General features: G+C 42.1%; 4 protein-coding genes, 1 long non-coding RNA gene and 1 other non-coding gene across 14 annotated transcripts; 1 reads left to right on the forward strand and 5 right to left on the reverse strand.

Moving 5' to 3' along the window:
- Positions 1 to 1,578: 1,578 nt before the first annotated feature.
- Positions 1,579 to 18,757, reverse strand: LOC125094960 (basic salivary proline-rich protein 2-like). The gene is made up of 3 exons (XM_047720639.1): positions 18,740 to 18,757; positions 17,689 to 18,454; positions 1,579 to 2,150 (listed from the first exon to the last, which is right to left on the reverse strand). Exons 1-3 carry the CDS (start codon positions 18,755 to 18,757, stop codon positions 2,044 to 2,046), a joined length of 891 nt encoding a protein of 296 aa, XP_047576595.1. The 3' UTR covers positions 1,579 to 2,043.
- Positions 17,393 to 62,076, forward strand: NAB1 (NGFI-A binding protein 1). 5 transcript variants are annotated; one of them, XM_047720613.1, is made up of 9 exons: positions 17,393 to 17,680; positions 20,628 to 20,690; positions 27,773 to 28,610; positions 40,689 to 40,822; positions 43,375 to 43,426; positions 53,634 to 53,723; positions 55,557 to 55,719; positions 57,668 to 57,781; positions 59,559 to 62,076. In XM_047720613.1, the coding sequence occupies exons 2-9, from the start codon at positions 20,686 to 20,688 to the stop codon at positions 59,645 to 59,647; spliced, it is 1,485 nt and encodes a 494-aa protein (XP_047576569.1). In that variant the 5' UTR covers positions 17,393 to 17,680; positions 20,628 to 20,685; the 3' UTR covers positions 59,648 to 62,076. The 5 variants fall into 5 exon arrangements, with proteins under 5 accessions (XP_047576569.1, XP_047576570.1, XP_047576572.1 ...); XM_047720614.1 differs by lacking the exon at positions 20,628 to 20,690; XM_047720616.1 differs by lacking the exons at positions 17,393 to 17,680; positions 20,628 to 20,690 and adding an exon at positions 24,504 to 27,044.
- A 38,772-nt stretch (positions 62,077 to 100,848) lies between these two features.
- On the reverse strand, positions 100,849 to 103,347 carry LOC125095984 (unconventional prefoldin RPB5 interactor-like). Of its 2 annotated transcripts, XM_047722576.1 has the most exons (2): positions 102,945 to 103,170; positions 100,849 to 102,909 (listed from the first exon to the last, which is right to left on the reverse strand). In XM_047722576.1, exon 2 carries the CDS (start codon positions 102,831 to 102,833, stop codon positions 101,475 to 101,477), a length of 1,359 nt encoding a protein of 452 aa, XP_047578532.1. In that variant the 5' UTR covers positions 102,834 to 102,909; positions 102,945 to 103,170; the 3' UTR covers positions 100,849 to 101,474. The 2 variants fall into 2 exon arrangements, with proteins under 2 accessions (XP_047578532.1, XP_047578530.1); XM_047722574.1 differs by having other exon boundaries at positions 100,849 to 103,347.
- A 14,132-nt stretch (positions 103,348 to 117,479) lies between these two features.
- LOC125095440 (serine protease 58-like) lies at positions 117,480 to 120,795 on the reverse strand. 4 transcript variants are annotated; one of them, XM_047721828.1, is made up of 6 exons: positions 120,670 to 120,795; positions 120,253 to 120,347; positions 119,636 to 119,816; positions 118,964 to 119,217; positions 118,196 to 118,344; positions 117,480 to 117,808 (listed from the first exon to the last, which is right to left on the reverse strand). In XM_047721828.1, the coding sequence occupies exons 2-6, from the start codon at positions 120,308 to 120,310 to the stop codon at positions 117,659 to 117,661; spliced, it is 792 nt and encodes a 263-aa protein (XP_047577784.1). In that variant the 5' UTR covers positions 120,311 to 120,347; positions 120,670 to 120,795; the 3' UTR covers positions 117,480 to 117,658. The 4 variants fall into 4 exon arrangements, with proteins under 4 accessions (XP_047577784.1, XP_047577785.1, XP_047577783.1 ...); XM_047721829.1 differs by having other exon boundaries at positions 120,253 to 120,367; XM_047721827.1 differs by having other exon boundaries at positions 120,253 to 120,374.
- Positions 120,796 to 128,026: 7,231 nt separating this feature from the next.
- On the reverse strand, positions 128,027 to 142,241 carry LOC125095442 (uncharacterized). Its single transcript, XR_007125885.1, has 3 exons — positions 142,183 to 142,241; positions 128,933 to 128,991; positions 128,027 to 128,307 (listed from the first exon to the last, which is right to left on the reverse strand). It is a non-coding gene; the product is annotated as an uncharacterized LOC125095442 (long non-coding RNA).
- On the reverse strand, positions 129,140 to 129,246 carry LOC125096579 (U6 spliceosomal RNA). The gene has a single exon (XR_007126260.1). It is a non-coding gene; the product is annotated as a U6 spliceosomal RNA (small nuclear RNA).
- Positions 142,242 to 143,056: the final 815 nt, after the last annotated feature.

Genomic DNA, 143,056 nt, shown 5'->3' on the forward strand with positions numbered 1-143,056 from the left:
GTTCCTCTGATACTCCGAGTGCGCGGCTGCATCCTAAACAGTCACCATCACACGATGGGGCTGTCTCTGATGCTAATGAGAGTCACATGGCTAACACTTTCAAAAAGAAACAAAAAACTTGATTATATTGAAAATTGCACCTCAGGGGTTTTGTTCGTTTGTTTCCGTTTCATTTTCAGAAAAGCACAGGAATATTCAAAGTTGATAGGATTTTGGCGTGGATTAATCTCTACGTTTGTTATGTCATACAGTCTGGGAAGTGTCGAAACAAAATCTCTAGAAACAAAATCTTGTTGTGGAGGGCGGAAATCGAGAAGCCGAGCACGGGCAGTTTTACTCACCATTTTGGGCCTCGGTTTCCTCATGTAGGAAACAGAACTTCGGACTAACTGATCTCTTGGGTTCTACGCAGCCGTTTGATTTGGCGATTATATTTTTCTTGGTCATCTCAAAGCCTGGGCAGGGACAGGCATGTAGGGACAGGATCCCTCTTATTTACCAGTATATCCCCCTGCTTAGCACAGTGCTTGGTACATAGTATGTGCTCAGAAACATTCCTGAATAAGCATATTCTGTTTTGTAAGATTTTCTTCGACAGTGAGACACTACAGTTGAATGAACACCTCTCCCAGGAATATATGTTGTATTGACGATGTGTTTTTATTTTTCCAGATTTCTTTCATTCCATTCCTAATTTACTGTCTGACTATCCTTCATAAAAGGATATTGCTAAGCTTTGAAGATTTCCAAACAACTCTGGCAAGGGCATTTCTGTAAGTGTTCACATGTTTCTCATTAATTTGAAAAGTTTATTTATACTTGCAGTATTTTTGGTACTTAAGAAATAATAACATATTTATATTACATCAACACTTACTTCACTGTTTTGCCTTTAAAAGTTAAAAAAAAAAAACCCTTTTTTCGACAGTCTTTCCTGGTTTTATTTCCTTCATTGCCATTAGTTACCGTGGTGACTCTCTTCTTTTTTTTTTTTTTTTAAGATTTTATTTATTTATTTGACAGAGAGAGAGATCACAAATGGATAGAGAGGCAGGCAGAAGGAGAGGGGGAAGCAGGCTCCCTGCTGAGCAGAGCCTGATGTGGGACTCGATTCCAGGTCCCCGAGATCATGACCTGAGCCAAAGGCAGAGGCTTAACCCACTGAGCCACCCAGGTGCCCCATCTCTTCTTTTGATTGCTAGTATTTGTCTGGAAAACTTAGAGGAGATGTCCTATTTGTCTTTGATTTTTGCTTCCAAAGATACAGCACTGAAGAACAGGAACTTATTATGGAGCATAAGCTCTAGGGGCATCTGTCTCTAACTTGACAAAAATAAGATAATAAAGTTATGTGTCTCCTTCACACATTTAGAAGCCAGAAATAGATTCAGACGTGCGTTTTTCGATCTGCGTGCCAACCCAGTAAGGAGGGAAACAGACTGCAGGGAGGAGGGACCCCCCCCCTACCCCGGTGCTTTCCCTCCTCTGGGGGGTCAGGCTGCCCACAGCCCCACCAGCTGCCCCGGGCCAGCCGCGCCCTCCCCCACTGGGGCGGTCATGCTGTGTGGCGGGGTTGGGTGTCATGGAAATCTCAGCCTCCCAGCGTGTCAGAGCTCAGTGACTTTGGACGGGCTCCTTTTATGCCCCTGAACGGCTGCTGATGACTGCCTCCATTTTAGGTTCTTCCCATTTCATCACCCGAAAGGGCTTGCAGAAGGCACTGGAGGCAGTGGATCATGCTGCAGTATCTTGCGACCGGTCTCCTTAACGCAGAGGTTAGGAGAAGGTTCTGGGCGCCCAGAGAGATGTGCTTGATGGGGAAGGCCTGTCTGCTACTGCTCTCCCCCTTCAAGGAAGGAAATCTCAGAGGGTAGAGCCCAACGGTATAACGTGGTTTTGGCTAACAATATATGCAGCATACATTTTTCCTTAGAAAGAGTAAAATCAGTTTTGTAATGCCTTTCCCCCCAGCCCTGCTATCACACAAAATACTGGGTAAAGAGTGTCCCTCCTTGGCCTGAGCCGGGCAGATCAGAGTCCTTGTCACGGGAGTTTGGAATTGGGACAGAAATGCTCACTCCCAGTCTGTGCACTGGGGAGCTGTGGATTAGCAATGTTCGGGGCCATGTGCTCTGAGGCAGTGAAAACATCTGCAGAAAGAAGGAAAGAAAAATAAAATTACAGAGAGAAAAGCAGAGAAGAAAACAAGAGAGAGAGCTTGCTTCCTGGCTTCCTGCAGGATTCCTGGCTCTGGGGTCCAGTCCCTCAGGAGAGCAGCCCGCCTCCGGCGTTTGGCCTGAAGTTCGCCTCTCCTACAGGCAAAAGAAAGTCTTTCCTAAAACCCTGACATCACGAGTGCTTTAACAAAGCACAATCATAATCCTTTTATCAAGGTCAATTATCCAAAGTCTCAAGCGAAGGTCCCAGAGTAATCATACCACATAGCCAAGGAGTCCAAGCTGTGTTTTTGGTCCAGAGGGGTGTGGAGGATCACTCCTAGCCGTGCCTGACACTCCTCCTCAAAAACCAGTAATTTAGGGGCGCCTGGGTGGCTCAGTGGGTTAAGCCGCTGCCTTCGGCTCAGGTCATGATCTCAGGGTCCTGGGATCGAGCCCCGCATCGGGCTCTCTGCTCAGCAGGGAGCCTGCTTCCTCCTCTCTCTCTGCCTGCCTCTCTGCCTGCTTGTGATCTCTCTCTGTCAAATAAATAAATAAAATCTTAAAAAAAAAAAAAAACAAAAAAAAAACAAAACCAGTAATTTACCAAGTATCTATTGGGCAGCGGCTGCATATTGTATATCAGGCCAAATGCTGAAGGCTTGAAAGCCATTGAGATGGAGCCCCTGCCTCCTACGAGCTTCCAATCTACTGGAGAAGTTGGGTAAGTAGAATGTACCACATTCCCCTGACGTATGCTGGTGGAAGAACCCAGTCTCTGTCACATCGCTCTCCGTGAAAACCTCGGTGTTGAATAAGAAATGATAACACTCTGTCGCTGTTATCTGTAAGTATTTCAAGAACCCAAGCACGAGGATTAGCTACAAAAATCTCGAACATTTTGAAGGTCTGACTAAAATGCTTTAGAAGATTTTGGATGAGTGTTGCACGGTTCTAGAGGAAGAAGAAACAATGTCTTTCAGGATGCTCACATATCCAACCCAGTGAAACGGATTACACGCAGTTTAACTTCCTTCTGCTGGTTGTGTGGAATGGGTCGTGAACTATACCCCAAGTCTGGTAGGATCGTGTAGAACTGTGGACCAGGTTCTCCAGCTGACAGCACAGCAACAGGGAAACAAGCCTTACTTAGACACTGTCAGTGATCAGTTATAATTTCAACTGACTTTATAAGATTAAATCTTTATATTAATATTTGACTACTTTTACATTGATGATGAATCACAGAGCACATGCTATTTTTAAGTTAACATGGTATTCAGAATAGGACTTACAGAAATAACTTTCATCTGATTACAAATTAACACATATTTATTGCAGAATATTTAGATAATAGACTAATATGGTGTGACTGAATCCACAAAACCATTTTATTGCCATAGTTATAATTTTTATATTTTTTTAATGTTTTAGATCCTTCCTTTCTCTGTCAGTGGAAAATCTAATATAGACTCACCCCAACTTTCTAAAGGCCCCACGGGCTTGTCCAAAGGTGGATAAGGCTGGTTATGTTTTCAGTGCAGGGTCTAGAAGAAATTGGTCTAGACCCTTTCACCAGGGCACCATCCACGGTACAGGCATGCCCATGATCAGACGCTGGTGGGGTCTGAGATGGGGCTCTGCACTTAGAGCTCTCTTCGAGGCCCTCGCATACGCACACATTGGGCCGTGGTGCGGGGGGCTGTGGCCCAAGAAGCTTCCAGCTTAGCCGGGTGCCAGGCTTCCTCCAATAACGGCGTAGGCCCTTAGTGTAAGTCAGAACAACAACTTCGGTCAGGCCATTTCTAAAGATAATTTTATCAGGGCTTCATTATACATCTCTGATAACGAGCTTCAGCCAGACCACCCTGATAAACCTCAAACCAAGCAGGGATGAGTGTTTGTCTCTGTCTTCCCAGATATCAAAACTCGATCCTCAAACCGTCTAGCTGTTTCATCGGGAATCAATTTTATGGTCACTGTCATGTGTGGCAAAGGTGGTCACCAAAGAGCAAACTGACTATATAGATTACAAGGAAAAAAATCAAAATTCTTGAATGGTAGAGGGAAAAGCAGACTCCCCGCTGAGCAAGGATCCCAATGCTGGACTCAATCCCAGGACCCTGGGATCATGACCTGAGCCGAAGACAGACCCTTAACAACGGAGCCACACAGGGCCCCAATGCTTACCCCTTTCAAGGCACAGACTGAACGTCACCTCTCTCCGGTCGTCCTCGGGTGGAAGCTCCACCAACTCAGACCCACCCCAATCGCTATCTCTAAAGTCACTTATGCTATGGCCTGTATTGTTCTTATTTTTGCTCTGAAGTAAGGATTTTGTTTTACTCAAAAGTTTATCCTCCATGTCAACTGCAGCAGTGTTTTCCTTGCAAATAGTGCAGACTTGACAAATATTGTCAGAAATACATGGCTGCACAAGCTATAGAAAGACAGCCTACCAATTCAGTTAGCCCTAGTTCTTTAGCGCTATCAAAACCGAAATAGTATCAAGTACCTAGTACATGTAAGACACCAGGTATTTACAATTTCAAGCTTTTCTTAAAATCTACTTGGAAAAAGTGCAAATATGAAAAATTATGAAGAATAACATAATAAATAACCATATAGCCCCCACCCATATTAAGAAGGAGCATTGGGAGTTACTCTCCCCATTAACAAGGGGGGTCTTTATGTTTTAACCATACTACACATTACTTATAATGTGTGTTGGCTGAATTATTTAAGAAATTTGATTCTGGTATAGAAAATAAGAGAGCAAATACACAGGAAGAAGAATGAAACGAAGAATCAAAGCCAATGGCTTAAGAGGCGGGCGAAATTTGTGGTATATGTTAAACGAGAAGAAGTAAGTTAGTAACCTATCAGATATGCTAGACTCAGAGAAAGTGGAGCATTTGTGTAACGAACATAATTAGAAAAGGATGGAAAAAATAAGAGACTCCCAGTAGTCATGATACATAAATATATATGAGGCCATGAATCATCAACTATTCATGACCTACTGAAGATACATGAGGAACATGAGGCATTTGCTATTGACAAGGTCTTACTTTAGGCAACCACTGGCTCCTCATGTCCTCTGCACAGGGAATGCAACACAGAATCCACAGCGTCCCAGGCTTGTGTGGGAGCTACAGCTTCAAGTAGAAGCGCTTGATTCCAAGCCTATAGAGCAACCATGTGTTCTGACTACAAACACCTTCGGAGGGGAGGGTCCACTTTGTGCAAATCTCAGTTCTGGTCCTTGCAAACATACCCTTAGCAAGGAAGACAGAAGGGACTGGAGACCAGGTAGTGTCATCCTTCTACCTGCCTACATCACGTTTTAAATGTGTTAACCTAACCTATCTTTTCACCTTGCTTCTTGCTGTGTGTTTTCAATCGATTTAATACATCCTGTGAGTTAAGCATCTCATTTTGGCCTGTAAGCCTTTCTATTTTGAGATCTCCTGGGTAGCTTGCTTGTTATAGTACTTAAAGACTTCCATTGTGCAAAGGCGATTTCCCACACAACAACAGTGTTCACAAGTTTTAACCTGGATATCAATGGCATTATACTGCACATAGTCATCCGCAATGTGCTTTTTCACTATCATATTTGTGAGACTCTTCCAGAGACGTGTGTAGATCTCTTTCACTGATTTGCACACTGTACCCTCTACATGAATATATCACAATTTGTTCATGAATTCTTCTGTTCATCTAATGTATGCGGTTTCCAATTTGTTTTTACTAAAATTGCAATCAAGGCCTGCTGTGAATATTCTTGTACAAATCTCCGCAGGCACATAACTCCTGAGGATGATCTCAGAATACACCCAAGAGTGCACATTTCTGGGTCAAAGAGTATGCACATCTTTAACTTGACTAAACACTGACAATTGCTAGGCAAAGTTATTGCTCCAATTTATATTCTTTTTTTTTAAAGATTTTATTTATTTATTTGACAGAGATCACAAGTAGGCAGAAAGGCAGGCAGAGAGAGAGGGGGAAGCAGGCTCCCTGCCGAGCAGAAAGCCCAATGCGGGGCTCGATCCCAGGATCCTGGGATCATGACCTGAGCCAAAGGCAGAGGCTTCAACCCACTGAGCCCCCCAGGCGCCCCTCCAATTGATATTCTTACCAGAAGTATATGAGTCCCTATGTTTTAATCCAAGCCAACAGGTTGTGTTGTCACCCTTCACAATTTTTGCTAATCCAATGAATGGATGTACTCTAGTTACAAAGAAGTAATAACTGTGACAATTAAAAAACCTTGTGGTATTTCTTCAGTACTTCCATTATGAGGAAAAAATATGTGCAAATTTTGCCTCAGCTTTTTAAATTTTCCCATTCTCTGTTTAAGGCCAAGTAAAATTTCCCCTTTTTCTTTCCAACTCCATGAACACCAAAGAAAAAACAACTTTGCAACAAAATCTGCCATTTTTTTCCTGTAGGGAGAAGGGTTGGGAAGAATACCATGCTGGTTGCTTTATGTCACAAAAATATCCGCCTGATTATAAAGGAGCAGAAGAAAAGGAACTTAGCTGTATCCATGCAACTCAGCCATCACTAAGCACTGCCACAATGATGGTGGGTCAGGAGCTAAACAAACATAATTAGAACATAATTACTCACAGGCTGAGAATGCATCCACTTAAAAAATTCTAGAAAGTTGCTCCTTGCCCTACAGTATTTATCATAAGGGCTTCTTCCATGCCTTAAATTTGACTATTATAATGTGCTTGGAGGGGGGTCAAAATTTTCATACTTAAGAAACCAGATCTCAAAAAATACATTCAGTACTTAGAAACTGCTGGCACCTTATTTGTTACATCTCTTTCAAAACACAGATGGATGGGATACAGGACCTGTGAGTCCTATGGGATATAGGATGGAAACCACCCTCAACATCTTCCTCTCCCTAAACTAGCACCTGCAGACAGGCAAGTCTCCATTTTTTTTTTTAAGATTTTATTTATTTATTTGTCAGAGAGAGAGAGGGAGAGAGAGCAAGCACAGGCAGACAGAATGGCAGGCAGAGGCAGAGGGGGAAGCAGGCTCCCTGATGAGCAAGGAGCCCGATGTGGGACTCGATCCCAGGACGCTGGGATCATGACCTGAGCCGAAGGCAGCTGCTTAACCAACTGAGCCACCCAGGCGTCCCGGCAAGTCTCCATTCTTAATATCTTGCTTAAACCTTTTGGGTCATTCCTCCAACAGCCCTGGCATTCTCAAGCGTGGTCTAAGGGTCCCTTTTGCCTTTGATCCTCTAACATAATTGTTTAAAAAATGCAGATTCATGGGGCGCCTGGTTGGCTCAGTGGTTTAAGCCTCTGCCTTCGGCTCAGGTCACGATCCCAGAGTTCTGGGATCTAGTCCTGCTTCAGACTCTGCTCAGCAGGGAGCCTGCTTCCTCGTCACTCTGCTTGCTTCCCTGCCTACTTGTGATCTCTGTCTGTCAAATAAATAAATAAAATATTTAAAAAAATAAAATAAAAAAATAAAAAACGCAGATTCATTAGTCCCAGCCCAAGCCTACTCAATCAGAATGTCTGAGCCCTGGAACAGCTTGATCTTTTTTTTTTTTTTTTTTTTTTTTTTTTTTTTTTTTTGCAATTGAGAAACATAACACACATTAAGTACTAAAACCAGAAATATGTAGTTCAATAAATTATGACAACGTGAACATCTGTATAAGTGTCTTGCCAGCACTTCAGAGCCCCCCACCCCCCACCCCCCAGGGCACCTGGGTGGCTCAGTCAGTAAAGCATCTGACTCTTGGCTTCAGCTCAGGTCATGATCTCAAGGTTGTGGGACCGAGCCCTGCGTGGGTTCCACGCTTAGTGGGGAGTCTGCTGGAGATTCTCCCCTCCCCCTCCCCTCACTCATGCACATATTCCTGCTCTCTCTCTCTCAAATGAATAAATCTTAAAATAAAAAAAAAAACAACCAAAAAGCCCTTGCTTCCCTTTCAATCACATCCCTCATCTCTCTTCCCAGCTGTACCTACGAACCTGAGGCCTAGCCCTACCAGCGACCCCCGAGCTCGCGGAAGTGAGAACCACAGTGACGGGGGCCAGTCCACACCGCCCAGTGGGCGGAATTCGGTCTTGCAACCTCTCCTTCCGCTTCTGCCCTCTTCACGGGTCGTCCTCAAGCCATTGGGAACCAGCTACGCTTCTTCTTACAATCGTTGCCGAATGCCTGCTCGCCCGCCCTGCTATTTTTCACTCCCTCCACACTTGCTGGGAGAGCTGGTACTCCTGCAGTCTTCCTGTCTAGGAAATTCATCCTGCAAGACCTGTCCAGGTGTCACTTTCTTGCAAGCCTCATGATGTTTGTCCCTCTGCCCCATCCAAGGCAGAACCACGGCGCTTTCCATTGTGTGACTAGGGAGAGCTTCTATGTGGAGCAGCAACTCCTCACGTCTCGTCACCTTCCTAGAGCAGGAACTAGGGCGGAGAGTTTTTATTATTTTTTAAATCCTCTGCAGCACATAGGCTTAGTGTGTGTGCCTCAGCGGGTGCTTAACTGTTGAACAAAGGCATAATCCGCCGGTCTGAACCTCTGTGGGAAAGGAGCACGCTGCAGCGCCAACACCCCAGTGCCCCGAGCCCATGACCTTCTTCCTCCAGGAGATAACCTCAGAGGTCAGGAGAGTGCTGGGTGCCCGGCAGGGAGGGGGAAGCCAGTGGAAGCAGTGGGATGCAAGGCAAAGGGGGAGGTGGGAGGCTAGAGCGAGGCTGCCCGCAGGGCCCTGCAGAGTGAGCCGCAGTCAGACCACCGCAGGCAGCTGGAGGGCAGGGGTGGGAGTGGGGCGGGGGGTGGGGGGGTAGGGTCTCCTTTCTTGCCTGACACCCCCCACCTTTTTCTCAGACAGGACTTCTGGTTGTTAGACGGTTGTGCTGTGTGGGAAGCCCAGACCGTCCAGACTTCTTCATAACACCTTTTCCTGCCTCTTAATTGTCCCCAGACTGTGCACCTGCGTCTGAGGGTCCTTTCTTGCTTGAGAAATGCCACCTCGGGAGTAACCTGCCTCTTCTTGACCTTGGCCTACAAGGAAGGTGGAGCATTCAGTTCTTCAAAACTCCTACCCATCTACAGTATGCGTGAGTAGGAGTGTGGGGCGAAAGCCAGGCACACAGAGGGGCCTTGTGTAACTGCCCTGGTGCGCAGAGGCTCTGGGTCGCCAGCATCTGGGCAGCCAGCCACGGGACCTTCGCCGCCACGTAAACAGCCCTTACACAAGTGACCCTCGGCTGCCGGGCACCCCGAGAGCTCGGAAGAACAGGAATGAGAAGAATGACTCAAATTTTAAATAACCCAGAAAAGATACTGTAAAATAAAATTAAAATCTATCAAAAAGTAGTCGGAAAAAGAGCCACTGCCGTGGCTGGATCCCAGGATGGGGGGGGCGGGGTGACTTTACGTTTGGAGGTGACCAAGGCCAGCACAGAGCTGGCTCTTGAGAGGGGACTGTGTTTGTGAAATGCAGGAGGATGGAGCCCTGCACGCTGCACTCTTGGAGACAGTGGGCTCCTCGGTCCTCCCCTACCGAACCACGGAGGCCTGCAGAAGGGTCTCGAGCAGTACTGGGCCAGCACCGCACCCCGTGGGCCCGGCCTCTGCCGCAAACCAGGGCGGTAGAAGCAGTGACGTCGGAGGCTGCTCAGACACCAGGTCTGTCATTCTCTGGATGTGGAAGCCCAGATGAAAGAAATGAGTACCACTCCTTGAATTACTGCACAAAAGCCCCAGGACTGCATATGGCAACCACAAGTAGACACACGCTCGAATGATTAATCAGAAAAAAAAAAAAAAAAGCAAAGAGATATGACTGTATTTGTAATATGAGAGTAAAGCAGTTCAAGCAAGCTAACCCTGTATCTCTAGATCTGTCTGACACATGGAAGACTCTCAAGACATAATTATACAGGATGGGCTCAGTACCTATTTGCTAAATAAGTTCCTGATTTTTGTCGCCCTCTTCAATTTCATTTTAATTTTTATTTCACTGTAGGCTGCTTTTGAAGCAGAATCTTTGTTAAAAATAACTTTTAAATTTCCCCCTGATTTTCAAAGTAACGCATGCTTGTTACTGAAATTTTTGAGAATTAAAAAAGCATAAAAAATTAAAATTATAATACCATCACCCAGAGATAACTATGCTAACATTGGCAAACCTCTTCCCGTATTTATTTACGTAGAGAGATTATGGATTGTTCTGCTCTGTTCTATTTGACTAGTAATATTTTATCATAAGCATTTCCCAATATTATTCAATATTAATTGAATATTTCCCATCATTTTGATGTGATATAACTTAAGTAATCCATTATTTTGAAGGTTTTGGTTTTCAAATTTATAAATACTGTTGTAATAAATATCCTCCTCTTAAGTGTTTATAAACGTAGGATAATATCCTAGAAGTGAATCTGTTGGATCAAAAGAAATGGATACTTTGAAACTATTGGTTCAATTTGCTAAATCGTCCTTCTAAAAGGTTGTTTCCCTTTCTACCAGAAATGTGTGGAAGAGCCCCAAACCTTAACCAAGATCAGGACGATTTGGAAAATTTCATTTAAAGGAATATATTTTATAACTGGAAACAACTCTCTGTCACTATTATAGATGTTGTTTCAGTAGAAAATGAAAAAATATAGCCATAGATAAAAAATGAGGAAATCAGGGGCCTTACATTTTTTGGGTACCACAAATTACTGCCAACTCCGGGCAAGACGATGGCCCCGATGGATAAATCTGGGTGCGCACAACAACATAATTCAAATTATAAAGCTGTAATTTGGAAATTACATGTGAATAGAACCATGTCTGATTTACTTTTATTTCAATAGTTTTGAATCACTTATTTTGTTCAGCACGGGCATGGCTCCTCTACAGTGTTTGCTCCTAGAAGGCACTTAGTGTTGAGTAATTTATTTTGACAAGTAGCCCAAGTCATTAACACACTTAATTTCTTTATAGTTAAAGTAGTGCATGGTGGGTATTTTTTGAAGTTCTTCTGCTTTTCTTTCCTTTTTCAGATAAATACTTGTACCTGATATATACACCACCTCTCCCAACTCAACTAGAAGATAATACACAGGGGAAGAGAATGCAGGGTAACCACTGCTTCTCTGTCCCTTCTTCCTGAGGATCCCTTCCCAAACGCTCCACCCCATCCATCATTGTCATTGGTGTGAGGTCAAGAGCACACTTTTGTGGAATTCATGTTGGGAGAATCTCTTCTGTCTCTTCTTTGTTCTTCTCCGGAGAGTCCTGTCCTTGGGTAGTTTCCTTTGTTGGTTGTTTCCACTTCCTTCAGAATAGCTACGACACTTCAGCCAGCGTCTCTCAAGTGCACAGCCACCTGTCGCTTCCTCTCCTATCTTCTTCCAACTCTTGCCCATCTACTTCGAGGAAGGCTCTACCTTTACGTGCTATTCTTACTCCCTTCCTCTTTTGTGAGCTAGAGAAAGCCTCACATCTCAGCTGCCAAGGCACACACTTTGGGCAAGGAAAATCCAAATCTTTCACCCACCCTCATGGATAAGGCTTAAAAGAGGCTCTTGCCAGTGGGTCCTCTGCCTGCAGAGTGTAGACCTGCGGAGTGTAGACCTGCAGAAAGAGAGCTCAGAGAAAGCTGGGAGAGTGAGCTGTCATCTCAGCCAGCTGGATGGAAGACAAAGGCCAAGCCTGGGACTGGGAGCAACAAGAAAGCCCAGAATAAGGCATGCAAAGGGAAGAGGATTTGGATAAACTCCAGAGGCTGTGAGCGGAGTATTTTTCCTACTCTCCACTCCCTGCCCTGTGTAGTTGGCTGAGAATTTTTAGCAGCATGTGTCTTAGTTCCTTCAGGCTGCCATAACAAAAACACACAGATGAGTGGCTTAAACATCAAACATTTACTTATTCACTATCTGGAAGTCCAAGATCAAGGTGCTGGCACTGGCCGATGATTTGGGGTCTTGTAAGGAGCCACTTTCTGGTTCACAGATGCCATCTTCTTGCTACGTCCTCAGGTGTTAGTAGAGGCAAGAGAATTCAGGGATCTCTTCAACAATGACTCTCCCCAGGGCTCCTGGGTGGCTCAGTCTGTGGGTTAAGCATCTGACTTTGGCTGGGGTCAGGATCCGGGAGTCCCAGGATCAAGCCCTGCAATAGGCTCCTTGCTCAGCAGGGAGTCTGCTTGACCCTCTGTCCCTCACCCCTCCTGCTGTCTCTCAGTCCCTCCCTCAAATAAAATGTTAAAAAAGAAAAAAAAAAAGACCCTCCCATTAATTAGGGGCTTACCCTCCTGACCCACTTCCTAATTGGGGGGATTATCATTTCAACAAATGAATCTGTGGGTGGGGGTCACAGACATTCAGCTTGTCACAGCCAGGAATAAGTGGACAGTAGTGAGTGTTGTTGAGATCCAAACAGTGTTACAGAACAGCTAACTGTATAAGCAAGCCCTGTGCAGTAGGGGCCCGAGAAGAGAAAAAGCAGGAAGAGAAGAGAGAGTAGCTGAGTTGGAACCACTGTTGCCAGAGAGGACAAAGGAGGAAGAAAAACCAGGCCCCATTCTTTAAAAAGTGTCCAGAAATTGTTTTTGGAAAGTCTTTTCAAATTTTTCCTTACATACTCTTCTATCTTAAACACAAATTTTTAAAAATAAAACCAAAATTACTCTTCAATTAAATGGTTGTATTTACCGTTTAATGTTATATTAACATTTTTCTGCTGTTCATATTAGCAATGCATAGTGTAAATGTCTTTATCGGTGGCAGTCAACCAGCTGTGTTAGATGACTTCCACGATCCTACCTCGTCACTGCAATCTGTAATTCTGTATTTTCACTAGCATTTTATAAGCATTTGTAGCCTGTGCTGGGAATCCATTTCAATCCTTATTTTCACCCCAGTAGGGATGGGAATACAAGTCAAAATTAGCCAACTTATAAATAAGCTATTAGAATTAAACTAGTTGTATGTTGAATTTCTCCAAAGTACTTGAACTACTTTGAATATACACGAAAGGTTGAATTATGTGAACATCATAAGCCTTTTACATCTTAAAATTCTACAGTGTCTTAAAATGCAATGTATGAAGATATGCTTTTTTTTTTGAAGAGTAATTATTTTTAGGGTCATGACTCTTGAAATGATCAGTTATTAAATATATTCTTATTAGCTTACCTTTAAGAAATCTGTTATAATTTCAGTATATTAAAATATTCATATCTCCATACATTTAAACACCTACTTAATCTACAGCACACATCCAAGGCTTTAAATTTCATATTACAAAATAAGGGTAATTTTAATTATATTTTTGGTAATATGAATATTACACATGACTCAGTTAATTGTAGGCCACCACCACACAGAGTGGAAAATTCATTAAGTACAGAATTTCTCTGAGGCGACGATAGGAGAACTGGAAGATAGCATTATATTCTTGTAGGTCATAAGCCATAATGTTATTCTTTCTCTCCTCTAAGAATATTTTAAATCTATTATGAATTCTTTTGTTTGGAATCACTGAGGCATTTTAAAGTAAGAAATCTTTCTGAAAGTAATAAATTAATCCTCTTTCAGTGAAATTTCACTCAAATGTCAGAACCACCACCAAATTTGTACTTTTTTTTACTTAAAAATTTTTTTTGTTTCAGAATGTGGAAAAGAACTCCTTATTCTTGTAAATATACCAATCACTTAAGTATTTTTTAAAACAATGTTATTTATTTGAGATAGAGAATTAGTGAGAGAGAGAGCAGAGAGAGAGCACCAAGGGAAGAGGGGGTGGGGAGGGGCGGAGAGAGAAGGAGAAGGAGGCTCCCCCACTAAGCAGGGAGCCCAACATAGGCCTCAGTCCCAGGACCCTGAGACCATGACTGGAACCGAAGGCAGACATTCAGCCAAGTGAGCCACCTCAGGTGCCGCTGAAGTGTGTGTGTGTGTGTGTGTGTGTATATATATATATATATTTTTTTTTTTTTTTTTTTAAGATTTTATATACTTATTTGACAGCGAGAGAGAAACAGTGAGAGTAGGAACAGGAATAGGAGCAGAGGGCATGGGAGAGGGAAAGCAGGCTTCCTGTTGAGCAGGGAGCCCAATGTGGGGCTCAATCCCAGGACCCTGGGATCGTCAGAAGCCAAAGGCAGACGCTTAACCAACTGAGCCACCCAGGCATCCCGCTGAAGTACTTTCAATAATAGTATTTTAAAAATCCTGTTAAACACATACGTACTGAATTCAAAAGAAATGTAAGACACACTTATGGGACAGAATGGGATATGGAACAATCAGAATCTCTAATTGTTACCTTATGGGATGGAGTGCCTCCCCTTCAACCAGCAAGGCCTGGCAATGGGAGATAACTGTGTGCGTCCAGGGCATGGGGCTGGAATGGGAGGTGGTGTTGAGGGTGGCAGGTGGCAAAAGCGGTGAGGAGCTCTGTAAGAATCATGCTCCTTTACCTGAGCTGCCTCAGATACAGATGAATGCCTCAATTCTGCTCGTGAGCAGCCATACTGATTATACTGTTGTCATATAGACACTGTAGACAGAGAATTGGATGCCTAAAAGCTTAAAAATTTATCTTTTCTTCATTTTCCTTCCTCCCACCACTTCCCCCAGCACCAGAGAGTGTTTAAGGCAATGCAAAGTGGGCCAAAAATACCATTCTTAATGTGGGAAGGATATACTATCTAAACGTGCCCAGAAAACAAACAAGAAGGGATTTCAGTGTTTAACTGTAGAAATACAGTAGCCCCAGATTTCACTTTCCATGCTTTCAGGAACCCATGGTCCAGAAGTAGATGACCCTCCTTCTGACATAACATCGGCAGGCCGATAATGAGCTAGAACCTTGTCACAGGCCTAATCATTCACCTCACTTCATCTCATCACCGCAAGAAGGGTTAGGATAGGGCAATATTTTGAGAAAGAGAGACATTTACCAAACTTTATTACAGTATGTTGTTATAATTGTTCTAGTTTATTATTAGTTACTGTTAATCTCTTCCTGTGCCTAATTTATAAATTTATCATAGATAGTTACAGGAAAAAAAACAATATATATATATAGGATTTGGTACTATTCGTGACTTCAGGCATTCACCAGGGGCCTTAAAATATACCCCCTCACGGATAAGGGGAAACTATTGTAACTAGTCACAAAGCTGAAGAAAAATATCTTCCCTAACATGTTTCCTTTTCAGTGTCTTGTTCAGTACTGGCCAAACATCCGGGTTCAGGAAGGGAACTTAATGTGTTTCTGCCCGCTCTGGAAACAGTTCTACTGGGAGGCTCAACAGACCAGGTTAAGTTGCTCATTGCATGACTTGTGAATTACTAATTGTACAAACTTATGGAAGGAAGTTATTTTTTTCTAGCCTTTTACGACCAACAATGTTTGCAAAACATCAAGATTCCAGGGAGAAACTAGAATTTTGCCGTTTTCATTGCTTGAAATTTTGTTAACCTGTATCTTTCCAAGAAATTGTCTTTATTTTGTAACAACCTGTTAACTGTCTCTGTAGCAGAACAAGTCCACAGGAGCAAAACCATGACAAGTAGGTTAAGACAAACCTCCAGCAGATTTTCTCCAATTGGAGAATTTGAGGGAGCGAGCCTGCTATTCACTGGAAGCACCAACACGACCACTCCGCACAGCACCCCTGGCTCACACGGGGAAAGGGGTTAATTGTATACACTATGGACATATATTACATCCCATCGCGGTGTTACCCCTTCTCTCAACAGGTTTGTGACAAGGAGGAACGAACCGCGGAGCACTTTAATAGGGTCTTTTCCTTTCCGAGTCCTCGCCCCGTCCGCGGCTGCGGCACACAGACGCCGGAGGAGGAACCCCTCTCAGAGCGCGCTTCGCACCCCTGCCGCGAAGTGGGCGCCGTCCGGGAGGTTAGCCAGGGTGCCGGCAAGGCTTCTAGAAACCGGATTTTCATGCTAAAACGGGATTCTACCTGTACTGGCAGCAGTTGTGAATTTACTAAATACGTTCTGTCCTGCAAGAGCACATTGCTGCTAAAATTCGGGGAATTCTCCCATTTTCCCGTCTTTGCAAAGAGAGGGTAGATTCTAAAACAAATTTCCTTTTTTTCTTTTCTCTCTCTCTCTCTTTTTTTGGCAATAGCTGAAGTACATTTATGGAGGTTTTCAGTACTTTGGTTAGAAAAGTTTATGCAAACCGAACTCAGACTCTGCCGCGCGCCCCGGGACTCTGTTTCACGGCCCCGCAGGGCTGCGGCGCGGGCGGACCTCCTCGCCTGGAAGCGAACGCGCTGACCCACAAAGGAACAGGCCGGCTCTCTGGGGGTGGCAGGGGCGGAATCCGACGACCCGCAGGCGACCCGGTCGTCAAAGCCGCACCCCAGGACTGTCAGCTCCCGCTCTGCCCCTCCCCCATTCCCGCCGCCAGGTTCGGGGCGCGGGGGCGACAGGGGCGAGGCGGGGGCTCTGCGGGACGGCCACGGCCCGTCCCCGGCTGCACACCTGCCGCCCCCGCGCCGGGCGGCCGCGCTGACCCCCCCGCGGGACGCCGGCACCGCAGGCCGAGGAGCACCGGCGCGGCGGCCTCCGGCGGGGGCGAGCGGGCGCGCAGGGGCGAGGGCGCTCTCGGCTTCAGGGCGGCCTCGCGAGCAGCCGGTGCGGCGGGCCGCGCTCTTTGAAACGCTGCACCGGGAGCCTCTCGCGTTCGGAACGGATATTTTTCTCAAACTGCAGATCCTCGCGGCTCCGCCGGCGGCCGGAGCGCAGGCCCGAGGCGGCGTCCCCGCCCCACCCCCCACCCCCCGCGACCCGCCCCCTCCCCCGCGGCCCTGCCTCCCGCCTCCGCCCCTCCCCCGCCCAGAGCGGCCCTTCCGGCGCCGCCCCCTCGCGAGCGCCCACCCGGTTCCTCCCAGCTGCCGCGCGAACGGGCCGCTCCCCGGGCTCCGCGGAGGGGGGCGGCGGGAAGGGGCCGAGCCCGGGCCCCGGCAGCCGCCGCCCCCGCCCCCGGCCCCGGCCCCGGCCCCGGCCCGCGCCGGCCCACGCCGGCTTCTGCGTCACTCGGCCGCGCGTGGGCGGGAGCCGGAGCGGCGAATGTGGCAAGCGCGGAATCTCCCCATGTGACCGCGCGCGGGGGGCGGGGGCGGCGGAGGCGGGCGGGGGAGGGGAGGGCGCAGCGCGCCGGGAGGAGCAGGGAAGCGAGGAGGAGGGCGGGCGCGGCGGGGGAGGCGCCGCCGCCACCGCCCGCGCGCCGCAGCCCGGAGCATCCGCCGACGCCGCCGACGCGGCCGAGCCGAGCGCCGTCGGGGCTGGCTGGCGGGCGGGCGGGAGCGGCGTGTCCGAGCCGGGGTAGGGGGAGCCGGAGCGCGCGCCCACCGCCTTCCCTTCCCCCCTCGATGGGCGCGGGGGCGTCCTGGCCGCCGCAGCCGCCTGAGGAGGGAGCGCTGGGGGCCGTGTCTCCGGAGTCGGGGCCGAGCCGTCCTCGCGGGAGAGCGCGCCGAGCCCGCCGCAGCCGCCGGCCGAGTACGTACCTGCCCCGGCCCGCCTCGGCCGGGACGCGCGGCGCTCACAGGCGAACTTGGGCGGCGGAGGCGCGGGCGGCGCGGGCTCCGGGGCCGGCGTCCGGGGCAGCGGGCCCCGCGTCCGGGGCAGCGGGCCCCGCGCGGGCGCCGGCGGAAGCGGAGGGCGGCCTCTGGTCGTGTGGGCGATCCGCGGAGAAAGTCGGGGGCCGCGGCGGCGGGAAGGGGGCGCGCGCCGTTGCTCCCGAGCCGGCGGGTGCGAGCGCTCCTCGAGGGCAGCCGGGGTCGTCGCCGTGTGGGCCGTGCTGGGGGCGCGCGCCCCGGGAAGATGTGGCCCGGACGGCCCTGATCGCGGCCGCCAGTGCCCCCCGTTCCTAGCGCGGTTTCTGTTTCCGCCGCGGAAGGAGTTTTTTGGAAGTGGCTGTGCCAGAAACTTGGCTCCGGGCGCGGAGCAGCGGGAGACGCGTGCTCGCGGTGCCGAGTTTGGGGTTCCCGGCGCGGGGGGCGGCCGCCTGGGGCAGAGCCGTGCGACCTCACGCGTGCACAAGCATGGCAGTCGGGGTGCGGCTTCCAGACTCCAGGTTCGGGCGACCGAGACGGGAGGCGACCCCGGCCAGTGAGCCCAAGTGTTCTCCGCTCTCGGGGAAGGGCCGTGGGGCTGGAAGGCGTGCGTGGGTTCCGCGCACCGGCCTCGCAGCAGGTGGTCGCGAGGACCCCCCGGCCCGCCTGCAGCTGCCCCCACAGTCCCCGAGGGCGGCGGGCTCGGAGACGGGGGCAGCTGTCAGGTTAAAAGGGTCGATGTGGAGTGACCGCTCACGGCCCCTGACTTGTCTGCAGACTCGGAGTGCAGAGATAGGAAGCAGAGACGGAAATGCTCGGATCTTGTTTAAAAATATTTTGGCAGTTTTAATAGATAATATTAGATTGCATAGGAACAGAGGCACGGAATTTAAAATAGATTAGTCACGGAGGAAATGCCAGGCTGTTTTGTTAGAAGAGTGTGCACAGTGAATTACCTTCTTAGATTTTCACTTTTTTGAAAAATTTCCTTTCTAAGACATACCAGATTATGACACGTCATAATTTGTATGTGGGTTTCAAGAAGAAATATTGGGAAAGGGATGCTTAGCATTTACTTTATTTTGGGGTGGAGGCTGATATTTTCCTGAAGACTTAAAGGAGCTGCTTTCAATAAGTGCCAGTGAAAGTGGCTCTTAGATTCAAGGGTATCCCTTTTCTTCCATTTTTTAGTATTGAGACATTTTAATATTGCCCTCTAATTAAATTATCAAATTATGGTATCCTTACAGGTATTAATATGCATAGAAAGGTTTTCTTAAGAACCAACCTATGGCTGCCTGGCAAGGTCAGCCTTCTTTATTCTTGTTTGGGTGTTGGATGCTGGACAATTAGGTCTTGAAAGAAAATAATTTCAAGGAACCATTGGGAAGTTTCTTGTTTTAATTTTATTAGTATCTTGTACGAAAGTTAATGTGCCATCCTGGTATTAGAAACACGTTATATTTCTTGGCTCTGGTGATTCCCAGTTATAGGTGAATGAATCAGTAATAATAATACACACATGGAGGCATTGTAGATTTTTTATTTCATTTTGCTTGCTAATTGTGGATGTTATTAAAATGACAGAAATCCTTAGCAATACTATAGCTGATAAAAGGAAATTTAGTGAGTTCATATGTCTAGTAAACAAATTGATTTATTTAATAATTTATATCTTGTCCTTTTTCAGAATTATTAATACAATTTAACCTCAACTAAATTAATTAAAAATTTTCCCTTTTTGTGACCAGTAAATAACACCCATCGTCTTATAGGGAAGTTAATATATTTTCATCCCCCCTCGTTGTTAGAGAATCAGTTAAAGCATTTGATATTTTAATCACACTTTAAGGACATAATGGTTTATTATTCAAGATTTGGGGGGGTTTGCACTGTGGTTGCTTTGAAAGAAGAAATTAAGTGTATTACAAAGTGGGAGAGATCTTTGAAGAATATATGGGTTGAACTTTAAGTATTCAAAGTAAAAGGTGGTTGGATGGAAACAGAAATATGTCAGGTTTTTTTGTCTCTTGACCTAAACTCTAAGACTTGGGCCTCGTTCCATTAGAGGTCTGTTTGTTTTGTTGGTGCAGTTCATGTGCATTATGAATATGATGTTTTATGTTACCTTTGTGGAAATGAGCATTTTATAATATGTTTTGATCAGTATTAAGATCCTGCTAACGTATAATTGTCTTGCATATGCATATTTTATCGTGGAGTTTATTAAGTATATTAAGGAATAAATAATACTCTTTCAAGCATGATAGAAGAGTCTCAGCCCCTTTGTTTTGGATTCAGTTTTATCTTATATCTTCTTTCATTCTTTTCAGTGGAATGAAGAATAGTAGTTATGATATTAAATGCAAATTTTCTTTTTGATCTGGCATGTTCAAAAACTAGTACAATTGTAGAGTATACTCTTAATAATGAAACAAGTGGGAATTCTGAGAAGTTGGTGCTGGAAAAAAATAGTAATCCTCATCTTGTCAGAATTCGCACAGCTAAAACCTGGCATTAAGCTTTCAAACACTTTGTCATTTCTCAGCACCTTGGATTTAGGGGGCTGCGCAGTTAATTTACACAGTATGTTAATTTTAAGGAGAAATTTCTAGAAAAAGGATGCCTTCTACATGCTCAGAGGACATTCATGTTTGTTGAATGACTTGTCTGTTGGTTGGTTGAAGAATTTCCAGCCATATCCTATGAAGGGGTAAGACACTTTTTCCTCCAGTTTCATTCAGAATTCAGATAAAAATCAATAGGAGGGAACATTTTATGTTCCCCAAATTACTATTAATTCATTAGGAGCTGTGTGTTCAACTCATAGCTCTGACAGTAATAAGATCCTGAATATTTTAAGATCACTGAATGCTTACTGATTTGCCTAGGTTAAATTATTTGGTACTTGGAACACAGAAACACCAGCTCTGCAATCTGAAGTAACCCATGATGTAAGTAAACTTTATATGTAATTATTTCAGCTTGAGTTCTAGCACTAGGACAAAAGTTTAAAAGAATTCATTTCCTAGGCTTAGTGCTTATCCTTGCCTAAGCCAACCTCTGGCTTGTCCCAAACCTTTTCCGTTTCAGCCTGCAGTATATCCACTGCACCTTTCTCACTAGGCCCCTATACCTTCAGACTCCATTCTTCCAAACTCAGTGGTGCACTTCTCAGGCTTTAAATGCAGTCTCTGCCCTTAGGTTTCCTCATTCTTTCCTTAACATTTCCAGTCCGTCTTTTCATTTCCTTTAGCATGCACTGGATTTCCATCTAGATGTTAAGAGGAAAACAATCTGGTGGAACTAATTCACCTTAATCTGTAAATGACTCATGAGCTAACTCTTCCCAAGGTTTTTCACATTTTTTATAAACCTGTAAGAAACTGCTGTTAACTTAGACAGTTTTAAAGTAAAAATTTCAGGCTGTGTTGGGAGGAAGGAATTTATAGTCCCTTGCATGAAAACTAAGTCAGATTTTATTGGGATTCTGCCCTTGCTATCTCCTCATTCCTGAAGGGTCTCTGTTCTTTGGAATGCCACAGACTTCATGGAAGTGTGTATATACTGTGTGTGTGTGTGTGTGTGTGTGTGTGTGTATTTCCTGCATGATGAAGAGGAGGATTCAGGAGTAGTGATTATCAATCCATTTGATATTTGTGGATAACTTTTATATTGCATTTTAATTTATAGGAACAAAGAAGGTAAAGACCTAGAATCTTTGATGACCTCTTAAAATGCTGGTGTTGGGACTGGACTAACCCATGAAGTATATTATAGTCCTAACCACATGTAGTTCCTGTATCTGGAAATACATCCTTAGATCTCTTGGGAAAATAGCCATGTTATGGAAATCCAAATAGCCTTGTAAGAAGGAAGTATTGAGGATGAGAGAATGTAAAAGCTTTTAGGGAAAGTAGTAGCTAAAGTGATAGATTGGTCATTGGGATACCAGTTCACAAAGAGAGCATCCCTTTGGGAGGCTGCTCATCGTAATCGGTCTCAGATGTCGGATTTCATTCAGGAGCAACCTTTATAGAGTTGTTATTCTACATTTAACCCTTGGCTAGAAGTGGGGGATAGGATATGAATGAGACTGAGTTTCTGCCTTCGGGCAGCTTAAAACCTCTGTTCTGCAGAGCCTGGTCAGGTTTCTTCTTCATCCCATAGTTGCTTCTGTATAACACTTAGCATTTGTCACCGTGTTTAAATGTCTTGCTTCTTTGTCTTCCTTCACCCTCGTAACTCGTTCTCCATGAAGGGTCGTTTGAAGGAGTGGGGAAAAAATGAGAAAGTAGTGTAGGGTTCAGAGAAGGGACAGGACACCAGGGGTGTGTGGAAAAGGCCAGGGGAAGGTGGGCAGGAGAGAGTATGCCGGGCACAGGGGCAGGGAAGTGGGAGGCACATTCAAGGAGTGCCTGGTGTATCTGTTTGGCATAAGCACAGGGCCGTGTTTGGGACCAGAGAGAAGGCTGGAAAGGTACAGGTTTGGATCTGGGATGCCTCTCTGAGAATTCTGGACTTCTTTCTCGTTGCAGTGGGGAAATTTGCACAGGTGGGTACAGAGTCACACCTGTACTGTAGGAAGATAAAGGTGGTATTGCAAGGTGGATGTCTTGAAGCTAAGGAAGCTGTTTTCAGAGTGGAAGCAAGAAGCGGTGAAACTAGAATTAGGTGCTCTTGAGGCAGAGAAGAAAGGATGGATGTGTGGCTTAAGGAGATGAAGATTTGAGGAAGGAAGAAGAAGAAAGCACAAAGGTGAAAGTGTAGTGATGCAACTGAAAAAGAGAAACGGGAAGGGTGGATTTGGGATTCTGAAAGGAGAGAAACATGCACACTTGCTTTTGGACTTAAAAATTTGAGATTTTGACAGTTTCCAGGTAGTAGAGTTCAAATGCAGAATTATCACAAATGACTTGTGCTGATGTTCTCAAACTTGTCCATTATGAGGATCATTTTTGTAGATTAAAAACATTACAGATGTTCACTGATAATTTTACTTTTAGTATTTGCTGAGAATTCATACACTGTAAGAACAGCTGCCATGAATTCGGTTTCGCTCTTAAATGAGTTAAGAGGCAGGGAGGAGAGCGTAATATGCACTGACCACGTCAGGGAGCGAGCGTTTCAGGGAGCTGTGGTCCAGCCACAGAGAGGTTCGAGGGAGGGCCGGTGATAACACGGTGGTTTCTCCGAGCTCCAACCGAGTCTGAGCCCGGGAAGGCGGACTGAAGCTCCTCGGAAGGGAGGGAGGCCGTGAAGACCCTCCGTCCCACACCACGTCCTCATATCCCCACATCCCCACATCTCCGCTAGGAGAAGGGCGGAGAAGTCTTGCTTCCCTCAGGCGTGTTGAGTGCTTCCTTGTGGTTCAGTGACAACGTAGGAGTTGACCAGTCGAGTTTTCTGGGCCAAACTCACCCTTTTTTTTCATTGAGCAGGTTTGAATCTGACAGATGACTGATCCTACCTCTAAGGAGGAGGCAGCGTTCTGTTTTGTTTTATTTTTAAGGTTCTGGAACAACCGTTACCATTTAAAATAGATTAATGAATAACAAATGACAACAAATGGCCTTAAACGAATCCATTGTTGTTTAATTCCTCTTCTTCTCCCAGTGGTGCTTGCTCTCTGTGTGTAGGTAGCAGGCCTTTGGTGTGGATTTTGAATGCAGTAAAAATTAGTAACTGGTTTCTCTTCACTGTGGAATTCACGAAAAGGTGAGACTCAGCATGGTTGTTCCAGCATCCTGAAAAGACCAGGTAACGGTCTTCAGCTGAGTAAATTCACTGTGCTTTTAGCTACCTGTGTACAGTGTTGTTGGCAGGATCTTTTCCTGTTTGCTTCAGATTCGAGAGAGCGCTGCAGTTAGAAGCTCGCTCCTGATTTATTTGACCTTCATGTTGAAGCATGAATAGATACAGCATTTGTAAAAACAGAAAATTTCATAAGAATTTTCTTTTAAATCAAATCAAGTTAATGTATGAGGTGGTGGGTGTTTGAATGATCATATCACAACAGGCATTAGTAGGGAACTGAAACATTCTCCCAAGGCAAAAGCTTAAGGAGGAAACTCCTCTCCCAGCAGCAGGTGTGGGCCTTCAGAAGCCTCCTGGGACCCTGACAAGCTCACGGAGTTATCTTTCATCTGGTATCTTGACTTTGGGAATGCACACGTGGTCCTATCAGTCATTACAGAGATAGTGTAATAACTACTACTTTCTTCCTGCTTCTGCTTTTTTATCCCCTAGGGAACTAGGGTGTGTTTTTTTTTTTTTTTTTTTTCTTCCTGGGTAAAGATGAGAAAGGATAAAGATTTGAAATTAAATTTTTCTAAAATTATAGACATTTTAGAAGAATAAAACTTAAGTTTGGGTCTTTAGTTTTCCTTAAGTTTCTCTTTAAGTTTGACATATCTTTTGTCTTGTTGCTAATAAAAAGATTCAAAAACTATTCCTAACTGATTTTCTCACATACTCTTTAGACGAAAGAGTATGTGAGAAAATCAGTTAAGAATAGTTCCATAGGGGCACCTGGGTGGCTCAGTGGGTTAAGCCTCTGCCTTCGGCTCAGGTCATGATCTCAGGGTCCTGGGATCAAGCCCTGCATCGGGCTCTCTGCTCAGCGGTGAGCCTGCTTCCTCCTCTCTCTGCCTGCCTCTCTGCCTACTTGTGATCTCTCTCTGTCAAAAAAAAAAAAAAAAAAAAAAAAAAAAAGAATAGTTCCATAATTTTGGGGAGCACATATGATGAGATAATTGATGACACCATAAACCTTGCATTTGCATAGCTCTCTTCAAAAGAGAAGATTGTGTGGGCACGGGGTGTATATGAGATGGATGACTTCTGCCTCTGAAACCAATAATATATGTTAATTAATTGAATTTAAGTGAAAAAAGATTGTGTGTGTGTGCATGCACACATGTGTGGTTATACGTGTATATGTATTTTTGTGTGTACTGGAGTTGAAAGTCTTTGAAGCTCTTGCATTCGGTGTATGATGGGAAAGGAAGTTTCCTTTCTCCCTTAGACGCTTTCTATGAGTCCTTCTGTTGGTATAATGCAATCCATTACAGATTTAAACTTGTGTCTGTAGTTCCCAAGAGTTGTGTTTCTGTGGGTTAGTGTCCAGCTGGATGATATACTCTCTCCCTGGAGAGTCTCCCTGGAGTGGGAGGACAAGTAGTTACTCCTCTGTGTGATGTAGAAGACGCAAGAGTGTTTTTATCCAGAGGGGTCAAGTGGCCTGAACCTGAAGGTAGATTTAAAGAATCTGGGTGATCACAGAACAAGTAGGAGTTCCTGGTGCCTTGAAGGTACACTAAATAGGGATCTTCTAGTGTAGTTTGCCAAGTTTGCCAAACCATGGGAGTCTCACAACACAATGACCTGGGAAATTGTATTTTTTTTTTTTAAGATTTTATTTATTTATTTGTCAGAGAGAGAGCGCACACTTGTGCATGAGCACAAGCAGGGGAGCCACAGTCAGAGAGAGAAGGAGACTCCTTTTTGAGCAAGGAGTGTGATAAGGGACTTTCCCAGGACCCTGGGATCATGTCTGAGTGGAAGGCAGATTCTTAACCCACTGAGCCACCCAGGCATCTGGGAAATTATCAGCGCTCCAAGTGACGGTCCTGGGTGCTAGCCGAAAGCTGCTGCTCCCCAATTGAATCTTTTTTTTTTTTTTTTTTTTGGTATGTCTTGGGAAGTTATCAAGTCACCTGGAAATACCCTTATAAAATTAAGGACCATAAAATTTGAGGCGGTCACTGGTTGATCAAAGCAGATTGTGGGTGACACAGACATTCCTGAAGATGGGGCTTCCCAGAAGTCAGTCCTTAGGGTGTTAGGGAGATACAGTATCCCTGAGTGGGATGACAGAGACTAGAATTTTGATAGCATTCTGATCATGGTATAAAGAACAAGTCCCAGATGTGGTGGCCTCCTGGCCTTCAGAGATGTCCTAATACCCTTCTGCTTGCCTTATCTCCTAGTTCACTGTTGCTCTGTACTATTTTGAATCGAGGCTGGACCTTCCATTTTCCTCTGATGCACATACATATTCTTACATATTCTTACGCTCTTCTGTAATGTTCTCTGTAGAGGGCCACAAGGTCCTTTTTAATCCTAAAGGTGCAAGTTGATTACAACATGCTTGTTTGTTTCTCTTAAATGGAAGTACTTGGCCAACTTCTCTTTGTATGTGGGAGGTCTCCAGGCAACTGTGAATAACTTTTAAAGGCTGCTAGGAGGTCAGGAAGTGCTTTGCTGGGTCTTGTTCTGTCTCTTTAAAAGCAGGCTTCTCGGTCTTGATTGGGCCCCAAAATTCTGTTTCTTCCTGGACTGTCTTGGGCTGTCTGCAGCTGCATTAGAGGCTGTTCCAGCCTCTGTTCCAGCCTGCGTATCTGACCCTTAAACACACCAAGATCCAGGCTGCTACTTTGCACACAGGGCAGATCTGTTGAAACATCCTACCTTATGCCATCTTCAAGTGCTAGATGTTTACAAGAGAATCCCATCATCCTGATTTTTCTGTACCCCAGTGCCTTCGCAGTTCTTAGACTCTCACAGATGTAATCCCGCGGTCAATCTGTTACTCTTTTCTTCATGGACTCAGCAAAAAAGTGTCAAAGAATGGTAGCCATTTCCTCTCCTTTATCACCAGTACCTAAGTGATCACCAAATCTTGTTATTTATTTTGAAATTTTCCTGCCTTTTTTCCTGGGTTCTTAAATACACCACCTATCTTCTGATCTCCAATTCATACTGAAATCCATTGTGCTCAGCCTACCAGGCCAATCTTACTCGTTTTTCTTTATAAAGTGGGAATTACTGTACCAGTCTGGCAGGGCTGCTACAAGGATTACAGATCTTCTTTAACTTACTATTGTGGTTACATGCCAGTAAACCCGTCGAAAGTTGAAAATTGCCATGAGTTGCATTTAATGCAGCTAACTTACTGAATATCAGAGCTTTAGCTTAGCCACCTTCATTGTGCTCAGAACACTTAAGCTTACAGTTGGGCAAAAATCTCCTAACACAGAGTCTATTTTATAATAAAGTGTTGAATAGCCCATGTAATTTATTGAATACTGTTCTGAAAGTGGAAAAAGAAAGGTTGGTGTGGGTACAGAATAATTGTAAGCATATCAGCTGTTGACCTCATCATTGTGTGGCTGACTGGGAGTTTTGGCTTGCTGTTGTTAACCAGCATCAGGAGTGTCACTAGCCCAGGAAAAGACCAGAACTCAAAGTGGCGTGGTTTCTACTCAGTATATATGGCTTTCCCACCATCAAAAAGCTGAAAAATCGTAAGTCGAACCTGTGAGTTGGGTACCGTTTGTAGATGTCATGTAAAGTGTTAATCATATTGTCTGACGCAAAGTCAGTATTCAGCAAATGGCAGCGTAACAGACTTCTCTCCTCCCGGAATCTGATTATTCTTCACCTCACCTTTCACACCACAGAAGCAAGCAGCAAAACGCATAGACAGAAGTATGGGATATAGAGCCCCCGTGAGCCTTGCTTTGAGTCCTTGACTTCTGCTTGACTGCCTGTAAGATTTCAGGCAAATTGCTTATATTCTTTATTTTTTTTTTCAAATTTTATTTATTTATTTGACAGAGAGGGAGATCACAAGTAGGCAGAGGCAGTCAGAGAGAGAGAAAGGGAAGCTGGCTCCCTGCTGAACAGAGAGCCCGATGTGGGGCTCGATCCCAGGACCCTGAGATCATGACCTGAGCCGAAGGCAGAGGCTTAACCCACTGAGGCACCCAGGCGCCCCCGATTAGTTATGTTCTTTATATTTCTCACTTTAAAATGGAAACAGTTATACTGACCACTAGGATTGGTAGAAGAATAACATGAGGTGACTTTGGTCGAGGGGGAATGCTTCCTTAACTAACGGCAGTTGCTGTGCAAATGCTCCTCGTCTTTGTCCTTCCCGGAGCACTTCTGTCCATTCCCCAGTGTCCGATGAGGACGTGTAGGAATTTTGGAGCCGGTGTCACGAGTGTGTCCTCTCTTCTTCTTCTTGCAGGTCGAGTCCATCCACAGTAATGGCCGCGGCCTTACCCAGGACGCTGGGGGAGTTGCAGCTGTACAGAATATTACAAAAGGCCAATCTGCTCTCTTATTTTGATGCCTTTATCCAACAAGGTGGTGACGATGTCCAGCAGCTCTGTGAAGCGGGGGAGGAGGAGTTCTTGGAAATCATGGCCCTCGTGGGCATGGCCAGCAAGCCCCTTCACGTCCGAAGGCTCCAGAAGGCGCTAAGAGACTGGGTGACAAACCCCGGCCTGTTCAACCAGCCGCTGACGTCGCTGCCGGTCAGCAGCATCCCCATCTACAAGCTGCCGGAGGGCTCGCCCGCCTGGCTCGGCGTGTCCTGCAGCAGCTACGACAGGGGCAGCAGCGCCCGCGAGCCGCACCTGAAGATCCCCAAGTGCGCCGCCGCCACCTGCGTGCAGAGCTTGGCTCAGGGCAAGGCCGACGCGGCGGGGAGCGTGGTGCTGCCGGGCCTCGGGGAGGCCAGACTCTGGCAGGGCCACCACGCCCCTGAGAGCGAACACAGCCTCTCGCCCGCCGACCTGGGCTCACCCGCGTCCCCCAGAGAGAGCAGCGAGGCGCTGGACGCGGCCGCCGCGCTCTCCGTGGCCGAGTGCGTGGAGCGGCTGGCGCCGTCGCTGCCCAGGAGCGACGCGGGTGACGTGCGGGAGCTGCTGAGGAGCAACAAGAAGCTGGCCAAGATGGTCGGCCACATCTTCGACATGAGCGACGACGACCCGCGCAAGGAGGAGGAGATCCGCAAGTACAGCGCCATCTACGGCCGCTTCGACTCCAAGAGGAAGGACGGGAAGCACCTCACGCTGCACGAGGTAAGACTCCGCGTCTGTCCTCCTCGTGCCTCACCGTTCCTCACCGTTCCTCACCCACGAGTGCGCTAGCTCTCGGCGCGAGGGACGTACGGCCCCAGGGAGCGGCGAGGCCGTCGGTGTTGGCAGGAGGGTCCCTCTTCAAGGAAGACGGAGCGTGTTTGTCGTGTCGGGGCGTGTCTGTGTGGGGTCAGGCGCGCCGGGCGCGGACGCCGCGTGGGGCGACTTCCCGGAAACCCCGGGCCGAAGCGGGAGAGCGCAGAGCCGTTGCGCTTAAAGGCGGTCTGTGTTTTAATTAAGACATAAACTAGGATTTTAAATACAACCGTTCACGGAAAAGGCCTGTGGGGTGCCTGGGTGGCTCAGTCAGGGAAGCATCTGACTCTTGATTTCGGCTCAGGTCACCATCTCAGGGTCGTGAGATCGAGTCCCGTGTGGGGCTCCGCGCTGGGCCCGGAGCCTGCCTGAGCTTCTGTCTCTGCCCCTCCTCTCCCTCTTTTAGAGAGGTGGGTAGACAGGTGGCATTTTCGTAGACTTTAGAAAAAAAAGTTATAAAAAAGGGACGCCTGGGTGGCTCAGTTGGTTGAGCAGCTGCCTTCAGCCCAGGTCATGATCCCAGCGTCCTGGGATCGAGTCCCACATCGGGCTCCTTGCTTGGCGGGGAGCCTGCTTCTCCCTCTGCCTGCCATTCTGTCTGCCTGTGCTCGCTCTCTCTCCCTCTCTCGCTCTGACAAATAAATAAATAAAATCTTTAAAAAAAAAAAAGTTATAAAAAAAAAGACCAGAACTTAAAAGTAATTTTTAACTAGCATAGACAATAAAATTTTATTAGATGAATGTTACAAGTATTATGATGGATTTGAAAATTGTTTTGGTTTGATATTCGGCATTAAAATTCTCATCATCTGTTTGTAGCTCTCTGTCCAGAAATACCCTTCTCGAGTCGAAGAACACATCTATCTATCTCTCTCTCTCTCTCTCTCTCTCGCATGCATCGCCGCCTTCTTGTCCGTCTGGTCAGTGCGTCATTTCTAAGATGTAGCTCAAGTTTAAGCTTAAGTCTGTTCTGATAAGTTTTCCCACAAGTAGAATGACCTTCCCTTTCCTTTCCATTTTTATCCCTGCAGACACCACTTCACAGTAACTTAAGCACTTCACTGTACTTACTTGTATGCTGATCTGTCCCTCACAGTGTACTTTGGTTTTCTTCAGGGCAGAGATAATGTCTCGTTCATTTTTATATCCTCAGAGTCTAACACACCCTATACATGTTTGGCAAATAAATGCATTTTCAGAGTTAAAAAGACTATTTTATTGCTAAATTTTTTATAGCATTTATCCGATAGAAGAAATAAATCCTGTAGAAGAAATAAAATGTTCATTTGAATGTGGTATTCCATGTAAGAAACATTAGGTTTTTCCCCTCAGATTTGTACTTTAAAACAGCAAAGAATATATACTTACTGCAAAAATATTCAATTATCACAAAAGGATGTAAAGAATTTGAATCTGTAAACTTTCAGATAGTTTTCTTTATGTGTACAAATAAGGGATCGTATTTGGTACACTATCCTCTAATTCCTTTTTTTTAAAAAAAAACTTGTAACACTATACTCACAGTACAGTATATATTAGGTATCTTTCCAAGTGAATACACCTAGAGTTACCTTTTTTATTTTGGGGTCGTATTGTATTCCAGAATGTGAATGTGCCCTTATTTATTTATCTGAACCATTCATTTGGTGTCATTTAGGATGTTTCTATTTTTTTTATACTACATATGGTAGACATGAACATTATATACATACTCTTTTACAGACAGACTTGGTGTGTTTTCCTGTAGAATAGATTCCAACATGTAGAATAATGGAATCAAAGAATATGTAGATTTAATATTTTAGTAGATACTGCTGAATTGCATTATAAAACTGCAACTTTATAATTCCATTATTACATGCAACTGTCCCATTTCTCCACATTCTTGCTAATACTGCATTTATCATTCTTTTTAATCTTCGACAGTCAAACAGATGAAAAATTTTCATTGCTCAAGTTTACTTTACTTAGTGAGGATGACTATCTTTTCATATGTATAACAGACATAAAATTTTATGTTCTTACCATTTGTTTTGTTTTAATTGTTTAATGTTTTGTTTAATGTTTAATTGTTTGATGTTTTAATTTATTTTTCTAACCCCTAAGAAATTTGATTGGTTAAAACTTTTTATATTTTAAGGATATTAACCTTTTGTCTTACGTTGTAAACATTTTCCCAGATTATCATTTGTCCTTTGACCTTTCAGCCTCATTTGCCATGTGGAAGTTTAATTTTATATAGTAATATTTATTGATCTTACCCTATATGATTTCATTAGTCTAGTCCTCTATTCTTTTACCAGTATAGAATTACTTTAATTACTGTAGCTAAATAATGTATTTTGATATCTGGACAGGAAAGTGTTCCTTAAGTAGTCTTGTTTTGTAGTGTCTATCTTTCTGGGTGGTCATGCATTTCTTCTTCCAAATGTAATTTTTATATTTATTTATTTATTTGTTTGTTTGTTTGTTTGTTTTCAAGATTTTATTTGTCAGAGAGAGAGGAGAGCGAGCGAGCACAGGCAGACAGAATGGCAGGCAGAGGCAGAGGGAGAAGCAGGCTCCCCGCCAAGCAAGGAGCCCGATGTGGGACTCGATCCCAGGACGCTGGGATCATGACCTGAGCCGAAGGCAGCTGCTTAACCAACTGAGCCACCCAGGCGTCCCTATTTATTTATTTATTAAAAGATTTTATTTATTTGAGAGAGAGTAAGAGTGTACGTACATGAGCAAGAGGAGGGGCAGAAGGAGAGGGACGAGGAGACCCTAAGATTATGACCTGAGCTGAAGTCAGACACCCAGCCTACTGAGCCACCCAGAGGCCCCCCAAATGAAATGTTTAATGCATTTATTAAATCGCCCAAAAATTTCTATGGTATTCTTTTTTAAATTCCTTAAAGGTATGGATTAATTTGGGAAAAACTGACATACTTAAAATAATGAAAACTCCATATAGTAATGTAGTGCATATATTCGCGTATTTAGATCTTTTATATTTCTCCGTAATTCTACAGTTTTTTATTCACGTGTCACAGAGGTTTTGCATATTTCTTGTTAGGTCAAATACTGTGAAGTGTATATATATATATACATATATATATTAAATGTCTTCTATATATTCAAGTTTTTATTTAATAGAGGATATGCAAATATATAAGATTTAAAAAGGATATAATTGTAAATGAAATTTTTTCCCGCTTTTTAAAAAAGATTACTGTCACTGGCTGATTTTTGTATATTAATCTTGTTTTTGGCAATTTCACTGTCATCTTTTTAAATAAATGCTTTTAGATGTGAATGCATACTGGAGCTTAAAATAAGGAAATTGGTTAGCAAAATGTTTTAAGTAACAGTGCATCTGATTTGATCTATTTTGGGCATATCCCTTTGTAATTGTATGTATAGTTGCCACACAGTAACTGACTCACAAGAACTTAGGAATCCATCTAGAAAATACACTTAGCATTATAATTCAGACACACTTTGATGCTTTCATTACCCATGAATTAATGGAGGAATCTACCAAAAGGCTATTATGGTTGTCATTAATAGAAAACAAAGGGCAATACATGTTGGTAATTTTAGTTTCATGCTTTAATCTAGTTCTAATGTAATTTTAAAATATAGCAGATGCAACCCAAAGTTGAGTCAGTATTTTTTCAAAGTGAAAGTATGTTAAGAGATGACTTTGATAAACCAAATCAACCTCACTTTTTTTCTTTTTAAAGTCCTAACCTACTTTTAAAAAATAGAAAAATTATTTCACACTTGGCTTTTGCTTAAGGTTTCTTTGCTTCTTTGGATAAATAGGTACAGATGGTATTTAGGTAATGAGATTATCATGAGTTTCCCAAAATAAGAGAACACTCAGAATGAGTGCTAGAAGGCTGAGATGTGGGGGCGGGGGCTTTAGAATATGTGGCTTGTATCTTTGAAACTTAGACCACTTGTTATTTGTAAACTCAAGTATGTGAATCTGGTCCAAAAATACAGTTTACAATAGATGTTTATGAATCAGGATGCTTCCTTCAAACCAGTAGCCATTCAGCAGCTTGGTGGATATTATGAAATCCTGAGAGAATTAAAAGAAAGGTACTACATTAAGTGTACCTCCTAGTATGGTAATTTCACATTTTCTCCCTTGACTATTTAAAATGAGTGAAAGATACGTGAGTTTTTCTAAATTCCTAAGATTAAAGAACAGTACTGGTTTGTCCTCAATTTCCAAATAAGGAAATATATGACTCATTGTTAAGTCACTGTCAGTATTTGAGAGTTTTCTTCATGAACCCCATGTGGACACTGTTCTTTCAATCTTTCAAGACCTACTACTGTAATATGTAGGTCACTAGTGAACGAAAGCCAAAAAGTTATCTGCACCTGAAAACATTTTCTCAGCTCTAAACTACATAAAATTCTCTTTCTTACATGCATTTTTATACTTGTTTCCAAATGTGCTATGTATCAGGCAGTAAAGAATTATGAAATTAATCATTGTTAGAATAAACACTTTTTTGTTTTCTTTAAAGCTAAAAAATCAGCGACGGTCTTGGTACCTGACTGGATATGGCCTGGTGTATAGGAGTCAGACCATGAAGATAGTGTGAGTGGCTGGGTCTTGAACTGCACTCGTTGTTGGGGTGAGGTTCTAAGGGACAAACCCCAAAGTGTTAGAAGTCCAGGCAGACAGGATGTTTCGTCTTTCCCGAGGTGTGTTACATGGTAAGCAGACAAGCAGTGTATGTGTCAGATCTTAAGTCAGTGAATGGATGAGGAGAAAGAAACTGAAAATTGAGAGCAGCAAGGCAATGGAGGAGGCAGGAGCTTGCGGTATCAGAAATGTGAGCGAGTAGTCAGCTTGGCATTCTAGAATATTTGTCAGATAGCAACTTCCGATTGGAGAGTTTCGGCACTTAAAGATGGGAGGAGGAGGATGGGTAAGTGGGTAAGTTTTAGACCTACTGGAAATTCTATAGGAGCTGAAGTGTGTGTGTTACTAAGGTAAGGACTTGGGCCCACAGAATATGCCACATTTAGGTCCGTTTTCCTTGTAGTGTTGAGAAGTTAAGGCTGAAGCTTTCAGAGGAACCCAGCAGTCTTAGTTTTGAGAGGGGAGGACTTTTGAACCTGGGACCCCCATAGATAGACCTGAATACATTGTTGCTAAGTTATGATGCTTTATTCTAAACTCTTAGAAAGCATTGATTTCAGCATCATATGCTTGAAAAGAATTTTTTTTTAATCATTTTTTAAAAATGGGTTATGGACTATCAGAGTAGTCTGCTTTTGAGTCATCTTGGTAAGTCACATTTTTCTAAATATGTCCATTTCATCTAAGTTTTCAAACTCATTATTGTAAAGTTGTTTATCGTTTTTAAGACCTACTATTGTTTGTACATTTCTCTCATCTTTTTTTTACGATTTGTTTATTTGAGAGAGTGTATCCGCATGAGTGGAGGGAAGGGGCGGAGGGAGAGGATCTTCAAGGAGATTCCCGCTGAGCATGGAGCATGATATGGGGCTCCTTCCCACAACCTGCGAGATCATGATCGGAGTGGAAACCGAGTCCAACGCTTAACCAGCTGAGCCACCCAGCCACCCCCGTTTGTCTCTTTTTCCCCCAGATCAGTTTTGCCAGGATTTGTCTGTTTTATTCATCTTTTCAGGGGTGTGTGAACTACAGCCTGTGGGCCAAATGTGGCCCATCTCCTGATTTTGCAGTAAGGTTTTGTTAGAACACAGCCAGGCCGGTTCGTTTATGTCCTCTGCTCGACTGCTTTTGAGCTGCAACTTCACAGTTCAGTAGTTGTAACAAAGACTCTTTGGCCTGTTAAGCCTAAAATACTTACTATCTAATCTTTTACAGCAAAAGCTTTCCAACCCCTGATCTCTAAAGGAGCAACTTTTGGCTTAGTTGATATTCTTCGTTGTGCCCTGTGTGTGTGTGTGTGTGTGTGTGTAGTGTGTGCACGCGTGTGCTCTCTTACAGTTCATTTTATTGTTCTTTTCTAACTTAACTCAGGTGCTTCCTAGTTCATTGACGTTTAGCTGTTGTTCTTTTCTAATGTAAGCAATTAAGGCTGTAAATTCTCACTGTATACTGATTTGGTGTAATTCCCAAAGTTTTGGTATCAAGTTCCACCCCCCCATTCTGATTACTTCTCTTTTTATTTATGATTTCTTACTCATGAATTATTTGAAGTGTGTTTTCATTTCCAAATATGAGGGCTTTTCCTTAATTATTTTTCTAATCATTTTTAACTGAATTACATTGTGGTCAGAGCACATGGTTTGCATATATTGAAGTCCACTGAGATTTTAGTGTGGTTCATTGTGGCCCGTGTTTCGTGTGTGTTTCTGCAGGTGGAGTGTTCTGTGTGTGTCTGTTTTAGCAGGCTTACTCTAAGGTAGTCTGCTTTTGTCTGCTTTCCTGCTTTTTGTCAGGAACAGTTGTGTGAAAACCGGCTACTGTGGTTGTGGAGTTCTCTGTTTCTCTCTGTGTTCTGCACCAACTCTTCTAATCTTTCATAGCCCATTTTGCTTTAAAAGCCTATTTTGTATGATTTTAATACAAGTACATGTGTTTTCTCTTTTTTATCTTTTTACCATCCTTTTATTTTCAGTTTTTCTGAATCCATGTTTTACATCCAACTTTTGTATTGGAATTAAAAAATTAATAGGCACATTTTTCTTTTATCTGGAACAATTGACTTATTTATACTTTTTATAAGGACTACTATTCTGAATTTATTTCCCTTATTTTGTATTTCTGTCCCTCCCTTTCGTTAGATCTGATTTACTGTCTGGAATTAGTTTCCTTTAGTCTGAAGTTTATCTATCATGTAGAAGTTTCTTAACAGAGGCCTACTGATGGCAAATTCTGTCCTATCACAACCCATTGGAAAATATCTTTATTTTCCCCTCGTTGTTTATTCTGGGTATCAATTCCTGTATTGTCCGTTATCTTCCCTTACTAATTGAAGATATTTCCTTGGCTTTTGGTTTTCATTGTTGTGTTTATAATTGGTGTTATCTATTGTTTGCTTTTGAAGTCTTCTGTTTGCCTCTACCCCAATTTTTTTTCTCCTTCTGTTTTCTTATTTTTCTTGATCTTTTTTGCTGTATTATTCTTTAGTCACATTTTCATCTCTTCCTTTTCTAAAGTTTTTGAGGGTCTTATTCTGTCATTTCTGCTGGTTTTTACTTTTGATGCCTATTTCTTTGGATATTTTATGATTTCTGTCTATAATTCATATTTCTTAGAACTGTGGGAATGTTTGAGGCCTAGGAAGAAAATGGATTCTTCTAGAGGTTGTTTGCTTTTTCTTCTACCAGTCACCTGTTTTCTGCACAGTACCACTCTGGAACCCTGTGAAAAATATTCTCAGCCCATATAGTGTAAATTAGGGCTGAAGTCATGTGTGGGCTCATTGCGGGGGGTGGTTTATGAAATCTCGAGGGAATATCTTCTCTTTTCCCCAACTCAGTAGCAGCGTTCAAGACAGGTAATTTCCCTTGTGTTCTCCTGGGAGTACAGGTGTATTTCTATTTCAGGCTTACAGTGGGGGTGTGGTGGTTTGGGATTTCAGCTTGTGGAGGGAGGGGTCTCAGACTCCCTCACCTTTGGTGGTTCCTGGGTTTTTCCTCCTGTTCTCTTCCCACACTAACCAGACCTGTGCGGTTGTGAGCTGAAGCTCAGGGTCATCTGGTCTAGCAGCTGTCCTCAACTTACTTTGTCTTCATTCATTTTATCCTTACTAGTCCTTGCTGTTGTCTTGCTGGCTTAGTGATGGCATTTAAGATATTTTTCCTCCTATTTTTATCCAATATTCTTAGTTGTTTTCTGCGAGGAGGCCAGTCATTCCCTCCCTGTGCTGGAAATGAAAGCCTTGATTGCCTTTTGAGCCACCCTGTCACACAGCTAACAATACAAAACGGAAAGTCACAGTCATTCGATTGTTAAAGATTATAATTTTAACTACCAGAAAAGAAAACTTTAGGTCTAGTTACAAATGATAGAAAGCTAACTTTAAGGAATAGTTAACATAAAAATATGAATGGACTGTTGACATTTTTAGTCACAAAAAAGAGGAATTGGAGGAAGTAAACCAATTAGAGAGAATGTTTGTTTTATATTTTTAACAAAACTAGAAACGTAGGGTCGCCTGGGGTCTCAGTTGATTAAATATCTCTGACTCGATCTCAGCTCAGGTCTTGGTCTCAGGATCCTGAGTTTAGCCCCACCTTGAGCTCCGCACTGGGGGTGATGCCTACTTAAAAAAACCAGAGACTTAGAATTTTTACTTCTTCTTCTTCTTTTTTTTTTTTATAATTTTAAGTGGGCTCCCACATCCTGTGTGGGGCTCAAACTCAGGACCCTGGGATCAAGAGTCACATGCTCCGCCAACTGAGCCAGCTAGGTGCCCCTGGAAACTTGGAATTTTTAAAAAGGCTAGTATGGTACGGCAGTGGCTAACATATTAGAGTATTTATATAATTTTTAAAAATACATCATAATATTTACTGATTTAATTATTAACAGTTAGGAACATGAAATACAGAAAACACCAACAGAAAATGCAATTTTTGAGGGGATCCCTGATGAATCAGCTCCTTACTACAACTTGGGGTGAGCGATAGTTATTTCTACAGTCTCAGTTTTAATACCAGAAGTTTCCCTAAGGTCTTGAAGGGCTCAGTCAACTTTTTTGATCTTTCGAAGCCTGAATTCAGTAACAGAGAATATATTAGGTTTGTGTTTTTGGTTTCTGGTAGGATGATGGAATACTAGAACGCTATTTCAGTTGATGTTGAAAGGTTATTTTCTGTGGTTGTGCAAAAGGTGGTACCTCTGAAATGTCAGTTAAAACACCTTACTAACAATCTGAAGCTCTCCCTACTAATTTAGGGTACGAATGCAAGAAAGAAAGGGCTACCTAAAAAGGGGTTTAAGAAGGTCTTCAAGGTCATTGAAGCTAGTGCTTTTCCAAAATTGAAGTTAATTTATTTAGGAAATCATTCTTTATATTTCACTTTTAGCTCCAGTTACATTGTGCCTTTCGGAAGCACTTAAATGCTAGCGAGAGAAGTCAGTCAGAGAAAGACAATTATCATATGATCTCCCTGATAGGAAGAAGTTGAGAGGCAATGTGGGGGGTTTGAGGGGTAGGAAAGGAATAAAGTAAACAAGATGGGATCCGGAGGGAGACAAACCAAAAGAGACTCTTAATCTCACAAAACAAACTGAAGGTTGGGGCCGGGGAGGGAGAAGGTGGTTGGGTTATGGACATTGGAGAGGGTATGTGCTGGAGTGCTGTGAAGTGTGTAAGCTTGATGATTCACAGACCTGTACCCCTGGGGCTAATAATACATTATATGTTAATAAAAATAAATAAAAATAAACAGATAATTTTTTTTTAAAAAGCACTTAGCAAAGAAATTGATCTGTTGATGATTCTTTAGGAAAAGGGAAGAAGATTGAAAACACATTGTTCCTATTATGCTCTCATTTTCAGTTGAGAGTTTAAAATAGGAGGCCTGGGTGTATTATAACCTTGTCTGTAGCAAAATTATTTGAGAATTAGACAATGTAAATTATAGGTAGAAATCCAGGGAGGGGGATGTTAGATACATGATTTATATCGTACACCATAACACATTCTAAATGGTTTAGTAGTTAAGTGGAAAAGATAAAGTTAAGTGGAAAAAGAAAAGTTAAGTGGAAAAGATAAAACTGTTATGCCAAATTACAGGAAACCATTCATGTTTTAGAGTGAGAAGGGAGTTTCTATGCATGGCACCCAAGACAAAAAACCGTAAGGCTAATAAAGTATGAAAAAGAAAAGCCACTGCATATGAAGAGTTAATGCTCTTAATGCATAAAGAATTCCTGAAGTCCCTAAGAAACCAAATAGTGCAGTAGAAGAAACAGGCAACTGCCATGAGTAAGCAAATTTTAAAATACTTTATAAGAAAAAGGTTGTTTTATAGTCAAAGGAATGTAAATTACAACCAAATGATACTGAAAATACATCGAATTGGTAAAGCTTTTAAAATAAAATAACCAGTATTGGTTGATTCTGGATAATGGATCTTCATGTAATTGTTGGTAGTGTTATGATTTGGAGCAGTTTTCTGGGAGAGTAATTTGGGGAAATCTATAAATCTTGTAAAATTCAGTATAGTCTGTGATTCTTTAGTCTTTATTCTTAGGAGTTTATTCCAAGAAAATAACTGAATATGTGTGCAAAGATACACAGTTAAGAACATTCTTTTCAGCTTACCTTGTAATACATGAAAAAGTTGGGGTAGTTTCATGTTCAGAGTGAGGTTGGTTTAAATAATATATTGCTCTTCCCTACAATGGAATATTGTATGTCTGGGTAGTAAAAATGACACCATAAAGAGTATTTACTCATTTATCAGCCAACAGGTACTTGTTGAGTAACCAGCCCATGCCAGATGCTGGTTTCTTAGCCAAGTTTCTGCCTAACAACATGATAGAAGTAAAAAATACAGCATACATAAGTGAAAAAAGGCAGTTACAAATCTATATTCACATACATGTTTGTACGTACACAGATATTAGAGTAATATACATTAAAATATTAATAGATGGGGGTGCTGGCTGACTCAGTTGGTCAAGCATCTGCCTTCAGTTCAGCTTTAGGTCCTAGGGTCTTGGGATCAAGTCCCATATTGGGCTCCCGACTCTGCAGGGAGCCTGCTTCTCCCTCTGCCTCTATTTCTCTGTGTGTCTCATGAATAAATAAATAAAATCTTAAAAAAAAAATATTAATAGATGGAAGGTTTGCACTCTGCATTGCCACCATTCTGCATTGCATTAATAGATGGAAGGCTGAATTTCTTCTGTTGCTTCTCTGTATTTTTGAAAATTTTAAATATAGAACATTTTTGTGAGCAGAATGGGATGCCCGGGTAGGAAGGAAGTAAATGCCTGTTTTTTTATGAAAGGAAAACAAAACTAATACTAAGAACAACCTTGTGCCAGGTGTGTCTCATTTTCTTTCTTGTTAGTCACTTGAGGTAGTTCCCGTTTTGATTATCCTATTTTTGCCTCTGAGAACGCTGAGGCTCTGAGAAGTTTTTAGACGCCCAGAGTCACACAGATGGTAAGTGATGCAGCAGGACTCACCTCAGGTCTGTCTGCCATTACTCTGTTTGCTGTCAGTCATGCCTGCAACGAGTATGTTTCTTGCTTTTTGAAAAAGTTTGATATACTGCTTGGCAATTCCCTACATCTATTTAAATTGGCAAAATTATGTGAAAAAACCTTTTCTAATTAAACAATGAACAGATTTTCAATTTGGATAACATCGCTATTTTAAGTTTCAATACAGTTGTTTTGTAAGTAGCAATTCTGTATTGATATTATTTAACATTTAGATAAAAGAGTGGAATTAGATTAATTTTAGAGATTTAGTGACTCCAAGACCTTGATTTTCCTTTATGGCCCTAATCTGTGATAACTCTGTTTTTTGACTAAGTAATTTGATAAATAATTTAACTCAAATCATCTAACTCTTATTCCTTCCTAAGAAGTTTCATATCAGTTCACACTGAAAAAAAAAAAAAAAAATACCCGTCAGACCGCATATAACTTTTAGTTAGGGAAATAGTATCAACAAGTCATGTCATATCCTTGGCTTTTCATAAAAATGAGATACAGAATTTTTTTTTTTACTTTATTTTGCTTATTTTCTTTAAATCCATGCCTAAACAAAAATTAAGCATATAAATACATAAAACCAGTGTGACTGTTGTGATTAATTTGAGTTCTGAGAGATGGTAGGTGATGTGATTTTCTTCTGAAATTAGGCCTTAGGACTGATAAAGACCCATCCTGATTTTTATAAACTATGATCTCATTATACAATGTGACATTTTTTATCCTTAAGTGAAATATTTTTTTTAATTGATGAAATACAGATGTTTATAATTTTTAAACTTTGTTTGGATACACAGCTCACTGTTAACGAAGCGGCTGCTCAGCTCTGTGTGAAGGATAATGCTCTGCTGACAAGAAGAGATGAACTGTTTGCCCTGGCCAGGCAGATTTCTCGAGAAGTCACCTACAAATATACCTACAGAACCACTAAGTAAGTGTCTAACTAATTGGCAGGCAATATATTTTTGCATTGCTTGGTAGAGGTAGAACTTACAGCATTACCCATTGATAGAATATAAGCATTTTTTTTTTAAAGTAGAAGTGTAATGTGACTGTGGTTCTATAAAATTAAAGAGTGAAGTGACTTTTCAAAACATTGCTAATGTGGTTTTGTTGTTTTGTTTAATTCTCCTTTTGTTTTTCTTTTGAAAGACAGTTCTGTAGCACTATAGCATTGTTCTGGTAGTGGTTTTAACATTCTTCTCACACAGATGCTTTGGTTTTGAGTGTGATGATGAGATTTAGTTAGTATGTATAGACTTACTTGTATACCCACTAACCGTGTGACCTTGTTGAACTCTTGGTAGAAGCCAAGTGGTTCCTTTGGCAAGGTGTTTGCAATCCAATGAGATTAGTTGAATGGATGAAGAGACTCCATTGGCCAGTACTTAAAGGAACATTGGAAGATGCCAGATTACATGGAATATGGACGTGTGTTGCAAATAAGAAGTGGAATATGGAATATTTGAAGTAAAAAACTTACATGTTGAAAAGCAGTGGTGGTTTTAAAATGTAATATAAACACGTCTTATTGTTCATCTCGTCTTCATTTAAATCCTAAATCTATTGACTTCCTCAATAGATGTCATTTTATTAGTTTCTTTTTCATCTTGTCGCACGTGGATTTCTAGTTCACCATGAGTTGTGTGTGCTGCTGCTTCTCTGAGGAGATGCAGATGACCTCCTGGCATTAGCGTAATTGAACGTGTGTTGAAAAACCACATCCTGAGCACTCTCCCTGGCCCTAATTAATCACAGTTTTGGGGGATGGAGTCTCAGAATCCAAATTTTCACAAGGGTCCGAGATTACTCTCATACCTGTTCACATTTGAAAAGCCACTGTTGAGGGATTTACTGTCATTATGGCCCCAAACTCGTAGCAGTTTCCTTTGCTATGCCTTCAGAGCCCACATAGACACAAAGTGAAGTTATTCAGACTAAGTGAACAGGCTATATATTCTTAGCAATATTGTAGAATTACAAGATTTTTTTAAGTTGGATAATTAAGAGCTGATTTAGTGATTTATTTTTTTCACTGTATTACACAAAATTTTCTGACTGCTTTATTTACATAATTTAATCAAGGTGATACATGTATATAATTTAAGATTTACTGTACATGGGGCTTGTACTGAAACTCACCAGTTTCCCTGCCCCCTTCTGGATACCACACCCAGAGGCAATTGCTTTCCACAATTTTTAGCTGTTTCTTGTCGTATTTCCATTTATGTACTTTTTAAGTTAAATATATAACACACTTGCATAATTTAGAAGCCAAAACTATGTGAATATGTAATATAAAAAGTTACACTCCCATTCTGGTCTCCTTTAACTTCTTCCTCTTCTCAATAGAAGTGGTTTTATTAGTTTCTTTTTCATCTTTCCAGTCTGTGTTAATGCACTTGCAAAGATATATATTTTCTCATTTTTACCAAAAAACAGTAGGTAGTATGTATCTGTATTATTCTGTATTTTGTTTTTAACATGTCTCGGCAATCTCGTTATGGTAGTATGTACACATCTTCTTCATTATTTTTTACAGCGCCATGGTATTGCATTGTGTGTATGTACTATGATTTTTTGAAAAGATTATTTGTTAAAGATTATTTATTTGCAAAAGAGAGAGAGCGCACACGTGCACGAGCAGGGGGTGGGGCAGAAGGAGAAGCAGACTCCCTGCTGTGCAGGGAGCCTGATGCTGGGCTCAGTTGCATGATCCCAGGACCATGACCTGAGCTAAAGGCAGACACTTAACCAACCGAGCCACCGCGGTGCCTCACCATGATTTATTTACCCAGACCCTACTGATGGATACTTGAGTTGTTTCTAGCCTGTTATCATTATAAATAGCATCATAATAAATAATGACATACATATTTTGTTGATTCTGAAATGTACTTTTCACATTTTAACATCTTTTACTTTGAAGGATAACTTATAATTGATGGCTTTTTACAGTTTACTCGGCAGTCTCATGTATCTGGAGGTACCTTTGGGATAGAGTCCCAGCAGAGGGATCTCTAGGTAGAGGGAAAATGCATCTGTAGTTTCACTAGATAGACAATAGATGCATTTTAATCTTACGTAGCCTTAAGCATTCATCTTAAATGGCCACTTTGGGCATTTTATCCTGAAGTGTTCCTGCTGATCCATAAGAAGATATCATGCAGTATAATCCTGCTTGATTTTTTTTTGCCTTTTGCATTATTTGATAATCATTACATATTTATTGAGTACTTTCTTTGTGGGGAAGTTTTTAGGTAGTGGCCTTTTAAAATGTATGATATAATTGTGTCTGCGTATTTCCCTGATGTTAATTTAGAAGTGATGAAAAGTCTTTTTTGTTATGTCTGTAATATGAATGTCTTATTTCTGGTGTAAGGGTTTCAGGGGTAGATGTTTTGGTGGAAGTTTATAGATTGAGATATCTTTAGAATAAAATTTGTTACCTTCTCAAGTTTTTCTCCCTCCCATTTTATTCAGGTCAAAATGCGGAGAAAGAGATGAATTATCCCCGAAGAGAATTAAGGTGGAGGTAAGATTATCCATTAAATTTTCTTATGCTAATAATGTTTACTAGTTCAAATTGAAAAAAAAGGGCGTTCCATAAACAAAAAATGTGAATGAATTGTAGAATCTTTAAGATACTATAGAATTTTGTTGCTTTGAAGTATCTGATTCGAACAAGAATATTGAAGAAATTCTTAGAAGGAAGCAACAATAATGAGATTGATTTCCAGTCAGTTTATCACAGGTTGATTTGTCAATAGGTGTTTCTTAGAGATTTAAAAACTCTACTCATTAAATGATTTTTTTAAATAATCTTATTTATATCATTAGTCATCTTACCAAGTACAAATTTAGAGAGGAGCTAAATGTTGTTTATATTAATGATCTGAGAGAAATAAATGACAATTTAGTATTTCCAAGTAATGGAGACTTTCCTATAATCCAGCCTCTTTTAGAGGATCATGGTTGAGGCTGTCCTTTTTTTTCTTTTTTCTTTTTTTTTAAGATTTATTTACTTGAGAGAGAGAGAGAATGAGAGGCGGAGGGAGGCAGATGGGGAGGGAGGCAAGTAGACTCCCCACTGAGCTAGGAGCCTGACGAAGGGCTCAGTCCCAGGACCCTGAGATCATGACCGGCACCAGAATCAAGAGTCTGGTGCTTTAACTGACCAAGCCACCCAGGAGCCCCGAGGTTGTCCTTCTGATTTTAGGTCTGCAAGAGGTAAGGTGGGAGTTGAGCAAGAAAAAATATATCCTTTTCTTAGGGCTGTCAGAACTATAGAATAGTTTCAAAACTACTGTTCCTTAATTTGAATTGAATATTTTTTTAAAGGCCGGTCTTCAGCAGAATAGAAATTTGAAGTCTAAGAGGTCCTTCCTTTTTTTCCTTGGGCAGGGGATGAGGGCCTGTACTCTGTTCGACATCAGTTAATTTCAAGTTAAAGCCAATCAGCTGTGTGAGATTACCCTAAATTCTTCTCATTATTTTAACTAAGCGTCTGTTTGTCTATAGTCTTTCAGTCACACCAAAGCTACAGTTACCTTTTTTCTTCTCTTAAAGATTTTATTTTTGAGAGAGAGTGTGTGTGCACGTGCACACGGGTTGGGGTGGGTGGGCAGAGGGTGAAGCAGACTCCCTCCTGAGAGGGAGTCCCACGAGGGACTCGATCCCAGGACCCTGGGTTCATGACCTGAGCCAAAGGTAGACGCTTAACCAGCTGAGCCACCCAGGGGCCCCCACAGTTATCTTTTAAACATGTATCCCTTTCTCACTTTCTCTCTTAAATCTTTCCATGGCTTTCTCCTGTGCCTAGAATAAAACCTGCACTCGTGGAGACATGTAAGACCCTACGTGATCTGACTCTATCTGCGTGTCTAACCTCATATGCTGCCACACTTCCCCATTCTTACTATGTCCCCGCGAAACGGACCCACTCTCCGGTGCTAGGACAGGCCGAGCTCATCTGCCTCAGCACTCGCTTGCTCCCCGGCGCAGACCGTTCTGCAGCTCTTCACGGGGCCTCAGCTCCCAGCCCAGCTGCCTCTGACTTCTTGCCTCCCTTTCTGAAAGGGCACCTTTACCTCAGTCGCATTTAGGCTCTTTCTCCTGCTTTGTTTTGTTGGTTTTCACAGCTCGCGCCGGCATCTGAAACTACGATGTATTTGTTTTGTTACCAGTCTGGCCATTGGGTGAGAATACAGCTCTTATCTGTCTGTCCACTGCTTTGTACTCGGATTTGATAATAGTGCCTCGCCCTTAGTAAGCACTTAATAAAATCAGAGAGGTGAGATAATGAGTGGCTATGGCTAAGCATCTTTGACTTCTTAAAAACTTTATCCTAAAGCAGTGGTTCTCAAAGAAGAGAAGAATTTTGTCCAAAAAAGGCCACACTTTTAAAAGTTGTGCTTGTATTTGTAATCACCGTCACTGTTAGCTCTTGAGTAGTGTTTAAGACCAGTTAGCCTCAGATACAATGCCCAAATAATGGCTGGAATTACCAAAAAGGCCATTAGAAGATAGTCTAACTCGTGATGACATGTTTTTATCCTGTTGTATCCCAAGGTAATGGACAAGAGAGGATCCCTGTAGATACAGTGACTCTACCACAGAACGGGAAATCCGGTGACTACAGAGACTGCGAAGAAGCATGTGCTGTCAGAGGAGTTAGAGGAAAGAAGGTTCAAAACCTGCCCAGGGGCCAGGAAGGGTAGTCAGCCGCTGGCTAGAAATGCTGTCTGCCTCTCTTTCTCACCGTTGGCCCTCCGTGTAATCCTGACTCAGGTTCTTCTTGCATTGAAGCCCTGGTTTCCTTTTTTGTCTGTGTTCAGAGATCACCGTTGTACATCTGTGATCATGAATCTCACGGGCTGTTTGAGCTGTCACTGTTTCTCGTTCAGCTGTATTAATGAGTCTTCTGACCTCCTCCTTGGTGGCCCTTATCTGAAATTTAAGTGGTGTTTTTTGTATCCAGCACAGGGTTTTGAGTTTCTTTTTAGTAGCTCAGAGTGTTGGGTTATAGCATTAGACATGACCTTCTGTTCCTTCAAATACATCCCACTAGAGCTACTGAACGATGGTTCTGTTTGGTTAGTTGACCGTTTTACTAACATTCCCAGAGCCACTTGAACAGTTCTGGACTTAGAATTAAGATAATCGGTGTTTCCTTCTTCTGGGAATAACAGTTCCAACCCTTCCTAAATAAGACAAGTGACTCATCAGCCCAGACCACTTTAAATGCTCTTATAGGCACTAAATTCTTGATTTTGTTTCCCAGAAATAAAGAGGGACCTAAGCTTTTTATCTGGGACGATAGTTTGCCTATTTTGCTGGCCTGTTTAAATTTCGTTTTTGCTTTGTTTTTTATTTTATTTTATTTATTTTATTTTATTTTATTTTTTAAGATTTTATATATTTGACAGAGAGAGATCACAAGTGGGCGGAGAGGCAGGCAGAGAGAGAGAGAGGAGGAGGAAGCAGGCTCCCTGCAGAGCAGAGAGCCCGATGTGGGACTCGATCCCAGGACCCCGAGATCATGACCTGAGCTGAAGGCAGAGGCTTAACCACTGAGCCACCCAGGTGCCCCTGCTTTGTTTTTTAAAAGCACTTCTGGATCGCAGGGCAACAGTCTCTCTCCCGAGAGTGTGTGTTTTATGCCTAGGTATACCGACACATGGATCCAGGGTAATCCTTTGCAAAACACACAGGTTTGGCACCAGTCCTTGTCTCTGTTCTCTTACGTACTCTAACTAAGATTCGAGATTCCAGTGCTACTCACTCGATTCCAGAAGCCGACACTGAGGGAGTTAGTGTTCTGTGGGCTGTACTCCCTTATGACATTTCATCGAGTATCAGTGCGCTGTTTATACCTGTTTTGTATGCGGCCACCAGTGACGGGAGACACGGTGTGAGCTGGGTTTTAGAAGAAAGGGTTTTCGAAGGTCAGTGTCGGGTGGAGGGGCATTATAGAGGTAGACTAGTGTGGGCAAAGAGGGAGTAAGAGAATACTATGCATGTTTAGAAGAACAGTGAGACCAGTTTGTAGAATTTATGACTGACACCAAGGACTTCATCAGTAAAACTGGAAAGATTTTAGAATTCTTTGAACATACTGTTTCTTATTTCATTTGAATTACTAATTTTCTATTAAAAGAAAATACTACAAAGATAAGCTTAGCACCTTATAAATTATAGCAGATTACTAGGCCCAAGTTAATGAGAATTTTTTCTTTCATTTTCATTTTTCTAAAATCCTTGACAATAACCAATTAGCATACATGCCAAATTGCTGACTTTTTTAATCTCAAAAAGATAATTTTTACAGTGTACAGAAAGAAATGTAATGTCCAGTAGATAAAATAGAAATGATATAAAAAATAGACACGTAAGGGAAGGAAACATTTTCTTGCATGGCTGTGTGTTAGGACACACTCACAAGACTAGCATTTTGTTCAAACTTGGGAAGGTGTTTTTTTGCCAAATGCTGTGATTTCCTGGTCTGTTCATGAAGTGTTGGGTATAGGTTTTAAAATCCTTGTCTGACTTTTTCCTCTTACTGTGTAGTGGGCTGTCCCGCTTTAAGGATAGCTAGCTGTTCCTTGATCGCTCTTGGTTCTGTGGCGGCTGTGTCCTACCACACAGCATCGCAGTGGGTGCTCAGCATAACCCCTTCCTGTAGGGAATGTCGGACATTAAGTAACAGAGATTTTGTACTCTATAATTTGAGAGTAATGAAGTAGACACAGAGGAAAAAGCCTGCTGGCTTAGGAAGGCTGTAGGGGAACCCACCGCCTGGAATGACGTCTCTAGGGAAGGCGCCCTTCAGCCCTGTGTGTCGGTGGGCGAGGTTTGAGAGTGGCTCTCCAGTCCGGACCGGATGAATGGCTTGTTGACCTAGAATACAGTCCTTTGTGTGGATCCACTTTCAGCTAAATGGAGACAAATTATGTTTGTGGTTTTTTTTTCCATCGGAGACCTCAGATCTAGCTCTGGGACACATGCAGAAAAACTTTTTTATTGACTCTATTAATGCCTGTCCCTGCTAGGCATTTGAAATTCATTATCACAAACCTTCTTGTTTATCTTTATATGGACACTTTAGGATTTCTGTTTATAGCCAAAGAGACACCCAGAGAGTCTCCGTGATTTGCTCAAGCTGCCGCATTTCTCTCTAGTGGCAGAGCCAGGCCTGCAGGCTACCTTCCCGCGTGCTGATGAGCATTTACACCGCACCTTCGGTGTGAGAAACACTATTGGCGTTACACCTTTGCTCCCGCTAGTGGGGTACGAAGGCCGAGTGTTTGTGGAAGTGTAGCCTTTAAAAGTGGGCGGTTACCATTTCTGTTTCAAGGAGGCATGTCCTAGCAATTGTTAAGTTTTGAGTAGGAAATGTAACAATGTAAATTACAAAATATATTTAAATATAAGGCATTGCCATATGACAAACTGATTATTTGGAATGAGGAGAAGCATGGTGTTGGGAATTAAACAGTAAATCAAGAAAAATTAGTTTGATTTTGTTCTATCATAACTATGACAGTATATTTCAGACAGGTTGACAATGAGTTAAAGATGAAACACTACCGCCCGAAGTCCCTGGCACTCGTGTCTTTTAAAAGTAATAATTAAAAGTGGATTCAGTGGACAGCCTTTCTTTTTCATTAAGAACATAACGTGTTACATGAACAAATCCTGTCATCCCCTCCCGTGTTTGTAGTAAGTAAGGTCTTGGAAGACAGAATATGTAAGAGAACCAGCCATGGGAGCTGACTGCAGGGGCTGGTGCCGTTCAGATCTCATCTGTAGCTTTTCTTCGCTCACCGAACTTGCTGGAGACCAGGCAGAGAGATGGGAGGGGACAGCATTCTTGATCCTGTGTGGGCTGGGAGTGCAAAGCAATCAGAGAAAGCTGGATGAAAGAAATGTAGTTTGTTAATAGAGACCAGAAAGTCAGAGAATTGGATCTTGAAAGACTTAGAGGAAACATCTGCGAGCAGTTCCAGCGGGGTAGGGGTGGGAGAGGGAGGCAGGGGGAGGGAAGAGGGTCAGAACATCCACCTACGAGTTTACTGAGGTTGTTGAAGGCAAGCTGGTCTAATTTGATGTAGACTCTTCCCCCTTTGGATCCGAAAACAAGAAGCATTACAATCTGCTATTCATATAGAAAGTGTGAGTAAAAGAGGAAAAAAAAAAAGGAAAATGCATGTGTGAGGCCTAGAACATCTGTGGAAACAAGCCGTTTTGAAGCTAAGCAGCGGCTGTAAAGCAGCCTGTGGTATTCAGGGGCGAGGTTGGGGAGGTGTGGGGGTGGACCCAGCGGCCTGAGAGTCCCGAGGTCACGAACAGCATCCCACCCCGGGTCTTGTTTTCTCCGTGCTCAGCAGTGAGGGAGCCTGTAATTAGTGGTGGTAGCCGTGACAGGAAGGTGACATGAAGACGACCTTGCAGATGAATGGCTCGTAGCGTGGTCCGGCTGCTGCCTGGGGAGAAAAGCTTGAGAGATGTGCCGCAGAAGTCCGGCACCAAACGTCTCGTGAAAGAGACCAGGTTCTGGGGAATGTTCTCTCTCTTCTCTCTAAGCCACGTATTTTGGGTCCCTGCAGACGTAGGTCGGGGAGTGACGGTACTGAGCCTTGTGGTTTGCCCGTAGGGAATAGTCAGAGACGGTGCGAGCGAATCAGAGTGACTCACACCCAGGCTCTCGAGATTGCTGCTTGCTTGGTAAGGTGTACGTTGCTAACTACATGTCTTTGCCTCTCTCCATCAATGAAGGAGCAGTGTCTGTTTCCCAGAAACAGCCACATGCAGTTTGCAGTCCCCCTTCCAGCTTTGTCGCATTCTCCTGGTTAATTATTCTGACAGTGGAGCCACCACGTGTTTGTGTAGCAACGGGCGCTTTTCCGAGAGTTGCCGTTTGCATTACTGCATTTAACCCCCATGACTCTCCATTGGGTGGATATAGCAGGTGGTATAATTTCCACTTAAAAATTGGGAACACTGGAAATCATGAGGTTAACTTCCCTGCCTGGGGTCACACATCGAATTCTTAGCACAAGAAGACTAGATCGCTCGCTCTTCTGTAAGGTCCTTTAGAAACAGCGCGGGAGTCCTGGAGGTTCTGGCCTGGGCATGCCCTGCGCAGGCCTTCCTGAAAAGCTCGAACTATACATTGTCTCCCGCACGTTCAGACAGAGCTTTCAGAAACACAGATCAGTTTGTTTCTTCCCCAAGACCTTCAGTGGCTTCTCTTGAATTTAAGATAAAATCGACAATTCTTAACATGGCTTACGAGGTCTCACAGAACTTGGGCCTGCGTGTCCAGCTTCTCTCACCGTTGCCTCTTTCTCAGTGTATTTCCCCTGGTAGCCGTAGTTCTCCAGCTTCTGAGGGATGCCGTCCCATTCTTCCACCTCTAGGCTTCTATACACGCTGCTCTCTCCCTGGAGAATTCTCTTCTCTCACGTCGCAGCCGAGTGTCATGCCCTCTCAGAAGGCTTCCCGGATGCTGGCCTCCACTCTGCTCTGGATCTCTTCGTCCTTGTCTTCCTCTAGACTACTTGTCAGGAGGCAGGAGTCATCGAATCCCCAGCATTGAGTACAGAATCTAGAACCTGTTGGGCAAACGAGAAATTTTTGATGAGTGAATAAACAATTATTTCCAGATTTCTGTTGTTCTTTCCACTAAAACCATTCCCTACCAATGTGTTCAATATTTTCTTGCTGGTTTTAGTGTTAAATACCCAAGATATCTTATACTATGTAAGTGATCTCTAAGATGTTTATACTGTGTAAATTTCCCCCAAATTTATCTTAGTTCCCTGTACCATAGACATGCAGTAAGTCACTTGTAGCCTGCTGTCTGTTCTACTGTGATTACTCCGGGAGCTTGAAAAGGGAACTTAATAAATACCAGTAGCAGACCTTTAATTGGGTGATATCTATGTGCCAAGCACTGTGCTAAGAGTTCTTGATGAGTTTTTGTTCCTTAAAACGGTTCTGCAGTTAGCTGAGTAGACACACAAAGAAGAAACAGTCTGTCCAGTATCGCAGCCAGTCGGTAGTAGGAGGGGTTTTGAACTCCGTGTAGATCGCGGAGGTAGGCCGGTTCAGCCGGGAGAATGAGCGCTGTGAGAGCTGTGCCTGCGTTTACTGCCGTGCGCCTTAAAAATGCCGAACAGGAATAGAGGCTTCGAAGCCACTGTCTGAGCCGTGACATGAGAGGAGCCTGTGGGCATCTGTGCTGGGGATTAAATTAGGTGGACACACGTGAAATGCACAACGCAGTGGGGAACTGGGGGCACGTGGTCGTCACCTGGAAAATGATAGCTTCTCGTTTCCCAGATCTTCTCCCAGTCTCCCCTGTTGAACTCACTGACCTGACAGATGAGTGCTCTTCACTTGAAGGAGAGACTGCTAAGAGAAAGCTAGATTTAGGTCTGAATAAGTTCTTAGAGAAAAATCGAATGACGAAGCACGTGTACTTTTCGCTTAGATTTAAATTGCATCCATTTGTATAACGTTCATTCTAGCTCAGTTAACGATTATATGCCATACGTCCCTCTGAGTCCTCGGTCTGGGGGGCCTTGAAAGGTAGCTATTTTCAGTGTTTTAAAAATACTGATTGGGGGCACTTAGGAGGCTTGGTTGGTTGGGTGTCTGCCTTTGGTTGGGGTTGTGATTCCAGGGTCCTGGGATCCCCGAGTTGGGCTCTTTGCTCAGCAGGGGGTCTCCTCCTCCGCCCCTCCTCCTGCTTGCTTGAGTTCTCTTTCTTTCTCTCTCTCTCTCTCTCTCTCTCAAATAAATGCTGATTGTATGTTGACCCATCATAAAGCCACATGAGACTATCTGGAGATGTCAGATTTATTTGCCTTTGACTCTATTTCATGTCTTTGAATTTAAAAATGGCAAATTACTTAAGAAATGAATTTTGGTAGATGAAATTTTTGAAAACATGAGAGTCACCGTAGAGAAATAAGACCCTGATGGGGAAAAACTTCTGAATCCGTATCCCTTACTTCAGATACAATATTGTGTTATTATTACATCTCTTCTAGGTTATTATAAGAACTTTGGTTTTTAATAATTTATCCTTTGCTACAAATACATAGTTCATGAAACTAGGGGAGAAATATTTTGGAGGTCATGACCATTTCTGTGAGGAATGCTTCAGTAGTTTATAGTAAATTTACTAAAATCACGCTGTTGTCATGTTTGTGGATATAAATTTCATGTAAAGCAGTAAATGAGCAAAAACCACTAAACAACCTGAAAAAAGTAGTAGATGGATTGGCCTTTCATAATAAAAAGTTCAGTGAAAGTCATTTAAGTTGATGTGCTGTGCAGGAGGAGAGCACCTCGAGTAAGCTGTTTCATGGAGGAGTTTAGTGTGTGTTGACACACTTACGTGGCAGTGATTACGTGCTAAGTGACCACATCCTCACAACTCACAACAACCCTCACAGAGAGGTGCTCTTACCTGTATTTTTCGTGAAAATATTTAGGAATAATTAGGAAACTAACGTTCTGAAAGGTTGAGTTATTTCTCTGGTGTTCCGTAGCTGGTAAGTGGTAGAATTGGAACATGAGTGCAGGCCTTTTTTATTTCTTCTCCTCCTCCTTCTTCTTTGAAGATTGATTTATTTTAGAGAGAGTGTGAGAGCAAGCAGTGGGGTGACAGGGAGAGAGAGAGACCTGAAGCACATTCCCTACTGAGCAGGGAGCCTGACTTGGGGCTCCATCCCAGGACCCCGAGATCACAACCTGAGCCGAAATCAGAGTCGGCTGCTTACCGAACTGTGCCCCTCAGGAGCCTCCAGTGCGGGTTGTTCTAATTCAGATCCCCGTTTCCTGTCATGTGAGATGCTGAAGGAGAAATGACCACTCGGCATGGAAGAATTCTTCAGAAATTCGGATTGGGGTTATTGGGGAGCACTTTGAAGACCATTCACATTGTACATAGAACAGAATAAATTCTTGATGGGTTAGAGAGATTTTAGAAACAAAGCAAACAAGTAAAGCTTCAGAAAAACTAGAGGGTAGATTTGAGTATTTGTCAAATCTCTAAAGCAGAATGCCTTTCTGAAGCTTACAGTTATAGAAGAATTTTCAAAATAAAAGTGTATACAGCTACAGTGTATAACATTTAAAAAATTTTGAATATCAATACAAAAATATGAATTGGCAAAAATTAAGAAAACAACAAGACCCAGTGCTGGTGAGGAAAACTTAGAGTCTGTTAGCCAGTAAAGGCCTTTGGGGGAAGTAGTGAATGAAAAATGTCCATCCCTTTGCAGTAATTGGACTAGGAATCTACTGTACTGGGCAACCTAAGCTATGGAAAGGGCTGTTCCTGTGAAAATACTTTTGCAGTGTTTTTCAAGCTAAAAATAAGAATCTAAATGGTCCGATGTAAAAATAGTGATTATTACTAGTTGAGCCACTAGGTGAAATGCTATGTGAAACGTTACACAGTCACTCCTATTGATGCTCATGAAGTCTGCATTCCAGTGTAGATGTGTAATTCTTACTGTCTTTTTCGTTTGTATTTTTAGTGAAGTTACAATGTAGAAATAAGGTAATTGTACCATAAAAGACTGAAAGGAAGTATTATACATTAAAATCTTAATCATGGTTACTTGGGCAGTAGGATCAAAGTGTTTGGTTGTCGTTGTTCTGTTTTCTGAGTTGTTGGTATTTTATTTACAAATTCTAAAAAGGACTGAATTTTTGACCCATAGGATGGATTTCCAGATTTCCAGGACTCTGTGCAAACGCTTTTCCAGCAGGCCAAAGCGAAGAGCGAAGAGCTTGCTGCCCTTGGTTCACAGGTAATGCAAACCACCAGTAAACGTTTCATAATAATACCTGTAGATTGAAAAACAAACGGGTGCTTCAGCTAGCTTCAGTTTTAAGCCTCTGAGGATTGGATTTATTTCTGGTTGTTTCTGAAAAGTTAACTGATGCACAGCTGTGTCAACAAGAGAGCAGTGACAACATAGTTTGATTGGGTTATGAGCAGAATCTGATACAGTGATATTTACTCTTTGTAGTTTTGTAGGAAGAAACACAGAGTCTCTACCTAGAGGTAGAGGAATTTGATACCAGGAAGAAAGCCATGTTGATTATGGCTGTGTGTTATAGAACTTTGAAATAAAACAGGACTAGTTCTCAAGAAAACATTAATCATCAGCATGGTAGTTATTTTTAAGTCATTTTGATTCATGGATGAGAAAAAATTCTTGCCTTAATATGTATCTTCGGGTGCTTTTGCTTTTGTTCATCATTGTATCCTTAAATTAACATTTTTAAAAATCATCTCTGCAAATACCACCTTTTAGAAAATACTATAAGTTTTATTCCTGTCGATCTTCTGCCTGGCAACTGCTCTTGGTCAAAGTCAGTAGTGCCAAGTTTTGTTTTTTTTAATTAAGAGAATGAAAAATACACTTCCTCTTTAGAAATCTTACTGAAATTTTCCCAGTTAATTAGTAATAAGTTCAAATGAATTAAAGTTAAAGCTCCTTTTGATCTGGTTTATGTGCATTCAGAAAAATAGTATAAGCTTTTATCCTGTTCTGTGAGTTAATATTTTTTATTTATTGATTTTTACTATCGTGAATCAGGATTTTTTTTGAACTAATTCTGTACAGCGGCTTCCTTGTACTACCCTTCTGTATGGCACAGCAGTGAGTCCTATCTGCATTTTGACTATTAACTTCCTTGGCAGAATATCACAAATGTACTGCTTTGAAGATCACATATAAGTAATTTAAAGCAGTACGTAAAGAAGGAACTTAAAAAACACATGGCAGAGATAAATTTCTATTTACTTGTGTATTTTTTTAAAAGATTTTTTTTATTTATTTGACAGGAGATCACAAGTAGGCAGAGAGGCAGGCAGAGAAGGGTGGGGGGAAGCAGGCTCCCTGCTGAGCAGAGAGCCGATGTGGGACTCGATCCCAGGACCCTGAGATCATGTACCTGAGCTGAAGGCAGAGGCTTAACCCGCTAAGCCACCCAGGCACCCTTTACTTGTGTATTTTAAAGTTGTCTTTTTATGATTGGTTGGGAAATACTGCAGTTTCATTCCATGGTGAAGGGGAGAGTCTCATTGGCACTGATGTTTTTCCTGCATAATTTGCATTGTTTAATTTCGGTGGGAGGGGTGTTTGTCTTGTCCTTCTAGACAGCCATTTTACACCTTTTCTCCCCCAACATGCTGTCATCATATCAGAGTATGCGTAGTGCCAGATCCTAAAATAAGAATGGCAAGATCTCATCCTGTGTGTTAGAAGCAGTTTCTAGCAGATGTTGCTGTTGCTCTGAGGTTCCTTTTTTAAAAAATATTTTAAAGGACTCAGTACTTCGGGAAACAAAGCTAAGGTTATTTTGCCTTTGAGCTGAAATATGGAATTCTCTTTAAAGGACAAGCAGGAAGGTTTTTCTTTTTCCCCCTCTTGCACAGAATCCAACATTTTATGTTTTAACATGATGATATAGACATCTAAGCATATTTATGGAACATGTATACCACATGAAGTGTGAACTAATTTAATGAATACTAAATATATTTGCTGGAGTCTGAAATTGGCATCTTTAAAGCATTAAAAAAAAATGTAGACTGTTTTAGTTCCTGATTTTATTTTTGCTTTACTTACTAGCAGCCTGAAAAGGTGATGGCAAAGCAGATGGAGTTCCTTTGCACCCCAGCTGGCTATGAGAGACTGCAGCACGCCGAGCATAGGCTCCCGGCGGGGCTCTACAGGCAGGCCTCTGAGGAGCACAGCCCGAACGGCGCAGCTTCTGACACCTCGGATGGGCAAGGTGGGTCTTAGATGACCTGTGCTCGGCGAGCTGGGGGCTGTGTGCACTGTAGAGAGCAGCAGAAGTCGGCTTGTTTTTAAATCCTGGTATTTTAGACCGATTATGTTCTTTCCCCATGAAGTTTCCCCATAAAACTTCATCTTCAAATTGTCTCTTTTTCACAAAAGGATTCATTCTGCTGATTTAACTAACAAAAGTTTTGGGCTTGTTTTGTTTGTATGTTTGTTTTTTTACCTTATTATCCCTAAACTAGCTGACCCGTGCAGTTGACCCGTATTTTGTACGGGGTGAATGGGAATGGGAATGGGACATGTAAACAGTAAAGATCCTTTTCCCCAAAGAACCCGATGCCATGGGAGACATTTATCAGTTTTTAAAAGCTCACAGCTTCATATTTTCTTGGACTTCAAAAACAAATTTGTCTATGAAATTTATAACATCCGGTTTCTAAGAGGATATGGTAACTGCTTCTCAAGCACTGGGACAGGAGTACGGAGATGTGTAGAGGTAGTAGAAGAATGGAGAGACTTGAAGTTTTGTGTTCTTCAGGCTTTAGATTGGCCACGATCTCTATGAAACTATTTGGTGTGGTGCGTTAGCAATGGTTCTCTTAAACTCCTAAGTTTAGAGAGCTGTGATTTATGAATATTTTTATCAATTTGAAATTTTTTTTTTCATTTTTGTTGCATGGACACACGAAGGAAATCTCATGTCGTTGTCATGCACTCATAGTATCTTCTGGCGTGCCAGACGCGCTTCTGGGCACCATGGGTGCATCGGTGGCGTTAAGTCCCTGCTGGCTCGCAGCTCACTCTCCAGTGGAGGCAGATGTACAGTACATGACACAGAGTTTCAGATAGTGATGTGTGTTTGAAGAAAAACAGTAATTTTGTAGGACCTTCTTGTTTTACATATTGCTGTACTTTTCTAGTGAGTGGCTACCATTGTAAAAAAAAAATTAGATTTCTAAGTGAGAATATTATCTTAACAAGCATTCTCCGCCTGGAGAGTAAAATATGTCAGCAGACCAGAGTGCTGGAGGAGAAGAGTATTCTTCCTTTTAAAAGATGTTACAGAAACCGCTGAGTTGAGGTCTTGTTTAACCTCTCCAATCATCCTTGACAGTTAAGACTTAAGAGTTTAAGAAGCAAAAGCAAAATTAATGAGAGACTGAATGATCGTAATTGGTGGAGCCAGGATAATGACACGTGGGGTGGCACTCTGCTAAGCGTGTGGGCCTAGGTGTATGACAGAAGGTGATGTGGCTTTTACGCATTTTTACCTTGTCTGTGCTACTTTTGTCTTCTTGGGTTTGCCACGGGTTCCGCTGTTCAGTAATGGGCAGTTGTCGGAGCCATCTCTGTTTCTCTAGCACTTGTTACATTATGTGTTAATGACACGTCTTGGTAAACTGTGCGCTGGTAAGAAAATGCCTTACAGAGGGGATGTACTCTATGACAGAGCTGGAGTGCTTACTGGAAATCTCAGTCTTTTGTTTGGTTCATGTTTTACTCTGAAAAATGTCCTGGCAGAATTGTAAACCTTGCAACTAGCATGAGTTGCCATTTCCTTCCTAAACTATTATTTAAAATATTTCTCAGCTATTATTTAAATTCTTCAGTGCCTGTTGGCTTTCCTTATTCCTTTCCTAAGTAGTGTTCAGGGAATTCATGAAAATGTATTTTTGGGGCACCTGGGTGGCTCAGTCATTAAGCATCTGCCTTTGGCCCAGGTCATGATCCCAGGGTCCTGCGATCGAGCCCCGCATCAGGCTCCCTGCTTGGCGGGAAGGCTGCTTCTCCCTCTCCCACTCCCCCTGCTTGTGTTCTCTCTCTTGCTGTGTCTCTTTCTGTCAAATAAATAAAATCTTCCAAAAAAATATGTTTTTAAGACAAACCATAGTATGTTTTTAATATATTCATACTTTTTTTTTCCCCTTTTCCTTTAGGAGAAAGACCTTTGAATCTTCGAATGCCTAATTTACAGAACAGACAACCCCATCATTTTGTGGTGGATGGAGAGCTGAGTAGACTTTACTCCAGTGAGGCAAAGTCCCAATCAGGTAAGAATATGGGATGTGATTAGAGAGAGTGACACTTGAATAAGACATTGTTAAATTCTGTTTTCCTACCTTCCACTATCTCCACTCCTCTCCCCCATTCCCAGCCAATAAAAAGGGTCATTACTGTTACCAGTTTTTCTCCCTTTGGAAATAATAGATTGCCATAATAATGGCCACTTATTTTTAGAACATGGTATTCCAAAGAATTGACAGGGAAAAACTCATGAAGGATGATACTATTTTGATTAACTGTTATACAGAATTTTAAACCTGATAATACCTGGCTGATTTGAGTTATGTAATTGCCTTTTTCCAGCCTTTTATACTGTGAAATCAATGGATTACATGTTTACTTGCAAACTAAGGAAACCTTGTAAACCAAAATCTAAACTTTCCTTGCAGGTGCATTTCGGGGATGGTATTTATTGTTTAGAATTACACTGAACTCCATCACAGGATAAGCTGTTCCATATTATAGTTAGGTGCTTGACTCTTTTCCCCACGAAAAAGTGAGTTAGACAAAGTATTAGAGAGCAGCCTTGTTTGAAAGTACCTGGTACCCTACCATCTTGGAGGTAAAGTAGCGTCAGGAGTCACTTGAATGCTGTTGCTTCATCTGTGAAACAGACATCATTTCTGCTGCGTAGAGTAGGTGAGAGTATTAAACAGGGTAGCATGTACGAATCGCCTCGCTGATAGGAATCCTGTAAATGGTAGCTACTATTTCTAGACTCTTGCTAATTTTAAAATCTACTTTTGCATAGAGCAAATTCATAAATTGAGCTGCCTAATTTCATTTGAGCTGTTAGTTTTGGTTACACGTCTAGAATCCTTTTCAAAGGGTGCGTGTGTGTGTACACGCGTGTGTGGATATGTATCTTCCAGCATTAGTCCTTCGCATAGATACTACATTTTCTTGTCGTTTGTAGTGTCCTCATGAGGTTGAAGTAACTACACATGCATAACTCCAAGGAACGGGTCCTTAAACGGGAGTGGCCTTCATTCTTTGATCTTGTTTCTCCCACCCTCCTGTTTTGTGGCCAGAACTTTTCATAAGGTTCCATGTTTAAATATGGAAGATGTTTTCTGTCTTTTTCACTGATAGTAATTAACTATTTTACTAGTAACTTTTTTTGTAGATGCATGACCAGTTTTTTTTTACATGTTTTTTTAATGTTGAACTAACCATCAAAGAAAAATACGGTCTGTATGCATTTTTGCGCCTTTTATGATTTAACTCTCATGCCACCCTATATAGATAACTGTCCCCATTTTATAGAATAAGAAAGATACTAAGGTCTAGAGAGGTATGTGAGTTGCCTGGAGATGTACACAGCTAGTAACTGGCAGAGATGGAATTTAAATCCAGAATCCAAGCTCTTTTTTTTTGTCGGGGGGAGGGGGATTTTATTTATTTATTTGACAGAGAGAGACATAACAAGATAGGGAACACAAACAGGGGGAGTGGGAAAGGGAGAGGGAGAAGCAGGCTTCCCGTTGACCAGAAAGCCCGATGTGGGGCTCCACCCCAAGACCCTGGGATCATGACCTGAGCCAAAGGCATCAGCTTAACAACTGAGCCACCCAGGCGCCCCCAGAATCCAAGCTTTTAATTGCAACTCTGTAAATATAAAATTTCTGTATGGAATTGCAGAATTATGAAGAGTTGAAACTGTTTGCTGTGGAGATTGGGGGTTGGTTTCATAAATTGGAATTTGTTTTTTGTGATCCATGGATTTAAAGTATCAACACACTTTGTGTTTCCATTTTTATGCAGAGAGTCTTGGGATTTTAAAAGACTACCCTCACTCAGCTTTCACGTTAGAAAAGAAAGTCATCAAAACAGAGCCTGAAGATTCAAGATAGCTGTGATTCTCCCACTGTTCTCTGGAAATGGCAGTTGAAGGATAATGCTCCGTCATAGAACACGCCTTAATAACCAGCGTTGCCTCATTCACTCAAACAGACTTCATAGCCAAAGCCTAAGGACTGATTCGGAGTCTGCGGAAACCAGGAAGGGAACACGGCAGCCACAAAGGAGAAAATTGAGAGAATGTTGCAGTCTGTAACAGAAATACTGATCCATTCACATTCCTGTGTAAGTCGTTTTATGTGGAAAAGCTTACAAATTAATATTGTAAGCATTCATTATTTAAGAATGTACAATGTATTTGTGTAATTTATAGAAGTAAAATCTAGATGTGGAGACATGTTTGGTCCAGTAAATGTGGATACAGTTTATTTTACTTGAAATTTCACTATTTTAAGTGTGTTTAGCATAAATATTATTATAGGTTAGAGTTTAGAATCTTTGCAGTCATAAAGAAAGTTTAAGCGATGTAGTTATTGGCAAGGTTGCAATGGTTTTGGAAAAATGGAAAGCAAATGCTTAATTCAAACCAAGGAAAATATTGTGGATTTAATATTTGATAAAACCAACTTTGTTTAACAGGAAATGTGTCACTTTTGGAAGTAAAATGTCACTTTTGCTGGCTCAGACCCACTTACGCAATTAATAAATACTAAAGTAAAGTTTAAAAGATGAGCAAGAGAGTAGAAAATCTCTCTTACGTGGTTGATTCGAATTGTAGTATATCATTCTCTCATCATAAAAATAGGAAGCTGGTCCTTGGACAGAGAACTTGAAACAAGTGAACTGATGTGTAAAAGCCGTGACTTAAACATTGTTGTTGATGAATGTGTTGAATAGATTAAGTCTTAGTAAGTTAACCCCAAATGTGATAAGGATGGTGACTGTCAGAAAGGCTATAATATAAAATAGAGTCAGCACCAGTGTATGTCTACCAGTTCTTGATGTCCTCGGTGGAGTCAGAGAAAGTAGGCGTCTCGCCCTTGGGGAATGTCTTCCCACCCAGACCGTCCCAAGTGTGGACAATTGTTACATCCACATTTGCAGGCATAATTCTGTGGAGGTTTAGTTGACACCTGGATTCATTATTTATTTTACAGTTTTGTGTACCTTTCATATTTGCATAGGCAGTTTTTCTTTAAATTCATTTTAGCTTGAAAATCTCTTAAATTCCCCTATTTAATAAGTGGGCTGTGTGCATATTTAGGGGGGTGCTTCAATGTTGATAATGTCCTTGCATACTTACGAGAAGTTCACATTGGAACCCATAGTTTAAACAAAATACCATTTCTACCAATTTACATTTTTTCTGTTGGTTTAAGAGAAGACATTTGACAGCTTTACCTACTTCCTCCAGATTCATCTAAACCCAGATATTGATGAGAACAGCATCCTGAGTTGGGATACATACTACATATGTAGTGTTTTTTGTTTGTTTTTAGTTCTGCTCTAAGTCCTAACTGTGTACAAAATACTAAGTCATAATCCGTTATACTGGAGCTCATCGGCCACACATTAGATGAAATGTCTGGACTGTAGTCTCTGATCACTGTCACATGTATAATTGCTTTTTCATTCTGATTTGTAGAATAGCTTTATAGTAGAAACACCAGTAAACAACTTTTATACTGTTGAAAGGCTCTTTTCCCTTAAGTGTTTTAATTGTACCATAGTGTTTTGCCCACTGAAGAAGCTTTTTATGGACCTTGCAACTTTGTTGCTAGCTTGAGATTGATTATTGTGGTTGTTTTGTTCACTGTGTATAGAAATAGTTTGAGTACGATCTAAATAGATTGTTCAGTTTTTAATATTAGCCATAGAACTGGTTAGTATCTCAGTAGTTTCATGAAACGTTTCCTGTATTCTAATCTATTTTGAGAAATTTTGTGGGTTTTTTTTTAATTGTGTCTTACAGTTCAAGTTTGTAGATTTTAATAAGCAACAATTTTTAAAGATGCAGTGACCTTCCAGTTAATACTTACCTGTCTTTCATGGCCCCACAAACTGCATCTTTAAATCCATAAGTAAGTTTCCTTAAGTATCACACTTTCCTGGTCTTTCAAGCTTAATGATAAGGGGGAAGCACAAGAAAAATTTCAGTAGAATACAGTTTTTATTTTGTAAACACTAATGTATTAAATTTGCTATACATTGAAGCAAATAATATATATTTTTATTTGAATTGTATATATGAATTGGATGTTATAACTAGTTGATTTTTTCATTGTGTTCGAGGTATTTTCACTGAACAAGGTCAATTGGTTACCTCAGTATTACAGCCGATATAGTCCAAGGGACCGTTTCTCCCCAAGTCTGCGTTGTACTTGATCACGTGACGTCTGCGTTCCTGTGACTCTTACATCTGTTGGTGAGGTGGGACGAGTGCACTTGCTTCCTGTGGCAATAAAGATTTCTGTGCCTCACACACGTATGTGTATATAACTTCCTGCAAAGCACTTTTCACAGTAGGTGATGTGAGCCTCGCCTGCCTCCCCTCTCCCGAGTATTTGGTCTGGGCTCAGGTGTGAGGGGCCGGGCCAGGACTTATGTCTTACGTCAAGACAAAGTATTATTACCAGCAACCTTTGTTTCTAGAACGTTTTTTGGCATATAGGTGCTCAGTTGACTGGTCTGTCGAGGAACGGGTTTGGTTTATGTTGTTCTCACTTACGAGAGGTTTACAGAGACACCATAAAAGCTATCCATCCTATCTAACCAACTAAATTAACAAAAGGAACACTAGCATTTAACATATTTAATATATTAATATTTGTAAAGTGCTAATGTGATGTGGCCTCGGTATTATAGCTAATTATGATACTGAGCTAACCTATGGTAGAGAATGAGCAGAAGCTTTGCGAGGAAGGTTTTTTGCTTTGTTTTCTGGAGAGTGAGATTGAGAGAGAGCAGGGTGAGTGGTGGTGAGGGAGGCGCAGAGAGAGGGAGAGAGCATTTTAAGCAGGCCTCACGGCCAGGGCAGAACCCGACTCGGGGCTTGATCTCCTGACCCTGAGATCACGACCTGAGCTGAAATCAAAAGTTGGGTGCTTACCCGCCACCCAGGCACGCCTGCCATGAAGTTGTAATTGCTGCATCCAGTAGATTAATGCAGAGCTTCCTGGGGTCCGACACTGTGCCAGCCGGCGGGGCGAGGGTCGAGGCTACAGAGGAAACACGAGGTGTGATCCTCGCCCTTCGTGAATCCAGCGCTTCATTGAACAGGAACGAGTACCACTCAGATAAAATACACATTTCAGTGCGTCACAGGCTTGGGTGAACAAGGAGCGGACATTGAAGTGTGTTGTGTCGTGGTGCTGGTGGGCACTTGGCCGGTGAAAGCAAACACTGGCCTGACAGATGCAGAAGAGACCAGCCAGAGCTAGAGCAGTTAACAGGAGGCGAGGTGTGTGGAAGGATAAAGCGGCAGTGCATGTCCTTCGCTCTGAGGCCACTTAACGGGAAAAAAAAATTCTTAGTTTCAGCCAGTTAGATCTGCTTGCCAGGATAAGAATTCTTTTTGATAGTCCCACTGGACTGTCAGAAGGCAGGGGGTTTTCTTACCCCCGGTTAATAAGACCACTTGGGTAAAAGCTTTAGGATTCAGTGATTATCGGGCTACAAGCACCTAATGTACATTGACAATTATAGTTGATGGTATTTAAGACTTAAAACCTAAATAAGCATGCAGGGAATTTTCTCACCTGTAGTCTGCTCATGTGGTTACTCAGATGCGGAGAATTATTGGTACAAACCTCTTTGCTTCTGTGCTGTGACTTCCCTTAATACTGCACTGAGTCCTCAATAGAAAATCAACCAAGGTATTAACCTAATGAAACTAGGAGGTCTTTCTCTTATAGGAAATGGATTTGGTTAGCAAACAGCTAAGTTAGAATTGAGTAAATGTTTTGTGTTTGTAACAGCTTAAAGCATATAACCAAGTACGGTAGCCGCTTTTTAACGAAACACCACCGTATGGTCCATTGTTTCAGGGAATCCAGGCTTATTTATTCCTTATCTGCGAGTGTCCTCATAAATGAGATTCTCAAGTGGACCTCCAAAATCAATAAAAGAATGATCCAATGTCCAGAAATGTATTTTTACTGTAAATATATTTAATCTTTAAAACCTTACTATTAACTATTAACTAACTATTTCCTTACTGACTCTGTAAAATCATTCTTATTTTACATTGATGTGATCAAAAACTAAATGCTAGGGGTACGATTTTTTTTTTTTTAACTTTTTGAGTACGTAGTGGTTAGAGCTTTAAAACCTCTGATTTCGTTTCTACTGACCTATGAATATTTTTTAAAAAATACCCTGAAGTTCTTTTTTTCTGTATGCAGAAAAATCTAATCAGAAATGTGTTTTTAAGTTTAACTTACAAATCTTTATCAGTTTAGAAAATTTTAATCACTTTTAAGGGAACTATGAATAATGATTAGTTCTATTTACAGAATTGGTTAACTAAGCTCTGTTGTTTCTTTCATATTCTCCTTGTCTTTTAAAGGCCACAAAATTTTTAAGTATTAAAACAGCATCCTGTTGAATTTGGGGTCTCCAAAATTTGGGTATCTGTTTGGTCACAGTTTCCAAGGCTGTTGTTCTGACAACTAAATTATCTACTTCCACCATATTACTCCAATAACGTTAAAGCTTTGGTCTTTAGAAGTTCATCTTCAGTTAAAAGAAATGTTTATAGCAATTGGATAAAACCCTCAAACAAGGAACATCAGAAATGAATCACATAAAATACTCATCTTAGGTTTTTTTCCAACATATACCTGAAATGTTTAGTTATGATCCTTCTTGCATTTTTTTCTTTTTTTCCCCATTTTACTCTTCTTGATTCCAGACACTTCAGCGAGAAATTGCCTCTATTTGATTTTTTTTTACTTTAGTATACAACTGCTGTCTATTTAAGTTTTCCAGCGTAAGTTCTCCAAAACATTGACTGCTTCACAAACTCAGAGAAAGAGTGAATTGAATGCTGCCATCAAACATGTTGCAAAATGCAGATGAAATAAATAAAACACTTGTTCCAGATAAGATGGTAGTGCAGCACAAATGTTGACATCAGCCTGAGATTTTTCCTCATCAGCTTCCGAAGAGCAAATGCTGTGACCGTCCTGGTGATCCAGGCAGGTGGGTTCGCAGCCTGGTTTTGCCGTGGGTGAGCGCCGTGACGGTGCTGCTCGCTGTGCTCCGTGTTTACACATTCCGAAACTTCATGAGTCATCTCTGCATTAAAAGTTCGCACCTCATAAATTCATGTTTAAAGTGCCATGTTTGTCACCCACGCACCATCCTAAGCAAGCACGGCCATTGTAACTGTCACAGACACCCTCTGCTGCCAGGTCACTTGGGCTCAAGTCTGTGGGCAGATATTTAAGTGGTGCGCACGGAGGTGGCGTCTTGCCGGGAACTGGCTCGGCAGAGACGTTTTACGATTTTCGGAGCCTCCCGACCACCCTCCCTGTGAACCGTCAAACCAGACACCCGTGGTCTAGCCCCGTCCCCTGCTATTTGCCGTCCTTCCCAGAAGACAGTGATGTCTTTGGTAGCATATTCTGACACTGTAGGACCCTTCAGAGGCTCATCATTCAAGTTCCAGTTTTGAAACCCTCTTTCCACCTTTGGGTCCCCAGCGACATAATGTGAGGATGTTTCCCATCAACAGTCAAATGGACGAGGTCGTCCTTTTCCTTTCCGAATTCAGCCAGTTTTCTGTCATCAGAGCGTGTCCGTGTAGTAACTGAAACTGTTTGCACGCACTGGCTTCACTCTCAGATCGGACCACGGCTTTGTTTTTTGTTCTGTTTTGTTTGTGATGAGAAGACAAGACCGCTTACAGAATGAGAAGGATACCACAGAGCGAGTCAGGTTCTTCACTCCAAGTCTTAGGGCATTAAAAAAGCAATTCACACGTATCTTTAAAATTAGCACTTCCGGGTGAGGTAAATTTGAGGTTACCTAATTCAGAGAATCAAAAATTTAATATGCCGTAATATTTAAAGGTGAGAAGAAAGATCTCATTTCCTAAGACTTTAAACAGGAGAAATAAATCATTCTCTCCCGTGTTCCCTTATGAAAAAGACAACTTTGAAAAGCAAAAGATCTCAAACTGAGTTTTATACCCCGAGTCTAGTGGTGACTGTGTTATTGCCGTATGTTAAGTTAACGGTTTCCCAGCGCTGGGCTGACTGCTACACAGTTAATCCTCTGCAACTCTAGGAGGTAATTATTAACCCATTTTTTGCAGCTCACGGCTAGGAACGGTAACTTGGGCCCGTCTGTTAGACGGTGGAGTCCACATGCGCCCTGTCCTGCCGCAGGTCCCTTGAGCCAGGCGTCTGGCCTGCACTACTGTGAGCATTTTGCATTCTAGTGCAGTAAACGCTTCAAAACGCACATGAAGCTTAGCAAACCACATAGAAACAACTAGGCTATGAGTACTGGTCAGCTGGTCGGTAGGTGGTGGTGTTAAGATTGCAGCAGAAGCTTCCTGAAGGAAGGAAGTATCAAGCCATTCCGAAGGCAGGTATTTAAGCAGAGAAGTAGAAGGACAGACCCAGGTAGGGGAGCAGGAACGTCACCCTCAAGTTGCACTGGGACATGTAATGGACTAGACCAAAGAATAGAAGCAAAAATCTCATTAGAGGTGAAAACGGGAAAAGAATGTCCATTAAATGAAATCTTTTGAAACTCCCATGACGTTCTCCTTTAATTTGGGAAGTAATGAGAAGCTTTTCCGGAGAGTAGCGAAACAGTCCAAAAATGTTTGGGACACGAGAGCAGAGTGACACAGATTGGATCTTTAAGGGCTGTGAGGGAGCCCCCCGGAGAGCTGGCGTCTGGCGTCGGTGCGGGGGGGTAGTGGCTGCAGCGCCCAACACTGGGATGGCCGAAGGGAGCAGAGAATACGGACCAGGGGAGTAACGGGCTACCCCAGCGCAACTACGCACTCGCTCAGAGAACTCTTGTTACGCCATCTGCTTGAAAATAGCCAGCTGGTAACTGGGAACACGAAGATCTTAAGGCATTGTCCCTTCCCGTGAGGGACGCTCAGTCTCTAACAGAGGAAGATAGCGATCGAGACGGTTGACGATGGGTAACAGACTAAAATAACGGTCTGGCTCATCAGAAAGGACCGTACTGACCACCTGGATGGAGATTATCCACACCTCTGACCCTGGGAAAAGGAGGGAACAGTAGCGTCACTCTCCAAAAAAGAAATGAGGAAAGAGAAGAATTTGGTATTTAATGGCACTTTGTTTCACACACGCCGCGTTTGGGAGTTGCACGTGCGTGTGAGTCGGGCTGCCACGTGGGCACAAGAATAGCAAAACGAGGATGACGTAGACAGTCCAGGCTGGAGCTCGTTCTCTTTGGAGAATCTGAAGTCCTTTTCCTAGCGAGACCACCAAGAGCAAAGTCTGTTATATGGCTACACTGCCAATCCGCAAATTAACCTTAAGGTTCACGTGTGTTTTCAGTGTGTGGTTCAGAGGGCGGAGGGACAGGAGGGATTCAGAGTAAGAAACAAACCTGCTATATTTGGAACCAGGGTTCACTTAACTCCATTTTCATCTCCAAATTTCACCCACAAATTATTCATTACAAAGAGAGAAAGCTAATTCTACAATTGTGACATCTAGTCCATTGTCCTCTCCTGAACTGAGTGCATAAATTCTAGAAATAGAGCTTTCACTTAAAGCTTGCCACTGTGATTAATTAATCCTTTTTTTATCATTACAGTTGTGACCTAAGTAATCCTTTCACACCCTGCAAATTTGGCATTATTTTCCTTGTTTTATGAAAGAAAAAACTGCTCCAAGAGATTTAGGTGCTCACTGATACCTAGAGAAGGAGTCAGTTTACAGGTGATAATTGCTTCTACTTTGGTTTCTGTCCTTAACGAGGAAGGAAAGTTAGACTGTACATTTAAAAAACACAGTTTGCCTCCACCTCCTTATGTGCAGGCTTCTAATGAGACTTCCGGAAGGGCTGAAGAAGCAGCCGCATAGGCACTAACGGCTTAAGATAAATTCCGAATCAAATGTAAAAGTATTGTACTTTATTTCTTAAATTGAAGGTCTTTTTTTAGAGAAATCATGTTTTGATTAAAACATTTTTTAAAAATGTTTTTTTAAAAATTTTTTTTTAAAAACTCAAGGGTTTTCTAAATACAAAAATGATCATCACTGACATATTTTAGGCACAGCTATGGACCTAACACATAAGAACAAGTTAATTCCCGAACTCCCAACATTCCGGCATAAACAGCATTATTCTGAACAGATGCAAAGAGCAAAACCTACAAGCTGTGCCCACCGCCCAGCTCCGTTCGCTGCCTGCACTCGAGGGCATGAAAACCAAAAAGCAGCCGTTACTGCGGGCCATTGTGGGACCGCCTTCTGCAGGGATCTCTGTTTGACTTACTGAGTTTGAAGGCCTCAGCTGGTCTTAGCAAAGCTGTTTAGGATTTACCTGGCAAAAAAGTCTAGACATCGAAAAATCGGGAGCTCGGGTCCAGAACTCAGTGCACCTAGAACCCTTCAACTCCTCATCCCAGGTCCTGTCTAGAGTCCGCCTCTCAAAAGACTGAAGTAGGGTCCTGTAGCATCTCATTGGGAACGCCAGACTTCACAGCCGAACAGAATTGCTTAAAAGAAAACATATGTTTTGTTTCCTTTGTTTTTCTATGTGTTTCAGTAAAATGACCTTTTAACAGTGAACTAACTACTGATTGTTCTCAGCCTATGACACCAGGCCACCATCACAATCATCTGGCTATTTGTAAGAATCTTGTGTTTGTGTTAAAACACTACTTTTATCACTGCTTATGGATAGTTTTTAAGGCTTCAGAAACAGGTAGCAGAAGTCAGGAATGAAGAGAATGTTCAGAAAAAAATAGTAACAATTCACCAATGAATATATCTTTAAAAATTTGAAATATGTTTCAACGTCTGAAATGTGCTTGTTTTCCTCCTGCTAAAGGCAGCTTTGAGGTAGGATTAGAACACTTCGGTGGCTGCGGTGCCGACCTTCCCCGATCTCACAGAGATGGTGAACTCTGCTGACTTTAACTCCATGACCCGGAACTTGAGTCACCTGCTGCTGCTTCTGCTGCCCCACGGAGTGCGCGCGCGAGCAGAGCCACAAGGGACTGCACGCCCAGCCGCGTCCTGGCAGTGTGGGAAGATAGGCCTGCCTCGACCCAAACATGGGAAGCAGGAGTAAAGAGCTATAAAAATGCAAATTTTAGTAGTCTACGTGTCATTAACTTTTATAAAAAACATTTGAGTTTAGGAAACTAGCCTCATTCTTGAAAATCTGCTGTTTTTAACTCAAGAAAAGTAGCTTTTAAAAGTCGTTTGAGGGCGCCTGGGTGGCTCAGTGGGTTAAGCCTCTGCCTTCAGCTCGGGTCATGATCTCAGGGTCCTGGAATCGAACCCCAAATCGGGTTCCTTGCTCAGCAGGAATCCTGCTCCCTCCTCTCTCTCTGCCTGCCTCTCTGCCTGCTTGTGATCTCTCTCTCTCTCTCTCTGTTAAATAAATAAATCTTAAAAAAAAAAAAAAGTAAAATAAAAGTCGCTTGATTCTCTCAAAACCTCTCACAAGATGTCCATTTCATGTTCGTTCGACTGCAGGTGGGGGACCGGAATTCTGTAAGGTAAACGTTATCTTATGGCTGGTGATCCACACAGGCGAGGAGTCAGCGGCACGTTTCCGGCTGAAAGTTCAGAATGTTGAGAGCACATGCCCTGCTCTCAGAATGAGCCTAGGCCTCCCTGTGAAGGGTTAGCAGTCTCACAGCCCCCAAGCGGGGACGGAGCCGGGATCTGCACCACTTTTCGTCTCCACTAGAGACTGGTGTTACTTCCCCGAACAAAAAACTTCTTACTGTTAGTGGTTAGAGACAATTCAGGAACCGTGAGCTTGAGTCCTGGTGCATCTGCTGTTTGTCTGACCACCACCAACACGTCACTTTGTATCTCAGATCTAAAGCTACATTTCCTTATGCAGAGAAGTTCACTTGGGCAGTTCAAAGCCAAGTGCTACGGATCAAAGGACTGGGCGTCAAAAAGCCTCCATTTTATAACTGGTTTTATCTTCAAGTGATGAGACGTTTAAGGGAGTCACGAAAGGGAGTTTTTGGCCTTCGGTTTTCTCATTTGTAAAATGTAAATCATAAGAGATGCTCTCCAAATTCCAGGATTGTGGTGGGATTATGGCATATAAAAAACGTAAGGGTGCTCTAAATTTGTCAGTCTTAGTTACAAGGTGCACTGCCTTAACCTGATTCCATGAGCATCCCCAGGCTATCTTAAACAATGTTGAAGTTGTTGCTAATAGTTACTGAGGAAAAAAATTACTGGACTCTGCAACTTTTCTTTCCAGTACAGAACATGCTTTACTTGTTTGTTACAATCCTGCTTAAAAATATAAGGGGCTTTAAGAAATCAATAAAGGGGCTTTTTTATTTGAGCATTTAGGAGGTGCTGTCATGCAGAGAAAGAGCATTGACTAAGGTTCAGGACATCAGGATTCCAGTCCTGGGCTCTGCCATTGTCTTCTATGTGGCTTACTGGGTCACATCTTTGCGATGCTGTCATTCCTCATCTGTAAAAAGAGGTTGGGCTTTCACAGGTTTCTAGTAGCGTGTGCCCTTTGATAGCTGATGAAGTGCCCCATACCCTCCTGATATAGACAGAGCTTTTGCGTACATTTCAGTGGACTCAGCCTCACCCAGTATTTATAACGGACTCCAGGTAATAAGCCCTAACCTCCTCGATCTCTTCTAGCTTTAATCCTCTGGAAGGCTCCAACCAAGCTATCTGTATCTATTTTGGACAAAGATGGCATTTCATTTCCAGGTAGCTTTTTTATTCATTACAGTTCAATCTGAATCCTACAGATGGTAGGAGAGTTCTGGCACTAGGTCACCCCACGAATAGTTGAAATTTGTGAGGAAAAGGATCTGATGGCCTCAATATTATTTAAAATCTCAAATCTTAGGTCTAGGTATCTTGTGGTTCTCACATCTACACCTACAACGAAAATAAAATGGCACTTGGTAAAACAAGGTCTTAAATCTCTGTTCATACTGAAAAGCAAATTCAAGAAGTTGAAATACCTCTCTCTGCTTGAGAAAATAACGGGAAGGGGAAAAAATAAACTTAGATTATGTTCTTTTTATTTGCTATTACCTGTCTTGAGAATCAGGTGAATGGGTGGCAGGCTACATACTCGTATCTTGTATGATGATTGGCCCCTACCGTGAGCTCTTTACTGAGCTTGTTCCAATCAGTTTAAGCACAGAGGGAAGTTTTTTGGAAAGGATGCAAGGTTATCTCAAGGGACCCAGGCAGGAGGTCAGTGCAGCTTCAGGAAGAACTACAGCCCAAGAAGTTGGGGGATTTAGAAGCAAAAGTTACTATCTCTTGCTGCATCACAGAAGCTAAAAGCTTCCCATTCGGCCCTTCCCTCTGCATGTCTGTTGGACCAGCGGCGTCTGCTTCAGGCTGCACATGGCTGTCTGGCTCAGCCTGACAAAGGCTTTCTGTCCAGACTTCAACCAGGATGGACGAGAGTCTCAAAAGCCCAATTCCAAATTCCCTACCGGAGAAGGTGATTGTTCCAACTTAAGGCAGGAACACCTTGCAGTGAGGGGTGAGAAGTTGCGTCATAACTGATTGCTTAGAAGGAGCCTTGGGATCAAAGTTCCCCAGAAGAGGGCTTGCACAGGTTTCCTAAAAAGCCAGCAGGGAAACAATAGGGAAAGGAAACAACTTGCATCCCTAGGACATGGCAGACCTCAGAGCAAGGCAAGGTAGTCAACAACATCAGGAGAATCCCGTAGTGACGGAGGAAGGAGCGCTGCTGCTGGCTCCCAAGGTCCAGTCTCTTCTCGCTACTCCCTGATGCTCAGAGGAAGCCTTTATCTGGAGAAGACATCCTGGGCCAGCAGCTGCCAGTTAGCATGTGGAAGCAGTGCATTATCTTGTCCAGATCTCCTTCCAGATGGATACTGACGCGTAAGGTCGTGTGTTGCCGCCACACACGGCAAGAAAATGGTGGCTGCAGAGTTCCAATAAATAATACAGATGTTCATAATAAAAGTTTTGGGCCATTCAACCACCGATTAATCTCTATATTTTTTTCAAGACAGGAAAATGTAGATTAGCTTTGAAACTATAAAACTGTATTCATTAGCACCCTTTTGGTCGCTAAATATATAAGCTCACTTGAGCTAGCTGAAGAAAAATTAGAAATTTATTTTAGAAATACAGTGATGTGTAAGGGTATGAGGATAAAAGTATTCTAGTTGGGCAGAAACTGGGAAGTCAGAAAGGGACGGGCACCGTCATCCTCTCCGCACTGTCTTCTCTGCCTGTCCCTGCCAGGCTGCTGCGGTACTGTCCCTGACCACCGGCTGGCCCACTTCTCATTAACATGGTGGGACAGGAGGGCCAACAACAGTGAGCTCACCTGCTTCGTGAGCTGATTTCTCGAAATGCGAATCGGTGAGTGTGTTTGTTTCTGTTTTGTATTTCCTTCTGCTCCCTCTGGGCCGTCCACACTGACTAAAGGAGAATTAGGAAGGTCCCAGGCAGTATGCAAAGATAAAGCAACGGTCAATACTTGCTCTTTTTGCTCTTTTTTCTTATTCAAAAAAAAGGTGCTTTTGTAAGAGCCTGTCAGAAACAATAGTTCTGGGAGCCAAGCTTTTTTCCCCTTTTTTAAAAGAGCAGTTTAAGGTTCACGGTCAAATTAAAGGGAACTTACAGAGATTTCCCATATATTCTCTGCCCCCACACATGCACGGAAGCCAAAGCTTTTGATCTGAATGAGGTTGGTTTCTGTTGAGGGAAGAAAAGGACTGTGAGAATTGGAAGGAAAGGCCCTAAGGAGGTAGGGCATAGAATTAAGGTTCTAGTAATAATACACTGGGAAGAGGCTGGAAGAAAGCCAGGACTCTGATTACCCCCTCCCCAGGGAGAAGGGCAGTGAGGTCCGAGGAGCCGGGGATAAGGGAGCAGGAGCTCGGGGAGCCCTGTGGATGGAGGCAGAGCTGGTCCAGAGAGACTCCGGGGGCTGGAGCCGCACGGGAGAGCCGCGCCGGCCTGCGGGTCATGCGTCCACACTGGAGTGAGCCCGCGCTCGCCAAGGTCCTTTGTGCCCAGGAGCCACGATCAGCTGGGCTTAGTGGCTTTGCTGCCTTTCGAGGCCCTTCCACGGATCACATCCCCTCGGCCCAGCCAGCAGAAGGGACCCTCCTGGACCCGGACCGTACCCCCTGGACAAACGCTGGAGATCTCATGGCCGGTGGCCACAGCCGGCCTTCGCCCTGCAGCCTTCAGAGGGGCGGACGTCAGGAAGCTGGAGCTGAAGTTAGAAGAGGAAGATGCGAGCCCCGGGCCGGTCAAGCCGGGTGCCGGGTCGTTTGGGAAAACCACGTGCTTGGGGACTCACTTGGCCCGAGAGCCAATGTGCTGCGCTGACTTGACACTTTGTTTCCGGATGTTATGGGGTGAATCGTATCCCCCTAGAGGTTCACGTTGTGAAGTTTTAACTCCCCAGTACTTCAGAATATAAGCGGATTTGGAGACAGGGTGTTCAAAGAGCTGATGAAATTAAAACAAGGTCTTTTGAGTGGGCCCTAATCTAATCTGATTGGTGCCATTATAGAAAGAGGAAATCTAGGCACAGACACATACAGAGGGCAGGAGACACAGGGAGAAGATGACCACCTCCAAGACGGTGGGGAGAGAGGCTGGAACAGATCCTTCCCTCACCAGAAGGAACTGGCTCTGTGATACCTTGAACTTGGACTTCTGGCCTCCAGAATTGTAAGGAAACTAATTTCTGTTGTTTAAGCCACTGGGTCTGTGGTACTTGGTCATGGCAGCTCTAGAAAACTAACATTGGTTTCCCAAAAGAAATTTCTTGATTTCTGAATTTTATAAACTTCCTAACAAAACAGACTAAAAGATTTGTTAAATTATAATTTTTTTTTTCTTAAGAACGGGGAAAAGACATTATTATCCGTGTAAACTGAACATGTCACTATGGAACCAAAAAAAGGTGTACTTGCAGCCCAACCAGCGACTGATGACATCGCAAATAGTGAAACGGCCAGTTTCAAATGATTTCATAGCAATATTCTGTGAAAGAAACCAACTGTTTAACCATTGAGTTCTGCAGGATTTCCCACAAGAGGAATTCTTTTAAACTCAGCTGGTTTAGAAGGTAACCACCCTGCTGCCTGTCCTGGGACTCTGTCTGGTCTCCAGCACTCACACAGACCCACTGGGACAAGCTGGGAATAGGGTGATGACTCGTCGTACGGCAGGTGGAGTGTGAGCTGTTCCGCGCCTCTATCTCTGGTGAGTGTCTTGCAACGTGCCTGTTCCATACCACAGTTTGAAGCTCGATACCAAACAGGAGATCAGCTGATGGTTTCCTCTAGTCTCAACTAGATAAAATTATGACACCAGGGCGCCTGGGTGGCACAGCATCCAGCTCTTGGTTTTGGCTCAGATTGTGATCTCAGGGTGGTGGGATTGAGCCCTGAGTCAGGCTCTGCATCCAGCATGGAGTCTGCTTGTGACTCTCTCTCCTCTGCCCCTTGCCTGGGTGCATTCTCTCTCTCTCAAATAAGTAAATCAATCTTTAAAAAATAAAATAAAATTATGACACCAAATATAGCAAGGATGATGCTGTTTCCTGGAAACAAGTGATTTGTTTTATTACTTACATTTTGAACACTTAATAGGTTACCCAAGAAGATTCCTACTTCCAAAAAATGCAAGATAAAACCAGAAAAAGAGATAGAAAAACAGAGGGCCAGAAAGAGAACTACAGATAAGTTGGATCTTTTGGCTAAATTATTTTAGTCTTTACTTTTGGCTATAGGAATAAATCCCTAAATGAATGTGTCTTTCTCTTGTTTCTGTAAAAGATTCCTGCATAGAATACATTTCGTTTTCTGATTGTGATATGAAAGAATTAGACAGTTTTGGTTATCTGCTGGGCCAAATAATTACTTTAAGATTCTATAACTGAAAGCTAATTGGAACCAGAACAGTTTTCTTTTCCAAATGAAGCAAATGCCAATGGGTTCAGCAGAATAAAGTTTGATTGACATTAGTGACAGCAGTGTTGGAAAAACTGAAAAGTGAAAATGTGCTACACTCAGGTCATGTAATAAATTCTTTTGAACATAAAGAAGTGTATAGCTTTCGTAAATAAAATATCAGTTTATCCCGCATCCTATTAAACACATGTGCACAACATTTAAAGAATATTGCCTTGAATTTATGATGTCTTTGTTAGGGTATGCTTTTATTTTCTTCCTATATGGTTAGAAGAACTCTGTAGTTAGGAGAAAAGTCGATTCTTTGCCTTTTTCAGCTCAAACTACCTGATTCAAATATTTATAGCCTATCAACTTCCAGAAGATGAGCCATTTTCACCAAAATACACTCAGGAAAATTTGAAGGGGAGACCAAAGAAAGGGGAATTAGGTTGACTTCTGATTGGTGCCAATGTTTTTCACTTCACTTAAATTTGAAACCCGAGTCATTCTTTTTTTTTTTTTTTTTAAGATTTTTATTTATTTGACAGATCACAAGTAGTCAGAGAGGCAGGCAGAGAGAGAGAGGAGGAAGCAGGCTCCCCGCCAAGCAGAGAGCCCGATGCGGGGCTCAATCCCAGGACCCTGAGACCATGACCCGAGCTGAAGGCAGAGGCTTTAACCCACTGAACTACCCAGGCACCCCAAAACCCGAGTCATTCTTGAATGACTCTAACCTTTATATGCAGTCAGATACCAAGTCCTGTTAATTTTCATTTGTATTTTCTCATACATAAATCCATTACTTTCTAGTCTTATTGTCACCCTTTATTTCAGTCCCTATTCATTGCATGCAATTTCAACCTATTTTTAATATCCTCCCATCCATTCTGTACATTGTTTCCAGAATAATTCCCCTCAACACTACTTTTCTCATTCATTGCCTTGTTAAAGAAAACAACACAACCAACAATTTCAATGACCCTCTGATGCTAATAGAACAAAATCCAAATTCCCTCGACAAGCATTTTTTAGGCTGAGTCAGTACCATTGAGAGTTCTGTCCCTATCTAAATGTCAATGTGCCCGACCCACTAAAAAAAGCGAAGTGCGTGCTTTGGCTTAGATGACCTTCCCATCTGGCACTTGAGACCTGCTGTCCCGTGTCTCATCCCCAGATTCCTCACTGCCAGGCCCCTTCGGATGAAGGTGAGTTTGGATTCCTACATGGCTTTGGATTGAGCTTCTTCCCAGAAGGGGCTTCTGAAATCCGGTGCAGGTACTGAGACCCTCTGATACATCTGACTCCGCTGGGGAGCAATACCCTAGCATTCACCAGCTGGGGAAGGAAGTGCACATAGCCCTTAAAGCTCTCTTCAATTTTTTTCCTTCTTTCCCAATGTAAGTGATTTATTTCAGCAAAGAGTCCACCTATGATACCTTAAATCTCTACTCATCTACCCTGAGCCTCCAGCTATGAAAGTCCACAGGGAAATTTCCAGTGGAAATTCGTACCAGTATCCCTATTATTCGTCACCAGGGGATGATGAGGCCCCTCCTATCTGTTTTTTTAGGCTGTTTCCTACTGACATATGGATATATTTGGGAACCAGTGTGACCGTCTCTATGCCTCATCATGTTCTTTATTTCTAGAGACATTAGGTCTCCTCATCATTGCCACTAACCAGGTATGATCCACTGGAGGGGAGAGTCCCTTTCAGCTCTGTCTCTGCCCAGTCCATTGGCTGGCCGTGGAATGCTTTGTTGTTGTTGTTGTTGTTGTTTTTCTCCACAGGAGTGTCAGATCCCAGGATAGCAGGGCTGTGTGAGAGAAACACTGGTTGTGTTTCTATCCAAGGTATTCCCTCGTCCCATCTTAGGAAAGACCCTTCCAACTTGGGCTTTAAAGGAAAGATGTCATCTGTAGATCCATCCTCCTGTCCTTTCCTCCCTCCACCTTCCCCTACTTGTCATTAAGGGGCTCATCCTCTCTCTGGGGAAATCCCTTCCATAGGAGGAAGAAGAGGCACTGCCCAGAGAAACCATTTTTGTTCTTGAAAACTTGAGGTCCTCAGGCTTTGACAAGGTGTTCTTTGGGGCACTGATGCAGTCAGCTCTGGAGGGGAGGGACAAACTCTAGGCTGCTGAATGAGGGTGAAATTGGATATTATAATCCCAGTTTCCCTCCCCACCATGAGAATTTCAGTCGGTTTCCCCTGCTGGTAACCTAGAAGTAATCACACCTTATCAATGCAGGCATTACTTTTTGTTTAAGACAACACAGTCTAAACTCACATTGAAGAAAGTCTATTTCTCCTATTAGCATGGTGTTTTCTCACTCTTTTCAGAAAAATGGAACCCACTGTTTTTGAGGGCAGGAAACACTTGTTTCTCCACTGGGCCCAGCTTGAAGATTTGAGTCACTACAGCAGCTGTCCAAGAAGGTGGCTCAGGCTCCGATCAGATTCTTCGGATCCCAATTTCCCCTGATAGGACCGTGACCATGAGCGGGATGTTCTAGTTCATCCCATCTCTCTCTACAGTGCTCAGATAGCAATTATGTAACTTCATAGGTTACATAGGGACTTTGTGGGATATGCGTAGATAAAGGAGACAGTCTGGATTCGAGGAGTGTAGAAACTCACTAGTGATAGAGCAACGAGTCATGACGTAAAAAAAATGAAATAACTAAGAAGTGGCCAATGAGGATGGAGGGGTGTTGATTTAACTGGAGGGGGCTGATTTTGATCAGAAAAGATTTCTTGGAAGTGGTGTCATTTACTATCCTTCAGTCTGAGTAGGGTTTTGGTAGGTGAACAATGGCATTAAGGTCAGATGAAATAACATACAAAGGCCTAGAGTACTGGGGAATATCGTACTGCTGGGGGAACAGTATGGGTAAAGCAACAGAAATGTGTTTCCAGTTTTGAAAAAAAAGAATATCCTCATCTAATTTTTGGTTGAGATGAGAAGGCTGGGTTGAAAGGACACATGTCAAATTCGTGTAGGGCTGGTGAGCTCTGCTTAGACACACCGTGCTTCCTTAAGGTCATCTGTAGCTAGCAGAAATCCAGTTCTGTCATTTCTGTGCCTTAGAGGACCTTCTCTGTTGCTTGCGGCCTTATATCTCCCCATCGGGGCTATTAACCAATTTTGAATTCTCCTAGTAAAACCTAGAGAGGGTCAAAGTCCCTCTTTGCATCGTATTACACTAGAAATACCCTTGAAAGTACATCATAGAAACACAGGTAACTTTACAGTTAGAAAAGAAAAATCATTAAAGCAAATGTGCTAATATCACTTTGCTATTTACCTTATTATTCATGATGGTTATTATGTATGTTTGAAGATCCATAAAACTGGTTTTCTACCCACTGGGGAATAAACGGGCTATTTAAGACCAGAGGCTCACAAACAAATCCCCTGAGGCGCCCAAGAGCACGCTTCCCTCCTGATAATCGCCCACAATTAGAACAGATTCTTACAGATACATAAATTAAAGCAATAAAATGAGATACTATAAATAGCCCTGCTTATTCACACTGGAAGAATCGAGCCATGAACTACAAATCCCTGCTCAAAATAACTTTGCTCTGTAGTTGCAAGCACTGATAAGAATAGGCTACGGGATCTCCAGACGGGAAGAAATCCTCGTCTCTTCTTCCAAACTAGACTAGATCAAACCTCCCAAAGGCACAAGAGTCTTGTCAGTGAGCATCCGCGGATGAGGCTGCGAAAGAACTGAGAGTTCTGGCAGGTGGTTCTTATTTATTGTCCCACCTCTCCAGTATTCCTCCCTGAGGAGGTGAGAGCTGGGCAGAGGCCAGCAGATGTCACATGCTGTGCCAGTGCTCAGGGACAGAGGATCTTTTCTCACCCATGGTTGGCTGGTTAAGAACTCGTCCTGCAGAGGCTTCTGAGATATTAAATCTGGAATCAGGACACCAGTCTGGAAGTCTATGAGGAGACCAAGGGCCAAGACATGGGACCAAAATAGGACAAAGATTCAAAAATCAGGGATTCTCAAGGGGTTGGTTTAGGTGGGCTGGGTCCCTTTAAAAGGTTTGGAATTTGGTGGACCACATTTCAATTTCTGGGTATTAAGTACAGATACTATTTTATCAGAGCAAGTTTTCTTAACGTGAGCTGCTTGAAAGACAATTGACTAATTAAAGAACATGTTTTGCATAACACAAATTTCCAACAATTATAATCAAGAACTAGCACCAATATAGTAGAAATGAAAATGCTGTGGCTCTCATAGGCTAGGAATACATTGTTGCTTTGTGGAGCTGGCTGCTCATTTAACTCAGCTTTCTTTTGTTATCTCATACTAATTTTGTGTTTTGTTTGTAATAACAATGAAACTGATAATAATTGTGTGTGAGAAACTCTAGATCTTAACCCCATCTCCCATGCAGATAATCATGTTTATAACAAATTTTTTGGTAACGTGAGCTTTCCATAGGAGTACAATTTATGCACTATGAACGGCAGAACAGTTACCTTCATTTACATTCCTTTGCTTTAAATTTAATATTATTCATTTAAAAAATGCAGAAAACGGTAAGAAGGTGTATCTGGGAAGACACATCCTCAAGGACTTCACAGTCCGGTCTAGATAAGAGCTATTCATTTCTCCAGCCACTCGCTCAGCAACGCTCTCCTCAAAAAAAAAAAAAAAAAAAAGGAATTCTTTTAATTATGTTTTTAGAACTATCAAGTCTTAGAGAGATGAAAACAAAGTCAGAATCTATCATCTGATTCCAACTGTCCTCTCAGGTACAAAATATGAGAAATCGTGAGTAAAGGAAGTGCTGAGGCCACTGAGTGGGTGGGCAGGTGTTGCCAAAATGGGGCAGACGGGGGCCAGGAGAGCCCGCAGGACATTTCAGAGCTGGAGCCAGGATGAGGAAGAGGCTCCTTGCCTGATTTATCTGGTCTATAGAGAAGCCAATCTTTACTACACTCGAGATTTCATCCTACCGAAATTAGAATTCTCAGAAAAAAAATATTCTTGCCAACTTCATGAGTAAATGCCATTTCTTTCAATCATGTTTTTTTGCGACACAGATTATTGTATGTTCCTTTGAAAATGTGTCACTAAAATTCTGAAGGCTTAAACATTTGATGAGGAAGCCCAGGGTAGTACTCTGCATGGGACATACCAAAAGGGTTTAGAACAGTAAACTGTGTTACAAAATCAAAAGAACATTGGATTTTGATCTCAGAAATTTAACTGTAATGAACTCTATCCAGGCATTTTGTGTGTGAGGCAGTTTGTGCTTTTCTATATATTTCTTTGCAACAGGCTTGCAAGATAGAGATTACTGTAGCGTGAACACAGGGAAGTCCAGACTTGGTGTAACCTGCCCGTGGTTAAACACAGCAGAACCCAGCCAAGTAAGGGTTTAAACTGTGTCTGACTGACTGCAAAGTCAGGAAAATAATTATGGGAGGAATAGCTGTTTCTTCACCCTTTATATTCATTTTAAGAGAAAATCTTTTTATTTATTTTTTAAGCTCTTCAGCAGTGTCTTCAGGATCCTCACAGTGAGACCCCAGTCCACTAACGAATCATTTCTTATAAAGTGAAACTCGATATTCCTGTCGTCTGTATCACCCAGGGAGTAGCTTTTAGAAAACCCTACAAAATAGAACATCTACAAAAAAGAAATTTAATCTGTCTTCTTTTAAAAGACAACACTATTCATTAATGTAATCTTCTGACATTTCAAAACAGGAATCATTTTTATTATAAAATAATATACTTACTGTAGGGGCCTACTTAGCCAGAGCGACTCCATCTCAGTTAAACAGCCATTTTGTTGTTTGTGCAGTGAATCTTAGCAAGTCTGAGAAACCAGTAAAATATGGTCGACCAGTCCCTGATACAAGGACGGGTCCGTTCAGGTGGAGATAACAGAACCCAGAATGCAAGGACGAGTCAGGCCAGGTGGAGACAATCTCATTGGCCAGGCTCGACCACATGGTGTTTGCTCTATAAAAGCTAGTCTGTGAAGCTGGGGGTGGTCGCTCTCTCCGTAAGAGACGGCCCCCCATGGTCGGTTTGATTCTCAGTGCTGGCATGAAATAAAGCTTTGCTTGACCTTCGCTTTGTATCAGTCTCGCTCCTTTGATCACAGACCCCATCACTTACATTATATTTTAAAAATACAGAAACTAAGATAAAAGAAACCAATTCTAACTCCATGAGACTAAAAAGGCAATTGCTTGCATGTTGTGATTTGTACATTTCAGGTTTTTTTATGCATATTTTTAATATATTATGAATTCAGACTGTCCCCCTTTTCAGTTGTTAACCTTAATACTTAAGAATTGGTCATTTAATTTTGACTCTTTTTTTAATGCAAATAAGACTGGAAAGAGTGAATAGAAAGAAAGAGAATGAAAGGGATGGATGAAAGCTTCCGTCAGCCCTATATATGTTCGATTCTAATTAAATTCTTTGAGGTCTCATCCCATCTTCAAGTATGTAAGTGGGCATACATATCGTTGCTGTAAGCTCAGGCAGCTATAACAAAATACCATGGACTGAATGGCTTAAACAGTAGACGTTTATTTCTCAGAGTGCTGGAGATGGGAAGTCCAAGATCAAGGTGCTGGCAGATTATTTTGTGTCCCGTGAGGACCTGCTTCCAGGGCTGCAGACCATCGCCTCTCGCTGTGTGCTTTCGTGGCCTTTCCGTGACGTGCACACATGGAGACAGAGAGCTCTCCATCTTCCTCTTCTTATAAGGGCACAGATCTCATCGTGGGACCCTACATTCATGACCTCGTCTGAACGTAATTACCTTTTAAAGGTCTCATCTCCAAATATCGTCACTTGGGAGGTAGGGCTTCTACGAGTTGTGGGAGGACAGGCAAATAACAAGAAAGCTGTAGTTTAACACAGAGTGAAGGCCCGTGATTGTGCTGTAAGCAGAGTTCAACAAGATCAACCAAGGAAGATGGGGTCAGTGTTATTATGAAGGAAGTGAGCGACCTGGGTGATGGGTGATTACATCACATCTGAACCTGAGCTGTCCCAGGGCACGTCATCTTTCTGTTTTGAATGACCTCTTACAAGGCTGGTATAAAATAGGATCTGAGCTAGTAAAGACGCTGTCCCTCGTCTTCCCTCGTTGGGTATTATCTCAGTCATTTAAAACTGTGTGTTCAAGGCTGGCAGGTTCGCTTCCAGTGCCAGCTCTGATCAGCCAGCGGTGCCCCCGAGCACTGACGGAAGAGAACGCGGAGGCCCAGCCTCGGCCCCGAGGCACCTGCAGCCTGACGGGCCGGTCGGCCGTGGGAAGGGAGGGAGCAGGTGCGCGCCGTGCCACTTGGCCTTGCTGGGCTTTAGACATGTTAGTTTTACTACAAATGAGGGCATTCAGGGGGATCCTTCCAGAGGCTGAGGCAGAGAGGGAAAGTGACCTGAAGGCCCGCCGAAGGGACTCGGAGAGGGACCCAGGCCGAGGCCGAGGCAGGAGGAACCGGATCGTTCCGTGGACTCCGAGCGAGCCAGTCACTAGGCCCAACCAACACGAAGGACCAGGGTCGCTGACCGCCTGGAAATTAGGGCCCAGTTCAAGAGGGGCTGAGCCAGGAAATGCCGAAGCCCCCGCGGGCTCTGTGAGGGCCGCGGGCTTGCAGAACGGATCCCAGCGGCAGTGCCGCGCAGCCGGGCCGGGCGACGCCGAGACGCCGAACGCCCCGCAGCCGCGGTTCCCAACGCGCGCCCCGCTCGCCTGCGGAGCCTCGCGGCGGCACCTGCGCCCCAGGTCCCGTCTGGAGAGGACGCGGCACTGTCTTCGGCGGCGGAGCCCAAGCTCCGTAGCTTCCGAGCCTCCCGGGGTACTGGGCGCCTCTAGCCCGAAGGGGAGCAGCCGGCGCGCGGCCATTCCCCGTCCACGAGACGGGCCGAAGCCTTTGTGGAGGAGAAGAATGAGGACGCGACCCGGGCGAGCTGCGTCCGGAAGGCTCGAGGCCGAGGGCAGGGCTTCCTTCAGAGCCTTCCTGCCGTCTGGAGCCCAATGGCGAGGGAGCAAAAGGTCGGATCTGCCAGTAGGATAGGGAAAGGCGGGAGAGAAACTTGTTGAAACAAGGAAACCAAAAGTGCTCCCAGTCTTTAAATGCGTTTGTAAACTACTGCTCAGGGTCTGGATGCATGAGGAAATGGGGGGAAGGAGATGGAGACGCTTAGCTTGGAGGAAAGCCACGGGGACCATAACGTTTTAAACGTTTGAATGAAAAGTCGTAACTGCCTGATCTTCTGATAAAGCCAGGCGTGTGCCACATTCTAGAATAAGCAACATCTGAAACTCTTGGCCTGTAGACAGGGTTAGGCTTCCCTACTGTGGCTGTGAAAGCAGAATTGGGATTGCGGGATTTCAAGTTCCAAGGATGCAGAATTCAGCTCAACCACAAGAACTTTCTGTACAAGGGATGCCGTATCAAGGTACAAGGGTTTTACTCTGACGCTCCGAGTCTAAGTCCCAGATCTTCCCTTATCAGCTGTGTAATCTTGGGAAATGTATAAAATACGGGCAATGATACAGTTTTGAGGTTCGTATGTATAAAGTCTCAAATATACCATCTAGAATTGAGCAGGTAAAACAGAATGTTCATGGGAAGTTTTTTTGGTTGCTCTAGAAGTAACAATTGGAATCCAAAGATGAGGGCAAATGCGTCAAGGAACAAACAAGAAACACTAAGTGAATAGGAATCAGACATTCCTTTCAGGATTTATCAGGAAGTGGCTGACCTCAGCTGGCTTCTCTGACCTGCATCTCTGCCACCTGCTCCATGTCCCTATAAGCAGGCAGGAGCCAGGAGGAGAGAATTCTGGAAAGTCACTGCATCCTTGGGGGGTTATACTCTGATCCAATGTTTCTCCTGCTCTCTCCTCACTTAACAATCGGGTGTCTGCTCATGCCATAGATGGGCTGGTCCAGCTCTGTGCACTTTGGTAAGTGGAAAAGAGAACTGGAAGGAGCGGCAGAACAGAGAGAAGGGGTAAATTGCAGAATCTTCCATGACCAGCGTTTAGCATTTGGTGATGGATGTGCGATTTGCTCTGGATCAAAGGGATGCTGTGGAAGGCAGCCAGGTTGAGGCTGTCTCACTAACATCCCACCCGAGAGAGGGGGCTGCCAGCAAAGTCGACCCTAGCCACAAGAAACAGTGGGGTGAGTCACCGAGACTAGGACCAGATGGTGGAAATGGTGAAGCGGGAGGCCTCCTATTGGGCCTCTGGAAAATTCGCATAAGCGCCAATGAGGAAACCAGATTTGGATGCCTGCCACGGAGAGGGAGCCAACCGCCAGCACTGCCAGAGAGGCCTTCGACAGCCCAGGCAGGTAGGAAACACTTGTCTGTCGCTCCTCTCTGTCTTCCCTCTCCCTACACAGAGAGGAGTGTGGGCAGCAGAGGAGGGTGGCCCAGGGGCAGGTAAGCCCCTCTGTGATAGGGGAGCTGGCCAGGGCTGGGAGAGGGACATGGTCATCGTATTAAAGCAAGGCCGAAGTTTTAAATCAGTCTTAGCTGGGTTGGGCTTTTTATCCCTGAAAGGCCGAGAACTCTAGAAGACCGCCAGAGATGATGTTGTCTGGGGACACAACAGGGAGACTGTGAACAGCGCAGAGCTAAAGGCAGTGACTGCAGAAAAACAAAATGATTTCATGTTTCACCCTCCTGTGAACTAGGATTGTTTGATAAACCAGATGCGGTAGCTAATATTTTCATTAACAACAAAGGGCAAGAGGCAAGGCTGAATGATAAAGCTTTGCGGAAATGCACTGGTGATGAGTCACTGTGTGATTACTCGGGTGGGTTTCCCCCGAAGGGACTGGAACGGCTCACCCGCCAGCTGTCCTCAGAAGAGGTGAGGTCATCTGTGGGGCAGGAAATCAGAACTCTGGGACCTAGAGTCCGACCGACAAGATCTCCCAGGAAGGGCACCTTCGGAGACCCTGGAGAGCTACCCAAGCACGTGGGCTGTTAGGAATGACGCGCTTCCTCCTGGTGGGACGGAGCATTGACGCGTTCTCTGTGTTCCCTTTCCTATTCATTGTCTCCGACCTTCATTAAGATTCGATCAACCTGTTGCATGTTTTGACTTCCAATGTCCTGAGCAGAACTAAGGGAAAAGGTCCCCGACCACACATGGGGCAAAGCAGCACAGAGGGGGGTTGTGACTCCTGTCCTGAGGCCGCAGTGGTGGTGGCAGCCAGCCTGGGGCACCAGCTGCGAAGAGCTTTGCCTGAAAGTAACCATCGCACAGCAGCCAGTTCCGTCAGAGGTGGGGGCCAAAACAGGGGTGCTTGGGGGACCGGTTGCTGATACGCATGACAAGGGAACCTGAGAGATCCTTGAGATCCTTAAGCACAGCAGGAGACTCTGAGGTGGGGAAGAATTTATGTCAGTGAAACTAGTGCGAGTCAAACCGTATCATTTGAGTCACACTGTGATTGGAGTTATCCCTAATGGAATGAGCTCCTTGCCACTACAGGTGTTCGAAAGATAAATATCTTCCTTTTAGGGACTCCTTGACGGATGCTCTGGTGGCGCTGATTTACTCAACATGTTTCTTTTGCATGTACTGTATATCAGGTGCTGTGCTAGGCTTACCCACAGTCTCTACTAGGAACCGTGGAGATGGAGGAAACTGAAGCTTAAAAGTTACATAAGTGGTCGAAGATTGTCAGAGCTAGTGAGCAGGAGAGATAGTGCGTTACAACAGGTCGTTGAGCTCTAACCATTGCCTTACTCCAAAGATGAATATGCTAGCAGACCCGGTCTGTGGGGGAGGCTGACTCATCGGTGCAGATACGCACGAGTTGTTAGGGGGCACATAACGTGACGGAAGGAGAAGAGGGGATGAAGGGATGGTCAGTAGTGGCCCTTAGAGCCCATGCCTCTGCGACAGTGTGTTAAATGACATGTAGGAATTAGAAGAGGGAGGGAGCACCATGGGGGCAGGTGAGAGGAGGCTGACATTGCAGACAGAGGGGCCAAGTGACATGATTCTCACATAAGGCAAGTTCAGTAAATATTGGTTGAGTAACTGAATGACAATATGGACAAATCAAGACATGACATAGCTTTTAGGGGGCAGGGGTGGGGACATTCCAAGCATGTCAGCAAGAAATGCAAAGGGCAAGTTTGGGAGTACCAGTGAGGCTGCAGCTATACCGGAAGGCCATGAGCCAGATGGGTTTAAAAAACAAAAAACGGGGGCGCCTGGGTGGCTCAGTGGGTTAAGCCGCTGCCTTCGGCTCAGGTCATGATCTCGGGGTCCTGGGATCGAGTCCCGTGTCGGGCTCTCTGCTCAGCAGGAAGCCTGCTTCCCTCTCTCTCTCTCTCTCTGCCTGCCTCTCCGTCTGTTTGTGATCTCTCTCTGTCAAATAAATAAATAAAATCTTTTAAAAAACAAAAAACAAAAAACAAAAAACGAAACAAAACAAAAAAAACAGCTCGGGGGCAGCAGATGTGTTTGGAGGTTGCTTTCCAAGAGTAAATTTTGGAATCTAAGATTTCAGATGAAGGGAAGATGCGTGAGACCCCTGTAGATGCGTGAGACCCCTGTGGCAGGTCGTCTGAAATGAGCAGGGTAAAGGCCACTGGAGTTTGAGGAGTTTCCCGACATCTTGCAGCCGGGGGTTCCTTACGACATTAGGGATTTGTAGTTCTATCAACTCCCCGGCCTTTCTTGAAGTGGCTGCGTTCGTGAGGTGCTGTAGTGTCATCACGCGGAAGCACAGAGCACCATACAGATGATTAGATGTTGCTCTCTCACTTGGCTTTCTTAGCTATGCCGCCGGGGTGTTTACCACCAAACCCTGTGATTTTAGTTATAATACCCAATTCAGCATTTCAGTTTTGTGATGTGCAGACAGAGTGTCGATTTTGTGACTCTAACGCCCCATAGCCTGGTGCAATGAAGACATGCGGGTTCCTTGATCTGTGCGACTCATCGGGTTTGCGTATGAGTTATCTTAGGAAACAAACTGTCAGCATAGGTTCAAGGATGCAACTTGCCTCTTCACAGGAGGGCTCTGAAGGTCAGAGCCACCAAAGGCATCTTTGGTGCTTGTAGAAATCTTGAGGCACTTCCCCTGGTCCCATATCTCCTCTCCTCAGACACCTTCCTGGCGTGTGAGGCACAGGTGATTCCTATCCACAGAGAAAGTCATATCTGAACACGGTTACGTAAACAGAGCACCTCTGAGCACTCTGGTGTGTCTTTACCACAACTGACCTTGTGGAGGTCATGATTTCTTGTCACAGGAACCCCTATCACACCCTGCTATTCTTTAGTTCAGAAAATCAACATAGATCCCAACCACGTCTAAGAAGCTGGATTAAAAGGGTTCACTGCCAACTGTGATCATTAAAGCTTGATTTTCGCTTCTCCCCAGTAAGAAGCTAGCATAGAAACACAAACACATCATTTGAGTCAAATGGAGACCAATTTTGATCACCAGAAGAGGCAATGTGACGGAAATGGGAGATTGTCTTTGACAACTAAATTAAAGACTGACTTTGTCAACTGCTAGCTGTTCTTCATAGCTGCAAGGCTTCTAGGGAAAAGTTTGTTCTGGGCTCTACAGAATCCTCCTAAGTTTCTGTATGTTTGGAGTGAAACTCAGAAAGATGGTCCCTATGGGACACAATCCCTACTCGGTCTCAGTCCTGGAGTCCAACTCCATGTTGTGTGTGCCTCTCAGGGCCTCACTCTTCTCGCACGGCTCACCACAAAAGATCACATTGATCTCAATTCTATCATTTGAGAAAAACATTCCCAACCTTTGAAAAAAATGGCCTCAGGGTGCCTGGGTGGCTCAGTGGGTTGGGTGTCTGCCTTCAGCTCAGGTCGTGATCCCAGTGTCCTGGGATCGAGTCCCGCATCGGGCTCTCTGCTCATGAGGAGCCTGTTTTCTTCCTCTCCTCCCAACTTGTGCTCTCTGTCACTATCTCTCTCTCCCTCTCAAATAAATACATGGAATCTTAAAAAAAAAAAATTAATGGCCTCAAATTTCAACTTGTGAATTTTTACGCTGACTTACAAAGGGCTAAAAGACTGAGGGGGAGCCTAGGAGGGTTGGAATGGAAATACTGACTGCAATCTGACCTTACAGATGCTGACAAGCATTTACTCCACCTAAATCTCATGGATGCAAACACGAGTCTTGCACTTTTGAGTTTCTTGTGGGTTATTGGTGAGAGAGGCAGCACACGTACTGACCTCACTGGAAATTCCGTGGTGCAAAGACCCTTGATAATATTCTGAAAAGTGGGTCTCCAGGCTCTGATACGCTCACTAACTATCAAAGTAGGGCCTCTCTGACCAGCATAACTTACGAGAACAAAGAGAAGCAAATCTCCTTGAACCACATAATGACCGAGAAGGAAGGAGCCACTGCTGCTGTGTAGGTGCTCCCTGGTGGGTACCCGGTGTGTGAGGCCAGGAAACAGCAAAGGTCTCTACACATGGCCTGGTGTTCCCAAGTGTCTTCTGCCTTTAGACAACATTTCTTGGAAATTTGGGATTGAAAAGCTTCCATTATTTTGCTCTTTCAGGAAATGATTCACTGTATTTCCAAAACCAACAGAATCTCTCTCACACAGCGGAATAGTTGAATTCCCAAAGCAAGAATTCTCTCTGCCGATGTCCACAGCCTCCTTATTCATTACGTGCAAGCCTGTTGGTCTCTTACACTCTAGTCATTCTGGCATTTCAGCCCCAAAGAAAATGAAGAATATATCTTTTAAAGTTCCGTTTTTTTAATTAAAAAGAAAACAAACAAACAAACAAACAAACTCTGGTCTCCCTGCAGCACATCCAGGCTCTGGTTCTGCTTTCCGGGAGAGGAATTTTGTGATGCTGAGGAGACACGTGTGGGGCGGCTGGAAGAGCACCGGAGATCAGACTCAGCAGATCTCGGGCCTGCCTCTGTAACTTACTGGCAGTTGAACTCTAGGTTCACCCTGTAACCCCTAAGCCTCAATTTCCTCAATTATAAGAATTGTCACATTGCTAGCTGAAGTTTACACGAAATATTAAGTCAGAAGACTTAATATTTGTAAAAGAGTTGTGAAAACCAAGATACCAAGCGAAATGATGTCTGAATATTATTGTAAGTGTAAGTCCTTGGAAACCGGACACCTTCCCCCTGAAGATCTAGGATGCCGCGTCTGTCTGCCCGTGGCAGATCCCAGGGTCGTGAGCAAAGCATTCGAATCCAGAACTCCTCTCAGTGTTGGTAACAGGATTTAGGCAGATGTTAGCGTGTGATCAGTAAAGCTCCCCATATGGTTTTCAGGAGAAGAGTTGGGCCGTACTGAAAGCTCTTTGGTGCCCAGATGCTTCAGAAATGCTCTGTCCTGTGTGTTCTATACACCTTACAGCTTGACATGCGTGTGTCTACCTTCTTGCTGCTTGAATTTAGACACCCAGGAACTTGAAGTTCTGCTGTTAGAATTCCAACATCTTCAGAGTGGTTGAATCAAATTGGCAAAGGAGCAAAGGAGCCATTTATACAACCAACTCAATTCGTATGGCCTCTGAGAGGCGGGGGTGTGCCAACCATGAGAACCAACACTGAACTAGCTTTCTGGGCGGTTGTCTACGGAGGGCTCAATTCCTTCCTTCCCTGACTAGGAATTGCTCTCAGCTGAGAGGGGCTCACAATGCCTAATCAATGTGGGATAGGGAGGTCTGGGAGGTCTGGCCCCCTGGGCTCCATTTAGGACTCTAAAGGACCACCCAGTTCCAGAGCTCTCTGTGGGATTGAGGCCTTTGCCGTAACTGCTTCATGGTCCAACTTTCCCTTCTGCCCAGTCCTGCTTCCCTTCCTTCTGTACAGGTCACGTGTTGCCCATGCAGAAAAGAGTGGACCTAGCAGCCCGAGCCTGATGTCCTTTGAAGCACCTGCTTATAACTTTGGCCTTTGGCTGGCCCCAGGAACTTGGGTTTCAGTAGGGTTTTTGCCATTCCCAGAACTGAGTAAGAGCAGCTCACTGTGCCTAAGTTGTTGTAGAGACAACGTAATGTGTGCTAAACACCACCTTTCCTTCTGGGAGTCCGGATTTGGGTGTGTGCGAAGCTGAGGATACCTGTGACCAGCATCCAGTGAAAAACCCGGGCACTGAATCTCCAACGAGCTTCCCTAGAGGACACCATTTCACAGGTGTTGCCGCCCAAGCTCTGTAGGACTCCACGGCGGGAGGATGCTCAGAAGCTTGTGCTTGGTTTCCTCAGGACGTGGCCCCATGTGCCTTTTCTGCCTTGCTGGTTTTTCTTTATATTTTTTTGCTGTAACAACTTATATCTGTGAGTACAGCTACGTGTCAAGTCCTGTTAGTCTTCCTGGCGAATAACCAAACTTCCCAAAAAACTTTCTGCATGCAAATCTTCATTATCTCAGAAAACTTGGCCTAAGCGATCCACTTCCTCATGGCTCCCCAAGACCTGGCTTTCCCTGTGGCCCTATTTCAGTTAATGGTACCACTGTTCTTCCCAGTCTGCTAATCTCATAATCTCAGACTCAAAACTCTCCCATCCAACTGCCTGACAGCCCTTCCAAATATATCTCTATTATCCAAAGATAGCTCTATCTTCAGCTTCTCCAAAATTTGTCCTCTACATTTTCACTGTCATCATGGCCATAATTGAGGCCATGATACTTTCATCAAGGTAATCACATCAGTTCCCTAATTGTTCTCTTCCCAATCACGCTGATACACACGGCTGCCAAGTTCATCTTTCTAATGTAAATCTTGGAATAAGAGAGTTTTTAACTTTGGTAGGTTTTTTAAAAGATTTTATTTATTTATTTGAGAGAAAGAGAGAAAGAGTGAGCACACATGCCTGAGCTGGGGAGGAGCGAGTGAGAGGGACAAGGAGAAGGAGAATCCCCACTGATCAGGAAGCTTGACGTGCAAGGCGACATCCCAGGACCCAGGGATCATGACATGAGCCGAAGGCAGACGCTTTACCAACTAAGCCACCCAAGTGTCCCTGGTTTTTGTTTTTTTAAAAAAGATTTATTTATTTGAAAGAGAGAGAAAGAGAGAGAGAGAGAGAGAGAATGTGTGTGTGTGTGTGTGTGTGTGTGTGTGTGTGTGTGTGTGTGTGCAGGAGCAGGGTCGAGGGGCATAGGGAGAGAGGGAGGGGAAGCAGACTCCCCGCGGAGCACAGAGTGGGATACTGCTCAGTTGATCTCAGGACGCTGAAATCAAGACCCTGAAATCACTACCTGAGCTGAAACCAAGAGTCCGACGCTTAACCGACTGAGCCACCCAGGCACCCCATGTGAGTTTTTAATTTTGATGCCAAACTGAAACAAAATAACTTCAATTTTTTCTTATTGATTTCAGAATAATGTTAAACTTTTTAGCGAGGCATTCAAGGCCCTGAGAAACTGGTATCAGCCACTAAGCCAGTCCTATTCTTTCCCTCTCATTGGGCTAAACCTCACACTGTTTACTGAACAAGCTTTGTATTTTTGCCTTCTTTTTCCTTTGTTTATGCTATCAATTCCCTCTCAAAAGGTCTCTTACCCATCACTTCCTCCATAAAACCTTCCCAGCCTGGCTCCTTAAGGCAGAATTCAAGTCTCCTCCTCAGCTCTTCGATGGCAAAAATAGATCACTATATCTCTACCCCCTTTGATGGGTGTCTCTGAAAATAATAAGAAGGCTTTCTCTCCTTTCTCCTCTAAGCTGAATCGATGGAGTCGGCTAAACAAGAGCGAGAGAAAGTTATTGAACAAGAGTTCTTAATCCTTATGGGATCACTCATAGTATATGACCGTGTGCTCTCTGGGCCAGTGAGCCTCAAATGTTCTGGTTTATGTGCCCCCAGACAGATGTGGACATGCATCTCCAATTCCATATGTACTTCTGTATATGTAACATACACATACCTTTTACCAACATTTTCCATACATCATAGAACAGGCACAAATAGTGATGTTTAAAAGATGAGATAAAAAGTAGGTGTAGAAAAAAAAAAGTAGGTGTGGAAAGTTCTAACATTCCCACACGATGCCCCAGTGACTCCCTATACATTGAGGTGTGCGTTCTCCTTTTTGGAGAACCTTGCTTCCCACTCCCAGGAGCATGTGCTTAGTTTCCCCTTTGTGACCTCTGCCTTGAGTCAAAATGCTTTTTTTTTTCAGTTGTGTTACAAGCAAAACTAGGAAACATAATTTCTCTGTGGCTGGGGTACAAAAGGTTCATCTTTCTCAAGGGAAAGGTGAATTTCACCAGCAGTGAAGGTCCTGGTGGTTTAGCTGCCCTTTTAAGCCAGAGATTATCTAAAGGACATCTGAGTCTCATTTTTATTAAAGAAGTCAGCTACTCAGAGAGTCCCTGAAGGCTTCTGGTGGTGGTGGTGTTGTGTGGTTGTGTGTTCAAACCACACCCCTGATATGCTCTATGATTAGAGAGACTTTTCAAAGTCTGGGTTGAGCAGCAGGCAGGTTGAGGCAAAATGTTTTCCCCTTAGTAATGGCAGATCCAGCTTGATAACGCACAACTTTAAGTGGCGGCAGTGACCTTAAAAATGTGAAGCTCTCAGCTCACTTTGCTGTCACAACAGACTTTTGAGCAATCCAAGCAGAAAAAACCACAAGTGCAAGAAATGTGTAAAGGGCATATGTGGTATAAAAATAACCATAGAAAGTTTTTGGAAAATATGGTCAAATGCATATTAGCATCAAGCATAAACTTGAGATGATGACACAGAGTGAAGTTCAAGAAACAAGTATGTTACCAAAAAAATTTACATAATTTTGAATTAAGTATCTTTGAACTTGAATTATTAAGGAAAGAGACCCCCAAAAGACAGAAAACTGCTGTTGTACAATAAATCTTTGGGCTGGTATTCTGGAACACTCTCTCCGCATGACTCTAAAGTGATCACATTCATACTGACATCATCTGAGACTTCTGTAGTTACAAATGGGCTCACTTCCTACTTCTACAAACAAGGCTTACTGGAAACCACTACACCGAAAGTTATGAAGACGTACCACAATGACTCCAAAAGGCAAGCCGAGCATCACAGATTGCCGTTTCACACACATCCCGCACACCCCACACAACACACGCACAGAGGGGCTGCAGTTCACGTTCCAGCTCTGAGTCTGATGTTTCAAATCCAATCAGCAGCTCACCACTAGGGATGGACAGTTTGGGGTTTATAGCAAAATGCACTGTTCTCTGGGGAAATTGCATTTCATTGAGGGTGAAAAGAAATGAAGCAGAAAGGGAATATAATTAATTGCTTTCTTCTCCTCAGCTGTGCTGGTGTATTCTCCATCTGCCCGGGTCCCCCAGGCATTGGACTTTACCTTGTACGCCGCTCCCTTCTCACACTGCTCACAGGCAGGCGGGAGCTCATGGCAAGCAGAGAAAAGCCTGTCCGAATCTCTAACAATCGCCCCAGTGTATGCCGGAGTATTTGCAGACCACGAGGGTGCAGTTAGGGTTGCTAGTTCATCCCGTTCCTCCACAGCAAAGCTTGAGTACACAGAACAAATGTACATGAAGTTGTGCAGGAAATTAATAGAGATGTATCTGCTTTTTCTGCAAGTATTTGAGGAATTTAAGAGTGAAATATAACTCATGCGATAGCTTATACAATAGTTAATGTTGCTGGAAATGCTACAGATATCTTGGAATGCGACTAGTTAATACCAAAAAAAAGTCTAAAAAAAGAGAAATGATTTTTATGTTCCCCTGGAGTGGAGTTATGGTGTGTATTTTAAGATCTTCTGTTCTGTTGATCTTAGATCAAATCAGGAATGAAGAAAGCACCTCATTTATTCAGTAGCTGGTGAACCAAGAGAAGGGATACACCAAGATTTATAATTTTTCCCTAATTCTAGGAAAATAGTAATATTTGATACTTGTAACTCAGGCTGCCTGGATAAATGGCTCAGCACGCAATTTTCTGATGGGACACAAAGTTGCTAATAATACCAAGTATGGAAACGCCAGAAAGAAGTACAGATTCCAACGAAGCGGTGAGACTGCCACTCAGAGATGGGCAAGATGACGGTGGTGTTCTTCTGACGCCAAGATAAGTTCTGAAGCACGAGTCCTCGTCTGGCCAGCCGATCCACCGGTGGCTCTTCAGGTCCCCTCAGTAAAACCGTGACCCATTTGTTGTTACTGTGCTACTTTCTTCAGTCACTGTCCATCCTCAACATCCTCTGTCCATGCTTCAGGAAAGACAACTTAGAGTGACACCTTTCCAAACACTTCACGGACCTAGACTGACCTAACTCAACTTCCCTATCTCTTTTCTCCTCCTGACACAAAACTCAATTAACTATTCTGGATTCAGTCGGGAAAACAGAAACCAAGGTCAGTATTTCAAACATGAGGGATTTGATCCAGGGAGTGGTGTACAAAGTACTGGAAGGGCGGGAAGAACAGAAGGAAGAAGGGGCGATGTGCAGAGCCTGGGAAGCTCCTGGTGCTTCTCCTGGTGCTTCTCAGCTTGCACCCACGAGCCCGTTCCTGCCCCTGCGCAGCTGTGGATGCAGTCACTTTAGGGACGGGGATTGTCAGAAATGTCCCTCCATGGCCGAGGCTATAAGCAGTAAAGAGATTCTGTTGCTGCCTGCGTGGCTGGAGGTCGCAGCCCCACTGTCCCTTCTGCTTCTGTTGAATTTAGAGGCAGAACACTTCTCCCTTCCTCTGGTCTTTCCTGAAGCCTGCCATTGGCAGATGCCAACAGGAGGCCACCAGCAGGGAGTCTGAGACACAGGATTTGCAAACTTTAGGCACCAAGGAATACAGAATAGATTACAAAAGGTTAAATATAAAGCTGAAAACTAACAGATGAGTAATGAACACGGTCAGGTAACTTGCTCTAAACCAAAGCTTCCTGAACTCCAAGTTCAGAGTATCTACAGAAATTGGGATCAGCGGGAGGAGATTTGAGGACTTCTACGCGGGGCTTGGTAAAACCATCGATTACATTTTATTTATATTACAATTATGATGAACAAGTACAATACAAAGTAGTAGGGAAGATATTTGATACTGGATTTGTCTGAAATTTCCAAATAAAATATGTTTAATTTGATAAACTTGTGCTTGCCTCCTTAAACATGACATTTCATGTGAGTTATGCCTGAAATGGCTGCATGTCATTCTTATCAATGTTCTTTGATAAAGACCTCTTCAAATTGTTGATAGTCAGTATTAATAAGAATTTTTTCCCAAATGGGTGACAGAAAAAAAATTTTAAAAACTTAAAATAACAATTCAGAAATTCACTACTGTTGAAAACATAAAAACCAATAGCTTTTTCTTTTCTTCATTGGCAAACATAATGTTGACATTTTTTGCGATGACAGGGTTTTTGAATTCTATAAAAAGTTTTCAGAGTCACTTAATGTGTTTCTCTCACTCGTGCATTGTCAGTATGGTTACTCTGCAGGTTTGGGTGTCCCTAAAATGACACCTTGCTGCAAATTGGTGCATTGAATAAATGTGAAAATAAGATACTTAGGACAGAGGCTGGGTCAGGAGCTACACTGGTCAGAAGCCCCTGCCCAAGCTGCCCGATTCCCCTCTCTCTGCATCTTGGGCTCCCACAGCATGAAGTCTCCCAGCAGGGCCAGAGCTTGCTCATTCATGTTAAGTCCATGTTGGTGTGCTCGCAGGGGCCCACTGAGGGAGGTGCCAGGGGGCAGAGCACTGCCTTGACTACAACCCCTGCATCTTGGCTGAGTGGGACTGAGAGAGATGGTTGTGCTTGCCGTCTGTAGGAGTCCTGGGGCACACTGTCACACCCCACTCTACTAAGGACTCAGTGTCTGGAACACAATGAGATCCATTCACAGGGCACAAATTGGGCAGCTTTACCTTTGAGACCAGGAGGAAACACATGGTTTTACCTACTGTGAGTTTCAAAAGTTTGTAAAAGTAAACTTCTCTTTGTTTGCCCTTGCCCTCTCTCACAGAGCTAAATTTGCATAAGTTAAAGGTACACTATGATATAGCCTCTGTGTTTAACCTACCTTCATCTGCTCCTTTAGAAAGCCATCAGTTTCTACTGTAGACCTACATGACTAGAGGTTTCTTTAAAAGGGTTAAAAATTCCCAGAAGACAATAGTAATTTGCATGGTAGTCCTATGAATTAAGGGTGGGTTTTTTGTTTGTTTTTTGTTTTTTTGGTTTTTGCTTTTTATGTAGTATTGTACTTATGTGTACTAGGGGTGCCTTACTAACAGTCGCCCTACCCATCCTTGAGCTCTCTAACTACTGGCTTAGATCCATTGAGTCTGCCAGGTTAGTTCAGCTGTGACAACCTGAGCCAGCCACTAGGTGAGTTACATTGTCTGGGTACATTCTGACACTAAGAGTACATTTAAGAGGCCGGAAAGTTACGTAAGCATCAGACGGACTGTTCAGGAGGAGCGGGAATGGCTCCAGAAGCCTGAGACTGTGAAGAAAGGTGTCCCAGTCTCAAGCCAAAGTTGGGGTTAGCCACACAGTCTTAGAATTCAAAGGCATCATTGAAAGAGCATCTCAGAGGTGAGCAATACTTGTGAATTCAAGGAATATAAAAAAGTTTACAGGTTTCTGTTTCCCCCCTTCCAAAATGAAAAGTTTTTTTAGGTCTCATGGAGAAATGTAAAATCTTAGAACTTACATCACCCAACTCACTGAACTGAGAAACATCACTGAGAGAGCGATACTGCTTTTTAGCCATAAAAATGTTAATATGTAGGCATATTTATGGAGCTGCTAACTGAAGGCAGTTTTATAATTTTTCATCTTGAAATGATATTTGAGCTGTATTGCAAAGGTAGGTAGTGATTCCCAGATTGGGGCTGATTATCACAAACGGAGGCTGAGATAGATCCAGAGACTTGCCCAAAGCTCCGGTGCTGATAATGTCTCTAGGCCTCCAACCAAGCCCTCTGACTTCCCAATTCCTGCACCATTTTAGGAAATTTAGGAGGGGGTCAGTGTAGATTGGTTTGGAATTTGAGTGACTATGAGTTGCTTCTAAAATCGTTGGTATTGGACAATTGTTTTTACTTCATTGTGACAGCAACTACTGTTAATTCCCTTTTAAAAAATTAGTTATAATTGGGGCACCTGGGTGGCTCAGTGGGTTAAGCCTCTGCCTTCGGCTCAGGTCATGATCTCAGGGTCCTGGGATCGAGCCCCGCATCGGGCTCTCTGCTCAGCGGGGAGCCTGCTTCCTCCTCTCTCTCTGCCTGCCTCTCTGCCTGCTTGTGATCTCTCTGTCAAATAAATAAATAAAATCTTAAAAAAAAATTAGTTATAATTGATAAAGTGGGCTCTCCCTCTCCACCTGTCTCTCCCCTCACTCATGCTCTCTCTTGCAAATAAATAAATAAATAATTTTAAAAATCTTTAAAAAATTGATAAAGTGGGTTTGGTTTTGCTGGGTTTCGATATAGTCTTCACTCCAGAGGTCACAGGCTCAGAAGTTCTGTTTCTAGGAAAGGAAGAAGAATGGATCTTGAGAATAACTCCCTGTTTTTGCCACAACACACTTCACTCTGTCTGGAATGTGTTTATTTCCTTCTCTGCTTAGCGAACTCTAGTTCATCCCTTTAGGTTTAGCTCAATTATCATCCTTCCTGCAAAGCCTTCTCTCTGTTTTCTCACTGGGTTTTATAAATCCTTCCATCTTGACACTTTCTCATTATTCACTTAGCAAGTTTTAAGTCCCTCCATATGTTAGGCATTATTCTGGGAACTGGGGATTGAGCAATGACCAAAAGTCCTTTCCTTTGCAAAGCTTATTGAATCATAATTATTTAGTACCCTCGCACTCTTCTTATCTCAAGCTGAGATAAGAAGGGCAATATTCCAACTTCAAGTATTTTTATTCCCAACTAAATGTATAAATCTATTATCCAGGATTAAGATAAAATAATTGGATAAGGCTTCAAAGGTACTTCATATTCTTTCTTACTAATCACAAAGGTAGTATTTGTGATTTATAAATCATCTCTTTTAGGGAGTTGTGGACCTCTAAAGGACCTTGAGGATTATTTAATTAAACCACTTCAGTTCAGATGAGAAGTCTGAGTGTTGAATCACAAGATTTTATTTGCTCAGGATTATGTGCCAAATTAACATCAGAGCTAGAAATAGAATCCAAGAATATTGATTCTTATACAGGTTCCTCTAATATGTTGCTTTTTGTGAAAAAGTATCAAACTGAAAAATATAATTCAGTTATGTTTATAAAATCATCCTTTCAAAAATTATAGGATTAAAATTCAGGTAAAAAAAAGTGTTATAAGAATAGGGATATGTTGGTGTGTGTGTGATAGTGTTAAGGACATTTTCTAGTTCCAATGTGTGGGAAAAAAAAGAGATACAAATAATTGGAATGTAAACATATCGGAGAATGGTAATATAGAGCTGTAAAATGTGAAGTTACATTGTAAGTGTGACAGATGACGTATCACAACAAGGTCTACACAGCCCTTTCCTAAAACTTTATGGATTCCATTAGAAATCTTCTTTATGTTAATTTGAGATCTGTGATAGTGCACGCACACACTCAAAAACCTGAAAATCAGAGTTTTAATTGAAAACTGATATAAAAATAAAGCCATTGTGCACAGTTTCTAGCAACCTCTAAACTCTAACACGGATCTTGCTCTTTGAACCTTTGCTCCCACACACCGGCAGGTGCGATCTGAGCACTCGCCCCCACACTCACGCCTGCGCGCTGGGCCGCTCACCGGCCTCACACACACTTCTGACACGTCAGTTCCAGCTCCTGAATCCATGGGAGAAAGCGTGAAGGAGAAATCAAAGTCAGGAGCACAGATGCATGATGTGTAAATGTGTATATTACACAAAGCCTATGGAAAAAAGCTTTGAATAAAATAGTAATAATTTATTTCAGAAAAATTAACTTTAGTAAAATCAGTGAAAATATAGCCAGCTCCTCCCACCTAAATTCATGAGAATAGAAAGGAAGATTGTGATTCAGTTTAATCAAATCTATTTTTGATAACAATATATTTAAACCAATACAATACATTGATATTTTCCTGAGGGAAAGGACTTAAAACATTCCTATTAAATTAGTTCTAACAATCTTAAAAAGAAGAAAACAATAGTTTTATTTCTTTTTTTGACTTTTTGGGGGGTTTTCCTTATATTTTCTTATCTTTTCTTTTTTTTATCCTAAGTGTACTATTAATCCCCATCCCCTCTTCGCCCATCCCCCCACCCACCTCCCCTCTGATAACCATCAGTTTGTTCTTTATAGTCTAAGAGTCTGTTTCTTGGGTTTGCCCCTTTCTCTCCCTCTTTTCTTTCCTTTGCTCATTTGTTTTGTTTCTTAAATCCCACATATGAGTGAAATCGTATTATATTTGTCTTTCTCTGACTTATTTAGCTTAGCATAATACTCTTTGGCTCCATGTTGCTGCAAATGGCAAGATTTCATTCTTTTTTATGGCCAAATAATATATATATATATAATTTGTGTGTGTGTGTGTATGTATATATGTACATGTACACAAACACATATACATATATATACATGTGTCTATGTATATATATACATTTATTCACACACACACACACACACACACACATATATACAATACCACATCTTGGTACTGTATATATGGTATGGTGTGTTTGTGTGAGTGTGTATACCACATATTCTTTATCCATTCATCAGTTGATGGACACTTAGGCTGCTCCCAAAATTTGGCTATTATTAAGAATGCAGCTATAAATATGGGCTGCATGTATCCCTTTGAATTAATGTTTTTGTCTTTTTTGGTAAATACCCAGTAGTGTGATTACTGGACCATACAATGGTTCTATTTTTAACTTTTTGAGGAAGTGCCATACTATTTTCCACAGTGGCTGCACCAGTTTATAGTCCCACCAGTAGTGTACCAGGGTTTCTTTTTCTCCACATCCTTGCCAACATTTGCTGTTTCTTGAGTTTTTTATTTTAGCCATTCTGACAGGTTTGAGGTGATATTATAGTTTTGATTTGTATTTCCCTGATGATGAATGATGTTGAGCATCTTTTCATGTGTCTATCGGTCATCTGTCTTAAGGTCTTCTTTGGAGAAACGTCTGTTCCTGTCTTTGACTAATTTTTAAATTAGATTGTTTTTTGAGTTTTGAGCAGTATCGGTTATTTACACATTTTGGATACAAACCTTTACTGGGTAAATCAAATGCAAATATCTTCTCCCATTCAGTAGGTCTTTTAGTTTTGTTGGTTTTTTCCTTTGCTGTGCAGAGGTTTTTTCTTCTCCCCCCTTCCCCTCCTGCTCCTCCTCCTCCTCCTCCTCCTCCTTCTTCTTCTTCTTTGTCTTCTTCTTCTTCTTTTTTTAAATATAGTCCCAATAGTTTATTTTTGCTTTTATTTCCTTTGTCTAAGGAGACATATCTAGAAAAATGTTGCGACAGCCATGTCAGAGATTACTGCTTGTGCTATCTTCAATGACTTTTACGGTTTCAGGTCTCACATTTTGGTATTTAATCCATCTTGAGTATATTTTTGTGTGTGGTGAAAGAAAGTGGTCTAGTTTCATTCTTTTGCATGTAGCTGCCCAGTTTTCCCAACACAACACCACTTATTCAAGAGACTTTTTCCCATTGTATATTCATTCTTCTGTTGTTGAAGATTAACTGACCATACAGTTGTGGATTTATTTCTGGATTTTCTGTTCTATTCTGTTGATCTATAAGTCTGTTTTGTTTTTTTTTTTTTAATGTTAGAATAAATTCCTCTTTATTTTAAGGATTTTTGCTAGCAGTAAATATGTTATTTCAATTATTTACTAGTAGGAAAGTAGCCTTAGAGAATGAAAATGTTGGAAAATTAAAACATAAAATTTCTTATTTAAAAAATCTGGTAATTTTTCTTAGCATCTACACAACCTTACTTCTCTCCCAAAATATAATTCCGGTTAAAAGTGAACACACCAAGGGAGAAGAATTGCCTACGGAATTACATGAATTCAAGGAACCACTGTGTGGTGCAGGTAGCATGTATATGAATCAAAGACATTTCTGTATTCAATTCTGAATCATAAAAGTTCACATTTTAGAGACCAAGTTTCATAAAATTTTTACTAGAAAAAAAAATGTTTTACAAAATACCATTCTTCCAATCAAAGAAACTTTCCCATAGGGTACATGTAGCTTTCTGCCTCAGAGATGATAGAATGACCAACAAAGGGGAGAATTTTTTTAAATAGCCACCTAGCTGCAAAACCTACAGAAGTAGATTTTTTTTAAAGTGCTTTTAAAATGCTAAAGCAAGTAATATAATTGTTGAATCTATCTGAAATTTTAGAAGTTTCCTTAAAATGGTCCATATGGTACGCACAACTTCACAGCTGGTACAAAACTGCCTATATTTAGTTCAAAACACAAAAACAATGCATATGAACAGTATTCTTTGAAAGATAATTCTAAATACTGCCAGTGCATCATAAGAAAACTTAAGACAACAGTATTGACAGTATTCAGAGAATTAACAAAACAAGCTGAATATTAAAGTATTCAAACATTTACTTTGATTTTTAATACCACTGATAACAGTATGAGATCTTGCTGCCAAATGAATTCTGGACGCCTTATTTCAAACTACATGTAACGTATTTTGTGATACAGATTCTAAAGAAATGCAAAACTAGGTTCCAGGATGTAAACTACCATTGCCTAGGCAGGCCCTAGTTTTTCTGCTGCAATCTGGCAGCTTTGAACTTTGAAACCCTCTTTGTAGTTTCTTCTGATACTTCTGACAGAACTTCTTTTCGTTCTGGAATGGTGGGTAGCACAGGATGAACCATGGTTGGGTGTGGTGTTAAGGAGGGCGACAGAAATTCTTTTTCTATTACAGTTCCAGAAAAAGCCTCAGGTGTTCCTGATAAGGGCAAAAGTTTCTTATGATGGTTTTCTTCTTGTTCCTCTTCCAAAATACTCTCACTAGTGTCACTACAAGTGGCCTCTTCACAGCTAATACTCCTCAGAACTCCCCGTCTGTCATCAAAGTCAGCGGCACTGCTTTCACTGGTATCACTGCAAACACTGTTTTCTCTGCTGCGAGACTTCAGGATGGACTTACGAGGGACATATTCCCCGTTCACAACATCAACGAAGACCCTATAAATATCAGCAGGAGTCCTGATAGTAGGCAGCTCTTGGGCAGAATGACCACTGCCAGAGCTGTTCTTTCGTTTACGTTTGGCTTCTTCTTTCTTTTCACTGAATTTTAAAGTGGTATTTTTTCCAGTATTTATTCGGACCCTCTTAGGTTCGACCGTATGAGAAAAATATATTGTTGGTATAGAATGATCTCCAACCCCTAAAGCATCCTGGTCATTTTCATTATCGCCACCACCACCATCATCATCATCTTCATTACTGTGGTAAGAATTTGAACCGTTCACTGTATGAATGCCATTCATTTGACCACTGAACAGTTCTGAATGTGTAACATCCTTATAACAGCTGCTCGAAGTAACAGAGTCTGTTACTTGATGCATCACATGCGCATTTATATTCTGATCTTCCTTTTCTTCTTCAGAAGATGTCGTATCCTCTCCATTTGCAATCGTAGTACCAGGCTTACTATCAAGTTCACCCAGCAATTCTTCTTGTCTCTCTAGTTCTTCAAGTCGAGCCCACAGTTCCTTATCAGCAAGCAAATTCTTGGATTTTACATCATTTGCAAAATCTGCTTCAAAAATCTCTGAAGTTTTTGGTTTGGAGTGAGGTTTATGAGCAATTCGGTGTTTTGCTTTAAATTCAAAGTCACTTTTAATTTCTTCTCTTATATCAACAATATCACCTGCAGCATCACTCATTTTTTGCAAATCTTCTGTGAATTCAACTCTGGTTTCAAAATTTTTCATCACTTTTTTTAAATCATCTATTGTTTTTCTTACATGTTCTTTCCGATGCTCGACTAAGCCCACAGCCTGCTTTGCTGAGCACTTTGCAAACCAATTGTCCCCAAGTAAAACAGTAACTTCATTAGTATGGACAAGCTTTCCTGGCATGAAGGCAAAGGGGCCAAATGGTACCATGATATTATATGACAATTTATCAGGCAAGGTACTGAGTCCTTCTTGCAGGGCATTATAGTCATTATCTACCTTCTTCCAATGCTGGATTTTCTCTTGGCAGTTAGTGACCACCTTTTCCTGCTCCTCGCGGAGCCGCGCCACCTCCGGGGCACGCAGCGGCGCCGCGGCCGAGGCTGAGACTGAGGCTGAGGCTGAGGCCGAGGCCGAGGCCTGGGGCCCGGGGTCGGACGGGGCCTCCATGGCGGGGGCGCCGCGGCCTCAGCGGGGCGAACGAGTCCTAAACAAATGTTTATGAAGGCGGCGTGGCCGGCGGCTGCCCAGAGCCCGCGTGCTCGCCCTCATGCACTGCGCGCCGGGCGCTGAGGAGGCCGCGCCCGCCTTCTCCGCTACCGCGGCGGCCGCTGCTCGCGTCCGGGCTGCCCGCGGCCGCATCTCACACGCGCACGCCGCCCGCCGCCGCCGCCGCCCGGGCCGAAAGCAGCAGGCGGGCCGGTGAGAGCCGGAGGCGCCTGTCCGGTGGCCGGTGGCCGGGCCGAGACAGGCGTCCTGTGGCGGCCGCGCCTCCTCCGCGCCTCCCCCGTCTATAAGTCTGTTTTTATGCCAGTGCCATACTGTTTTAATTTGTACTACTTTGTAATATAACTTGAAATCTGGAATTGTGATACCTCCATTTTTTTCTTTCTCAAGATTGCTTTGGCTATTCAAAGTCTTTTGTGGTTCCATACAAATTTTAGATTGTTTAGTTCTAGTTCTGTGAAAAATGCTTTTGGTATTTTGATAGGGGTTGCATTAAATCTGTAGATAGCTTTAGGTAGTGTAGGCACTTCACTAATATTTCTTCTTCCAACCCATGGAATGTCTTTCCATTTCTTTGTATTGTCTTGACCTTTTTTTCATCAGTGTTTTATAGTTTTCAGAGTATAAGTCTTTCACCTTTTGGATTAAGTTTATTCCCAGATATTTTATTGTATTTGGTGCAATTGTAAATGGAACTGTTTCTTTTTTTTAATTAATTTTATTTTTTATAAACATATATTTTTATCCCCAGGGGTACAGGTCTGTGAATCACCAGGTTTACACACTTCACAGCACTCACCATAGCACACACCCTCCCCAATGTCCATAACCCCACCCCCCTCTCCCAACCCCCTCCCCCCATCAACCCTCAGTTTGTTTTGTGAGATTAAGAGTCACTTATGGTTTGCCTCCCTCCCAATCCCATCTTGTTTCATTTACTCTTCTCCTACCCCCTTAACCCCCCATGTTGCATCTCCTCTCCCTCATATCAGGGAGATCATATGATAGTTGTCTTTCTCCGACTGACTTATTCCGCTAAGCATGATACCCTCTAGTTCCATCCACGTCGTCGCAAATGGATGGAACTGTTTCTTAATTTCACATTCTGCTACTTCATTATTAGTGTATAAGAATGCAACAAAGTTCTGCACATTGATTTCATATCCTGTGACTTTAATGAATTTATTTATCAGTTTTAGTGGTTTTTGTTGGTGTAGTCTTTAGAATTTTCTATGCAATATCATGTCATCTACAAATAATAAGAGTTTTACTTCTTCCTTACCAATTTGGATGCCTTTTATTTTTTTATGTTGTCTAATTGCTGTGGCTAGGATTTCCAGTAATATGTTGAGTAAAAGTAGGAGAGTGGACATCCTTGTCTTGTCCCTGTCCTTAGGGGGAAAGCTTTCACTTTTTCACCATTGAGTATGATGTTGGCTTCGTGTTTTCTTGTAAGGCCTTTTTTACGTTGAGGTAAACCTACTTTGCTGAGTGTTTTTGTCATGAATGGGTGTTATATTTTATCAAATGTTTTCTCTGTATCTATTGAAATAATCATATGGTTTTTATCCTTTCTTTTATTGATGTGACATATCACATTGATTGTTTTGTGAATATTGAACCACTGTTGCATCCCAGGAATAAATATCACTTGATCATGGTATGATTTCTTAAATGTATTGTTGGATTCTGTTTGCTAATATTGATAATTTCTGCATTTATAATCATGAGAGATATTAGCATATATTTCTCTTTTTTTTTTTGGTGGTGTCTTTTTCTGGTTTTGGTATCAGAGTGATACTGGCCTCATACAATGAACTTGGGAATTTTCCTGACTCCTGTTTTTTTGGGATAGTTTGAGAAGAATAGGTATTAATTCTTCTTTAAATATTTGGTTGACTTCATCTATGAAACTATCTGGTCCTGAACTTCTGTTTTGGGGGAATTTTTTGATTACTGATTCAATTGCATTGCTGGTAATTGGTCTGTTCAAATTTTCTTTTCCTTCTTTAGTTTTGGTAGTTTATATGTATCTAGGACTTTAGTCACTTCTCAGCTGTCCAATATGTTGGTATACTGGTTTTCATGATTCTATTATAATTGTTTGTATTTCTGTGATGTTGGTTGTTATTTCTCCTCTTTCATTTGTGATTTTGTTTATTCAGTTTCTCTCTCTATTTTTGATGGATCTGGCTAGAGGTTTATCAGTTTTGTAGAACTTTTCAAAGCACCAGCTCCTGGTTTCATTGATCTATACAATTGTTTCTTTGTTTTGTTTTGTTTTAATTTCTGTCTCTCCTTGTTAGTTTGGGGTTTTGTTTGTTGTTTTTTTTTTTTCTAGCTCCTTTGGGTGTAAAGTTAGGCTGTTTATTTGAGATTTCTTTTGCTTCTTGAGGTACACTTGTATTGCTATAACTTCCCTCTTAGAACCATTTCTGCTGCATCCCAAAGATTTGGGGCCATCGTGTTTTCATTTTCATTTGTTTTCATGTAATTTTTTATTTCTTCTTTGACTCCTTGGTTGACCCAAATGTTATTTAACTTCCATTTATTTGTGGTCTTTCCAGACTTTTTCTTGTGGTTGATTTCTACTTTCAAAACATTGTGGTCAGAAAGAAGCTTAGTATGACTTTGATTTTTAAAGATTTGTTGAAACTTGTTCTGTGACCTAATATGTGGTGTATTCTGGAGAATGTTCCATGTGCACTTGAAAAGAATGTGTATTCTGCTGTTTTAGGATGGAATGTTCAGAATACGTCTGTTAAAACTATCTGGTCCAGTGTGTCATTCAAAGCCCCATTTCCTTGTTAATTTTCTGTTTGGCTGATCTGTCCATCAATACAAATGGGGTGTTAAATTCCCCTACTATTATTATATTACTATTGATTATTTCATTTATGTTTGTTATTAATGTTTTATGTATTCGGGTGCTACCATGTTGGTACATAAATATTTACAATTGTTATATCCTCTTGTTGGATTGTCCCCTTTATTATTATATATGGTCCTTCTTTGTCTTCTGTTATAGTCTGTTTTAAAGTGTATTTTGTCCAAGTATTGCTACCCTGTCTTTCTTTCAACATCCATTTGCATGATAAATGTTTCTCTATCTGCAGGTGTCTTTAGGTCTGAAATGAGTTTCCTATAGGTAGCATATAGATGAGTCTTGTTTTTTTATCTACTCTGTCATCTTATGTCTTTTTTTTTTTTTTTTTTTTTTTTTTTTTGGAGAGAGAGAGAACACAAGCAGGGGTGAGGCAGAGGGAGAAAGAGACTCTTAAGCAGGTTCCATGCTCAGTTCAGGGTCTGATGGGGCTTGATCTCATGACCCTGAGATCATGACCTGAGCTGAAATCAAGAGCCTGACATTTGACTGACTGAGCCATCCAGGTACCCCTGTCACCCTATGTCTTTTTTTTTTTTTTAGATTTTATTTGTTTATTTGACAGACAGATCACAAGTAGGCAGAGAGGCAGGCAGAGAGAGAGAGGAGGAAGCAGGATTCTCACAGAGCAGAAAGCCTGATGTGGGGCTCAATCCCAAGACCTTAGGATTGTGACCTGAGCTGAAGGCAGAGGCCTTAACCCACTGAGCCACCCAGGCATCCCACCCTATGTCTTTTGATTGGAGCATTTAGTCCATTTATATTCAGAGTAATTATTAATAAGTATGTACTTATTACCATTTTGTTATTCATTTTGTGGCTGTGTTTGTAGTTCTTTTCTCTTGCTCTCTTCTTTCACAGTTAGTTGGCTTCCTGTAGTGATAAACTTGGATTCCTCCTTTTTTATTTTTTGCATATCTATGCCTGGTTTTTAATTTGTGGTTACCAGTAGGTTTGTGTATAACATCTTCTGCACATAGCAGTCTATATTAAGTTGGTGGCAGCTTAAATTTAAGCCCATTCTTTACTCCTTTCCCTATCACATTTGAGGTATATGGTGTTACATTTTACATCCTTTTATATTGTGAATCCCTTGACTGATTTTTAAAAGATACTTATTTTTACTTTGTGTTTTTTCTTTTCATACTTTCACTTATGGTCTTTCCTTTCCTCTCAAAAGGTCCCCTTTAATATTTCTTGTAGGGTTGGGTTTGTGTCATGAAATCCTTTAGTTTTTATTTGTTTAAGAAACTCCTTATTTCTCCTTCTACTCTGAACGCTAGCCTTGCTAGATAAAGTACCCTTGGCTGCAGATTTTTCCCCTTTCAGCACTTTGAATATATCATGCCACTCTCTTCTGGCCTGCAAAGTTTCTGCTGAAAAATCTACTGATAACCGTATAGGGTTTCCCTTGTATGTAACTGTCTTTTCTCTTGCTTCTTTAAAATTTTTTTTCTTTATCATTACATTTTTGCCATTTTGATTATTATGTGTCTTGGTGTGGACTTCCTTGGATTGTTTTTGGGGGGATCTTTGTGCCCCCTGGATCTGGATATCTCTTTCCTTCCCCAGATTAGAGAAGTTTTCAGCTATTATTTCTTCAAATAAATTTTCTGTCCCCTTTTCTCTCTCTTCTTCTGATAATGCTAATGTTATTATGTTTGTTGGTCACTGAGTTCCCTAAGACCATTCTCAATTTGCATAATTTCCTTTCCTCTCATCTGTTCAACTTGATTACTTTTTATTTCTCTGTCTCCCAAGTTGTTAATTCATTCTTCTGCTTGATCTAGTCTGCTATTTATTCCATCAAATGTATTTTAAATTTCGGGCGCCTGGGTGGCTCAGTGGGTTAAGCCGCTGCCTTCGGCTCAGGTCATGATCTCAGGGTCCTGGGATCGAGCCCCGCATTGGGCTCTCTGCTCGGCAGGGAGCCTGCTTCCTCCTCTCTCTCTGCCTGCCTCTCTGCCTGCTTGTGATCTCTCTCTGTCAAATAAATAAATAAAATCTTTAAAAAATATTTAAAAAAATGTATTTTAAATTTCATTTATTGTGTTCTTGATCTCTTATTGGTTCTTTTTTTTTTTTTTTAAAGATTTTATTCATTTGGCAGAGAGATAGAAGCATAAGTAGGCAGAGCAGCAGAGGGAGAGGGAGAAGCAGGCTCTCCACTGAGAAGGGAATCTGATGCAGGACTCATTTCTAGGACCTTGGTATCATGACCTGAGACAAAGGCAGCCACTTAACCAACTGAGCCCCCCAGGTGCTCTTATTGGTTCTTTTTTTATCTCTGTGTTAAGGGTTTCACTCATGTTTTCCATTCTTTCTCAAGTCCAGTGAGTATCTTTATGATCATTACTTTAATTTCTCTATCAGGCATGTAACTTATATCCATTTTGCCTAGGTCTCATGCTGTGGTTTGGTTCTATTCTTCCATTTGGGCGATATTTCTCTTTCTTTCATTTTTTTCTGACTCTCTGCAACTGTTTCTCTGTATTAGGAAAGTCAGCTACTTTTCCTGCTCTTAATGATAATAGTCTTATGAAGAAGAGGACCTGATGGTGCAGTAAAACTCTAAATTTAACTCCCTATTGGTTTTTCCTGCAGCCTGAACTCTTTGTGATTGTGCACTATATTTAGATTTAGGAAGACATCATTAGATAAAATAATAGATTTTTAAAGCATATGAATATGGTAAACCATCAAAGCCAAAAATACATAAGCCATAAATCATGGCAAATTCAAAATTAGTAAAATAGATGTTATAAAATATCTCTGAAGTAGTGTCCATTGACAGTTACTGACAAGGCATTTGTATTTTATTTTTGTTTATTAAGAATCTCGGAGGTTGTAGCAAGCAATAAAATTATGAACAACAGGATAGAAAGATACATCCTTTCTCCATTAATGAGTGGAAATAGCTCACCTTCAGCAGAGGCTAAGACTCTAAAGAATGAGTGGGATTCTTTTGGTTACTAGTGGCAGGAAAACTGACCCAATCTGGCCCAAAAGGAAATTTACTGTCTTGTTTAACTAGAAAGTCCAAGAGTAGGTCCCAAGACTTCAAGTACAGCTGGATTCAAGCAGAACAATTCCCTGGTGCTCCAACCATTAATTCTGCCTTCTGCATAGCTTCAGCATCAGGTTCCTCACAATAGTGCTCCAGTCCTTCCAACCTCTTAGGTTCAAGATGAAAAGACAAGAGCAAGTTGGCTTCCTCAGAACTCAAAGTTAGTGACTTGAGTCCCGTTCTTATCCCTGAACCAATCACTGTGGCTAAGGGAGCATGATACACTGACTAGCCTAAGCCTAAGAAGTATGTTTCACTTCTAAGGACAGAGTTGTAGCCTTGGTCAAGAACATGGACTGAAGAGAGGGAGAGTGAGGAAAGAGTAAAACTTAATATGAAAATTGGGAGCTGTTGCTAGAAGATGGAATGGAAGGGATTTTAGAATACAAGTCACACATACCTATTTTATGAGGAATCTCAGTTGTGGCCAAGGAGATATAGTTTTGCTGGCTTTATCAGTACCAATAAAAAAGTGGTCTTACATCAAAGGTGATGATAAAAGTACATACCGAATCCACTATTTATAAGGCTGATGTGCCACTGGATCATCTGTTTCCATTGGCTGTACAATGACAATTATACCAATTACAACTTTTTTTTTTGGTGAGGATTAATAAACCAATGGATGTGAAAACATAGGTGGTTAATAAAGGCCAATTGTCTTCCCATTTTCCTTTGACTTAAATTTTCCTTTCTTAGGTTTGGAGTTATTCAAAATTGGAAGTACGTTTGATTCATTTTTTTAAATCTCTAGAACCTAAGACAGTAGCTTAGTATAGTAAGAACTTAACATGTGCTGAAAGATTAAATAGGTGCATTAGTTAGATTATAGGATAGGCTGCTGTAACAGAGTCCAAAATATATAATGGATCAAACAAGATAAATGTTTTTTCTCTCTCACAGAGAAGTCTTGACCTTTTGAGCAGTTTTTGGTAGGAAGGCAGCTCTGTTCCCATAGATCGTGCAGCCTTCTGCCCACCTTTCCTTGTTTTCTTTGAGGGCAAGGCTGAAGCTTGCTGACCATCATCACAAATGTGTTCCAGTCCATGGGAAGAAGATATAATGGAAAAATAGCTTACTTTTAAGATTGTGATACAAATATTGTGCACGTCTCTTCTACTCATATCCTCTCAGACATTAGTCATGTGGCTACAATGAGCTACAAAGAATGTTGAGGAAGATAGCTTCTAGCAAGGCAGTCATAAGTCAGCTATGGGGTATCCATAAAAAAAAAAAGATGAGAGAGGAGATCAATGTGTGATCTCTGTCACATGCAGCCATGTGAAGGTCAGAGACACTGGAGCAGTGGGTACCAGTTTTCTCAGAATGTCAATGGCAGTGAAAAAGCAAAGGGAAGACTACTTGGAAAGAACTGTGGGTCACAGTTTCAGAGTGACCAATGTAAATGTGCCTCTCAGTGTTAAGGCTAAAGATGGAAGTTAGACTAACGGAATTTTTAAAAAAGATTTTATTTATTTATTTGATAGAGAGATCACAAGTAGGCAGGGAGGCAGGCAGAGAGAGAGGGGGAAGCAGGATCCCCACTGAACAGAGAACCTGATGTGGGGCTCAATCCCAGGACCCTGAGATCACAACCTGAGCTAAAGGCAGAGGCTTAACCCACTGAGCCACCCAGGTGCCCCTAACAATTTTATGCTTAGCAAGTTGACTAAGTATAATCTTTAAAAAATTTTTTTATTCATTCATTTATTTTTGAGAGAGAAAGAGAGAGAGACAGAGGGAGCAACAGAGAACATGAGTGGGGAGGAGAAGGAGAAGCAGGCTCCCCACACTGTGCACAGAGCCCAACATGTGGCTTGATCCTAAGACCCTGGGATCATGACCTGAACTGAATGCAGACACTTAACCGACTTAAGGCACCCAGGCACCTCAACTAAGTATAATCTTAAATGAATTCCAGAAAGCACCTATTTCTTTTAACTCAGCTCACCTAAGTTTATTAGGTTGGAAATATAAACTTCTAATTTATTTATTGTATTTTGTTTTTAAAGGGTTACTTTTCTAAGAATGATTCACACTCATTTGATCATTTCTCCATATGAAAGTTCTAAGGAATGTAGGGAAACATTATTTGAGCTAAGAATTATATTCTCAACTAAAGATATATAAAAGAATCTTAATTGATGAATTACAGTCTGTTCCATGTTGAAGAGAACTGCCCTAAATCAAATATGACATATTTATGCAATTAGATGTCCCAGAAAGTCTGGGGCAGTCTAATTTTAGATATCAGGATGTTACCAATCCAATAAAACATTTTTGAGCATGTATCACCAATATATGTGTATTTATCTATGTACTTATATATATATGAACCAACATGTGCACATTATAAAACATTCTCCAAAGAATAAAATTTTAAAAAAGATTTTATGTATTTATTTATTTATTTTAGACGGGGCAGTGGGAAGAAAGAGAGCACTTGAGCAGGGCGAGGGGCAGAGGGAAAGGGAGAGAATCTCAGGCAGGCTCTGCACTCTATGTGGGGCTCAGTCTCATGACCCTGAGATCACAACCAGAGCTGAAACCAAGCAGACACTTAACTGAATGAGTTATCCAGGCACCCCCCAAAAAGAAATTTTTAAAGGATGAGCTAAACTAATTGCAAACAGAAGTTTTAATATTCACTTCTTACATCCTCCTAGGGTCTATGCACACACAACATGAAAATCATTGCCTAGCCAATAACAGATTCTAGATCAGAACCCAGGTCTCCTGACTTAGAGTTTAGTGGTCTTTCCTCTTAACTGCATTGCCTTTCATCGTCCCAATTGTCCCACGTAACTAAAGTTTTGTTCTACGCAAGATGGAGTAGGCGCATCCCATTTTATACCTCCTGTTAATAACAGTAACAATACCAGAAAACCCTCAACAAAATATACAAGTCATTTATCAGAAGATCTGAAAAGTGAGAAAAAAGTAAATTAGCTAGACATCTTGAGACTTAAGGAATGACTTGGTAGTGCATTTCCTGGGCTTTTTTCTTGCCTTCAATATATCCAAGTCTGTATGCTAAAAATATTTGTAACCTGGAAACAACAGTGGGCAGAGACAAAAAAGCGAACAACAACAACAACAAATAAACAAAAACAGTAGCAACAACAAAAATAAGAAAATCTTCTTTCTCTAGCCAAAGGACTAGGAAAGGAGAAGCCCAAATAGAACAGAAACTTCTTAACTATATGTGGTAGGCAGAATTCTAAGATGTACCCCTTATGTTTTCTACCTTTGAGTATTTGCCCTGACCTGAAACTGTGAATTTGATGGACATGACCTCTGTGGTTAGGCTATGTTATACAGTATGGTAGATATTAAGATAAGGAGATTATCCAGGTGGTCCTGGCCTAATTACATAAGCCCTTCAAAAGTTAAGGGTTTTCTTTGCCTGGTAGTAGAAGGGGAAGTTAGAGAAATTCAAGGCATGAGAAGCATTTGACACGAGAAGCATTTGACATGTTGCTAAGATGGAGGAGTCCATGTGGCAAATATCTGAGAATGGTCTCTAAGACCTGAGTGTGGTCCCCTGCTGACAGGTAGCAAGACTTGGGGATCTTAGCCTTACAACTGCAAGGAAATGAATTCTGCCAGCAACGTGAAAGAATTGGAAGTGGATCTTTCTCTAGTTGAATCTCCAAGTGTGGTTGTGGCTGGCCCACATCTTGATTTTAGTCCCTTGAAACATTTAGCTATGGAATTCTTAACTAAGGAAACAATGAGATAATAAATTTTTGTTGCTTTAAACCAATAAGTTATTGGCAATTTCTTTGATCTTGAGACAAAAACCTGTGAAGAAGCCGTGTCCTCCCTCATACCTGTGGTGCTCCAGTAGTGGGGCTAGTTGGCAGAACTCTAACTAACTTCTATCATGTATTAGTTTCTTATTGTTGTTAAAAAAATTACCAAAAATTAGTGGCTTAAAACAACACAAATTTATTATCTTACAGTTTTAGAGATCAGAAAGCCAAAATGGATCTTATGGGCTAAAATCAAGGTGTCCATAGACCTGCCTTCTTTCTGGAAACCTTTCTGGAGGTTTTGGGGAGAATCCATTTCCTTGTCTTTCCAGCTTTTAGTGGTTGCCTGTGTGCCTTGGCTCATGGCCTCTTCCTCTTATCTTTAGAGCACATCACTCCAACTTCTATTTCTGTGATCACATCTCCCGTCTTTTTTGAATCCTCTTGCCTTCTTTTTATAAAGACACTTGTGATTAGATTGGGCCCCCCGTGAAATCCAGGCTAATCTTCCCATATCAAGATCCTTAACTTAGTCACTTTTGCAAAGTCTCTTTTACCATGTAAGGTGGCATATTCATAAGTTCTAAGCATTAGGATATAAACAGCTTGTGTGTGTGGGGGGGGGGTGTCATTGTTCTGTCACCACAAAATAACACTCTAGAGGCTTTATAAACCAAATTGACATTTGAATCATAGCCCACGAAAGTGGGCTAGACTGTACATTCTGAACATTAATAGGTTAAGTACATGCTCAATTAGGATATCTTTTTTTTTTTTTTGAGAGAGAGAGAGTGAATGGGGGTGGGAAAGGGGCAGAGGGTGAGGGAGAGAGAGGGAATCCTAAGTAGGCTTCGTGCTCAGTGCAGAGGCCAACATGGGGCTTGATCCCATAACTCTAAAATCAGGACCTAAACTGAAATCAAGATTTGGATGCCTAAGCCAAGATTCAGGCTCCCCTCAACTAAGATACCTAAATAGGAATCAGACCCTTAGGATATCCAACTGTCCAGGATATAGTATTAAATTGCTCACTGTACTAGGCAAATGTCAGCTCCAACAAGAAAATATAATCAACAGATGTCAACTCAAGATGATGAAGATGTTGGGATTATCAGACAAGGATTTTAAAGCAGCTATTACAAAAATATTCTAATAAGCAATTACAAATACTCTTGAATCAAATGAAAAAGAAACAGAAAAATCTGAGCAAAAATTTATAGCAGATATAAAGATAAACCAAATGGAAATTTTATAATTTAAAAATATAATAACTGAAATAAAAAATTCATTAGATGGTTGTTTTAACTGAACCTAGGATTTGATTTCTAAAAGTGACTAAATGATAACACTGACACGTCAGTGCCATGGAAAGAAGAGTTTATTAAGAGCATGCTGCGGGGCGCCTGGGTGGCTCAGTGGGTTAAGCTGCTGCCTTCGGCTCAGGTCATGATCTCAGGGTCCTGGGATCGAGTCCCGCATCGGGCTCTCTGCTTGGCAGGGAGCCTGCTTCTCTCTCTCTCTCTCTCTCTCTCTCTCTATCTCTCTGCCTGCCTCTCTGTCTACTTGTGATCTCTCTCTGTCAAATAAATAAATAAAATCTTAAAAAAAAAAAAAAGAGCATGCTGCCATGCAAGGCTACATGAGGAAGTACTAGGGTCAGTTAGGCTGGAGGAGTGAGAGGAAAGCACAGGTACAAGCTTTTATTTGGAAACCAATAGAAGGAAGGGGTGAGTCAGGGTAGTCAAGTTTGAACAAGTTTAGGATTGAATAGTTTGAATAATTTTGGCAGGCTCTGAGCTATGGTGGTAATCCCCAGTTGTTCAGTACCTGGCCCTGAGTGATTTAGGGCAGGGGAAATATTGGCTTGGTGTGTGAAAGTTAGACTAAAGAAGGTGGTTGGGGTACAGCTCTGGATTGGTAGGTTTGCATATAAAAAAACATGTGGTAGACAGAATCACTTACTACCTCCAGGAATTAGTTAGCTCTAGAAGGGACACTATTTCCCTAGCCAGCAAGGCTCCCAAGATATGAAAGCATCATAAATGTAGAAAATAAAAACACAATTAAATTAATGAGTTCAATAGCAAAATCAGGAGGCCAGAAGAGTCAGTAAACTTGAAGACAGAGCAATAGAAATTATCAATATGAATAGCAGATGAGAAAATGATATCTAAAAAAATGAATGGTTCCCCTGGGACCTGTGAGATGATAACAGAAGATTTAACATTCATGTTAGCAAAGTTTCAGAAGAAAAAGAACACTAAACTGAAAAATACTTGAAAGGATAATGGTTCAAACATCTCATATTTGGTGAGAGACATAAACCTACATATTCCAGAAACTAAATGTACCCCCAACCAGAACAAACTTTTAAAAGCTCACACCCAGATATGTCACAATTAAATCTATGAAAAGGAAAGATGAAGGAAGATGAAGAAATACTTTCAAAAGCTTCCAGAGCCAGAGAGAAACCATGCATTACCTATTGGGGAAAAATGAGTCAAATGATAGCAGATCCCTCCTCAGAAACTTGAAGGACAGAAGAAAAAGGCAAACATTTTTCAAGTCCTGAAAGAAAAGCACTGTCAACCCAGAATTTTAAAAAATATTTTATTGATTCATGATAGAGCATGAGCACAAGCAGGGAGAGGTGCAGAGGGAGAAGCAACACAAGGCTCTATCACAGGACCCTGGATCATGACCTGAGCTGAAGGCAGATGCTTAATGGACTGAGCCCCTCAGACACAACCCCCACCTCACCTGCCATATTCTTTATCCAGCAAAAAACATCCTTCAAGAAATAAGGTGAAGAAACACTAGGAGGATTTGTCACCAGCAGACTTGTTCTAAAAGAATGGCTAAAAAAGCTATTCAGATAGAAAGGAAATGACAATGAAAGGACCCTTGGAACATAATGAATGAAAAAAAGAGCGGTGGAATTATATAGATTGCATACTATAGAACATTCCTGAAGTGACAAAATTGTAGTGATGGAGAACAGATCAGTGGTTGCAAGGGTTAGGGCCAAGAAATGGTGTGATTATTAAAGTGTAACAGGAAGAAGTTTCTTTCTGATGGTATGGTGATAGAACAGTTTTGGATTCTGCTTGTGGTGATGGTTATAGGAATCCATACATGTGATAAGATTTCAAATCTTACCCTGAAAAAGAGTATATATAAAGAAAGACTGATGACGTCCAAATAAAACCTGTGCCTGAATGAACAGAATTGTACCACTGTGCATTTCCTGGTTTTGACATTTTACTATGGTTATAGAAAATATTATCAATGGGGCAAGACTTGGGTCCACAGAAACTTTCTGTAACTTTTTTTTTTTTTTTACAATTTCTTATCTTAAGCAATTTCAAAATAAAATATTATAATAGAAATAGGATCTACTTTAGAGTATAACAAATAACATGGAGGACAAGGGGAGATGGAGAGGAGAAGGGAGTTGAGGGAAATTGGAAGGAGAGGTGAACCATGAGAGACTATGGACTCTGAAAAACAACCTGAGGGTCTTGAAGGGGCGGGGGGTGGGTGGTTGGGGGAACCAGGTGGTGGTATTAAGGAGGGCACGTATTGCATGGAGCACTGGGTGTGGTGCAAAAACAATGAATACTGTTACGCTGAAAAGAAATAAAAAATTGGGATGCCTGGGTGGCTCAGTTGGTTAAGCAGCTGCCTTCGGCTCAGGTCATGATCCCAGCGTCCTGGGATCGAGTCCCGCATCGGGCTCCTTGCTCAGCAGGGAGCCTGCTTCTCCCTCTGCCTCTGCCTGCCATTCTGTCTGTCTGTGCTTGCTCTCTCTCCCTCTCTCTCTGACAAATAAATAAAATCTTTAAAAAAAAAAAAAGAAATAAAAAATTTTAAAAAAAGAAAAGAAATAGGATCTACTTTAGTTTTTTTTTTAATTTAATTGAGAAAGGTAGGATAAGAGCAGGTGAATTCAGGATTTGGAGAAAATCAGCTGAATTGGTAATTGGTGTAGGGTAGATTTTGGTTGGTTCAGTGAGATGATTCTTTGCACACATCTCCACCAATCTATATACACACATGCGCATATGCACCCTCACAGACACACACAAACACAATTATACTCACCTAGGTTTTAATATTTCCCTTTTATCCTTCTACCATTCTCTTTCCAGCCATCTATCGTAGATTTTTCTGTGCTTAGCATTAGGAAAGATCTCTCAGGAGATATTCCCTTCTCCTGCTGGTGGTCTGACCCATCTAACTCCTCTCTGCACCCACTTCTGCTTCATCTCCTAACCCTCTTTGCAACCCTTATAGTTCTTATTGTCATAAAATTCCAGCCTCCATCTCTTAACAATTATGTTGCCAGCAGCCTAATAACACTGCAGTATTTACTGAGCCTTATTAGATATGATGGAGTGAAAGGGTATAGGCCTGACTCAGAGGCCTGGCTCAGCTCTAAGTGATGTTAAACAAAGGAGTCACCTTGGGTCCCACAGTCTCACCATCACATTCCTGAGGCCCATATGCCCTCTGGAGGGTAGAGGTTGGAGGAGAACTGCTCCATAGAAGTCTGAGGAAACCATGGCAGGTGAGTAGGAAGTTGGAGGAGAGGAAGGGAGTGAAGTTAGCTTATTTAGGAGAATGTTATCCAGCTCAAATCCTTTGATGATCATTCAGGCTAGGACTGAGAAAGGAAAAGGGAAGTCAAGAGAACAGAAGGAACAGACAATTTCTGATAGCCAAAGACTCTATTCCCATCTTTTTATGAGACTTGAGGGAAAGGAAGGGTCAAGATGGTAGACCCAGTTCTGAGGCCACTGGGAGAGGGAAGAGAGAGAGCTTAGTTGCTGTGGATGACTTTGTGGATCCAGTCTGTATAGTGGGAAACCCTGGTGTAGTAGCCAATATCACCTCTCAGAATACATCCTGGTGACCAAGATAGGATCCCATGGAGCTGATTCTGGCACAGGATTGGGGCAGCTGCTAATTCCTGTTAGAAAAAGGACAGATGGGTCAGGCAGGATAGCCAAAACAAAGATGACCTAGTACCTAGTGCAAAGTCCCTATCTGAGGGGTCTAGAACAGAGAGACGTAGGTGACAAGGACAGGGATAAATGTCTGGTGGACATGTTGGGCACATCCCAGCACTCATTCTAGGCCACATCAGAGTTAGCGATAAAGAAATACACTTTGAGATATTTTCACCCTGGCATCTAAGTTCATTCGTTATTGGAAGGACACATCCTTTCCTGGATCCCATTTACCTTTACCTCTTCTTGAATGTAGAGACAGGAAATTAGATTGGTTGAGGGAGATAAATGGGCCCCAAAACAGTGTCCCAGACCAAACTCAAATGGGGCAGAGGGAAAAGAGTTACCTTACACGTGTGTGTGCTCTCCAGAGATGATCCCGCACAGAACATGTTCTCTGTGATTTTAACAGGAAATTCTCTCACAGGGGACTCTTGGCAGTCATCATTAGGGAACCAAAAGACAGTCTGGTTTATCTGAATATCGGGCTCTGTGTCTATGCACACGAGCATGTGCACATACACATGCACACACAGAGAAAGAGAGAGAGAGAGAGAAAGAAAGAGAGAGGAGGCTTTGTTTTTCTTTGAAACTTAGCATGTTCATCTCCCTTTCTTCTCCCCTTCCCTCCCTCTTTTCTGTCATTAACCTCTCCATCATTCAATCAAAGAAAAAGCCAAAATGAAAAGGAACTGAAGAAGAAACATAATGAAACGAGAAAACCATGGTCTAGTCCCAGTGTTGCAAAATGCATACCTTGGGCTTGTGTGTGCATGCTTTTGTTTGTGAATGCCTGCCTCTTAGTTTCTAGTGAATAAGCCACACGCAGCTTCACCAGCAGGATAGCCAGCCAGCCCCATCCTCACCCAGACACCTTTTCACCCCTCACCTGGGGGATGAATGAGCCAAGAACACTGGATTCCAGACACCTCCCGCCATAAACAGTCATGTTACCAGTTTGGGCCTCAGTTTCCAAATGAATACAACTAGAGGTTAAGATATTATAAGTTCTCAGGCTTCTTCCAATTCTCATGATCTATAATAATAATTATAGGATGATCCTCTTTGAGTGGATACTTAAGGGGCACTAAGGGTCTGTCTTGAAGGTCACTCACTGGAATTCTTCCATTCCCAGCCCCAGCCAGAGACCGTGCACTTTTCCCCTCTTCTGTCATCTGTGCTATTGGGCAGAACCACCAGCTTCACTTGATCATTGAGCTTTTGGGGATGATTCAGCTTGATAAGCATGAGGTCATGCTCAGCAGAATCCCGGCTAAAATCTGGGTGTTGAACAGTAAGCATGGGTCTTAAGTTTCCAATCTTGTTTTGGAAACTCTCTTTTGAAGCAGCAATGTTTATCTCAAGAAATCTGGAATAGGCCATGAAGGATTAGATATTATTCCATTGTTCACCTTGTATCCTTTCTCCCCAACTTGCTTTGTGACTTTGCATGAATTCCTTCCACCACAAGACCTCCATTTCCTTTCTGGCAAATGAGCAATTGTATTGCAGTTCTATAATTCTTTGATCTGCACCACATTGTATATAGGCCTTTCTTCCCTACCGATTCATCCCCTAGTCCTCAACTTCCCCAGTTCCCTCTGTCTACATCATCCCACCCAGAACTCTAACTCATAACCACCTAGATCTATTTCCTGCCTCCTCCCAATCCCTTCTCAGGCTTGAGAACCTCTGGGCAAGTTTCTTCAGGGCTGATTCTCAGTACCCCCATGGCAATCTCGGTGACTAAGGGAGCTACCCTTCCGTTTAGACCCCCCATTACTCACGGCAAGAAGCAGTGGGCTGCAGTGAGAACCCACTGTTTGTGGATCAGGGTCCCCAGACAAGGCTCATATTCTGAGTTCAGGAAAACCAAAAAGGTTGGTACAGTTTTGCTGTCCATCTGATTGAACTGCTGGGCTAATTTTACTTGTACTGGTGTTGGTTTTACAGTTTTTGTTGTCACTGCTGTCAGGAAAGGAAGACAGAATTTTGGAGATGGACAGACATTCCAGAAGATGGAAGTCTGAAACACTTTATGTGGACATGCTTGGAAATAGTCAATGTGTCACTGATGTTTCTTCCTTCAGCTTGATTATCCTCTCTTTTCCTCAAGCTTCCTTCCTAACTACATAGCAAAATCACATTCTCTTGCTGACACCCACCATCTACTGTGCCAAGTCTTACTATCTCAGTCTGAATCTTCTCTTGCACCCATGGAGCCAGAGGAAAGTCAGTGGCTCTAGATAGCTGAATGTGCAAGGCAACTTCCAATTACAGGATCCTAAATTCTTATCTTTCTAACTAATGTTCTCTCCACCCATCTTATCTAGACCCATTTCCTACACTTTACTCCAATATAACCTTTTCAAAGTTTTAAGCCAAATTAGGCACCAGCACTCACCAGTCGCTGTCAGAATGTTGAAGACTAGAAAGAGGTGGCTCATGTCTGTGATCTCCATGTCCTCTGGCTGTAAGTAGACCTAGGAAGGGAGTGAACTACCAACAAGTCTGACCTTCTAGAAGCTTTGCAAAGGGAGAAATATCAAGGGGGTGGGAATATCAAAGGAGCAAAATGCTCTGAACCAAGGGAGGATGGCATCAAAGGGAGGAAAGACAGCCAGACCCTATTTCTCTAGAGAGTCTGCCCTCCCATTATAGTCTGGGAAATTTTTCTAAGGTGAAATGCCTGACCACAGAGGGATATCCTGTGAGTTAAGAACTTTATTACCAAAGATAAATCTCAACTGGCCAATTGTGTCTGCCTTATTCCACTGTCTCCAGTAATACTTCAGTCCCTGGTTCCCTTACATTTACTCACCTGTCCTCACTTCGTGTGGCTGATCTTCATCTACCTGTGTGACATTTACTAGCCCTCAACTTCAAAATAAACTCCCTCCACTCTGAGCTAGAGCCCTCATCTAACAAACTAAGTCTTCCCCCATGTCACATTGACTCTTGCCCTAATGTCACACTGGCTCCACCCCATAGCATCCTCTCATGTCACAGACCCCATACCATGTCATCCTCCCTCCAATCCCCAGATACAGCTGACCTCTCCCAGAAACTTTGAAAAGCCACATAAAGACAGACAGGGCTCAGCATGGAGTTCCCTCAGAATGAAGTCAAAGGGATAGCAGGTAGAATGTATTAGTTGGCTTTTGCTGGCAAATTTCCTCAAAACTTAGTGGCTTAAAATGATAGTTAATTTTGGTCACAATTCTGTAGATTGCCAGTTTGGGATGGTCTCAGCAGGGCTCACTGATGCATCTGTGATCAACTGGCAGCCAGTGGTTCTACAAACATGTCCAATGGTTGGCTTGAGGTCAGCTAGAGAAATGAGGATGACTAGGCCATGTGTCTACCACTATTCAACAGGCTAGTCCAAGATCATTTATATGATGGTAATTGCAAAGTTCAGAAAAATGGTATATCTCAATGCCCAAATCTTCAGGCCTTTACATATGTCATATTTACTAAGGTCCCATTGGCCAAATCAAGTTGCATGGCACACAGGTAGAAAAGAGTCCACTACCTGATGGGAGAATGTGTAAAATCATATTACAAGGGCAGAGATAGAAGGGGCATAGTTTTTGGCCATTTTTTCCTGCCATTTTATTGTGTACATTTTCAAACATACAAAAAATTTAAAAGCACTGTACCGTGGATACTACCATGCCTCCTACTTATTTTCTTCAACTAACACTTTACTATCTTTGTGTTATCACGTAGCTATCCATCTATCTACCACATAGAGGCAACCAGCTTAATCTCCTACAGTCTGGTTTCTTCTCCCTCCTCTCTGACAGCAACTCCTTCTCTCACAGCTGCCACCCTCACCATATAGCTCCTGAGAGGCTGTGATAGTTTCCAAACTGGCCTTCTTTAACAAGCTATCTCCTTCTCTGTCCAACTTGCCAGAGTGATTGTTGTTGTTGTTGTTGTTGTGCTCTTGCTTGAAAGCTTACAGTTGTTCCTCATGCCCATTTCTTCATGTCTAAACTCCTAGCTTGACTGCCAAGGCCCTCAGTAACCTGGGACCGACACATGACTATGTAGGAATTTGACATAATGGGCAGAGTCAGAGTCCCTGGGTAATCTCCAAAGGAGCCTGTGTCCTTGAAAGATCTGTTGGTGAACTTACCTCTCTCTCACCAGCCCTAGTCTCTGTGTGTCCTAATGTCTTTTAAAATTGGCTGTAATCTTTGGCTTTTAGCCCTCTTAGTTTGGCCTCCCCTGGACAGCTCCCATCAGCACGTCATAGGCACCAATTTCTGCTCTGATCTGGGTATCTTTTCCTTGGATTCTTGTCAAAAATCTCATGACTGTCATGCTTCCATGGTCATTTGTTTCCCTACTGATGAGCAAGGACTGGCTCGTCCCCCCATCGTTTGGTCAGAGGCCTGTTTTGAATATATTCTTCTGACTGGCTGTGAGTCCTTGGCTATACATCCTGGGTTCATACAAGAAAGGATTCTCATCCAACCTCTGATTGGACTGCATCTCTCACTAAGACCTTTCTTGGTTCCCTCTCTGTGCTAATCCCTGCTGGCACCCAGTGAGCTCCATTTGTTCAGACTGGGTTTTAAGAGCCCCTCAGATTCCAGTTTGTCTCCACTGTCTCTCCCACCAAACTATTCCCTGGTGCATTATTTTTCTCTCTTCTCTACTGTAGACTTTTCATGCTTGGCCTGCTAGTTTCTTTGGTATTCTTCACACTGACCATTTCCCTCCAGGCTTCCTTTCATTCTTTGGCTCACTGTATAAACAAAATTGGGGGCATCCACCCTACCTCACCGTTTCTCAGGGAGCCTGCTCCTGTCTATAACCCTTGCTAAATGACTCAAGCCTGGATGTCAAGGGCCAGAATCTGGATCCTCAGAGACACTTCCTGGATCAATGTAGCTCTCCTTCAGTGCCCAGTACTACCTGATCTGGGTCTGTCACCTCCATACTCGTTGTTGATCCTATCAGACACTCACATGCTTCTGGATGGTCTCAGATTTAAGAAGCTCTGGTTACCTGGTTCATGACCTTGACTTAAACTCAGGATTTGTATCTGATTCAACTCTGTGTCCCTAGATATTAAAATAATACCTGATACTGCATAGTAGATTTTTTAAAAAGATTTTATTTATTTATTTGTCAGAGAGAGAGCACATGTAGGGGGAACAGCAGGCAGAGGGAGAAGCAGGGAACCTGATAGGGGACTCAATCCCAGGACCCTGGGATCATGACCTGATCCAAAGGCAGACGCTTAACTGACTGAGCCACCCAGGCATCCCTGAATACCAGATTTTATACACACACAAATTCATGCATACACATACACTTTTTTTGGATGAATAAGTGAATACCACTAACCTCCTGACTTAAAGCTCCCAACAGCCTGCCACACTGACCTGACCTCTAGATAATGTCAGCTCCCTGGCTTGCCTCAGGTCACTGCCTTGTAAGTTAATGGGAAGAGCATTTCAAGATTATGGCTTTTGATTCCAAGGATCAAGTACTAGACATAACTGGCATGAGATTTAATCTTTTTTGTCTTTTAAAAGCTTAACTGAAGTATAACGGTATACAGTAAATTGCATATTTAAAATGTACAATTTGGTAAGTTAATGAGCATATTCCCAAAAGATTCCTTATGCCCCTTTGTAATTCCTCCTCCTTCCCTCCAACCTACCACCTTATCACAAAGCCACCACTAATCTCTTTCTGTCCCTATAGATTAATTTGTATTTTCTAGAATACTAGATAAATAGAGTCATTACAGTAAGTTTTCTTTTTTGGTCTAGCTACTTTCACTCAGCATAATTAATTTGGATTCATACATGTTGTTGTGTGACTCTAGAGTTCGTTTATTTTCACTGCTGAGTAGTATTCTATTGTACTGATAGACCAAAATTTGTTTACCTATTGATGGATTTTTTGGTTGTTTGCAGTTTGGGATTATACAAATAGAGCTTCTGTGAATACTTCACATATGTGGGTCTTTATGTAGGTGCATATGTGTGTATGTCTTTATGTAAACATATGCTTCCTTTTCTCTTGGGTAAATAAAGATGAAATGGCTGGATCATATATAGTAAGTGTATATTTAACTTTTAAAGATACAGCCAAACTGTCTTCCAAAGTATTTTACATTTTGGGGGCCCCTGGATGGCACAGTCAATTGAGCTTCCAACTCTTGGTTTTAGTTCAAGTCATGATCTCAGGGTTGTGAGATCAAACCTCTCATCAGGCTTCGAGCTCAGCAAGGAGTCTGCTAAAATTTCTATCTCCCTCTCCCTCTGCCTCTCCCTACTCTCTCTCTCTCTCTAAAGTGAATAAGTAAATTTTTAAAAAGTATTTTAAAGTATTTTTTAAAAGTATTTTAAAGTATTTCACCAGAAGTGTAAGTGTTCCAGTCCCTCTATATCTTCACCAATACTTGGATGTGTTCAGTCTTTTAAAAACTTTTAAAATTGAGATGTAATTGACATATTATAATGTATTAATTTGAGGTGTACAATGTGTTCTGTCTTTTTAACTTCAGCTCTTCTCCTAACTGTGAAATAGTGTTTCAGTTTGGTTTTAATTTGCATTTCTCTGTGACTGATGATGTTGAACATCTTTTCATGTGCATATTTGCCATCCATACATCTTCTTTGATAAAGTGTCTATTCAGGCCTTTTGCCCATTTTTAAACTGGGTTGTCTCATTCTTTAAAATGAAGATGTGAAGGGTTTTTAATATATTCTGAATAGGATTTCTGCAATTCTTCCAGTAGCTGGAGGAATGGACTCCTATAGGTCTATCCACGTGCCTCTTCCGTAGACATGCTCGTTCCCAATTTTTGAATCTTTCTCTTTCTAAACCTCTGACTAAGCAGCTGTGTTATTCATTGCATGAGTCTTACATTTTTATTTCAGGCTACTTTTCTTTCCACACAATATAGATGACCAGATGTACCCCCAAAGCTCTTCCCATTAAGGCCATCTTTGGATGGGGATTATAATACAGTGGTTCATTCCTGGCTTCACCACATACCAAGCTAATCCATTTATGTATCAGGACAGGTTTTTTTTTTTCTTTTCCATGAGTTGATCATAAGGGAACTTGCCTGTCCACCACCGTACTCCCCCCAAAAAACCCATGAATATAAGCTGAGAGGCAGGCAATGGTGCACTAGTGATGGTTGAAACAGGAATGTAAGCCATCTACACATGCACATTGTCTTTGATGTACCACTTCCATCTCACTATGGACTTTTGTTGGGCTCACATGACCTTATGACTTAGTAGATCTGACAGAACACACCTTGTAACAAACAGTTCTGGCTGCACAGTCACTGGATGTCCGGAGATCAGGTGTTCTGTCTATACCCCGGCTTAGTAGCACATCAGGAGCTATATTTTGAATGGTGTCTGCCATAGATGGTGTAACATTGTTCCAGAACTCTAATGTCTTCATAATGATTCTCTTACCAGGGCTTGCTGGAAACTCCTTAAAATGTCTTTTCCCATCACACATACCTCTAATAGCATAAGTCTGCTAGGCAGTATAGCTAAGGTCTCTCATGAGGTTACAGGCCAGATGCTGTCCAGGCTTGATTGGGGCTGGAGGATCTGCTTCGGCAATGGCTCACTCACATGGCTTTGGGCAGCAGGCTTCAGTTCTTTTCCACATAAATCTCTCTGAAATGGCTACTCCAGTGCCTTTATCACATGGTACCTGACCTCCCTCATGGCAAGTGATCCAAAAGAGAGCAAGGAATAAAGTCGTAATGTCTTAAAAGTCACATATCATCACTTCTGCAATATTCTATTTGTTAGAAGTAAGTCACTAAGGCCAGACCACACTCAAGGGGACAGGAATTAAGCTCTGTCTCTTGAAGGAAGAAATACCAAAGCATTTGTGGGCATAACTAAAAACCACCACATACGATATTTTCAATATTGTGATGATATGCAGAATGTCCAGGCAGTCTAGGTTCCTTTGCTTATATTACCACAGAGAGCAAAAGAATTAACGCTGGTCAAGACTGTAAATGTTTGTGTCATTCACATACTTCTGTTTCCTTCCCTTGATAGGAATAGAAATGAAGGCATTTGCTAATCAATGTAAGGTACCTGAGGCCATATTAGCCTGTTTCAGCAGAGATATTACATCTGGCACAGCCACTGAAACCAGGGCCACTATATGGTTGACTTCATTATTTCCCAGGATCAGACGTTTTTGTAAGGGTCAGACTGGCGAATTACATGGGGATAAGTGAGGGCCATCACCCTGTGTTCTTCAGGTCTTGACTGGGAGCACTAAACGCTGCCATTTCCCCCAGGACGTGATACTGTTTTTTATTCACTCTCATATGAAGGGGCAACAGTTTCAGATATCTCACTTTGTCTTCCCCACGAATACAGCTTTCATCCCACAGCACAAGAAATCAGTGTGGAGGTTCCGCCAGTTACCCAGTATATACATTTCGATTACACATTGTGGTACCAGAGAAATTACTCTTTCTTACTCTAGTTTTCTCCATAGCACTTATTACCATCTCTTAATAGTACTTATTAAGTATAACTTAATATACTTAACTCATTTTAATATACTCAATATACTTATTATTATCTGTCTCCCCAATGAATCTAATTTCCATAAGGACAGGCATTTTTTTTTCTTTTTTAAAAAAACTGATATATTTCCAATGCCTACAAATTAGCTAATACATCCCAGAAACCTAGTTCTAGCACATGGGAGGCATTCAGTAAGTTCTTGTTAAGTGAAAGAATAAATAGTGCCTGACGCTCAACATGAGTTCATTATTGTTATTGTTAGAATTGCCCTAAGATTTTACCATCTCTCCCAGCAAGTGTGAATTCAAGTGTGAAACATTCACTCTGGAGCAAATTAGGGAATGGTTTCTAGAAGAGGATCAGAGATGACTGATGGCACCTCAGGTGTCCCATGAGCAGTACCTGTGTTGGTGTTTGGCTGAGAGGTGGAAGGTGGACCATGAGGGAAACCACTCCAGGGTCCTCGGCACTTTCCATCTCTCTCTCCTCCCCTAATGTGAACTGAAGTACAAATATTTAATATTTGTTAATAGTAAATGTTTAATGTCTCACATTTTCCAGTGGTAATTATTGGGTTTTTTTTTAAGCCTCCTAAGATGGAATTTCTTGTTTTTAAAGCATTGAGCCATAAAAACTTAAATACTTAATACTTATATACTTTCAGGCTTTCTCGTGAAAAAAGGATATGGCTATTGCCATATTTACTGGTATTTAGAAGTGGATCCTCATTTCAAAGGAGGCATGTGCTTTTCTATTTTATCACAGTCGTCACCATTCTTCGTTGCCTCTTTCACATGAAGGCTAAGTGACAGTTGTCAGTCACAAATGTATGAATCACATCTTTTTTTTTCTTAAAGTGAAGAAAAAGTGATATTGTTTTGATAACCAAGTCCACACAAAAATTGGGAAGAATAAAATATAAACAGAGAGAAATACATATTTCAAGAAAAATGGGAATAGTGTTTTGGGGAGGTAAGAGAGAACAAAGATCATTCCTAAGCATTTAGTATGTAATCTGCAAACAAGATATGACCAGGTACATAGAGTGCCACTCAAGATATAAGGACCTGAGCGTGCAACCCTTCCTCTAATCCAATAAAGAGGAATACATAGTATATTCTATCTACTGTATAATTTGCAAAGTACTTATTTCTTATTTTAAAAAAATCTGTAATTCACATTAACATGCATGGCAATTTTAGCTTTAGTGGGTTTTTTTTTCCATATTGACATCTAACCCCCGAGATATATAATGTGCTACTTCAACTCCCATGCTTTTTCCTTTAGGAATGGAAATTAAAAAGAGACACATTGCTAATTGATATGCTTCATCACTGTTGCTTCCTTATTTACATAAAAGTTTTTAATTCTAGCTGAAGAACAATTTAATTAAAATTCTAACTAAGGACCCTCATTCTCTTCAATTTCAATACGGGGAAGGGTAATTTATTCTTCCAGTTGTTTTTAGTTGATCGTTTTAGGATCCAATAACTGTAATTACAACAATAAAAGTAAAATTGCATATTGTAATTTGAATTCTGGGGTGTCCTTAGCTAGCAAATACACATAATGACTGAAAAAAGTAACAACATCAGGGATAATCATCTGGATGTTTCTTAAAAGGTCAAAAACAAATCCATCACAATCCCAGCATTAAGCTAAGCTTAAATGGTAGGGTACTGGTGCATATTTGTCACAATCCCATAAGGAAACAAGACTGTTCTCATGTTTATCTCAATATGTCTTTCTCCATCTTCCACCTCTCCCATCTTCACTCCAGCCGGTTGTGAAAACAAGACAGTTATGGAGCCCAGTATGCACTGATGGCCACGCAGGATGCTTCTGGGTGTGAACCAGACTGGGGATGACTCATGAAAGCCAAATGTTTGAATGGAAAGCCCCCCCTTAAAATGACACAAACGCAAATATTTATAAACATGTTCAAAAGCATTTTGGAACTCTTGGGAGGAGGGGTAAAATACCACCACCCATTCTTAATTACATCATTTTGATGAGACATTGCTTTGCTATCATCGTGCTGACCCAGGCTTTAAGACATTCAGAAACGAGGTCACTATAATTGGTAGGACTGTCCTGACTCACAGTATTTCTTATTTTGAAATATGATTCTATTTTGATAACTTCAGCGCAATCTGTATTTCGAATGCATCAAAAATTCATGTGCTACTTGTGAAAGTTTTCAGTTTCCTATAGATAAGTCTCAATTGCAAGCTATACAGAGTTCATAAGAAAAGAGCAGTTACCAATGGAAATTTGTTTCTTTCTGAGCAAATTTGACCTCAAATGGTATAAGCAGATATTCAAATTCTGTACTTTAATGTTGTCTATTGTTTTAAACACCTTTCTTTACTCCTCAAGCAAATAAGAAACGACGGTTTTCATTCTGACAGATATTTTTGGTGCACACCAGGTTCTTGTTTAGACTTATAAAGCCTTCGCTTGAGACCCTGGAACCCATAACTGAGACTATTTGGGGCCCGTGGGAATTCAGCTCCTGTTAGAAACTACCTCTGAAGATAAGGCGATGGTGGTGGTGGACGTTTGGTGTTTTCTCATCTGGTCCAGATCTGAAAAGGAACCAGGGGGACAGGAAGTAGTCAGGCCAAGAGGCCAGCCCTCCTGCTAAACCAAGCTGCCTACCCTTTTTCTGTGACCCCCTACAATGGTTTTCTTAGGTTTGTTGGCTTATTTTATTTTATTTTATGTATTTTATTTTAAAATAAGGAACAGCTCACAAATTTGTGTGTCATCCTTGCTCAGGGGCCATGCTAATCTTTTTGGTATCATTTCAATTTTAGTATATGTGATGCCAAAGAGTGCACTTGTTGGCATATTTCAAAAAGGACATTGAGGGGCGCCTGGGTGATTCAGTGGGTTAAGCCTCTGCCTTCAGCTCAGGTCATGATCCCAGGGTCCTGGGATAGAGCCCTGCATCGGGCTCTCTGCTCAGCGGGGAGACTGCTCCCCCCTCTCTCTCTGCCTGCCTCTGCCTACTTGTGATCTCTGTCAAATAAATAAATTAAAATCTAAAAAAAATAAATAAAGCACATTGAACCACCAGGCATCACTGATTGAACTCATTAAACTAAGCATTGGTACTCTTTTAGAATTTTGTCTTGCATCCAAAAAAACAATGAGAAGTAGTTAGACTAGTGGCTATAAAGAGATATGAATACAGAGGCTAGTATCAAGAAGAGATAATATCACCTTTGTTCTCCATATTTGGAACTGGCATTATCTTCTTCTGTAGCAAAAACATCCCGACCAGATTAGTGTATGGGGACTGAGTTATATAGCCCTGCTGCCTTTAGCCAAGATCATGAGAAAATGGGGTCTCTAGATAAATGAATTTCCTAGTTTTCTGGAGTTTCCCCCATTAAGCTGTGGAGGAAGATTGAAGGGGTAGGGGCTGTTAAATGAAAGTTTTTACTTTTCCCTTTATACTCTTGTATAAAGAATACTTTTTAAAATAAAATTAATACATATTATTTTACTATTTTTAAAAATTTGCTTGGAACTATTTTTACACAAACAAATGGGTTATGTATTTCTGACCTCTCAAACAGAGCCAAACTGAGTTTTCTTTTGATGATTATCATCATCATAAAACTCAGTTCTTCTCTGTACTACAAAACCATGATACCCTCAAATAGTCCTGGAGGGTACTGGAAGGTTTACTCCCACACTAAATGTCCTCACTTTTACTTATTTCTCACAAATTTTTTGCTCTCTGCTTTGCTGTGAGATTGTCAGCTATCTCTTCATCCTAACAGAATGCCACCTACCTGCAGCAGCCTCTCTCAGCCTCTCTCCTGAATTTGTTGCTTTAATTTGATGCTCCTTAATTGGCTGACAGGTTGGTAAGTCACATAAACAACCTGCTAATAGTCCACGTAAAATTAAATTAAATGAGCATAGAGTGTATGCCCAAGGGTCACTCCTATAAGCCATGTACCCCCTTCCCCCCCCCCCCCAGAAAAAGCTTGAGTACATTCATTTGGAGGTTTCAGTCTTATCCTTTCTGTTTGGATCACAGCTGTGGTTCAGATACTAGATGACACTGGATGAAACAGTTATATGTAAGTGACATGATGCTCTGCTGTCTGTAATAAAATGAATTGCATCCTTTTTCCTTCCCTTGTGAAATTGCTCAACAGCAGTTCAGGTAGATGCCTGTGATATTAAATTGTAGTTGTTCTCATTCTTTGGATGCGTTGAAATGATAGCCCTAAACATGTTGCCAGTTCTAGGATAATATTTTAAATTAGCAATAATTCCCAGCATTTGGATAAGCATTCATTTATAGTAAATGTTCTCAAGTGTGATAAATGCATATTTGGCCTTTGTGCTTGGTTCCTGACATAGAGCTTCTACCCTTAGAATTTCCTGAAAGAGTGTAGGGGCACCTTTTGTCATTCCTAAGACCTTTTCAACCACACCAGAGTGGTATATGCTATGGCACAACTCTTGTTGTGCCCGTAGGTAGCTTTGGGATGAGGGTTGGTTCCCAGAGGACCCAACCTTGTTAGAGAGTTAGGACTTTCGACCCCATCCTGCTGACCTCCAGGGAGGGGAGAGAGAAGCTGGAGACTGATTTAATCACCAGTGGTCAATGACTTACTCAATCATGCCTATATAAGGCAACCTCCAAAGAAACCACTAAATGATCAAGCTGAGTGCTTCGTGATGGGTGAACATATAGAGGTGTTGAGAGGGTGATGTGCCCAGGCCTGAAGAGGGCATGGAAGCTCTTTGCCTCCTCCCCACCTTATATTTTGCCCAAGCAGGCTTTTGGCTCTTCCTGAGTCGTATCCTTTGTAATAAACCAGTAAATAGCAAGCAGACTGTTTCTGTGAGCCAGTCTAACAAATTATGGAACTTGAGAAGGGGGTCATGGGAAATAGCCTGACCATCAGAAATACAGTTGGCTTGGGATTTAGGATTGGTGTCTGAAGTCGGGGCAGTTTTGTGGGAATGAGCTCTTAACCTGTCTGCTAACTCTGGCAGTTAGTGCTAGAATTGAATTGTAGGACACACAGTTGGTGTCTGGGGAGTTGAAAAATTCATTGGTGTAAGGAAAAAAACCTACACAATTAATGCCAAAAGTGTTGTGAGTGAAAAACTGCTCACCAGGCTTTTATGATCTCAAATGTTTGAATATGTATCAGGTTTGCCAAATCCATATGAAAAAAAAAAAGGCATACATGTTGGCTCTCGTCTACTGGGTCGATCAGACAAGACTCAGCTGACTCACAGATACATGGAAATAGATCAAACAAGTAGCATGTGTTTGAAAGGAACATTTTAGTTAGACAGGGAGTGGGGATTTTTTGACAATCGTTCTGAATGTGAGTCAGAGTGTAGGTTTGTGTGGGTGAGTGTGTGGGCGGATACATCTGTGGGCGTCAGAAAGAGACTGCCAGAGATAGATTGCTATAGTTTTGTAGCTAGTAAAATGACTATAATAGTAAAGTAAAATTAAAGATATAGACCTTCGTGGAGGCTTTAAAATAGTTTTAGCTAAACAATGTCAACAGAAGGTTTATTTAAAATAGACCAATAGCTTCCCACAAAGAGTTTAAATTACCTTACGTAATAACAGGCAGTTTTCATTTACCACTTACTTGAAATTCAGTAATTACCACAAGTGAAATCTTATCTTATATTCCTGGTAGCCAAAACTTTCTTAAAATGGGAAAATTGAAATAAATTGGGCAAATTGCTTATCTAGAAAATGACCTTCAGCTGTTCCTAGCATGAGGAATGACAGCAAATAACTTGCAAAGGAAAAAGAAGCTAAAATGGGTACTAGGATAACAAAAATTCTATCTACAGCTATAACAAGATGATTTCTGATATACTTACCCACATGCAGGAATTGGGTAATACAAAAGTATGAAAAGAGAGGGAATTGGTGTTATAATTGCCTGCCTGATTTTATCTGGGAGAGTGATGATGTCAGTGATGCGGAGTTTGTGCACAGAGACTCCATTTAACAAGAAATTTGGATTCTGTTTCTGGCAATTCCATTATTGCATCCCCGGATTCTGCTAAGTGTGAACTTATGGGCAAGTCCAGAGCCCACAAAGCTATTTGGAATATCACTTGAAACTAAGGCAAATGAGGGGCGCCTGGGTGGCTCAGTGGGTTAAGCCGCTGCCTTCGGCTCAGGTCATGATCCCAGGTCCTGGGTTCGAGCCCCACATCGGGCTTTCTGCTCAGCAGGGAGCCTGCTTCCTCCTCTCTCTCTGCCTGCCTCTCTGCTTACTTGTGATTTCTCTCTGTCAAATAAATAAATAAAATCTTAAAAAAAAAAAAAGAAACTAAGGCAAATGATTCCAGAATGACAGAGTTGATGGACAAACATGCCAAGGGTAGGCAGAATCATTCAATACACAGCTCACATATTTGAGCCTCTATGATGTGCTTCCTCGCTGAAATCACAACCCGCATCTGCCCTCCAGGAGCTCAGCCCTTGAACTAAACAGTTAAAGAAGTGGGTGGGCATTGTTTGTGTTAAGTGTTATTATGTACAGGTTAATGGAGGAAACGATTATTAATTCTTCATTCACTCACAGTGATTTTCTTTCCAAAACAGAAATACATTTTTCTAATTACAAAAATAATACAAGTTCATTATAAGAGAATTAAGATATGATAGGAAATATCATTCATTGATTTAAGAGAATTCATTTAAAGCTACTAGACACGGAGCAAAGGGTCTGCTTCATTTTATATTCTCTCTTTGCAAACTAACTTCTCCACTCCTTGCCATGTATCACTTTTCATTAGGAACTGGTGGAAATTAAGTGATACAATGTACTGGCCTAGCACAGCAAGAAATCCGACTCATTCTTGTCATTGCTACCATGCGACATTAGTGATTCTCACATGGTGTAAGTGTAGTTTAAATTTATTTCATAAGCCACTTGGGGCTAGAAAAATCCAAACAACCACATCTGCCTCTTATTTGTGTTGGGAAAATCACTCCTGCACCGGGAAGGGATCTCTTACCTTTCTCCATTCTGAAGTCCTGTTCATTACCTCACCTTTTCCCTCATAGCGGGGAAGTCAGATCCCATGCAGCGAGTCTGAGGTTGATCAACGGTGGCTTGAGCCGCTGATGGGGAGCGCGCCAGACGCAGAGGACTGGGTGCGCCTCGCTCTTGGACAGACGGGTTTATGCTGCAGTTTTCCGAGTCATCTGAAACCCCAGCGCTTAACGCAAAGAAGGTTTCATTCTTGCTTGTGCCACATGTCCATTCCAGATGGGGAGGCGGGTTCACTCAGGGAGGAGGCTGGTGGGGGCTCTGCCATCCTGTGGCCGCACCAGCTCTCTGGTCGCTGCCGCGGGGAAACCGATACTAGAATCTCAGGTGGGCTTCGCGCTAACCTTCTCAGAAGACAGCCCTGGGGCTTCTGCTCACCTCTCCTTGGCCACATGGTCTTCCTTACTTCAAAGGAGCTAGGAGTCTGGGGAATAGATGGGATGATTGCTTAAAATGGTCTGTGCATTTCTGACCACAGGCTGACATCATCCCAAATCAAAGAAGTGATATTCAGTTATTTACTTATGTTAGTTTCCTACTCCTTTGTCATGAATATTTGAGTGTGAGACGTACGTAGAGATGAGGACACCCTACACAGAAGCAGTTTTCTATACGTAATTACTTTATACATAACAGCTTACTATTTTCCACAATAGGTATCCAAAAGGGAGGACGATATTGTGAAAGAGAAAATAATACCAAGCCCTCCTTTTTTACCACTAATTCCAATGTGGGTTGACTAAAAGCAGCAACATGCCTGGATTTGTCAGGCTAGACTACTTTCTGTAACAATTAGTTACCTCTGGTCTTTAGAAGTCTGGGTAACTCTTTCTTTTGTTTATCTCAATTTTATAGTTTTTCTATAATCTCCATGGTTTAAGACAACAGAATTTATTAATTGCATGTGTTAACAATTCAGTGTGGGCATTTGACAAATGGACTTCTGTGAGGTGATTTAGGGACCTGGGCTCCTCCTTCCTGAGACTTTGGCATCCTCCGGTGTTCCTGAAGCCTCTGCCCAGCGGACAAAGGAAGAGAACTACGAAGAGGACCCGGCCAGGCTTCACAGCATATTGTCATTCCCACCCACACCGTGTTACGCAGAATCACGAGCACACTTAGCCTCGTGTGTGCCTGGGATATGTAGTCTGGCTGTGTGCATGGGAAGGAAAGAAATCAGTCTGGTGAGTGTCTACTACAATGTCCTGCACATGACCTAAGTAAATACACACATAAGGAGAAGAAAGACTAAGGAATCTGACCAGAGTGGGAACTGTCAGGGAAAAAGAACATTATTTCTCTTGCCTTTTCTTTATTTCCCTCATTTATAGTTCCGTGTTGCTTCTCTACAAGTTCTTCTTTCTATTTTTTTAACCAGTTTTCAAGAATTTTAATATTCTGCTTTGTTGAGAGTGTATAGAAGTGAGCACGAGGACATTCAGCTGGCTGGAGTGTAAGCTGATAATCTTACCGAAGGGAAACTTACCTATGTGAATCAAAAACCTCAAAAAAGGTATAGTTAACAATTCTATTTCTAGAATTTCATCCGTGGAAAATGAACAGGTAATATAAACAGATGCAAGTACAAGTATATTTAGCATAGTACTGCCAATAATGGCAAAACACTTTTAAGACGTAAGTGCCCAGCAACTGAAGGTAAATTAATGCTACTTCTAATGCAATATCATGTGGCCATGAATGAAGCCATAAATGTCTACATATCAAACAATGTTCCTTATACATTCTATAAAAATATCAGTTTATAAGTCTCTCTGGAATATTCCCATTTTGATTTTTTAAATGATTATATATACACACAATATATATAAAATCAAAATCAAAATGGATATTGTAGACATAGGTTTACAAACTGATATCATATATATATATATATATATATAATTTTTGCTTACCTGTGTTTTTAAGTTTTCTTACATAAACAAGTGATTTTTTTCTAAAAAAGAAATTTAGTTTTTATTTTATTTTATTTATATTTTAAAAGATTTTATTTATTTGAGTGAGAGCACACACAGGAGCAGGGGGAGGGGGAGAGGGTGAAGGGGAAGCAGACTCCCTGTTGAGCAGGGAGCCCTCCGCAGGGCTGATCCCAGGATTGAGCCAAAGGCAGACACTTAGTAGACACTTAGCAGGTGCTCCTAGCTTTTATTTTAAAGTGAAAAATGAAAACCCCTAACATTTAAAACAGAAACATAAAGTTTTAATCCATACACATGTCAAAGAAAAAAAAAACAAACACCACCTGGTTACCCACACTGACTCTATCCTCCAGGCCTCCGAGCCAGAGACCCTGGAGCTGTCCTAGCCCTTGGGGGCGGGGCGGGGGCAGGTGGGTGGGATGGAGGTTGGGGAACCGCGTGCTCTGGGGAGGCCCTTGTCTCAGTGCCCGACTTAGGCAAGCTGCGGGTCCATGCACAGCCACTGTTCCTCATTCCTCATGTCCCTCATTCTGACAATGGTCTGCTTTCTTTCCTCTGAGTAGGAAACCTGCCGAGGCAGCTGGCTTGTGGGATTCTGTGTAGGCCTGTGAGTTATATGCAAATCACATGGAAAGACAGTCAGAATCTTTCCTCAGATGGTCCAAGTCAAGAATATTTGTCTATTTGTCTCAAGTCTGTATTATGCCTAAAAGAGGGCACGTACTTAGATTTCGCTTTCTTAATTTCTTCCAGAATTAAGTCGAGCTGCTGTCAGAAGAGGTTTCAGCTTCTAAAGTTCACTATTCATTTCGGAGTTATCCATGCATGCATGCTTACAAAAGTTAAATTATTTTCAAAGATAGAATCATTTTTCTACCACAATTGAATTCAAAGCCAGTGAAGAGCCAGAACATGATAATTTCATCTAAGAATCAACATCCTTTATGTTCAAATAATTTGTAATATGGACATAACAGTCGAATGACAAAAACATTTTTAATTGCATTAGGTAATAAGAATAGTGATTTTATGGGCTGTAGACTTCACTCAGCGAAATCATACATCTCTGTCACACACACAAACACACATCTCAAATGTTACTAATATCTGTTAAAATTATAATACTTATACTTAAAAATTAACAGAAAGTAGTGTACTTTTAAAAATACCTATAATCAGGGGCGCCTGGGTGGCTCAGTGGGTTAAGCCTCTGCCTTCAGCTCAGGTCATGATCTCAGGGTCCTGGGATCAAGCCCCGCATCGGGCTCTCTGCTCGGGGTGAAGCCTGCTTCCTCCTCTCTCTCTGCCTGCCTCTCTGCCTGCTTGTGATCTCTGTCTGTCAAATAAATAAATAAAATCTAAAAAAAAAAAAACCCAAACCTACAATCAAAAATCAAAGCCAATCTTGGTTTTCCATTAAAGACCAACTTTTATTCAATCTTTATACTCTTTTCAAAAAAAAGCATACTCTTTTCAAAAAATTACTGTATTATGGAACTCAGGAAAAAAAAAAAACAACAGAACACACCAAGATGTCGCTTTGCTAAATTGTAACATCTTATACTGGCATAGACTATTTTTTGGCTTTTCAAAACAGGATGAAAAAGAGGAAGTACTGATAGTTGCATGTAATTCATTCTGATTTTACTGGTTAGCAGTAAGAATTATCTTTCTTAACAGAGAAGGATAAGAGGTTGACTCTCATAGTCATTCAGGATTTTCACTGGAGGTGGAAGGGAATTAGTCCCTGAAGGGAGAAAACAGAGCGTCGGTGCTGGGGTGGGAAGGCCGGGAAAGACGCTGGAGACAAGAGGCCCCTTCTGTCTCCATCTGGAGCTCCCTGGTGGCTCTCACGAAGTGCTGACCTAAGCAACTCTCTGCTAACTACAGCTTTTGCCACCGCAGACGACACCAGAACCAGCACAAAAGCCGTGTCCTGGGGGAAGCCTTGCACTCAGGCCTCAAGAGTACTGTTCTTCTTGAAGATCTCGTCTGTCTTCTCACCACTGGCTATTCCCTTCAAGAACCAGCTCTAGGGGCACCTGGGTGGCTCAGTGGGTTAAGCCACTGCCTTTGGCTCAGGTCATGATCCCAGGTCCTGGGTTCGAGCCCCGCATCAGGCTTTCTGCCCAGCAGGGAGCCTGCTTCCTCCTCTCTCTCTGCCTGCCTCTCTGCCTACTTGTGATTTCTCTCTGTCAAATAAATAAATAAAATCTTAAAAAAAAAAAAAAGAACCAGCTCTAAATGCTGCTCGTTAGCTCCGGACTCCCCATTCCCAGCATCTCATGTCCTCAGCTTGATCACCCGTGAAAAGATTTTGGTCAGTATGGGGCTTCCCTCCTCAGCCTCGGTCCCTAGCTAGGTGCCAGTGCGCACAGCACCTTCCCACTGCTGAACTCAGTGTGGGAGGAGGCTCATTGTATTTGGGCAGAAGGAAGACACAGAAAGCTCATTGAACTCACCCGAGAATTCCCCTAAAATTGTGTGGGGAGCAATCAGAAGGGTTGGTGCAGTTACAAAGGTAACTGAGTGCATTGCTTGTTCTCTGACAACCAGAGATCATATAGTAGCAGGGGAGAGAAAGAGTAAAACTTGGCAACTCAAGCCTTTTCTGATTTGAATCTCTTTGACAAAGAAGCCGTCTGATGCCCTCTTATGACAGCCACTTATCTTCCCGCTCAGTCACTTCACCCGTCCTCCAACCCCTCCCTTCCGCACAACTCTTAGCTTCCAACGCTTGTCTCTTTGCTCACGACCCTGATTCCCCCTCCTATCAATCAGTGAACCCATTTACATGCCCTTGAACCCATTCTCGGTTACATCACGCATTAGGATTTCTGTGGGGTGTCTTTGTGTGTGTAGCATGTAGAACACGCTTTTCAGTAGGTGAACAGGTTCTTTGGTTAACCTGTGTAGCTATATCACTACATAATGTAATGTGTAGGTATAAGCACCAATACAGTGCGAATGTTTGAATTCTGATGGTGACTCATAACCAACCACCTTTATATACAGGTAGGTATGTAGGTATGTACATACCAAGAGGCATGTAACTCTTGTGTTTATCTGGGTATCTGTGTTTAGGTACCTGGACTGTCTTTACGCACGTGTAAGTCTGCATCTGTGTACATCTGCATACACGTCTCAAGACAGAGCTAGTGGCTTCCTATTAAGGAAGCTGTCTCCAAATCTTCCTACCTAGGTATGTTACCTTCTCATTTCTGGGGGGAAAAATTTTACTGTGGTTAAAATATATGTAATATAAAACTTACCATTTTAATCAATTTTAAGTGTATAATTCAGTGGCATTAATTACATTCACAGCATTAGATAATCACCACTTCCTAGTCCCAACACCCAAACAGAAACTGTGACTATTAATCAATAATTCCCTTCTCCCAACCCCTGATAACCTCTAATCTACCTTCTGTCTCTATGAGTTTGCCTATCCTAAATATTTTGTAGAAGATATTTCATATTCTTGTATTACATTTACATGAACAATTATATAGTTGTCCTTTTTGGGCTGGCTCATGTTACTTAGCCTAATGTTTTCAAGTTCATCCATGTTGGAACATGTATCAGAATTTCATTCCCTTTTTATGGCTGAATAGTATTCCATTATAGATCTATGTCACATTTTATTTCTCCACTCATTTGTTGATGAACACTTAAATTTTTTCTACTTTTTAGCTATTGTGGTAATGCTGCAATGAACATTGGCATACAAATATTTATTCAAGTCCTTGTTTTTAATTCTTTATGGTATATACCTATAAATAGAATCGCTGAGTCATGTAGTAGCTTCATGTTTTGCTTTTTGAGGAACCACCAAACTGTTTCCATAATGGCTGCACCACTTTACATTACTACCAGCAATGGATGAGGTTTCCATTTTCTCCACATCCTTGCCAATATCTGTTATTTTCCTTTTGACAATGGCCATATTAATGGGTGTGAAGCGTGGTATCTTATTACGGCTTTCATTTTTCATTTCCCTAATGATCAGTGATGTCGAGCATTTTTCATGTGTTTATTGGCTATCTGTATTTCTTCTTTGGAGAATTTTCTAATGAAGTTCTTTGCCCATTTTTTTTTTTAAGATTTTACTTATTTATTTGATAGAGAGAGAGAGAGAGAGCACAGCAGGGGGAGCAGGGCAGAGGGAGAGGACAAAGCAGCCTCGCTGAGCAGGGAGCCGGATGCGGAGATCGATCCCAGGACTCTGGGATCATAACCTGAGCCAAAGGCAGACGCTTAGTGACTGAAACACCAGGGACCCCTCTTTGCCCAGTTTTTAATTGGGTTGTTTTTCATTGTTGAGTTGTAGGAATTCTTTATATATTTTGGATATTAATTCCTCATCCGATATGTGATTTGCAAATATATTCTCCCATTCTGTAGGTTGGTTTTTCACTTTCTTGATAATATCCTTTGATACATAAAAGTTTTTAATTTTGATGAAATCCAGTTTATCTCTTTTTTTCTTTCATTGCTCACTTCTGGTCTTACTTAAGAATCCACTGCCAAATCCAAGATCATGAAGATTTGCCTCTATTTCCTTCTAAGAGTTTTATGGTTTCAGCACTTTTAGTTCTCTGACCCATTTTAAGTTAATTTTTATATATTATGTAAGGTAGAGGTCCAACTTCAATCTTTTTATATGTGGAGGCACTTTTTGTTGAAGAAACTGGTGTTTTACCATTAAGAGGTTTTGGCGGCCTTGTCAAAAATCAATTGACCATAGATGCATTGGTTTATTTCTGAACTCCCAATTCTACTCTATTGGTCCATATGTCAGTCTTTATGCCAGTACCATACCACTTTGATTATTGCAGCTTTATTGTAAGTTTTGAAAAATGTGAGTCCTCTTACTGTTCTTTTTAAGACTGTTTTGGCTATTCAAGGCCCCTTGCAATTCTATATAAATTTGAATATTGGCTTTTCCATTTCTGCAAAAAGGGTGGTTGGAGTTTTGATAGAGACTATATTGAATCTGTAGATCACTTTGGGTACTACTGCCGTCTTAACAATATTAAGTCTTGCTACCCATGAACATGGGATGTCTTTCCATCTACCTACGTCTATAATTTCTTTTAGCAATGTTATGTAGTTTTTAGTGGATAGGTCTTTCACCTTTTGTTTAAATTTATTTCTAGGTATTTTATTTACCCTCTTTTTTTAAAAGATTTTATTTATTTATTTGACAGAGAGATCACAAGTAGACAGAGAGGCAGACAGAGAGAGAGGGAAGCAGACTCCCTGCTGAGCAGAGAGCCCAATGCAGGGCTGGATCCCAAGACCATGAGATCATGACCCGAGCCGAAGGCAGAGGCTTTAACCCACTGAGCCACCCAAGAACCCCTACCCTCTCTTTTGAATTGACTTAAAAATCCTCCCCCATTATAATAACTAGACTCTAATGTGTCCATAGTGCGTAGAACAGTGCCTAACACAGAACAGACATTGAACAAATGCTAACTGAATACTAGAATCTCCAAAACCATAGGATTTTGGAACTTAGAGGAAATAAACACTAATGCCAATTTCACTCTTCTAAAAATAAGAAATTATGTTTAGAGAGGCTAAGTGAATTGCTCTAAACAGCAGAATTAGCTAGTGGTAGAATCAGAAGTTCCTATCTCCTGAGTGTTTTCTGTGGCTCAAAATGTAATTATTATATGCCAAGACTCTGTCTGCTGGAGTAAATAAATGGGTGTGTTTAAAAACTTGGATGCTTGTCTTTGGGTTTGGAAATTTTTTCACTATCTAGTTCCCTAGTCTCTGAAATCAATCTTAAGTAACTGGGGTACCTACAAAAGTAGCTTGCATTTAAGACCAAAGAATAATGTACACATGTCAGCAAATGAGGTTATTCAAATGGATATGTAACTCAGTTCGTGATTACCTGGAGACATGCATCTATGAGGGTATCATACCTGAAAGTCTTTAGGAGTGTGTGTGTGTGTGTGTGTGTGTGTGTGTGTGTATGTGTGAGAGAGAGAGAGAGAGATGGTTGAGTTTCATTTTGGAAATGAATTTTAGAGCTTTCTATGCTGAGAACAGATGATCTTCTACTAGACTTTATCTCCTAAAGAAGTTTTCTCATTATATAGAATTATGTCCATTTAGAGAAAGAATGGAGAAAAGACAAAAGATATGACAAGAACTATGTCCTTGTTTACAAACTAAGGTATTCCTTAATATGTGTGTGTGTGTGTGTGTGTGTGTGTGTTGTTGTTGTTGTTGTTGTTGTTTTCCCTTAAATAAGAACTGCTTGTTAGCTCTTTGGCCCTCTCCTGAGATAAGGGTCAATCTGTCTGGGACAATGTATAGTTTTGCTTTATTCTGGCCCTTTTCCATAGTTGGTCAGTCCTTAGGTCATTTTCTTACCTCTCCTGATATAGGTTTCTCCTAGAACCTTCCAAAGATGGTCAGTAATCATGGGTCTGGGGATTGTTTCTGAGTCAGTGGTGCAAGACCAGCAACTCTTTGGCTCTGGAATTTGGGAGCTGTAGAAGAGAACTGTTAGTTGCCTACTCTATATCCTTTTCCTTATTATTAGCTCCCCAGTTTTGTTGTGGGTGATAAGATACTTAGGAAAAACAAACAAAAAGCCCCCAGATGAACGAAGACGACATTTCCCATTTTTGCTTGCATCTAGAGGTTATCATCAACCCAGCTTTGGACAATTAGGCATAAGCAAAAGTTTTTCGATGGGGCTTTCAGTAAAGATCTTTAAAAAGGAACGGAGCTGACAGCTAACAAATACCTTTGGCCCTGTGTACTATGTCCTTCTTCCTGGCTGGATTCTAGAGCTGATGCTAGAAGTGTAGCAGTCCTCTTGTAACTGTGGCAACCTTAAGAGAAAGGTTACGATGTCACAGAGATATAAACACTGACATCACTGTGCTGCTGAACCACTGCTCACTGTCACCTCCCTCTTTTTACACAAGAAAAACCCCTATTTGTTTAAACCATTGACTTTGGAGTCTCTTCAACCAGCAGCCCAATCGAATTCTTAACTGATACAGAAGCTTAAAGAGAAAGATGAGATAATTTGAGCCAATGGACTCCTATGTATCTTGTTGGTAAATTACATTTAGAGCAAACATTATGGAGGAATTCTAGGTAGCCAAAGTAACGGTAGCGGAATGTAGCGGAATATCAATCTCTCACCTCTTCCCTCCACAAAAAGCACAAAGAGCAAGAAGATCAAATAACACTACATATGCCCATGTCTTCATAATAACTAGAAAACAGAATGTCCAAACTTCAAATTAAGTGTCAGTAGAAAATAAACACTGAGCCTCAGTGAGTTGCCCCCACACTCCTGATGCAAACCCCTCTCAGGAAAACAAAGTCAGTTTGAGAAAAACTGTGCAGAGTTTAGAAAAGGGGAGCTAGTGGTAGATTTAAGATCGATCTAAAGCCACCAACCGAAAGAGAAAGCCCACTTAGTTTTAAAAAAAAATACTGAAGGGCACCTGGGTGGCTCAGTGGGTTAAAGCCTCTGCCTTCGGCTCAGGTCATGGTCCCAGTGTCCTGGGATCGAGCCCCACATCGGGCTCTCTGCTCAGCAGGGAACCTGCCTCCTCCTCTCTCTCTCTGCCTGCCTCTCCGCCTACTTGTGATCTCTATCTGTC

This window comes from Lutra lutra, chromosome 3 (genome assembly GCF_902655055.1).
Source record: "Lutra lutra chromosome 3, mLutLut1.2, whole genome shotgun sequence".
In the NCBI taxonomy this organism is placed as follows: Eukaryota; Metazoa; Chordata; class Mammalia; order Carnivora; family Mustelidae; genus Lutra; species Lutra lutra.

What these genes read in the sequence shown, in the direction of transcription:
- LOC125094960 (XM_047720639.1), bottom strand. An exon ending in GCCGAGGCGGGCCGGGGCAG is followed by an intron (nt 2,151 to 17,688) that starts GTACGTACTCGG and finishes TTCTTTCTGCAG; the next exon opens with ATGTTTTCACTGCCTCAGAG.
- NAB1 (XM_047720613.1), top strand. An exon ending in CGAAGAGAATTAAGGTGGAG is followed by an intron (nt 43,427 to 53,633) that starts GTAAGATTATCC and finishes TTTGACCCATAG; the next exon opens with GATGGATTTCCAGATTTCCA. An exon ending in TGAGGCAAAGTCCCAATCAG is followed by an intron (nt 57,782 to 59,558) that starts GTAAGAATATGG and finishes ATTTTTATGCAG; the next exon opens with AGAGTCTTGGGATTTTAAAA.
- LOC125095984 (XM_047722574.1), bottom strand. Translation starts at nt 103,073, where the DNA reads ATGGAGGCCCCGTCCGACCCCGGGCCCCAGGCCTCGGCCTCGGCCTCA.
- LOC125095440 (XM_047721828.1), bottom strand. Translation starts at nt 120,310, where the DNA reads ATGGAGATCACAGACATGAGCCACCTCTTTCTAGTCTTCAACATTCTG. An exon ending in GCAGCCCACTGCTTCTTGCC is followed by an intron (nt 119,218 to 119,635) that starts GTGAGTAATGGG and finishes GGCCTATTCCAG; the next exon opens with ATTTCTTGAGATAAACATTG. An exon ending in AGAGCACACACACGTGTAAG is followed by an intron (nt 117,809 to 118,195) that starts GTAACTCTTTTC and finishes TTTTTCTAACAG; the next exon opens with GAATTAGCAGCTGCCCCAAT.